Source organism: Lytechinus variegatus, chromosome 7, assembly GCF_018143015.1.
Source record: "Lytechinus variegatus isolate NC3 chromosome 7, Lvar_3.0, whole genome shotgun sequence".
Classification (NCBI taxonomy): Eukaryota; Metazoa; Echinodermata; class Echinoidea; order Temnopleuroida; family Toxopneustidae; genus Lytechinus; species Lytechinus variegatus.
The window spans coordinates 10,567,969-10,712,147 of NC_054746.1; the positions used below are offsets into that span (position 1 = coordinate 10,567,969).

At 35.7% G+C, this 144,179-nt stretch overlaps 3 protein-coding genes across 5 annotated transcripts in view; 1 reads left to right on the forward strand and 2 right to left on the reverse strand.

The window, feature by feature from the left end:
* Positions 1 to 16,115: 16,115 nt before the first annotated feature.
* LOC121418423 lies at positions 16,116 to 74,714 on the reverse strand. 3 transcript variants are annotated; one of them, XM_041612276.1, is made up of 10 exons: positions 74,656 to 74,714; positions 45,624 to 45,796; positions 34,339 to 34,454; positions 32,245 to 32,334; positions 29,281 to 29,452; positions 28,605 to 28,726; positions 23,454 to 23,638; positions 22,202 to 22,308; positions 19,795 to 19,939; positions 16,116 to 18,980 (listed from the first exon to the last, which is right to left on the reverse strand). In XM_041612276.1, the coding sequence occupies exons 2-10, from the start codon at positions 45,766 to 45,768 to the stop codon at positions 16,454 to 16,456; spliced, it is 3,609 nt and encodes a 1,202-aa protein (XP_041468210.1). In that variant the 5' UTR covers positions 45,769 to 45,796; positions 74,656 to 74,714; the 3' UTR covers positions 16,116 to 16,453. The 3 variants fall into 3 exon arrangements, with proteins under 3 accessions (XP_041468210.1, XP_041468207.1, XP_041468209.1); XM_041612273.1 differs by lacking the exon at positions 74,656 to 74,714 and adding an exon at positions 58,729 to 59,218; XM_041612275.1 differs by lacking the exon at positions 74,656 to 74,714 and adding an exon at positions 50,355 to 50,786.
* Positions 74,715 to 115,426: 40,712 nt separating this feature from the next.
* LOC121418424 (homeobox protein ESX1-like) lies at positions 115,427 to 122,855 on the forward strand (the record flags this gene model as incomplete). The annotated part of the gene is made up of 3 exons (XM_041612277.1): positions 115,427 to 115,763; positions 119,371 to 119,696; positions 120,268 to 122,855. Coding segments are annotated over 3 exons (1,536 nt in total), but the record flags the coding sequence as incomplete, so codon positions are not given.
* Positions 122,856 to 125,092: 2,237 nt separating this feature from the next.
* LOC121418425 (autophagy-related protein 2 homolog B-like) overlaps positions 125,093 to 144,179 on the reverse strand; it is a 69,031-nt gene continuing 49,944 nt past the window's right edge. The window contains exons 29-44 of the mRNA XM_041612278.1: positions 142,868 to 143,050; positions 141,499 to 141,640; positions 140,144 to 140,412; positions 138,484 to 138,709; positions 137,846 to 137,885; positions 137,126 to 137,267; positions 136,502 to 136,669; positions 135,329 to 135,430; positions 134,286 to 134,355; positions 133,464 to 133,638; positions 132,145 to 132,214; positions 131,447 to 131,529; positions 129,709 to 129,830; positions 128,859 to 129,013; positions 126,856 to 127,008; positions 125,093 to 126,220 (exon numbers count right to left, since the gene is read on the reverse strand). Coding sequence (XP_041468212.1) covers positions 125,990 to 126,220; positions 126,856 to 127,008; positions 128,859 to 129,013; positions 129,709 to 129,830; positions 131,447 to 131,529; positions 132,145 to 132,214; positions 133,464 to 133,638; positions 134,286 to 134,355; positions 135,329 to 135,430; positions 136,502 to 136,669; positions 137,126 to 137,267; positions 137,846 to 137,885; positions 138,484 to 138,709; positions 140,144 to 140,412; positions 141,499 to 141,640; positions 142,868 to 143,050 — 2,331 coding nt within the window. The 3' untranslated portion in view covers positions 125,093 to 125,989. The remainder of the gene's footprint in view (positions 126,221 to 126,855; positions 127,009 to 128,858; positions 129,014 to 129,708; positions 129,831 to 131,446; positions 131,530 to 132,144; positions 132,215 to 133,463; positions 133,639 to 134,285; positions 134,356 to 135,328; positions 135,431 to 136,501; positions 136,670 to 137,125; positions 137,268 to 137,845; positions 137,886 to 138,483; positions 138,710 to 140,143; positions 140,413 to 141,498; positions 141,641 to 142,867; positions 143,051 to 144,179) is intronic.

The window sequence follows — 144,179 nt, forward strand, 5'->3', positions numbered from 1 at the left end:
AAAAATGGTCTAAATAGCCCTTTATTCCCTTTAATTTTGTTAATTTGAGCCCCCTTAATGTGCATGCGCCGGGTCAAGCAGGTGTTTATCTTGTTGCCCGAGTCGAGTTCTACAAGTTAGGATAGGTGGTTACCCTGGCTAGGCTGTCGGGATATCCCTGGGGGCCCCTTGAAAATATACTTTTTTTGATTAAAAAAATGGTCTAAATAGCCCTTTATTCCCTTTAATTTTGTTAATTTGAGCCCCCTTAATGTGCATGCGCCGGGTCAAGCAGGTGTTTATCTTGTTGCCCGAGTCGAGTTCTACAAGTTAGGATAGGTGGTTACCCTGGCTAGGCCGTCGGGATATCCCTGGGGGCCCCTTGAAAAAATACTTTTTTTAATTAAAAAATGGTCTAAATAGCCCTTTATTCCCTTTAATTTTGTTAATTTGAGCCCCCTTAATGTGCATGCGCCGGGTCAAGCAGGTGTTTATCTTGTTGCCCGAGTCGAGTTCTACAAGTTAGGATAGGTGGTTACCCTGGCTAGGCCGTCGGGATATCCCTGGGGGCCCCTTGAAAAAATACTTTTTTAAATAAAAAAAATGGTCTAAATAGCCCTTTATTCCCTTTAATTTTGTTAATTTGAGCCCCCTTAATGTGCATGCGCAGGGTCAAGTAGGTGTTTATCTTGTTGCCCGAGTCGAATTCTACAAGTTAGGATAGGTGGTTACCCTGGCTAGGCCGTCGGGATATCCCTGGGGGCCCCTTTGAAAAAATACTTTTTTAAATAAAAAAAATGGTCTAAATAGCCCTTTATTCCCTTTAATTTTGTTAATTTGAGCCCCCTAAATGTGCATGCGCCGGGTCAAGCAGGTGTTTATCTTGTTGCCCGAGTCGAGTTCTACAAGTTAGGATAGGTGGTTACCCTGGCTAGGCCGTCGGGATATCCCTGGGGGCCCCTTGAAAAAATACTTTTTTTAATTAAAAAAATGGTCTAAATAGCCCTTTATTCCCTTTAATTTTGTTAATTTGAGCCCCCTTAATGTGCATGCGCCGGGTCAAACAGGTGTTTATCTTGTTGCCCGAGTCGAGTTCTACAAGTTAGGATAGGTGGTTACCCTGGCTAGGCCGTCGGGATATCCCTGGGGGCCCCTTGAAAAAATACTTTTTTTAATTAAAAAAATGGTCTAAATAGCCCTTTATTCCCTTTAATTTTGTTAATTTGAGCCCCCTTAATGTGCATGCGCCGGGTCAAGCAGGTGTTTATCTTGTTGCCCGAGTCGAGTTCTACAAGTTAGGATAGGTGGTTACCCTGGCTAGGCCGTCGGGATATCCCTGGGGGCCCCTTGAAAATATACTTTTTTTGATTAAAAAAATGGTCTAAATAGCCCTTTATTCCCTTTAATTTTGTTAATTTGAGCCCCCTTAATGTGCATGCGCCGGGTCAAGCAGGTGTTCATCTTGTTGCCCGAGTCGAGTTCTACAAGTTAGGATTGGTGGTTACCCTTGCTAGGCCGTCGGGATATCCCTGGGGGCCCCTTGAAAAAATACTTTTTTTAATTAAAAAAATGGTCTAAATAGCCCTTTTCTCCCTTTAATTTTGTTAATTTGAGCCCCCTTAATGTGCATGCGCCGGGTCAAGCAGGTGTTCATCTTGTTGCCCGAGTCGAGTTCTACAAGTTAGGATAGGTGGTTACCCTGGCTAGGCCGTCGGGATATCCCTGGGGGACCCTTGAAAAAATACTTTTTTTGATTAAAAAAATGGTCTAAATAGCCCTTTATTCTCTTTAATTTTGTTAATTTGAGCCCCCTTAATGTGCATGCGCCGGGTCAAGCAGGTGTTTATCTTGTTGCCCGAGTCGAGTTCTACAAGTTAGGATTGGTGGTTACCCTGGCTAGGCCGTCGGGATATCCCTGGGGGCCCCTTGAAAAAATACTTTTTTTGATTAAAAAAATGGTCTAAATAGCCCTTTATTCCCTTTAATTTTGTTAATTTGAGCCCCCTTAATGTGCATGCGCCGGGTCAAGCAGGTGTTTATCTTGTTGCCCGAGTCGAGTTCTACAAGTTAGGATAGGTGGTTACCCTGGCTAGGCCGTCGGGATATCCCTGGGGGCCCCTTGAAAAAATACTTTTTTTAATTAAAAAAATGGTCTAAATAGCCCTTTATTCCCTTTAATTTTGTTAATTTGAGCCCCCTTAATGTGCATGCGCCGGGTCAAGCAGGTGTTTATCTTGTTGCCCGAGTCGAGTTCTACAAGTTAGGATAGGCGGTTACCCTGGCTAGGCCGTCGGGATATCCCTGGGGGCCCCTTGAAAAAATACTTTTTTTAATTAAAAAAATGGTCTAAATAGCCCTTTATTCCCTTTAATTTTGTTAATTTGAGCCCCCTTAATGTGCATGCGCCGGGTCAAGCAGGTGTTTATCTTGTTGCCCGAGTCGAGTTCTACAAGTTAGGATAGGTGGTTACCCTGGCTAGGCCGTCGGGATATCCCTGGGGGCCCCTTGGAAAAAATACTTTTTTAAATAAAAAAAATGGTCTAAATAGCCCTTTATTCCCTTTAATTTTGTTAATTTGAGCCCCCTTAATGTGCATGCGCCGGGTCAAGCAGGTGTTTATCTTGTTGCCCGAGTCGAGTTCTACAAGTTAGGATGGGTGGTTACCCTGGCTAGGCCGTCGGGATATCCCTGGGGGCCCCTTGAAAAAATACTTTTTTTGATTAAAAAAATGGTCTAAATAGCCCTTTATTCCCTTTAATTTTGTTAATTTGAGCCCCCTTAATGTGCATGCGCCGGGTCAAACAGGTGTTTATCTTGTTGCCCGAGTCGAGTTCTACAAGTTAGGATAGGTGGTTACCCTGGCTAGGCCGTCGGGATATCCCTGGGGGCCCCTTGAAAAAAATACTTTTTTTTAATTAAAAAAATGGTCTAAATAGCCCTTTATTCCCTTTAATTTTGTTAATTTGAGCCCCCTTATTGTGCATGCGCCGGGTCAAGCAGGTGTTTATCTTGTTGCCCGAGTCGAGTTCTACAAGTTAGGATAGGTGGTTACCCTGGCTAGGCCGTCGGGGTATCCCTGGGGGCCCCTTGAAAAAGTACTTTTTTTAATAAAAAAATGGTCTAAATAGCCCTTTATTCCCTTTAATTTTGTTAATTTGAGCCCCCTTAATGTGCATGCGCCGGGTCAAGCAGGTGTTTATCTTGTTGCCCGAGTCGAGTTCTACAAGTTAGGATAGGTGGTTACCCTGGCTAGGCCGTCGGGATATCCCTGGGGGACCCTTGAAAAAATACTTTTTTTAATTAAAAAAATGGTCTAAATAGCCCTTTATTCTCTTTAATTTTGTTAATTTGAGCCCCCTTAATGTGCATGCGCCGGGTCAAGCAGGTGTTTATCTTGTTGCCCGAGTCGAGTTCTACAAGTTAGGATAGGTGGTTACCCTGGCTAGGCCGTCGGGATATCCCTGGGGGCCCCTTGAAAAAATACTTTTTTTGATTAAAAAAATGGTCTAAATAGCCCTTTATTCCCTTTAATTTTGTTAATTTGAGCCCCCTTAATGTGCATGCGCCGGGTCAAGCAGGTGTTTATCTTGTTGCCCGAGTCGAGTTCTACAAGTTAGGATAGGTGGTTACCCTGGCTAGGCCGTCGGGATATCCCTGGGGGCCCCTTGAAAAAATACTTTTTTTAATTAAAAAAATGGTCTAAATAGCCCTTTATTCCCTTTAATTTTGTTAATTTGAGCCCCCTTAATGTGCATGCGCCGGGTCAAGCAGGTGTTTATCTTGTTGCCCGAGTCGAGTTCTACAAGTTAGGATAGGTGGTTACCCTGGCTAGGCCGTCGGGATAGCCCTGGGGGCCCCTTGAAAAAATACTTTTTTTAATTAAAAAAATGGTCTAAATAGCCCTTTATTCCCTTTAATTTTGTTAATTTGAGCCCCCTAAATGTGCATGCGCCGGGTCAAGCAGGTGTTTATCTTGTTGCCCGAGTCGAGTTCTACAAGTTAGGATAGGTGGTTACCCTGGCTAGGCCGTCGGGATATCCCTGGGGGCCCCTTGGAAAAAATACTTTTTTAAATAAAAAAAATGGTCTAAATAGCCCTTTATTCCCTTTAATTTTGTTAATTTGAGCCCCCTTAATGTGCATGCGCCGGGTCAAGCAGGTGTTTATCTTGTTGCCCGAGTTGAGTTCTACAAGTTAGGATAGGTGGTTACCCTGGCTAGGCCGTCGGGATATCCCTGGGGGCCCCTTGAAAAAATACTTTTTTTAATTAAAAAAATGGTCTAAATAGCCCTTTATTCCCTTTAATTTTGTTAATTTGAGCCCCCTTAATGTGCATGCGCCGGGTCAAACAGGTGTTTATCTTGTTGCCCGAGTCGAGTTCTACAAGTTAGGATAGGTGGTTACCCTGGCTAGGCCGTCGGGATATCCCTGGGGGCCCCTTGAAAAAAATACTTTTTTTTAATTAAAAAAATGGTCTAAATAGCCCTTTATTCCCTTTAATTTTGTTAATTTGAGCCCCCTTATTGTGCATGCGCCGGGTCAAGCAGGTGTTTATCTTGTTGCCCGAGTCGAGTTCTACAAGTTAGGATAGGTGGTTACCCTGGCTAGGCCGTCGGGGTATCCCTGGGGGCCCTTGAAAAAGTACTTTTTTTAATTAAAAAAATGGTCTAAATAGCCCTTTATTCCCTTTAATTTTGTTAATTTGAGCCCCCTTAATGTGCATGCGCCGGGTCAAGCAGGTGTTTATCTTGTTGCCCGAGTCGAGTTCTACAAGTTAGGATAGGTGGTTACCCTGGCTAGGCCGTCGGGATATCCCTGGGGGCCCCTTGAAAATATACTTTTTTTGATTAAAAAAATGGTCTAAATAGCCCTTTATTCCCTTTAATTTTGTTAATTTGAGCCCCCTTAATGTGCATGCGCCGGGTCAAACAGGTGTTTATCTTGTTGCCCGAGTCGAGTTCTACAAGTTAGGATAGGTGGTTACCCTGGCTAGGCCGTCGGGATATCCCTGGGGGCCCCTTGAAAAAATACTTTTTTTAATTAAAAAAATGGTCTAAATAGCCCTTTATTCCCTTTAATTTTGTTAATTTGAGCCCCCTTAATGTGCATGCGCCGGGTCAAGCAGGTGTTTATCTTGTTGCCCGAGTCGAGTTCTACAAGTTAGGATAGGTGGTTACCCTGGCTAGGCTGTCGGGATATCCCTGGGGGCCCCTTGAAAAAATACTTTTTTTGATTAAAAAAATGGTCTAAATAGCCCTTTATTCCCTTTAATTTTGTTAATTTGAGCCCCCTTAATGTGCATGCGCCGGGTCAAGCAGGTGTTTATCTTGTTGCCCGAGTCGAGTTCTACAAGTTAGGATAGGTGGTTACCCTGGCTAGGCCGTCGGGATATCCCTGGGGGCCCCTTGAAAAAATACTTTTTTTAATTAAAAAATGGTCTAAATAGCCCTTTATTCCCTTTAATTTTGTTAATTTGAGCCCCCTTATTGTGCATGCGCCGGGTCAAGCAGGTGTTTATCTTGTTGCCCGAGTCGAGTTCTACAAGTTAGGATAGGTGGTTACCCTGGCTAGGCCGTCGGGATATCCCTGGGGGCCCCTTGAAAAAATACTTTTTTTAATTAAAAAATGGTCTAAATAGCCCTTTATTCCCTTTAATTTTGTTAATTTGAGCCCCCTTAATGTGCATGCGCCGGGTCAAGCAGGTGTTTATCTTGTTGCCCGAGTCGAGTTCTACAAGTTAGGATAGGTGGTTACCCTGGCTAGGCCGTCGGGATATCCCTGGGGGCCCCTTGAAAAAAAAAATTAAATTAGAAATTTCCAACCCTTTTATTCACTGACTTTTGTCCCCTAAAAAAATCCTCGTATTAGGGCAAGCCAGCTATTTTATGGTTGCCCGAGACGTGCTCCACCTTTTAAACCCCTAGCTAGCTTTCAAAACCCCTAATTTTTGAATATCGAATATTGAATATCTGTCCAACTTCACACGCGTTTGAATATCGAACCTGAATATCCAACCAACTTCACAGTTTGAATATCGAATATCGAATATCCAACCAACTTCACGCCGGTCATCCGTTCACTCTATTTTCATTTCAAGCTACGGTAGCTTTGATTACAAACAGTGAAAAGAATAAATTATACCGGTACTTTTGACAAAATTTACACTGCCCTGATATAGTTCCATCTTCCAAAAGGCTCATTTATACTCTTTTAAGCTTTATTATTGTTGTAAAATTCTGGCTAATTACCTATTATTGTTTATCATTTTATTTTCTATGTTTAATAGTCTGGCTTTGAATACGCTGAACCAAATTTGTTTGTATTTATTTGTAAACAAAAGTTCTATATATCATTACGACCCAGTGTTTTTTTTTGTGTGTAATGAAACTAAGTTTATTCAGGGGCCTGCCTTTTGTTCAAGCTTTGCTTTTTTTCGGCAAGACCCTCCGTTTTACTTTAAAATACAAATGTCATATTAGGTTATTTTATTTATTGAATTGTGTTCCTTACGTCTATTATGTTATATATATTTTATAATGTTTTGCAGTATTTTTTCGACCTTGTCATGTTATATTTATGTTGTGAAACGGAAATCAATAAAATCAAATCAAATCAAAATCATGGAGCAGCACTGGTCCTGCTCATCACTGCCATGGTCCAGTGGCGGTCGACGCAGGGGGGGGGGGTTAAAGGGGTTCAAACCCCTTATCTTTTTGAAAAACCCATTTTAATGCAGGGAGGTGGTCACAAGGGTTCAATCCCCCCCGCCAATAATTTTTTTTGGTACGAAACGACCTTATTTTTTGTTGAAGACTTTAATTGTCAACTTTTCATTCAGCTTGAACCCCCCCCCCTTCAAAATCCTGCATAAGCTTCTGCTGCCACCCCTGTTTGTCTCCCTCTCTCATTTATTTTGCTTGTATATATATTTTTTTAATTAATTCACTTTAAAAATCAATTAAGTCCTTCTTTGGCGTGAATAGTTTTGGCCTTGGGCTATATGGGTAGTTTTTTATCTACAAAAAATAATTAATGGAACTTGGCACATTCTAAACCAAGTCTGTTACTTTGCCCCCCCCCCGCGTCTCTCTATCATTATTTGTTTCTCTTGTGCACCAATCCGTGTGCTCTTTATCTTCGTTAATTATTTGCTATATCTGATACTTTCTTCGGATTTCCACTAATAGTCTTATAGTCAGTCCACCCAACTATGTCATTGCAGGTTCATAGTTCTTCCATTTTCCATCTTTCTTTCTCTCATTCGATTATTTTTTTTTCTGTCTCTCCCGCTCTCACTTTTGTTTTTGATTCTTGTATTTCTCTTTCTTTCTCTTGAATATATTCTTTCTTTCTCTTTGTTTTCTTGTTTCTTCTGAAGACGGACAGTCAACCTGCCCGAAATGTCAAGTAACCTCTCTTCACTTCATCCTGCTACTACTCAAACCATCGTTACTCAAGCCATATTCATCTCATCTCATCTGGTTTACAGTCCACTTCAGGACTTCACTCACTTTAAAAAAAAAGAATACTTTTTTTTATTTCCTCTATCCATCCTTTCTCGTCTATCCATTTCAATCTTTCTGCCTGTGTTTCCTTCCCTTCTTCATATTGCACATGGTGAACCGTAAACCTTCTCCACGTTATAGTCCACCATGCAAACCTACAAAGATTTTTTTTCTTGTTTCTCCCATCTTCTGTATTTTGTCTTCACTCCCATTCCCCCTCTTTCCTTTATCTTCATGTATCTCTCCCTCTCTATTGTTTCTCCTTCTATCTCTCATTCTCATCAATCTTCCTTACTTTCCTTCTCTCTATCAGTTTCTCATTTGTTTTTATCTCTCCAGCCCCTTCTTTCTATCACCCTCTGCTCTATTCTGTTTTCTTAATTTTCTTGTTTTTCAGCACTCTTCTTTTTCTTTATTCTTGTGTTTCTTCCGTCTCTTTTTCCCATTTTTTCCTCTCCAGTATCTTGCTTCTTTTTCACTTTCTTTTCCCTCCCTTTTCTTTCTCTTTAATTGCTTCTTTCCCTCTACTTCTGTCATTTTCTTCTCTCTCCTTCTTCTTTCTCTCTCTCTATAATTCTGCATACCTTCACTTTGTTTTCTTCATAATTTTTATTGTCTCCTATTCTCTTCCTTTCATTTGCTTCATTTCGCCGTTTCTCTTTCTTCTTCTTTCTTTTCATTCTTGTTTCTTCCCTTTGTCTTGATCCCTCCTCTCTACCTCTCCTCACTCTCTTTTATCTTTCCTTCTTTCTCTTCATTCTTTTCTTTCTCTGATTCTCTCTTTGCAATTCATTCATGTTTCTACAGCTTCTATATCTCTTTCATTGTCTCTCTATATTCTTCTTTTTGCTCTCTCCCTCTCTTTCCTTTTCTAATTCTCTACCTCCTTCTTTCTCTCAAAATCTTCACTCTTTCTTATTAATATACATTTTGAAATGAATGAGTAACACAGAGTATAGCCTTCATTTCATACTCACATGTTTATTTCAACCATTTCATGTGCATGTATACAAACTCATTATTTACAAGGATATATACTTTAAGCAAGAACAAGAAGGATAGACAACAACAAAAATGAAAAGTAACAACACCTTTTTTTTATCAATCATGCAACAGAAAAAAGCTGAAGTAAAAATACCTGAACTATAGAACCAATTCCAAGCACTGTACAATAATTACACATTATAAGGGAGGAGGGGAGAATATTCATGCAGCACGCTCTGTACATAATCAAAATATATTGAACAAAGAGATTATAGAATCTAAAAGCATTTTGAATTTAAATGTATACAATGTAAAGCATCCAGAAATCTGCTTTCATTTTGCAATACATGAGGTGGGACTGCTCACATATTTAACCAATAATTATCAATATTTCTAGTATGTAATTTCTAACTCAGTACCTGTGTGGAATCCAAATGTAAAATCTATTCACATCTACCTCAGACTATACGATCAAGTTTATTCCTCAAGTATTTTATTACCGATGTATTTTATCGAGCTCAATCGCGTTGGACAGAAATAGAATGAAAAATTGATAGCATTCTCTGAAATAATGGTACTTTTTACATGGCTATGAATAAGTAATAATGACCATGATATATATATATTGTTTGAATTGACACAATAGCTAGTCCATTCTGAAAGAATGAATTGACATTAGAACAAATGAAAATATAACATTCATACAAACAGCAATCAAATTCTGTTTTGTGCAATCCTTATATTTTTTTTCATTTTCATTCTTATTCTAGTTAAAATTGAGGTAACATTCACTATACATTTTATACTAAAGTTAAAAATGTAACATAAACATGAATTCTACAAAAGAAAAAAATAGTACTTTTGCCCGCAAAGCACAGAGATAAAACAATGTCAATCTTATGAATTCACACGACATGACAGAAAGCAAGATAATTTACTTTAAAAATTCAACATTTTTTTTCATGTGATTTTTTTAAAAATATGTAATCCATATTTTTTCACATACACGTATATAGCATCACCTTTTGCCCTTGTTTACATGTATATTAACATATGGTATATGCTTTTATCTTACAAGTATGAACACAAAATGGACCACATTGAAATACATAACAGACCATCTTAATATCTGAATTGAACACATCTACACTCGACAAAAGATTCAGTGCGATGGATCATGGCTTGAGAGTTCAAGTTCACAAAATTGTACACAACAGTCGGAAGGTTGGTTCGTTTTCTTTAACAGTACATAATGTAATACCATGATATTTTTTTCCGTCATTGAAAATTACTCGGTACACAAACATGTAATGTCTTATGGAATCACACATGAGGCAAAGAGGAAAAAAAAATATATTAAAACAGACAAAGGAGTACATGTGGTACATCAATTGAAAGTATGTAATCTACTACATCTTTCAGGGAAAGAAATCACACAAAATAATGTAGTACAAGTGAACTAGGAGGAGAAGCCAACACAAACATATCATTAAAAAAAACAAAAAACCTATGAGATCTTATTTTCCTTCAAATATAACTAAATAATAAAAAGATTAAAAGTGAAGGTAGAATTCAAAAGTCAAGACTCGACTTTGGATACTTTAACTTAAGTGTCTCAACATCAGTCAATTTTGAGTATTGAATAATGTGGTAAGGAATTAATTGTTAAAAAAATGATGGTTCCAATTTAACTTACAATTGTATATACTGAATCTTGATCAATTTGAAAAATATTGTATATTTAACTTATCATCATATTAGAAGAGCATTTCAACAAGATATTATTGTGAGCCCCATTAAGATATATATTTTTTTTGTTGTTGTCGTCGGGGCATGGATATGTAATAGGAATTGAAACAATTTACGAAATGAATTACCGTACAAAAAAAACATCTTTATTTTATGTAAACATTACATGATGACCAAATAATAGTTATCAATTTGTGATGCATCATTACCATTTGTTTTACTTTGCATAACTCTTCTGACACAATCGAAAAGTGATTCTTATATATTGTATTATGCTAATCGAATATTATTGGTATTCAGTCTTAGAATAAATTCAGATATTTTAGTGGTCAAGTGTGTCTAAATATATGTTTATTAAAAATAACCACATGGACAGAAAAACACAATTAAAGGACAATGATTGAATTCATTAATACCAAATACCTATTTCAGTTAAATCTTTAGCAAACAAAACAAAAAATATGTCCATTTCATGTGAATGAACAAATATTGGTTAAGTTACAGTCAAAATATTTAACTGTACTTTATGATCCATTATCAAAATATAAACTATATATTTCTTTCAATTTTTATCTGACGAGTTTCCATAGAAACACTGAATACAATCATTAACAGTACATGTATAACAATACGACATTCACTCATTATTCTACAGTTGATAATAATGAATGTTCTTAATGTCCTCCCTTAGTTACTTTGTTACTGAATATATTATTCTAACTACATTCATGATTTGTGAAACTGGACCAGGTTACGCAAATATTAGCAACTGATTGTACAGGTGATTTTGTATGTTCGATTTCAATGTGATAGCTTGGCACCACAATCAATGACTCAGATTTGTGAAACAGGGCCTTAGTTTTTTGTTTTATTTTAATACATCATGTTGAGAACTTGAGATGGTATCTAATCTCTGCACAAGATTAAGAAAGCATAAAAATATGTGCACTATACTGTCTATAGTACAGACAATCTGTACAAACCATTCACATAATATTGTAATATGTACATGATTTTAGAACATTTCCATATTATTTCACATGATTTTCAAACAATACATAAAAGATATATATGTTGTACAGTAGAATTGTTTCGAGAGTGCAGTCAGATGGCCAAAAATATCTCAATATTATTTCTCATCATCAATGAGAGTTCACACACCTTTATAAAAAGAAAAAACAACAATGAAAATGGTTGATAGCAGATTTGTAAATAGATCACACAAATACATGATTCTAGAATTTACATAAAAATAGGGAACTATTTGATACTAAATTCAGCTGTACAGAAACAGTGAGAGAGAACGACTTGGTTTGTATCGTGTTCTGTAGCATGCATGAGCACACTATATATATAACAGTCCAATCCTATGAAAAGAAGACTATAGTACATTATCCATAATTGTGTATGTTTCTACTTCACTACACAAAAATACATATAGGCCTACTTCCAGAAACTCAATCTACAAACATCAACTCACTTTCTATTGTCAAGTTGCAACAAACTTACACTCAATTCCAAATCGAGAGTAAGGCCAAAAGTCAAGCGCAAGCAGCTAGGCCTGCTTTGAATACAAGCAATTTCTTGCAATGCCTAATTATGCTTAGTAATGGGACTTACCTTTTACTGAACGTATATTTGTAGCATCTTATGACACAAATATAATTTTTGTTCTGTATGAATGTTGAATTAAATGGCTGAATCTATACAGAAATGTGCATTTTGTGGAATTTCACTCATTCCTGTTGTTGCCCCCACTGCATATCTAACCTGTCTAAGGGGGGGGGGGGTGTTGCAAGAAAATATTTGCAATCAGTTGCAAATTTCAGATGAAAATTTACAATAGATAGATCAACTTTGATTAAAGCAAATAAATTTCTACTTGTTGCTGCAAGAAGCAGATTATCAATCAATTGTAATTTTGCAATTAAATGCATGACTTAAAACTGACTTTGGGACCAAAAATTGACTTGCGATCGATTGCTAGTTTCTTGCAACACTCCATAGGGTGTCAGGCACATACAAAACTGACTGAATAACATAATAGCTTTGGTCAGTGTGGAGTCGCTTTCGCTGCAATTCCATAAAATATGTACGTCCGACCCCCTATACGTGGGATCTTCACACAAAATTTTCTATCTCTGATTTCTTGTTCTTGTGACAGTCTGTAATGTTCTCAAAGGACCATGACTTTGTCAGTTTATAAAGTGAATTAAGACTTGAGAAAATTGGGGGCCGGACGTAAAGGTTGATCATTTTATGGAGTTGCCCAGGTGTGAATGCAAACAAAAATTGCATTCACGAGCTTCTGTTCCATGTTTCACAAAGCAAGTTCTCCAGGTAGGTTACAATCATCTGTCTTGTAATAAGCTACTAAAATCTTGATACTTGATTGGCCAAGAGCATATTTATCACACTTTATCTGGCATCTGTGATTGACAGAAAGTTTTGTGTAACAGGACTCCATGCCCCATTTTAAAAACCTGTTATAAAATCAATAACAAATGTTAGGACTCTATAATTTTTTTTTTTTTATATCAACCAATCAAATTGCACCAATTTAAGTGGTCAATGGTAGAAGCTCATAAACTAGCTGTCATTGATAACAAGTCTTGTGAAGCATGGTTCGGTTTCACAGTAGACCAATGAAATCCTGAAATCAATACGGTTGTTGTGTTGCAATTGATTTCAAATTTTCATATAATTGGGATTTGAACATAAGTTTCTTGCAATAACCCCTAAGACCCAAAACTCAGCATGGCCTTCATTATACATACCACATGACATTTCACAGCAACATACATAAAGCAAAAATAAAAGTTTGTTTTGTGTATAAGCTGCCTTACTGTCACCTTCAAGCGAAAACCTCACATCTTAACCCATCTCAGCTGCAAAATATCAAATTTGCATCTTTTCTTTCAAAAGAGATGTCTTCCGATAGCTACAATATATTCTGAGTGCATATTTTGAAGAAGACATTAAAATAAACAAGAAGTGACGCTAATTATATTCAATGATTTTTGTTGAAATCATTACTTTCTATTCTTAACGAACTTAACAGTGAAAATAACACATAAACAATAGTATGTAGCATGATAACATTGCAACAATAAAATCCATCACATACTGGTAGTTTACACATGTTTTTCAATGCCTTTATAACATATATGTTTTTACATTGTGTTACTTGATACAACTGATATCATGTAATTTGTAAACTGTTTATTCTTATCTGACAACAAAACAACAGAACCAAAAACATTTTATACAGTTTAACATTGGAAAGTTTGTTCAATTGGTTTCCTCTCAAATAGGATCCACTTATCATTCAACTTTTTGTAAACAAATTCCAAGCTTTGGACAGTCTGATGCATTGACATCAGTTTGCATTCATAGATCGTACTAAATATGGATCCTCTTCTTAACTGAAGCATTGATTGAATCTGATTAAATTAAAATATAACTTTTTTTTGTGGTCATGCATAGCAGAATTATAAATTGGTCTTTATTTTGAACTCATAATTCAACTAAAACCATGGTCTATATGTTTGGTTAAACTATGTAAAGCCAAATGTGGGCATACAGATCTTGAGCAAATGTTTTAAAAATATCAAGGATTGATAACTTCTATTGTCTTTTCCACCACCAAGGCATGATAAAAGATCCAAGGCGTAGACCATAGTTTAAGTTAAACAAGAGCTCAGAATACTATGGTCTTTATGTCCAAACTCTGCATTATGTTTATCACTCTAACTGATGTTTAGTTAAGTATTGACAAAGAAGGTAATGTATTATGGCAAGCCATCCAAACCCAATTTCAATACACAATTCTGGGCGCAGGTAGGGTAAATGGTGGACAAACCATTATCATTAAAAAAAAATCAAAATGCCCTCTGCTCTGTCTCGGGCATGTTAGAATTATTCCAAAGGTATCTTGCGCTTGTCATTCTTACAAATGCCTTTGATGTTTATCACTTAAGTATATACTCTTATCCCTGACAATGACACATGGCAAAATAATAGTTTGACTTTACCATCAGGGGGCGATGTATTGTCCGATCATCTTGCTAGAAAAGGAGATATACCCAAGAATGGAATATTTTGTGGGCCCTACTTATTACTGAATTTACATTTTTGATAGTTCATTGAAGAAAATCACTCAGAAAATATGGAGTGAATGACTTGCCATAATTACATTCTATTTCATTTACCCTTAATATTTGTGAAACATACCTCCAGGGGCCCGTTTCCTGAAGACTTGCGATAACGGTAACCCTGCCATTATTATAATTACCGTGGAACCAGCTTGGCTCAGAATCCAACCCAATTCAAGGTTTCCATGGTATATGTACATGTACCTACAATAATGGCAAAGCTTCCACAATTGTAAGTCTTTATGGAACAGGGACCAGGGGCGGATTTCACAAAGATGAAAGTTTGACTAAAAGTCACATTTAAATTCCTGTTTGCGAGTGGTATACAATGCATCACTGTATTAGACCAATCATGCCCAGAGGACGCGCACTGCTGTGTGGTCATCAGTTTAGTTATGCATTAGATACCATGTGCAACTTGGTGCTTTGTGAAACAACCCCTCATCTTTTCAAAATTGTAATTCCATTCCAGCTGAATGAGTTACTCACACTTAATCTTCATTATAAACCATTTTTATAGGTTCCCTATTTTGTACATATGCACAAGGCACTTAAACAAATAAATTGCAGCATCAAACTCAATATCAAGAAGCACTAAGTTGCCCAAGGGCCAGCTATATAAGGTTCTTTTTAGAGATACTTCATATATATTCATCTACCGAGTCAAAGAATATCTGCAAAGATTCATTTTTTTTCTGTCCAGGTTACTCCCATAGGAACTTGGCACTGCAGGTTTACTCCAAGCTAGTATAACAGATTACATAAAAAACATCTTACATCTAAGATAATCAGTCTTAGTGGCAGATACATGTATTATAGAAGACAGATATTACACTCTGGCTTGTTTGGTTAAAGTGGAGATGATGGCCAAGCAGGGATTTGAACTCACAACCTGACAATCATGAGTCCAAAGCTCTACCCACTAGACCACACAGCTTACCTAGACTACTATTATATGTATTGAAACAATAGTGGAAATTCATTGTAAAAATAACTAATTAGTTAAAACAAAAGAAAAGCCTTTAGATTTGTACCAATTGGTAAGAATGCATTGTCATACAGCCTTTGTAATATAGCATGAACATTTGCATATGAAACATAGACATCCTTGACTCTGTTTGCCTACAAATGCTGCATTTTATACCTCGGTCACATTTGCTCTATGGCCGGCATACCGCGAGTCGAAAACAGCCGCTTTATTCATTTTTATTCAAACCCCACTATCATGGCGCTAGTACAAGACACTTTAAAATGGCTGTTTTTTACTTGCCATACGGCCACTGTAGAGTGAATGTGACCGAGGGACTAAAGGTAAGGTCTCGTTAAATGAAGAGTCAAGTCTGGAAAGATTGAAATAATTTGGTATGAGAGTCTTGCAGATATCACACTTTGGTTGCAATCAAAGTAATTTGACAATTATAAAAAGCTCAAATGTAAATACTATTTACTATAGAATCCAAGACCAAACCTTCATTCATTCGAATAAAATCTATATGAACTGGATATATGTGGAAAAGAAACTAAAACTTGAAATGTTTGAAAGGAATATTAATGACTTCTTCTTTCACTGTATTCTATAGAACACAATATTTTGTTTTTTCAAATGTAAAATTAGTTCATTAATGACAGATGTACTTGTTTACATTCACATCGCCATGAGCATGAACTTACTTTACTTCCATAGCATATTACTCTTGTGTGAATTTCCAAAACCCTTTCATACTCTCAGTTTATATACTCTCAGTTTATATTTGATCTATATATATTGCAACCTTGCATGAATCACTGAAAGAGAGAATTGTCTGTTTAATAACTGGTACTGGAAATAAATTACGATAAAGCCTACTAGACAAATCACCTATTTTATGTTGTTGAAAAAAAACCCCACACATTTCATTTTCAAATCTACAGATCAAAGGATTGGATAAAACATTTCCCAAGGAGTTGTAAAGAAAGTTAATAAATGGGTAATGCAACAGTCACATTGACGAAACCAATTCCAAACCGACCAATGGCATGTCACTGGTCGGTGTGGAGTCAGTTTCTTTGGTGTGTCTGTAGCATCACAAAAGGATGGACATTCTTAGAACTGTATTTGCTGACCAAGCACACATGGTTCTTGAAAGCTGTTCATGTCGGGAGAAGGGCCGGTCGATCTACCCAGGTAAACCCTACCCTGCCAATCTGACGGGGCTAACGTTGACGTGGTATGCGAGACGGGAGAGGACTGCTGGTTGAAGCCTGATGAGGAGTTGTTGGGGTGCTGGAAGGGAAGTGGTGGAAGCGACTGTTGGATGGGTTGTTGCTGCTGCTGCTGTTGCGGTTGTTGATGCTGTGAGGTAGACATGAGACAGGCAGCTAATAAACTAGAGTTCTGGCTGGACTGAAGAGGGAAATTGTTGGGCTGCGACGACGAGAGGCCGATGGGCGGGCTTCCTTGCTGGTATGGCGCTGGTTGCCTGGAGAATCCATTCTGCTGTTGTGGAGGGAGGTGGTAGTTTGGCAAGGAATTGTACATACCATTGGATTGGAACATTGCTTGTTGCTGCTGCTGCTGAGGAGGGGTATTTATGACAGCATTCAATTGCTGCTGAAAGTCAAAATCACTGATTCCTGTGATATCAAGTCCGTTTTCATTTGGCCCATGGCTACATCCGTTCTGCTCAGCGAGACCGTTCTGCTGCGGTAGTCCATTCTGTTGCTGCAAGTTATTTTGCAGCAGATTGCTTTGCGACGTTCCATTCTGGGTGATACCATTATGCGGTATAATGTTTTGCGGCAATCCGTTCTGAACGCTCCCATTTACAAGTTTGAGCTGCACCTGTTTGGCCATTTGCTGTTGCAAAGCTTGGCGCTGGATGATCTGCCGCCTGTGCTCTTCCTCCAACATCTGCTGCTGGCGCCGATGATTCTCCCGCAACATTTGCTGCTGTCGCATGAAATCCCTTTCTAAGATCTCCTTCTGTTGCTGCTGTTGTTGCAACAGTGTCAGATCATCGTGATTAATCCTGTTGTTGTTGATAGAGAAATCTCGGTCAGGACCGGTGTGATCCTGGATAAGCGAGTCTAACGTATCAACCGCAGCTTTAGTGGACGGCGTGATAGGTCCTAACACATCGTTGATGTCCATACCATCACTGACAGGAAGCTGGAGTTGTTGAGGAATTGAGCGAACTTGCGTGGACAGAGGGTTCTTTTCAGCTCCTGTGAGCAGCGCTTTCAACATTGAATGCATTGTCTTTTGATTCTGAAGGTCCTGTATTTCCAGCTTAGACATGCCTTCAGTAACAACATGTGAGTCGCAGGAGGTCACAGGTACCTGATTACCATTGCTGGTGGGTGGGATGGACTGTCCACTGCATGCAGGGGCCACAAAGCTGTTGACCACAGAAGTTGCATCTGAATACTGAGAAGAGCTGGTGGGTTGTGCCACTGAGATAGAAGGTTGTAAAGAAGCAGAGTTCATAGCATTAGTAACTTGTGGTTCTACAATGTCTGGCAATGTGGTTCCTTCAGAAACCTTGTTGACACCACTAAGGAACGTATCTCCTTGTGAAATCGTAACAGGTGCCTGGTCGCATGATCCATTCGGAGCATACTCCAAAGAAAAGTCAGCTAGATCAGCTGGCAACCCACTCCCATTTCTGCAAGTGTCTGTGTTTTTTCCCGAAGACAGTAATAATTGTTTAATTGTCTGATGTGCATTTTCATGCTTCATCATTTTTTCTGTGATAGGAGGTTCATTCAGTAAGTTCAGAAGAATGTTATTGGCCGGACACTTTAACTTATCAGAGAAAACCTCATCGTCCTCCACCAGCCATGACATGTTGGGACTTTGAACCTCTCCGTCTGCACAAAGACTTGTCGTGCCCGGACTACTAAGAATCTGGCTGAGATTATCCGGACTCGGTACGGTAAATGACAATGTCGATATCCTTGAGAGATCACCCATAGGAGACAAGGGCTTATCTGTAGTAATGTCTAACAAGTTCAGCAATTCCCTCTCTTCAGCTTCACCGAAGCTACTGAGTCTCTTATGCTCTTGAGATGGCGGTGAACAAACCGACCCTGAGCCACCACTGGACAATGAGTCCACATCACTCGCGGGTGAATCAGATTTACTTAACGGCACAATCTCCTCTGCGAAGGAATGCTGGTCTTCCGTGGTCTCAAACGAGGCATTGCTCTCCATTTGACAATTTTCTTTGTCAACACCAACCGCGTCATCACATTGCATCTTGCTCTCCTCATCATTATCACTTTTCACACAAACATCCATTGCGACTTCCTCCTTGGATTGCTTGGATTCCTTGATCAAATCCTTGAAGGACACTGAGCTTGATTCATCCACCGGTTTCAAGATCACTTGGTTTTCCCTTACTGGCTGAGGCACCAGCTCTGCCAACTCCTCCTCCTTGAGCTCGACAATCTTGGGAGAGGCCTCTCCAAAGTCCGAGCACGATCCGATCCCAGGGGTGGTGGGGGTACCTGGGGTTCCAGGTGTGCTTGGGGTACAGGGAGACCCACAGCTATCTGAATCGCTCATCAAGACTCCCTGCAACGAATGCTGCATCTGCTCCATTAGCAGGTGACGTTCACCTTCGTCTTTCCTACATCACCAAAATGATACCAAGATGAGAAATCAATTAATCTTCTGACTAATTCATCGTAACATTTCAAACAATATAGCGTTATGTTTTGAAGTAATAAGAAAGTAGGTAAGTCATGATCCACACCAATAACAGAATATTTATCACCAATGGCAGAATATTTATATATCATTTGATGGCTTAAATGGGTTACCATAAATATTCCATGAGTTAGGGAATATTGCACAATTCAGGGATGAGTGCAATATTGGCCGAAAGTTAAATATTTCTGGTATCCTATGAAGAAAAGACATCCATTATACTTCTTCTTGTCTTTATGATCATGATTTATTAGACTGTGATAGACTTTGCAAAAGACATGACATTGCACAGCAATTTTTTTTACATAAGCCTAGATGGGGAATATGTCAGCTTTTGCTCTATTATGCAATACACTTTAATAGGTAAATGCGCTTTTTTAATGACCTAAATATAATAAAATACTCAATTTTCTAGATATATATATATTAACTCAGATAAGTGAGATATCAATATTGGGTCAAAATCAAATCAGAAAATGACAAATGCGGCAAATGCTTATTATTTTATATTAGTCATCTTCATAAGATATGAATGTATAATTCTTTAATTTGATCAATTAACACAGCTGCCAACCTTCTGCAAAAAAAGGAATCATAATGGCAAAAAAAAAAGAATTTCAAATGAAAAAAAGGGAACTTCCCAACCACAACCCCCAAGACCAGACCTACCAAACTCTGATGGTGGTTATACTATTATTACTATTCAGTGGAAATACAAAGTGCATCGAACTCACCCGATGACATAATTCATGCAGACCACATACTGCGCCACATTGTTTGTGTTGTAGATGATAGTGGCCTTCGTCTGCATCCACACCCATTCTCCTAGCTTCCCCAAGAAGCGATAGTACTTGCTCATGCTACTTCCCTTCACAATCACTGCACCATTGGATCAACAGATGAATATAAATGAAAAGATAGATTAATAAAGAGATGAATACAAAAGAGAAGATAGATAGATGAATGAACAGATGAATATAAAAGAGAAGATAGATAGATAGATGAATCAACAGATGGATATAAACGAGAAGATAGATTGATTAATTAACAGGTGAATATGAAGAGAAGATTGATAGATGAATCAACAGATGAATACAAAAGAGAAGACAGATAGATGAATCAACATATCAATATAAAAGAGAAGATTGATATATGAATGAACAGATGAATATGAAAGAGAAGATAACTAGATAGATAGATTGATAGATAGATAGATAGATAGATAGATAGATGAATCAACAGATGAATATTAAAGAAAAGATAGATTAATTAATAAAGAGGTGAATATGAAGAGAAGATAGATGAATAAACAGATGAATATATAAGAGAATATTAACAGATGAATGAACAGATGAATATGAAGAGAAGATAGATAAATGAACAGATGAATAGATAAGAGAAGACAGATAGATTAATAAACAGGTGAATATGAAGAGAAGATTGATAGATGAATCAACAAATGAATATAAAAGAGAAATAGATAGATGAATGAACAGATGAATATAAAAGAGAAGATAGAAAGATGAAAAAACAAATGAAGATAAAGAGAAGATAGATAGATAGATCAAAGATGAATATAGAATAGAAGATGGATCAATAAACAGATGAACATAAAAGAGAATATAGGTAGATGAATGAACAGATGAATATAATAGAGATGATAGTACAGACAGATAAATACATAAATATGGGAGAAAAGAGGGGATGGAAAGAGAATAACTTGGAAGAAAAAGGATTCAAACATTCACTTCTCATGAGACTGAGAGAACAGACTATTACTCCTGGGACCAGATGCAGAAAGAGATACAATCAAATGCAACTCTAAATATCAAACGCAACTTGATTTTCAACCAATCAATAGCATGCATTTGGGACTTGTGCTTGATATTTTGACTTGTGTTATAGCGCAACTCTTTCTGCATCTGGCCCCCAAAGTTCTTTTCATTCCGGTCCTTCTATCCTCCTGAGGACTTGGAAAATAACAATCATTATTAAACATATCTCAAACATCTTATTAAAAAAAATCATTACATTGATTATTAAAGCAACAAGAGTCAAGAAGTTACTTCAATCATGTTTTCCTAATTTTCATTAATCTAGAATATGTCACCATGTTTTATATTTGTGTTTGTTTGCAAAGGGCCCCAATGATACCAGATTGTTGCTGATTGGGCTCCCATTCTTTTAAATATTTGAAATAAATAAATAAAATTTAGAATTTTTGATATTACTCAATTCAAATGTATATACATGTAGTTCATACTATTTTAAAAACTAACATTAATGTGTAAACATACACAAATGCTCAAAATATTCCAGTCAAACAGGATGACCTTGGTTCAATATACATGACCCAAGTCCCTGACCTACATCAAACACAGTGACATTTATGTTATGATTTGTCTTTTGAATACAGCTGCAATCCTGCTGTATATCTGTTAACATAGCTGTGATGTGACTACAATTACGAACAAAGGAGAATGAAACCTCAGGAATGAGTTAGTTTGTATGAAAACAGAATAATCAGAGTTTAAGATCAATGAAACTTAACAACACTTGGACAAACAATACAAAAGATTATGAGCATTTGACTGTCCAAAAAACTAATGCTATGGAGATCTTACAAATGGCAATTAATATGACCAAGCTTTTGTTCATTCCAATTAATTCCATGTCCAAAATTTCTGTCAAGGATATATATTCTTAAAAACATTTATTACTTTGTCCTCCATCACTTTTGCCATAAAAAACTTTGGCAAATTTTTGCCAGAGTTTTTTAATGTGTAATTTTCAATGGCATAATTTTGTTTGCCAGAGTTTTTTTTCATGGCAAAAGTTTTATGCAACAGGTTCCTGATATACAGATATAGACTTCTTTTAAGTAGCGAATTAAGTACAATATGTATATTAGGGGAAGATATGCATGGGTGGCATCTACATGCTATCTTCTTTTCACATTACCAATGGGAGGAAATCAAAGGCATTAATTATCTCAACATTTAAGTGCTCATAACTTCCTTATTATTTATCCAATTATTCTCAAACTTTCATTTATCTGTTTATTTTTTCTTCTGTTTCATAATCTGGCCTGAGGGTTTTAATATCCTTTTGCTGATAAATGAGAGATGAAGCTAGACTTACGTTTGGAGTGACAATCACTGACTTTGCGAGCATCCAGCGGATTATGGAACTGGTAAGCAGTCTTCCCAATCACTTCATGAGGTTCATAGCCTACTAGTGTTATGATTCTGCAGAGCAACGATTGAAAGTTTAAATCACCAACACAATCACAATGGGAAATTGAACAAACTGCCGTAAGATAATATTTACAAGAATGAGTTAATTCAATGCAGTTTGTAATTAATGGCTTGACAAACAAATTTGCTCTATCATTTACTTCTTAATAAAAAAGATTAGCAAAGCATTTCATAAACGTCAGTGATCACTAACAAATAATAACTAGTGGATTCATTGACTGTTTTTTTTTCTGAACCAATCTGATGCGAATTTTACTCAAACTTTTAAAGATAGTAATAGTATAAATATAATATGCAACATCTACATGTTCCTAAGTGCTGCATAGTATAATCCTGGCTTTAGCAAAAAAAAGAGCACTAATCAGGCACTCAAGCATTAAAGCACAAGTCTACCCTAACGAAAACTTGATTTGAATAAAAAGAGAAAAATTCAACAAGCATAACACTGGAAATTTCATTAAAATAGGATGTAAAATAAGAAAGTTATGGCATTTTAAAGTTTCGCTTCATTTCACAAAACAGTTATATGCACATCTCGGTCGGTATGCAAATTAGGAACTGATGACATCACTCACTCATTATTTCTTTTGTATTTTATCATATGAAATATGAAATATTCATATTTTCTTGTCATGTGAAATGAAGTTTCATTCCTCCCTGAACGCGTGGAATTCCATTATTTTAACATTTTGTGCTTCAGGCAAGTAGGTCCTAATCGTCAAATTCGTAAAAATTGAAATATTGTATAATTCAAACAATAAAAAACAAAAGAAATAGTGAATGAGTGACATCATCGACTCTCTCATTTGGATGTAACTGGCTCGTTCATATAACTATTTTCTTACAAATAAGTGAAACTTTGAAATGTCATAACTTTTCTTATTTACATCCGATTTTGATGAAACTTTTAGCATTGTGCTTGTCTGATTTTTCTCTATTGATTCAAATCAACATTTTACTGAGGTGGACTTGACCTTTAATATATTCCTTCCTTTTACCCATTTACTACACCTGGGTAGAGAGTGGCAAATGTAGATAAATGTCTTGCTAAAGGATGCAAGTGCTGCTGTGGAATCTGAACCCAAGGCTTCGTGGCTCAAAGTCTGGAGACTAATAACCCGTCATTACGTACATACCTTGGGTCACAGAATGTAAAGCTCATATCCAGACCATGTCTGCTCATGAACATGTTGCCATCCATGCGAATCTCTAGGATGGGCTGCGGTTGGATGGGACGGCACAGGCAGATCAAGCCCTCCACGCAGTACCCCTTACTGTTGCTTGATCCTTTCAGCTTCAGACGACCAGAGAAGTTCACAACCTAAGAGAGAGAACAAAATAGATTGCAATATTGATGATAACCACACTGATCACAATATTGCTGATAGCGACAACAAAATTGATCAGTCATGTTGATGATATGATTACTGTTGCTTGTCCTCTGAGCTTGAGACGTCCAGAGAAGTTCTCAACCTAAGAAAGAGAACAAAGTTGATTGCAATAATGATGAAAACAAAAAAGTTGATCACTTAAATGATGATAATGACAACAATTCATCACAATAATAATTTAATTTTTAAAAAATTATTGTTTCTGCATGCCTTCAGTTTGAGATGCCTAGTGAGGGTCATCACCTAAGAAAGAGAACAAAATTTATCGCAATTATGATGATAGAAAAAAAATAATAACATAATTACTGTTATTTGGGGTCTTTTAGCTTGAGAAACCCTGAGAAGTTTACAACATAAGAACAAGAGAAATAAAATCATTTGATGATAATGATTATACAATTCTAGAATACAATTAATCTTTCTCTACGTCAGAGCTCTACTACTCTTCCTCCTTCCAGCTCTTGATTAACTACTCCAGTCAAGATAATTACACTGCATAACAACCTTCATACAACTAGATCGCACAGAGGAATCATTGCCGGAAAGTACCAAATATAGGCTGTCAGATGCACATATTCCACGGAATGGCCCAATTTTTACAAAATGATGTGAATTTTGATTTGTAATTGAATAAACCTTGCTATGAAACAAACTTAAGTGTAAATCCCCAAAGCATGCATTCATTAATGAATCATTATATGTGTTATTATTGCTAATAATATGACAAGTTTGTGTACTAATTGCTACAGACATCCCCCAGGGGAGCACTTTCATTGAAGAGTGGATAACAGGCGCGACCATGGGGTTTCGAAAAGGAGCCTAAACAAGTATTTTCCATATTCTGAAAATGCAAGTATTGGCGTGCGAAACCCCACCTTTAATAAGTATTAGAAACAAAATGGTACCTTTGACAAATATTCCCTGAAAGGAAACCCTAAACAAGTACAGCAATATTTTAATTGTTATGTCATGTTGTCTTTGTTATGCCGTCAACTTTACCCATTTGGCTTTACCTGTCCCACCTCCTACACCTTGCTCAAATCAGACACTAAACACCGAAATATAAACCCTTTTTTCATTATTTTAGTGTTTTTGACATCCTTATTACATTACGTACATAACGTGGTCGATCTTGAAAAAGAGATGCTTTTTACCGTGACGTGTTTCTTTGGTCACGCCTGGTATCCGCTCGTCAATGAAAGTCCCCCCCCCCCCGGCACAGAGATCATATCTAAATGTAGATGTTTATGACTTTAATCTTTAAAACTAAAAAAAAAACTATTCCACTTATAAATGGTTCTTGAAAATATCACTTGACCAAAGCTCAAATATGTAAATTAACAGTAAAAGAATAATCCAGTAACTGCTTGAAAAGATTGCCTTACATGTATGTATTGTACTCACTAAATATGATGCACTTATACTACATGAAATTTGTATGAACTGTGTGTGGTCTTTATAAAACCCATCTTTTAATACCCCAAACATGTTTTTTCTTCAATTTTACTTTAATAAGACCAAGGACCAGCTCCACAACTGTTTTTGAATATGATTACCATAAAAAAGTGCAATCTTTCTTGAAGTAATATCTGCTTATATCCAATGTCCATCCAAACACAAACCAGATGTGCTTTCACTTATTATTTCCACTTTGATACACAAGTCTATGTCTTCTTTTTCTCAATTTTCCTTTCATTTCGTGTCTGTTTTTTCAAGCAAGAGACTGATTCTATTTCCTCCGATGCAGGAGAGGAGGAAACTATCAGTTTCCTGACTGAAGTATAGAAAGACAATATACACACTCATTTCACATCGCATTTTACCGTCATATCCCCCTCTACATTATACTAAAAAGTGCAAAGAAATGTTTACATGACTTCTCAAAAGAGGGGAAACATATAGTAACTTAGAAAACAGAAGTGAAGAACCAAACTAATTTGGCTTGGAGAGTTAAATAAGACATAGTTTAGAGTTTTCTCTATATAATATGTAGGCCACTTTTTGTCAGTAAAATAAAAATTACATCATTTACAAAGATACATATCAGTAAAATATCAATAAAAAAACATTGATATTTACGTAGATTAAAATGTATCGGCAGTCAAAACAAACAATGTTAAGTGAATATATACAGTATATAAATTAAAATAGTAAGTAAATAATCAAATCAATAAAAATCTTAAAAAACATTCATAAAATCAGTAAGGACAATAAACGAAAGGGTAATATCTTAAAAGCCCAAAACCCCTCACTTCCTTCCCCAATCTGTCTCTGATTCCTATATAGGAGTTATTAGTGGGAATATATTCATAAAATGATATAAGCATAACTCACATTGATAGATTCAAGTTCTGTAAGTATATTGGTGTTATATGAGTAAAGTGCATGACCCCTTCGTATTCACTGACAGCGTAATAAGGCTAAGTCCAATGGGAACGAGGGGAGGAGGGAAACTCTTAATTGAGCTATGCATAAAACCATAACCAATAATGATTGATGTTGACATGTAGCAATTGGATTGTCTCATCCGTTTCAACTTCTATCCACAAACTGCCACAAGTATTTTTTCCCCTTTTCAAGTTTTGCACAGAAATAAAACTCTCCTGTGTTGCTCAGCTACTCCATCAATGGCTTGTATGACTAGACATTCATGATAGGGGTCTGTTACATAGAGCCTAGTGATCATTCTTGAGGCCGATTCCTGTGATTGATACCATTGATTATTATGTACGATTAATCGTAAAACTCAGCCCCACTATCAGTCACTAAGCTTTATGTAGGGCCCTGAGATATGCGATAATTTTGTCGAAGATGGTATTCACAGCAAATATACTTACAATCAAGTTATTCATTTAAAGTGAAGGAAATTTACAATGTAAAAAAAAATGGAACTTAAAAGAACAAACAAATATCTTGACATTTGTTTGAAATATCAAAGTCCATGGATATAAATGCCAGTCTAATCAACAACTTTATAAAACATACCGAGTGCAATAACAATTAAAGACATGTAACTTCTGAAGGTTTCCATGGCGAAGAAGAATTAGATGTAGTATAGTAGGTTTCAAGGTACACAATGCATCTTTCTTATGCAAGTGATTGTCCTGAAAAGGACCACCAAATCTCGACAAGTATGTTCTTGAAGACGACAAGAACACACTTGTCGAAACTTCGAGATTGGGTGGTCCTTTTCAGAACCAACACTTGCAAATGAAAGATACATGGTGTACCGTGAAACCTACTACGCTAATCAAAGACATTTCAATGACAATACTACTGTCAATCCTCTTAAACCTTCTATTGCAACATCATAATGTTAGAATTAACATTACATGTTTTCTAGTTCATACAGACTATCATGTTATAATGCACAATTAGGGAGATCCATAATTAGAATCACAGCTAAAACAAATAGAATGATTGTTAAACAAATTACAGAGACAAGGGAATATCAGGAAATCCTGAACCCTGTAACATAAAGCTTTGCGACCGATCGTAGGGCTGATTCTAAATTGATCGCATTGAGGATTGAACATGATCAATCGCAAAATCAACCTACAATTGATTGCAAAGCTGTATGTCACAGGGCCCTGAGGAAGTTGATGAAAGACTTGAATTGACTTGCAGCTCTCGTGAATCAATCACTTATCAATCAATGATGTTGCTCTATGGGTAATCAACACCACTTTTTCAATTACTTTTATTTCCATTAGTAATTAATGAGAAATGTAATGGACGAACACTGCTTGTACGCATTTGTAGTACAATAAAACCACCAGCTAATTGATATTTGTAATATACAATATCTCATACAAAACAATGTAATGTGAATTGTGTCCTCCATCTGTTTCTACATCCATATTCTATTAGTAAAGTAATTAATTCATGAACCACATCATATCATATGTTTATTGGCCCATTTGATGGTATTTCTTTATTCATGATCTGGTGAGAAAAAGTTGTAAATTTTAATATTAGTTTTGATACATTTTTTTGTGCAAAGTATTTCTATTTCCTTTTTATACTTCATATTTCCTTTCTCTTAACAGCTTAGAGGCAATTTGAGAATTTGTGGTGTATAAACTTGTTATTATTATTATTATAATTATTTTAGGACAAAACAGATCTTCATAATTGGAAATTTATGCCAACTATCTTGAGACAAGTAGTAATGCTGTAATAGATGCAATGAAATACTTGTATATACAGATATAATGCATCAACATCCAATAAACCATGGCCGTGATTCATGAAAACTAATATGACTATGATAACTACCATGGAAACCTCTATTGCGATTGGCTGCAGAGCGCCGTTACCATGGTTTTTGCTACCATAGCAGAGTTACCATAGTTGTAACTATTTATGCAACAGGTCCCTACATAGTATTCAGTTGCCTCAGATAAGTTGTTTGGATATCAGGGAAAGAGTTTCATGGGTGAAACTACATTTGCTCCTTTGACATCTGCTCAGGTCTTAATATCTCAGAGGGCATAGAGTTGGAGCTAGGATTAATTCCAATAGAGTTTTGGGGTTCAGAATAATGTCAAGATAAGGATTGATGTATCTAGTTTTGGAGGTTAGATCGATGTTGGGTTTCACGGGCAGACTCTCCATCGGAGGAACCGTCGGCAGAGCAAATGTCATGGAAACATCTCATGAAGGATCCTGCCAGAGACATTCACAGACAAATTTTGCTTGCTCAGTCAATCCAATGCAAGGATTTCAGTAGCTTATAACAAATAGCCAGTGACTATTAGTTTCATGAAATTCTCCCCTGACCATCACAGCCATCATTGTGTGAAAATTATTCAAACCCAGTCACACAATGATGCATCCTCTTTCTATCCAAAGCTGATCAACAATTTACTCTACTGCTACTGTCCATCTACTCACCCGATATCCCACAACTTTTCCTTTCCCGCCGATGGAACGTCTGGACACAACCGACTTCATACGCAGGAAGAAATGCCTGTCTTGGATGAAATCTGTTATAGCTGGATTCTCTTCTTTCCTCTCTGTAAAATAAAGATCAGATCAAAAACCGCATGAAAACATTCATTATTACAAGAAAACATTCATTATTATTACAAGCAAAATGAGATATGTCATCTGGCGCAAGAACTGGGCTATGATAGCAAATCTTGCTGGAACGTCAACATGACAACAAGGACAATTCTGCTTTTTGGTTGGCTCTTCCAATGAAAGTTGACATTCCAGCAAGAGGTGCAATGAAAAGGGGCCCTGGTGGGTCTTTCACAAAGCATTTTGTAAATTACAAATGACTTAGGACACTAATTGTGATCGTTTCATGGGTTAAATGGTCCCTATGTAGTTGACTTTGTACCTGAGAAAATGGTCCAGTCGCGTATCAAAGTCTAGAGAAACTTAACGAATGGCTTTATAAGACACACGCTATCAGTTGAGCATTGAGTCAGGCAGAACTTCCAAAACAGCTTCATGAAACAGCCCCCATGTCCAATAATCTATTTTAATCAAGCACATTTATCAAACACTTGTATCAGTATGCCTATAGAGGTGAATGACCAACTGGACTGAAGAAATCACTCACTTGCTTCGTCAAAGAAGTTAATATTCATTGCAGTAGGGGAGTCGTCAGGTTTCTCCATGCCATAGCCCTTGTAGGTCTGGTGCCCGGGAAACTGAACGACAAACTGTTTGGCCAGTTCCTTCTGGTCATCAGGATGGATGAAGTCCATGATGGAATTACCTATCATGTCATACTTTGGAGATTAAATAAAAGAACATTGGATTAAAGGTGATACATGTCTCTACTGATTGAAAATCCTGATGATATTGATAGAAAGTCATGACGATATTGATTGACTGAAAGCAATGCAGATATTGATTTTAAAGCTTGTGTATAGTTTTGGTAAATCCACCAAAATGCACCTATCACTATTCCAATTCATTGCCAGCTAATATGAATGGATATGCCCTACAACAGTTATGATGTGGAGGATATGAAATGAAAATGTGTTTTACAGGACAAATTTTGCGATTTTACATGGAAATTTAACTTGATCGGGTCACCCGATCAAATTAAAATATCTGTGTGTTTTTGTCTTTCAATTAAATCCTATTCCAAATCATGGAATGGGCTGAAACTTTCAAGATATGTTCTTTGTCTGTAACTTTTGGATATCTAATCACTAAATTTATAAGATAAGTGCTTGAATGCCCATTTTTAAAATTTAAAACAAGCATCGCCGAGAGAGGGCGCTATATATCCAAGATTTGAATATTTGAAATTTTCTCAGAGAAGTGCAGTTGGAAAAATATCTAACGGTCTCTATGCTTCAGTAAGACTGTCATATTAGATGATATTCGATTATCAATCACATTATTGACCCTTTACCAAAGCTATACACAGGCTTTAAAAAAATCATAACATTGATTGATTGAATATCATGACATTGATTGAAAATCATAATAATAATTGATGAAAATCATGACATTAATTTCACGAGTGGAATGCCTCTGGCAGTCTTGCCTGCATTACGCGATTCGATGTACATGTAGCAGCAGTGCAAACTTTGAAAACAGCTACTGAATATTTATTGACAAAAGAAAACATCCATATGATAATAAAATATTATGTCAATTGACCTAAAATGGCCCTTGACCATGATCATGTGACCTAAGATGTGTGCCAAACAATCATTGATACTTGATTACCCTTATATCTATGTTTCATGAACTAGATCCATAAATTTTCTAAGGTATGACACCAATTAAACAAATACCCCTAACATGACCAAAGTTCATTGACCCTAAGTGACCTTTGACCTTGGTCATGTGGCCTGAAACTCTTCAGGATGTTCAGTAATACTTGATTACCCTTATGTCTAAGTTTCATGAACTAGGTCCATATACTTTCTAAGTTATTATGACATTTCAAAAACTTAACCTTGGTTAAGATTTCAATGTTGATGATGCCGCCGTCACCGTCTCCGCTATCGGAAAAACGGCTCCTATAGTCTCGCTCTGCTATGCAGGCGAGACAAAAATCATGATTTTGATTGAAAATCAATCATGCTGATGTTGATTGAAAATCCTGTTGATATCAACTGATTCAAAATCGAGATGATATTGATTGACTGAAAAACTTGTGAAGAATATGAAACCACCTAGGATTAGAAGCATTTAGTCAAACAGAGTAAATTTTTGAATTCTTCTGAAATCAATAAAGATTGCTAAACGCATTGTTGCCTAGTTTGCAGGAGGTCATTAAATACGTAAATCAATTGCTATTCTTGTTGGTCAAACAGACGGATGCTGTACATTCACATAGCACATGCTTAGCTCATGCATTTATGTTTTTAAAAATCCATATTACATTTTATTGTATGAAATAGACATGGAATACTAAAAAAAAAAAAACGCCTCTCTAAATGACGAGTGGAATGCCTCTGGCCGTCTCACCTGCATCTCACGGTTCAATATAGCAGCAGTGCTGACTTTGAATACTACTCTAACTTGCACAAGATGTTCAGTGATACATGGTTACTCTTATGTCCACTTTTTATGAACTTACAGAGATATGATGGTTATTCAACAAAAAACCCCAACATGGCCAAAGTTCATTGACCTTAAATGACCTTTGACCTTGATCATGTGACCTGAAACTCAAACAGGATGTTCAGTGATACTTGATTACTCTTATGTACAAGTTTCATGAATCAGATCCATAAACTTTCAAAGTTATGATGGTAATTCAACAGATACACCCAATTCGGCCAAAGTTCATTGACCTTTGACCTTGGTCATGTGACCTGAAACGTGCACAGGAAGTTCAGTGATACTTGATTACTCTAATGTCCAAGTTTAATGAACTAGACCAATAAACTTTCAAAGTTATGATGGTAATTCAACAGATACCCCCGATTCGGCCAAAGTTCATTGACCCTAAATGACCTTTGACCTTAATCATGAGACCTGAAACTTGCACAAAGTTTTCAGTGATGCTTGATTACTATTATGTCCAAGTTTCATGAATCAGATCCATAAACTTTCAAAGTTATTATGGAAATTCAACAGATATCCCCAATTCGGCCAAAGTTCATTGACCCTAAATGACCTTTGACCTTGGTCATGTGACGTGAAACTCATGCAGGATGTTCAGTGATACTTGATTAACCTTATGTTCAAGTTTCATGAACTAGGTCCATATATTTTCTAAGTAATGATGACATTTCAAAAACTTAACCTCAGGTTAAGATTTCGATGTTGATTCCTCCAACATGGTCTAAGTTCATTGACCCTAAATGACCTTTGACCTTGGTCATGTGACATGAAACTCTAATAGGATGTTCAGTAATACTTGATTAACCTTATGGCCAAGTTTTATTAACTAGGTCCATATAATTTCTAAGTTATGACGTTATTTCAAAAACTTAACCTCAGGTTAAGATTCGATGTTGACGCCGCCGTCGGAAAAGCGGCGCCTACATGTATAGTCTCACTTTGCTTCGCAGGTGAGACAAAAAGTGAGATAAAATTAATGTCATATTACCTGGTGAATTCCAATCTGTTTTCCTACGTTTTCTGAGACGTAAAGAATCCCTCCTTTTCGCGACACAAAGAGTATAAATCCATTCAGAGCCTGGAATGCCAAAAAAAAAACATTTAAAAAAATACCATATTAATAAGTGTCACATGAAAAAAAACATGATCACAGACATTCGTGTGGACTATAAAAGTATACCTAGGCCATTGAGAATAAAGATTAAAGCTGCACTCAAGTAACGGTATATTTTAAGACCGGATGATTAAACTCATTTCTGATTTCGAGAGCACTACCTTAATTGGCATTTACATTCAAGCTTCACACTGTTTTACTTTCAAAATTCGATCATGATGATGTTTGTTACAGTTTCAATATTTCTGTCAGATAATTAATGCATCTATGGCTTCATTATGTACTTGAAAATAATTTGAAATGCATAATTACTTTGCAGAGCTACCAAGTCTCACGCATTATGCGTGAGACTCAAGCATTTTGGACTCTTGTTCATCCCCTCAAATCTCTGTCTCACGCAATTATCACAGCCTATCTCCATATACTTTGTACACAATGTCTGTGATCTCACTCAGATTCACAGAAAATCTCACGCATAGCTGGTCTTTGAACTTGGCATCTCTGACTTTGTATGTTACATAGGCTGTGTTCAACTTCAAACACCAACATGAATCAGGATTCGATATGCAATTACAAAACACAGAACACAAACACAATCAGCGGTGCACCGTTCAGTGTTGAAAATTTAAAATTTAAAGCTGATTATATTAAGTTGATCCCCCTCTCAAAAACTAATGTCAGCACAGATTCCACCACGGGAGCACATTTAAAGACGTTACTCAATCGTGTTAAGTATTATATTTTGTCGCATTTGCGATACTGAAGGTCATAAAAATCTCTGCAAAACATACATTGTTTTCAAGCATTCAAATTTTTTGTCCAAATTGAGATCAGAAAGACGTTTACTTTTACAACCAGGAATACTGGACCCACAATTTGTTTGTTATATCTGTGTTTTGTAATTGCGCTTTGAATCATGATCCATACCATTTAAAATTGAAAATAAATATTGAACACACCCATACTCCCAACATCCTCTAGTTCCTGTCATTAAAGGTCAAGTCACATGTTTCATGACAATGAAGAGAAAATTCAAATACTTCATATTTTTTTCTAATACATAAAAAAGAGAATTTGGTTAAATAAAAAAAAATCCTGCTTCATTCTAGTGCCATCTGGGAAGCACAAATTAATCCATAGGCATGTCTTTCTTAAACATCATTTTATAGATCAAATTGTATTTAACAGGTTATAGCGTTCTTGTGAGGCAATACAAATCATAAACAGGGGGGGGGGTGTTCCACAAAGATTTAAGTCCAATTAATAGCCATCATACATACAGTATGATGCTTAACGCGCCATCTCTTTGTTTCATAGACCTTATACACTGAGGTCATCACGCCGCCATCTTAGAGGCTGAAGCCATTGCCATGCATGCATTGGTGATCTTCAGATGGCACATCTCTGACAACTCCATCAACATGTATTCCTATATCCTCTGAGGGAGGGCGCTATGACATTATGTCACATGCATAAGGTCTATAAGCAGAAGTCGGTGTCCCGTGAGCCTGTAAAAAGTACCTCATGCAGAAATGTTGATAAATCTTGATATTCAACCAATCAAAAGTATCCACATTATGGACTTGCACCTGGGGGTGTTTCACAAAGATTTAAGTATGACTTATATAGGTCGCACTTAAATGCGGACGTGTACATGATATGCAAGACGCGGTCTTATTGATTAATACACAGTAGTGGGGGTCCTCTTGGTATGATATGAGCAATGCGGTCATGCCTTTAATAACAAACGCAACTAGGTATTTAAGTGTGACTCTTAAGTCATACTTAAATCTTTGTGAAACACCCCCTGATTTCCTGAGTTTTTATTTAAACACAACCCTTTTTTTACAGACCCCTAATCTGTGGTGATGCAGTTATATACCGGATGCAACCATGAATTTAAGACCGATTTTTAATTGGATTTTAACTTGGTGAAACACTCCCCTGGTTTTAACGTGTGATTATTACCTGAAGCATAAGAGCACCTTCATTGACTTGTGACTTTTCGTTTTCTTTACAGGATTCATTTGTAGGTCCAGCTGTAATCGCTTTCTTCTTTAGCTCATCCAATAATGCTGTTCCTTCTGCAAAAACACAAGAGATTCAACATCAACAACAAAACACATCATTTTTTTACGGAGAACAAAGTACCTGTATTCAAAATTTTTATTCCCAAAATAAATAAAAGAAAACATTGTTTCAAAGAATGACATGAAAAATACATTGTCCCGAAATGGAACACAACATTTTTTTTCCATACAAAGTATTCATATAATAAAATTTTAAAATCAGAACATGAGAAAAAAAATCATCTAGACACATTATTTTTTAATATCAAAATCATTCATCATTCTATAATAAAAATAAAAGAAATAATAAAGGAAAACATAAAATAAGGTCATCTTGATACACTTCTCACATTGAAAATATATTTAAAAAAATCACATGTCACATATTGATTGAAATCAAATTCAACTTATTATAATCACTCCCCACCTTTTTATTAAATTAAACTAGCACATCAATGATGTGGAGCTCATCCGGCATCTTGCAAAGAAATGTAACACAATTTTTAATTTCAGCCTAGTTGACAACTGTAGTGAATTATATTAGTGACATAAATTGAGGAAACAAAATTTAGATTGATGAAGAAATGACAGAGAATAAGAATTTTCTGTGATTTATGAATGAATTTGTATGAATAATTTTCAAGTCAAAATTTCTGAATTCTGTGTAGAACCTTGGTGAACCTCATGTAGCTCTCAGATGGAACAAAAAAAAATGGTCAACAAATAAAGAAGATGCATTTTCTGTGATTTATGGATAAATTTTGCATAAATTAACATGAATAATTTCTACTCAAAACTCTGCGAAGATTTTAGGTGAACCTCATGAAGCTCTACCAGATGGAAGAAAAAAAATCAAAATCGGTCAACAAATAGAGAAGACCAAGCATTTTATGTAAATTTTGAAAAATACACATAAATTAGCATAAAACATTTTCTAGTCAGCATTTTAAAATTCTGTGTAGATGTTTGGTGAACCTCATGAAGTTCTACCAGATGGATGCAAAAAAAAAAAATCGGTCAACAGATAAAGAATAAGCATTTTAGTGAATTTTGAAAAATGTGCATAAATTAACATATCACTAAGGAGCTTCAAAATTCTGTGTAGAAGTTTTGAATCCCCCACCTAGTGCTATCATATAAAGCAAACAGAATTGAAATTGGGCTTGAAATGACGAAGAAAAAGCATTTTGAAATTGTGGACGGACAAAGGACGCCACGCCATGGCATAAGCTCATCTGACCCGAAAAGTAAATACATAATCACTATACAGTAGCCATTATTAATTAAATGGCCTCTTGGAGAAAGGATTTAATGAACTTCTTAGAAAATCAAAGTAAGTATTCATGAAAACAACTTATTAACTACAATCAGGAAGGAGAATACCTACATCACTCTGACCCTGTACTCATCTAGTTCTTTAAAGGACGTTCAACAGATATGTTTGTGCGCATCATGATCTGTGCATATTCTGTGCTACCCGCAGTGACGTCACAATTGATAAACCGGTATTTAATTAGTTATAGGTATCAGCTGATTTTTCCTTCAATCTGCATTTCAACTGCAGATCCAGTCTTTTACATTATCCGGGGGGGCCACTTACATTGACGAGTGGATACCATGTGCGACCAAAAAAACGCGTAAAAAGTATGTCCTTTTCACAATAGGGCACGTTACGTACGTAACGTGATAAGGGTGTCAAAAACACAAAAATAATGAAAAAAGGGTATCTATTTCACTAGGAAATTACGTGTTTAGGGTCGAATTTGTGGGGATGATAAAACAAAATTAAAATGTTTTATAAAGGATGTCCTTTTGCCCCGACACTTCGTGTTTAAAGTCCGATTTGCGCGAGGTGTAGAAGGTGGGGCGTAATAAACCAAATAAGGTAAAGCCGACGATTAGGACCCGTAACAATTAAACATTCCTGTACTTGTTTAGGGGTTCATTTCGGGGAATATTTGCCACAAGTATCGTTTTGTTTCCAATACTTGTAAAGGGTAGGGTTTCACACGCCAATACTTGTTAAGGGGTGCATTTTCAAAATATGGAAATTACGTGTTTAGGGTGCTTTTCGAGACCCCATGGTCGTGCATGGTATCCACTCATGAATGGAAGTGCCCCCCCCGGGAAAATTATATGGTTAACTAACTGAAAATAGTCCATGGGCTCATTTACCCCTAATTTTTCTGCTTTTTTTTAAACCAACTAATGGCCAGGGTAAACTTCCCCTTCAAGTCTATTCATAACTTTAAACGTTTAAAAAAGAACAAAAATAATGAATACTGAATTAATTAATATAGAGTTATTTGAACAATTAATTCCTGCAATTGAACAACCATGACCGTTTTCATAAATCATGCCTGAATCAATATGAAAAATTATTACTAAGGATGATTTTTCTTTTAACTGATAATCGTCATCATGATTGGGAATATATACAGGTATCATCAAAATATAAACATCATAATGAGATGAACAGAGTATGAAGAAATGACCTTGTTCATAAACGCATACATTAATAATGCATAGGAATACAATAGACCGAGTGATGAATCCTCTTGCTGAACCCACATGCAATCACTTAAATTCTTAATTAAAAAAAAACATTTAAATGAATTGAAATCATGATTGCAATTATAAAAGCCAGTAATAGCAGAGATAAGCAAGGTATTCTGATGATATACCAGCAGATAACACCCAAGGATAAAATCTGCCGACATATTCAGCATGAAACACGCCGACATATTCAGCATGAAACACAACGCCATTCCTTCTTGCTCGGGACTATGCAATGACTGTACCAGGAACTTAAAAAAGTCTCATTTTAACTGATAATAAAAAGTTTGTTTTTCTTTAAAAAGTCATTCTAGACATGATACTATGATAGGATAGTGTGATACTATGATAGGATACTGTGATGACCTCATCAACACTGCACTTTTTTAATGTAATTCTTGGAAAAAATCACACATGTTGTTAAGGAACTCTGAAAGCGAGAATCCCATTTCAGAAAGTTGCATGTATGTTCTCCATCATGTAACCGGGTACCTTACACTTTTACGAAGCTCCTTGCTTTTACTCAGATCTGCATGGATCCTATCTCATAAAGACATTTTATGATGAAAAACAAAAACAACATAATTTCGAAAACAAGTATCCTATCAGCCATCCAAATTAAAGAATTTCAGTAGCTTTTAACTCTTATTGCAAATTTGCATCTTTTGTGAAACATGGGCTAGATTCACTCCTGCTGAGATATGTACATGCATAATAAGAGTCAAATAGGACAATAAAATATCATGTATCAGCTAATATTCAAGGCAAGAAAAAGAAACATTTAAGGTGCATAAAAACGGTTGACAGAAATTGTGTAAGATTTCACGGACAAGTGAGGGTACTCAACTGGCCTTGTTGTGAACTGATAATTCGGCATTGATTTGCAATTAATATAAACTGATACGAATGCCATCTTTATCATGACAGAAGTATCAGGGTTATACGTTATATGTCAGCAGGCCCTTATAGACTTGATAATTGGTACACCGTGTGGTGTCATGGATATCCATGCAGTAGCGAAGACAATCATAATGCAGTATCTCTTTTTCATTTTAAAACAACTCTGTGAAAAGCCAGAGCCTGCTTTACAGAGTCAATGACTAAAAACCTGTCTTATTGGTCATCACATATCGTTTGTGAAACCTGTCCCTATTTGGAAGGAACGCGTTATATAACGTGCCTATAAAGGCCACCTGCCTCCAGTGTGCACTTTTTCTATTTACCTTTGGTGGTCTTAAAGACAGGTTGGATTGCATTTTCAATTTCAGCCATTTTTTTTTACAGGATACCATTGCTTAAAATGCTCATGAACTGAAACAATGAATGCATTTTTTTTCACATTTCCAAGGAAAAATAATTAAATAGCATGAGTCAGCCTGTCTATGACGTGAGTAATGCAAACACGCAGTGTTTGATATATAGTAATGGCTAAATTTTGTGTACTAATTAAATGCCACAACATTGTGTATTAACAATTATGATGCTACATGATAATAAAGCAAAATAGAAAAAAAATCAATAACAAGAAAATTTAGCATGTAATTCTCTATTTAGTCTCTAAGTTTATTTATTACAACACTATTAATATCTTTGAAATTGGATTATAACTGGTAGAAGTAATAAAGACATAGGATTCAAGATTAAAAAAGCAAATCACACCACTATGAATTATATCATTTCTCAACGAAAAGTATTAAAGGACACTTATGAATAATATCAAGTAATTCTCTAATTCTCTTCTTTGAAGTTCTTTCCAAATCAACAAGTATAAACTTGTCTTTACATCAGCCTCCGGGAAAAAAAAAATCATATACCATAAAGGAAGGTTTTTCAATTAGATAGATAATAGAAGTTTTGCTTCATTGCTGCATGAATTAAATAGTTAATCACCCCCCCCCCCCCCCCTTTACAGAGTCAATTGATAATTCATAGCTAATTATTGTATGCCTAACTTCATCAATGCACATTGAGGACAAAAGAGCTATTGGGTCGGATTGGTGATGGTGCTAAACCTTTGCTGCTTCGTGACCACTGGATGAACTTTGCATTGCGAATGACCCAGCATGCATCTGGATACCCCCACGCAAGTACAAACTTCATTGGTAATTGACAGAACTGAACTGGTACTGGCAAATAAAAAAAAAACCCAGATCAAGTGGAAATTGGTGAAAATAAAAACAATACAAAAGTGATGCCAAGTTTGTGCTGGTAGAGAATATACAGGTACCAATGGATGGCATAGAAGAGAAGTATCATTTTTGATCATCCATGCTCATATCAGAACAGGGTATAGGAAATAATTTTATTTTTAGGGGCTATCCCCCCCTCCCTGCCCCCCAAATACATTTGGGTGATTGTTGAATTTGGGGGCTATTTCTTTCATTTAAAGGGTTGCTTATTTTTTTATTTTAATTTTTTCTTTAATACCATGCTACTCCATAAATCATCAAACTATTCATCAGTAAGACCAATCCAGAGATAATGTAAAAATTATCAAATGTGCATAGGCCTACAATTGAAGTCATAGAGATTTCCATTTGATTTTTTTTATAATTGAATTAAATTGAACATGATTGTTTTAGTACAACACATTGTAGCTCAAAGCTAAGAAATTCAATAAATCTCAAGATAAAGCATATGATAACCTCTAGTTTTCAAGCAAGGAGACGTACCATCGCCTCCTCAGTGATATCATGATCCCATGATCTTCACTTTGGAAGATTAGGCCTATATTGCCTACTCTGAACAATTCAAATGGGATATCATTACAATTAAACCTCTCATCAAACACATAAGCTGGATGATCGTACCCACGAAATATCATATTTTTTTCATGATAGACAAGATTCTTCACTATGGGATAATCCTAATGTGAAAGCTGATGGCAAGCTCTATTAAAAACCCATTTTTCAAGAGCTACTGGATAATTGATTAAGGCAATGATATAGCAAATCTCTAATTATCTGAACGACGGATTCTTTGTCACAGTACGCCTCTCCACTGCCATGCACCTACAATCACATGACTCACAGAGTTGCACACAATTATCACACAGAAATGTACATGTATGTATGAATGTAGAATTTTCAATTTGGAGCATATACACACAAATTTGATATTTATTTATTTTAATTGGAATGGTTATGGAATAGGAAAGAAAAACTCTTCTTTGACTGACAAACAATGATGAATAATAAAAAAAATAGAGTCAAATAATAAAAAATAAAGTCAATCTCATATTGACATTATTGTAATTTCATAACCCCTGCAAAGAACAAAGGTATAACAACGAAAGTCCGATACTTGGCTATTGCCCATAGATTTACTACAGATTGAAACTAAAAAATACTGATCTTAAGTTGTCTATCTATATTAAGTTCACTGATTTTATTACTTTTTATTTCTAATTCAGCAAATCAATACAATGGAGAGAGCACATTCACAAGTAAAGCCATTCACTCATTCATTTTAAATAATAATTTGGCACTATGGGCTTCTCAAAGGTATATAAGGTACACACTAAATCAAGAAAACCCATTTATTTCAATTTCATTAGATTATGGTAAAAAAGTAAAATCATTTTCTCCTGGTCAGTGACATAGTAACATTTCATATTTGTAATAAATACCACATTCTTTCTTCTTTGTCCTCGATGAAATCTACCAGTTACACCATACAGAGTTACTACCACGATGGGAATGCTATGTGTTCTGTGTTTTTACCTCCGTCACTTCGAGTCGAGGGTTGCCGACGACGACGGAGTCGGGACATAGAGCAGGAGTAATAGAAGGTGATCAGATGTGATTGTGTCTTCATGACTCAAACTCTCCTCTGTGTGATGTTCTTAATGATGAGATGTGACATACAGATATAGGGCTAGAACACTACTCTGTAGATTACAAGAGCAGACAGCCAAATGAGATTAACCCGCTTTCCTACTCTATCCTAACCCTCTCTATTCCTCCATTTCGGAGCCTGAAATTGCACTTAGGCGAGCTTTTGAGTGCCTCAGCGTCTTCATTATACCGTGCCATAGAACATGGGGATGCATTTTTATATGCGACTTCCAAGGGTTTTGTGTTGCATGTACAGTATGCGACTGAAGAATGCAATGTAAATTTTTCATAAATTAACATACAGCACAAATTGTATATATGAGAATTAAAGTGGAGTGTCTGACTTCTCACACGATGATAAAATGTCATGACTGAAAAGTGCAAATCATGCAGAAAATGTTCTGAAAACATTATCAGCTAAAAAAATATTAATTTAAAACTGTTCAATGCCTATTGTCTGACCTTAATTCAAGGAACTGAAATTGAAAGTTCAATCAATCTCATTCACAAATCAATTTCAATACATATATTCATACATCCTAAATAAGGGCAAGTCTATGAATGGGTTTATTCCGTCATAATACACAAATAGACGTTAAGTCGAAGGTAGAGGGCGTTAAGGCGCATTGCGAACATTGAAAGAAGACACAAAAAAATCGCCTTAAATGCAGATGTAGAAAGACATATATATATGTGTGTATATATACAATTTCATATTCACAAGTAGTTCTGCAAGAAAATGAAGTACAAAAATAAAAATGGTTTGTATATTCATAATTAGCAATGATTCATTGTGATTTACAAATTTCAACAGGGATTTTTCTTTCTGTTTTGAAAGTAGTAGTACACTGGGTTATAACATTGAAAAAGAAAATCAGCTGGGTGTAATGACTCATATTATACTTTAAAACAAGTATTCATACCTCATTTTCTGCCCCATAGTGAAGACAACTGAAAATGTCACAAATCTCCTCAGAATTTCTGATCCCCCTTACTTCAGTGCACCTCATCAACGAAATAAGATATCCTTTCGTATAAAAAATTTCTCTAATGAAATCTAAAAAGTCTGGGCTTATGTGAATTTTAAGTTCAGTCCTAATGGTCATTAATGGATACATGAATAAAACGAGCCTATTCCGATAGGTTGATATTTCCTTTAAAAGAAGTTCTTCTATCAACAGGTGTTTCCTGAAAGACGTAAAAATAGACAGACACTGGAACAATCTTTCCTTAGAAAGACGTCTTAAGATGCAGTTTCTTCAGACAACCATTCACTTCTCTTTTGACCTACTTTTCGAGACAAACGCTGATCTACCAACTCAATGGGGATTATGAATGCATGAACACAAGCACATCTGCACCCGATAATAATCAAAATATGTCTTTTCAGATGAATAATCAAATGCAGATCAGCCTTTCCCTCATAACATTGTATTTAATTTTAATGGACAATAAATCAATTGAAATTGAATTGAAACTGAAATTGAATGTGCTTTATACATTGTAACTACTAAACTGAAAAAGAATTACAGAAATACAGATTGAATTATAGGATGGAATGAAAAAATTTCTAGGTAATTACAACAACAGAATCAAAAGAATGATGCAAACATCCAAACATACATAGACAAAAAGGAAAGAAGTTGGTGAAGAAGAGCCTCTCTACTAAAGATCTAGAAATGAAATTATAAAACACCTTGGAGCCAACATTGCCCCAATCGCCTGTGTGATTTTTTTTTCTCTGCTTGGATCATAATTAACCCCTTAAATATACCATTCAAACATCTAGGCTTATAAGTAATTTGCAAATTTTTACCTAACTACACCAGACTTTAGCTACTAGACTTCTCGTTAAGGTCCTATCAATGATTACACAACGGAAACAGTTCTTCAAGGTAGGCCTACATAGATGTCCCTAATTATAGTGTTTACAGTGTATGATTGCTCCACTTTCACTCAACTGAACAATAAACTAAAAACTGTGTTTTCCCTATAAATGAAGCTTTGTAAGTAATTTTTAACTCTATGGCTTTCCAATCACACTTAATTCATAATCAGAAACAGAAATTACGTTATTTAGTGCGACCCCCCCCAAAAAAAAAAATGTTGTTTTCACTACCCCTTTTCCACTCCCCCCCTCTCCTTGACTGTATTTTTTCTTCACTCTCTTGATTTTATTCCAAGCTATGATGTCACACAAGAAATGATATCCCACTATATAAAAAAGATGATGAAATAACATCAAGAATATCCTAATCTTCTCTATCATCAAATTCTGTTATTTATATCCATCCATTCAAGCCTATATCAGTTCAATGACATTTTGATGTCCCGTTTGTTCCAGCATTTTTCCCCCATTTTTTTTCCCATCGTATTTACACCATGCCATCAACAGCAATAATACTGCGTAGAGACCGGCGGTGGCAAGATTGGCGCTATATACGGATGGAGAATGACCTTAATACAAATTTTACTCAATTGTGCACACTTTGAAAGGATGAAATACAACTCAATTATGCCTATGACCTTCTCTACTGTATGAGTGCATGGAGCTTTGAAATGCTCTCTTGTTGGTGTGGAGTTACGCGGAGAATGGAGTAATGATAGCTTTATACAGCCAAATTCCGTCCATGCAATCTCATATCACACACATGACCCACTGAATTGCACTGTCATTTGTCATGGAGTCCCGACAACAATGTCACACAAAGGCATTCACAGAATTAAAGTGTTTCTGAGCAGATACTATAAAACGGTTGCCGATTTCAAAACTAAATTGCATAGATACATCAGGGGGTGAAAATACAAAACCTGCTTTGGGGCTATTGATCAAGTCTTTGAAAAATAGATTACCCCATCAATTAGATGTTATCAACAAAGCATGCATAATCATGTTTTTGGATACAGGGCTTGTAGATCAAGGCTAAACTGGCACTAATTAATCAATTTTGGCTATTCAAGATTGCCTAATTCCATTTAGCTTGGAGATTTGAGGGTCAGACGACTGTTCAAGTTGCAAGAGAGCATGAAAGTGGTGATATACAAATAGACAAGGTATCTAACTAAGCATTCTGAAGCAATTCATAATTATATAGCCATGAAGAGGTAATATTCTGTCAAAACGTGGCAAATTAAAATGATTTGATTGGGGTTATGCGGGCCGATCACAACCTCAGACTGCAGACTTCACCAAATACAAATCAACTAAAAGGAGAAAACAGGAAAAGCAAAATGGTCTTCCCAATACCCACCCCCTTCCATCTTATATTTTCATAAACATAATAAATCCTCACGTTATATTTTGAAAAGCTAGTGCCCTTTGGTAAGGCATTAATCCTCAGTACCAGGTCCTTTGGAGAGGAACTTAAGACATCGGTCCTCTAGTTGTTTGTTTACAAGCATTCATGCTTTCTTAGCAATCAGATGAAAAAAATCACCATCAAGACAAAAAAAAAATGAGACAGAATTTACGTATCCTTTGAAAACCTCTATATGTTGATGCCTTTGTGATATCAAGTAGATATCTATGATCAATTACTGCAAGATAATTAAATTCCCATCTATTCAGAGATGGCTTGCTGGTGGTGCCTCTATTTTTACTTCTTGTGAGTACATACAGGCAAAGCGCAATCGCCAATCTCTATAACTTTCATTGTAGGAAGTAGCTTGTAACTTCATTCAGAATTCTTTGATATGACAATAACTTAATAAAGATAGGCTAGGGTGAAGCTACCATTATGTGATAGCTTCTACATTCTCAGATGGACAGAAACATATTTGATAATAGTGATATCTAGCAATCAAATTTCTTACTTTTATGGGACACATTGTAGTTTTAAATTTTTTTCTTTTTTTCAATACAAAACACGCCATCCTCTAAGATAGATGATGAAGCCTTTTATCTCGTCTCCTGGTAACTTCCTCCAGTAAGGAAATAGCTTTAGAGAGAACCACAATACCTAAAAATCACTATTCCTTTTTCTGGAACACACTCTAGTCTAGTGTCATACCCATCAACATTTATTTTCATAGTCACCCTACCTTTCTGTGAAAACTTCTTCATCTTCACATGGACACTACTCTCACTACCTTCCTGAAACTAGTTTAGTGGAAACTACTTTAACGCGTAATGAGAACGGTTGAAGCGATCCTGGAAGCAATCTTCCAAACCGGTTCATAAAACTACCTCGCGATGTAGCTTTCAAGATCGCTTTGCCTCATTAAACTGGTTTTAGCGTAAGTGAGGACACAACCGTTCTACGAAAGCGATCTTCGCTGATTTGAACGCGCTACTCCACGCACAATGTGTAGAATGCCCATGCGGCGGTTTCCAAATTCACATGAAACGTGTCTCCTCACTGAGAGCATTCCCGTAACAACAAGATCACTCTATGCGAGGTGATTTTGGAAACAAATTTCAAATGATCAAATGGGAACGCTAGCAAAGTGATCCTCCAAACTGGTTTCCTGAACCGGTTTCCAGTAAACTAGTTTTAGAAAGTGTAGTGAGAACGGGGCCATGGCTAGTAGTGAGTCTGATGATGGAGCCTTTACCTTGAGACTTTACCTAGAGACCTGGAGACTTCATCCAGTATACATAGCTTGGAGAGGGCCAAGATATCTAATAATCACTATTCCTTTTTTATTGAACACACTGTAGTTCTTACGTGTCTCCTCACTGAGAGCATTCCCGTAACAACAAGATCACTCTACGTGAGGAGATTTTGGAAACAAATTTCAAATGATCAAATGGGAACGCTAGCATCAATATTTATCTTGGTCAATAACCTACCTCTCTGTGAAAACTTCTTCATCCTCAGATAGCTGGTAGTGAGTCTGATGATGGAGCCTTTATCGAGTCTCCTGGTGACTTCCTCCGGGTAAGGAAGTAGCTTGGATAGCGCAGAGATCTCCTCCGTCTCCTTGTCTCTACGCATCTTAGCAGCATGGCGAGACCGTTCCGCCCTATCAACCGAGAAAGAAGTACAAAACAAGAAAACATTATAAGAGATAATCTATGTAACTTATATCAAATGGAGGCTTTATGTACATTATTTGTTTGTAGCCATTATCTGAACTTGTGTTCCCATTCACTGTATATGTTTTTATGTAATAATAGCTTAAAATGTTTGATATGGTATTTTGATGTTTATTGACTCAAAGTTGTGAACGAAAGAAATTTCCGATATGGATGAATAAAGACGAAGCTTGAGAGCCTGTATGTTTATTTTCATTACAAATTGTCAACATAATTTGCGATAATAATATGAAGCTTCAAAAGCATTCGGTGATTTGATATCAAATCTAAATGCAAAAAATAGATTACTTATTGATTTAATCGGAATTATTGATTTGTTCAATTTCTCGGGTGTAATTTTAACAACTCGGGTGTGGTCCTCTAGAAGCACCAACTGGTGCATGTTTGTAACACCTTAGATTATATTGTGTGAAGGGTACATCATCAACCCCTACAGAAATTTCCAAGCTTGCGGGAAGCGTGCGACTAGCTTGCGCAAGCTTGCGGCATGCTAGTAACTAGCATGCGGCTAGCTTAATAAGCGTGTGATATACGTGCAGAGTAATAGTTAAGCGATCTTTTAGCGAGCAGGGACTGTTCGCTAGCAGGCACTCGCTTATTAAGCGAGCGCCCTGCTAGTCGCATGCTAGTTACTAGCAAGCGGCACGCTTAAATTTCTGCAGGGCAAGATTCATACATCATCAAAGATGTATATAATCTTTTCATTGGTATGCAGAACTGAAACTCGCAAACAATCACCACATGAATCATGAATGAGAGACACTGCGACATCATTAAAATACTGAATAGGCTTTGATTGACAATACACATATTCACCATTGTGACCATGGTGAAGTCATATGGATATCATCCAAGTTTCTCTCATTCCATTATCCATTGAGAACCAGGCAAAAAACTACTGAAAGATGAAAAGATCGAGTCTCAATCATTGAGAAACCATCTGCTTACAAAATCAAAACTGGATTCAAAGCTATATTTTGGATATTCATGAACAATGTATGTGGGTTTTGCATTCAGAGTAAAGAAATATCTTAGATATATGAAAAAGGTCAACTTGTGGGTTATGAAAATGTTTCATCAGTTTATCTGTGTACTAAATTTAAAAAAAATGACTTTTTTAGCTTCAAATGTTGGATATATATGAATGTGTGGTTTTACTTTCAGGGAAAAAAACAAAAATATATCAGATGTGTTAAAAAGGTCAAATTGTGGCTATGAACATGTTCAAATTCGTCATGCACAGTCTACAACAGGAAATACCTCAGCAAATACCTCAACTGACATTGTTCTAAGGAATTTATATCTTCATCTGTACGACAAAGGGATAATTATATGACACAATATATCATATCTGACCTGAAATACATCTCTGACACCATTATACCTGTGTTAACTGACACAGTGAACGCTGAACCGAATTTACTTGGAGACTACCATATACTCGGTATATTTCAAAAATGCTGTAATGAAGATATGAAAGTGCTTTAGCCCTCACCTCTGTTACCATGGCAACGTTGAGAGATTTGATTGGCAAAGAGACCAAAAGTGATGTGGTAAATTGTTTTCAGGCAGAGCAGTGCTATTGGTAGTAAATTGGATAAAAGGGTCATACGTTTTCACAGGGACTTTTTTTCCGCGTAGGAGGATGAGGGGAATTACTCCGCTCTTCTCCATTTTACATGGAGTTTAACATTTTAAGGAATAGGGACGTCCCAGCTAGGCAACAATGTCTCAGTGCAGGCCTAATCATGTTTCAAAGTTTACCAAGATAGATCAAGGAATTGTTTTTATATCCATGCTGAGACAAAACAGTGTTTAAAATGGTTGAGGGTAAATGTATAACTGCATAGGCCTATACAGTCTTCAACACTCCATCAGTATACCCTACCTATGCTCAGAAAAGCATTTAAAAATAAAAACCAGTCTCTTTTTGTTTGTAGTTTTAATTGTACACAATTCAATTCATATTATGGGAAACAATAGAACATATATACACTACATATGTTTTCCCATAAAATTAATTGAATTGAGTACAATCAAAAGTACAAACTACTACTAAATAAAGAGACTGAAAAGATGTAATATGTGACATGTATCAATCACATTAGAAAATATCAAAGTAATCTTTACAACACTCTCAGAATTGTTTATCCAACCAAACGTTGGATAAAATATGAACAAACCAACTGCTGGTAGAATACAATCCCAATTCATTTTGCTTGCTTTTTTTTACCCAACAGCTGGTGGGTACGTATTTTAACAAACTTATCTTTGGGGGTAAAAACATTTCAGAGAGTGTTTACAATTGGTCTTAATAAACAGGTTTACATAGAACATGCTCCAATAAGATATCATATTCAAGATAAATAGGAAGTAAAGACTTTTCCCCATTAGGTGTCTATTATATAGGCCTACTGTATAAGAAAGATTGTCACAGATATGATATGATAACACAATTTATCACAAAATTTTCACTTTAAAAATGTCAAGTCCACTCAAACAACAAGTTGATTACATAGAGATATTGTCACACACTCTATTTTGTTAATAAAATGAATTATAGAACAAACAATCCCTTATCTAATATTAATAATTTTGTCTTAAAGGGGTGGTCCAGGCTGAAAATATTTATATCTTAATACACAGAGTAGAATTCTCTGAGCAAAACGCCGAAAATTTCATCAAAATCGGATAACAAATAATAAAGTTATTGAAGTTTAAAGTTTAGCAATATTTTGTGAAAACAGTCGTCATGAATATTCATTAGGCGAGCTGATGATGTCACATCTCCACTTTCCGTTTTCTTATGTTATTACATAAAATCATATTTTTTTCATTATTTCATACCTGTGTGAATAATATGTCTCCCTTATAATGAAATAAGTTGCAGCAATAAATATCTAATGCACTAAATCAGTTGTCAATCCAATTTTTCTAGTTCTTGGAGGAAAAAAAGTGAATAAACTTAATTTCATATAATACAAAAGAAGAAGTGGAGACGTGACATCATCAGCCCACCTAATGAATATTCATGACGACTGTTTTTACGAAATATTACTAAACTTTAAAATTCAATAACTTTGCTATTTGTTGTCCGATTTTGATGAAATTTTCTGCATTTTGCTCAGTGAATTCTACTCTATTTATTAAGCTATAAATACTTTCAGCCTGGACCACCCCTTTAACTGATATCAAACATACATGTAGCCCAAGTTCTTGGGCCAAACTTGATATCAGATGAATTGATTTTAAGATCAAGATGAAATTAGACCAAATGGCAAGTATGTAGACAAACTGGTTGAAAGTTAGACCATGGACCTATATAGTGATAGGTCCATGGTTAGACCATTTGAAGCTTGATAACCTTTTAATTAGACTAAGTGGTAGGCGACCAAGTGAGAGTGGCCAAAAATCACTTTAAATAAAGATTTACAAACTTTTGATAAGATAACATGAGTGGAGACCAAGTAATAGTAATAAAAAAACCTATAAAATGAAGTTAGACAGTTTGAAAAATATAAGGGATATATCCAATGCTTATACTGTAACTATATCATCAATTTGCTAAATACATTTGTAAACAATGCCTGGTAAACTTTTATCTGATATACTGAGTGCAATAAAAACAATCAAATCAAATAAAAAAGTTCAACAAACTTTTAATTACACCAAGTGGTTGTGGAGACCAAGTGACAGTGAACTAAAATAACTTTAGATGAAGCTAATATGCCATGTGAAGTTCAATAAACTTTGAATTAGACCACGTGGTAGGAGACCAAATGACAGTGAACCGATATAACTTCAAACGAAGTGGGACCATATAAAGGTCAACAAACTTTTAATTAAACCAAGTGTTGGAAATCGAGTAATAATAAATAAAAATAACTTTTAATTTAGACCATGTGAAGATTTAACAAAAACCTTTTAATTAGACCAAATGATTTAAGACCAATAGGGAAAGGATTGATGTTTCTGTGGGCTGTGATATTGTGCATCTGTGTGTGTGTGTGTACCAGAGCCAATTAGATGTTACAGAATGGTGACAGAATTCCTTTTTTAAACTTAACTTATAATTCTAATTAAACAATCATTATAATGAAGTCAAAATCAGATAGAGAGCAAGGGGGGGGGGCATTATCTCCAGAAACTGCCATGGCATAACATCTTTGAACTTGAAGCCTCTCGATCCAAACAGGTTTACATATTACACCCCATAAATGTTACCCATTTTCAACCAATAAAGCGAACCTAATGTTTTTCTTCATAAGATGAACATTTCGAAAATGCTCAAGAAATGGGTGACAAAAAATATACAGGAAAAAGATGCACCACATTGTAGATATTACCATAAACAAAACTGAAGTTATTAAGAATGGACATACAGACACAAGTGACATCACAGACTTATTCCTGATAAAGATACTTTCTGTAAACAAAAATGTAGGGCTTTATATTGTCTCAGTATAAGAATTATTGAAGATTTACCTGATCATTTTGGACTATAAACTCTTACATCAGCAGCATGAACAAGTGGAAGTAGTAAAGTCAATAAATTCCGAACAGCATGGAAAGTGTGAAAAAGTTCTCTCCGGCCCACTTCTCCTATTCACATGACCATCGCGGCAGAAACATGGCGGACACAGGAAGAAACATTCAGGTTATTACTAGTTCCACTCAAGCCAGTATAATATATCAACAACTGACCACACAGAATGACATAATGCTCCAAAGCTACACACGCTTACGCGGTAACTCTCCTCCCAGCATACATAATCAATGCACCATTCTTCTGCCTGCTGAGGAAGGGCCAGTTATTTTAATCAAAAAGAAAATAAAAAAAAGTAATGCGCACATGCATGAATAGGTTGCACATCAATGTATGTGTGTATATTTGTGTGTGCGATTGGGCGAGACTGGTCTGGAGCAATGAAAAGCCACTCAAGGACAATGCCCAGGCAACATTCATTTAATACACGAATGAGCTGACCGCTCAACTCCTGGCCAATCAGAGCGCCTGGCTGAGTGGCCAGGCACCCTCATGTTTACAACGAACATGAGTTAATATGATCCGGAGTAATGAAGGGGTGTGGCCTAGACTATAGCCAGCCTATTCCTGCCTGTACAAAGTAGATCAAGGTGAGTCTAACTCACTGCATGTACACTGGTCATTGGCTTTCGTTAAAAGTAGAGCACCGCTCGTCTGTGTCATCACCGAGAACATTTTAACTGGTCCTTTTTCACAGAAATAAAGGAGCATATTGACCTAGATTTAACTATCTGCCTAATGAAGAATGATTATCATAACAACAGAATTGGTTAAGCTACTTTTTTAAATAGTACATGTCTACATGACCTATTTCTGAAGTAGTTTCTGGTTTCTTGTCAGCGATACATGAAATGTTGCAGTGAAATGCAAAATTTATCATGTATATTTTACAAGCCTGTGTTTTCATATCCATAGCTTTCTTATTTATTTATTTATTTATTTATTCATTTATTCATTTATTTATTTATTTATTTAATTATTTATGTATTTATTTATCTATTTATTTATTTATTCATTTATTTATTATTCATTCATTCATTCATTCATTTATTCATTCATTCATTCATTTGTCTAATTCCTTCATAACATTAATTGTTTGGATTTTGTGCCAAATGTAAACACTAAGAGAATTCACAAATAAGATGCTAAATGTAAATTGTGGTCTAGTTGCTCAAGCTCAATACTTCTCCTTTACACAATCTAAAATTCTTCTTTGATATCCTTGTTTGTTTGTTTGCTTATTTAATTTCATCGTAACATAAAGTGTTTGGGGTTTCTTTGTTCCTGATGTAAATACCAATACAATTCACCATGCACAAGATGAGGAATATACATTTCGGTCTACTCGTTCATACTCACTATACATCAATGCTTAATTCTCTTTTACACAATCTAATATTCTTCATTGATATTCTTTCTGTTTTGTTTACTTAATTTCGTCATGACTAAAAGTGTTTGGGGTTTCTTTATGCCTGATGTCAATACCAATACAATTCAACATGAATATATATCATTCTACTCGTTCATGCTCAATATACATCAATACTTTTCTTTTATACAATCTAATATTCTTCTTAAAAATCTTTGCTTTTGGGGTTATTCAATTTTTTCATTAATTACATCAAGTGTTTTGGTATTCTTTATGCCTGATAAATACCCACATAATTCACCAGTTCATGCTAAATATACACCAACGCATATACACAATCTAATATCCTTCTTTAATATCTTGTACAATAGTGATGTATTTACCATGCTCATGTTAAAGTAATGTCATCTAAAAAAAAATGGGTGTGAAATCCTGTTTCCTGGTGATGAGGATAACAGAACACGATCATTCTGCTTTCTTTCCTCCACATCACGATCTTGATCTCAATGCCAAACGAGAACACCATAAGACACTGATGGCACATGACATACCAGGAGAAAGTCTAAAAGGAGTTTTGCAAGAAAATATTGGCAATCAATCATAAATTTCTATTGCAAATTTACTATTGATTGATCATTTTCGGCTTTAAGAAATCAGTTTTCAATCCGTGTTGCCAGAAGCGGATCAGCAATAAATTGCAAGGTATACATGTACATTGCTGTTGCAAATTTACTCTTGATAGATCAATTTTAGCTGTAGCAAATCAGACGACATTCTGTGTTGCCAGAAGTAAATCAGTAATCACTTGCAAGATGTATGAGTACGATTGCAAGTGGATTTGCGATTGATTGTAAGTTTGTTGCAATGCCCCATGAAAACTTGCTCACAGTCTCATTTCTTAACCAATCCATACTGCCTTGATCCAGTGTAGGACCATGAAGCATGGTCCTGGAGTCTGGTGGGTGTTTTGTTCATAACATATGAACAGCTGAAAGAAACACCAACCTGTATTGTACTAGCTCCATGATTGTACAATGCCTAATAGTTTGTTGTACGCGAGCAAATGGGAGGCTAAATGTCAAACATTCGTACCATTGCACACACGACGTACCATCCAAAATGTACCATTGCACAGCTTTAGGTGACGTCACAATACGATTTAATTCATTGCGCTCAGTAAAAAATGAAGGTGAAATACGCGTACAGCCTGCTGGCTAAATGCGCAATGCTGCCCGAGGTCATGTGAGCTTGTGGGATTTTGCTTTTCGCTTTCAATATTTTTGATCCCTTTTAATAAAGTACTGCAGGGAATAACTTTTTTTTCATATTTTCACTAAACTCTGAGGCATTGTACAACAAAAATAGCAAATATTCTTATTCGTGCAATGGTGCGAGATTTCGCATTTGGTGAAAGAAAGAGACACTCTATTCAACTCGGCTAACGCCTCATTGAATAGAGCATCTTTCTTTCACCTCATGCGAAATCTCGCACCATCGCAGCCTATTTGCCATTTGTATAACAGGTGGCAATTTTCATAAAGCTGTTCGTAATTAATGCACGACTTTATGTATCGACTGAGTTATATGAAAAATAGAGATCATAATGATGAAGGCCCAAAAATATTTTTCTTGGGGAGCTACAAAACCTATTGCATAAATCTACATCATTGGATAATCATTAACATCATAGTGAATAGGATTTTTCCAGGACTCTTTTTGGCATATTGGGGATGAAATAATCCCGAACCCTGGTGATTTTTTTCCCCCTGCGATGATGTCAAAGACTCACTATCCTTTTGTATTTTATTATAAAATATTTTATTACACAAATCACAGAATATCTAAATTTTGGCAGATCTGCCGATAAGGAGACTGAATTACAATAGCTTTTAACATTGCCACTGCCACTTGTTCTGGGAAGAACCAAACCATATTTAAGGAAATAATTTCAATATTCTATATTCCATAAAAAAATATAGTGAATGGATGTCATCAGTTCTTACTTGTAATACTAAAATGTGCATATAAGCTTTTTATGAAATTAAGCGAACTTTTGAAATATTGCAACTTTCTCGTTTTACATCCAATTTTGATGACATTTTTACTACTATACTACTATTTGAGTTTTCATCTTTTTATTTTAAATCAACTTTTTGCTGGGTTGGACTAGACACTGCTGGTCGGACGTGACATTTAGCAACCTAGAAAAGGACTTTCCATAGCTTCACAGATCATGAGGTTCTGAAAATACATATTTAATTAGCAAGTAATTACAATCAGACAGGAAATCATTTCAAACACTCCTACACATACATAAAAATAATCATAAATTGAATAAAATAGGTTAGGACACATTTGACCCCAATATGTGACAATCTATTTCATTGATTTCTCTTCTTCCCTTTTTCTAAAACAATGATTACATCAATTTTTATGAAGATGAATGCAACTATTGATTTGATATGTTTTGTGTGCGATGGTGTAGTAGTTCTAATATTGATATTGATTTTACTGTGTATCTAGGTCAAAGGAGTGTAGCCTACATGTATGTCCCGGAATGTCGAAGATCATTAACATCATATTACATTAAACTGAATGATATTTCACACAATTCAATTGTTTTAATTAAACCACATAAAAAGATTTAATGTGGAAATATTTGTTACATCATCTCAAATTTTATATCAGTATACAGAAGAAAAAGAATATTCTTTTTTTTCTGAGGCTAATATTTTCACGCTCATTAGCCAAGGGTTCCTACATTAATTGTATTATAATTTGCATTAGTTGGACTCTATGGGAATTTCTGTGTCTCTATTTCAAATGTTCTTGGACTCTTGGGAGCATTTTGGGGATAATTGCTCCAAGCATTCCCCCCCAAATATAATATAATTTCTACCCAAATTTTTACACAATTAACTTTCCCAGTCCTTTTTCTGAATCCATTCCTATGCTCTAAGATTTTCATCTCCATGATATTGCACATCTAATATTTTTACAAGTTGTGATTATTTATATAGATTTAAGATAAATACCAGTTGCGGTAATGATCTCAAAATGAGTTCGAAGAGAATCCAATAAAATTAACACCCAAGTGTTTGTATCTTTGAATTAAAAAAATATGTGCCAAGTGACTGTGGAAGAAAATGCGTAATTGCTGAGAAATGAGCAAAATAAGCACGGAATTCCATCAGATGTCGGGTATTTTCCAAAGCAATATTAATAAACTGTCCCACATATGCCTTTCTGTTATTATCAGAATTATTGTTTTTGAGCAAGATTTAATAATAACTTAAAGAGGTGGAGGAAGTGATTCTTTTATACAACAAGCAATCGTTTAGTTATTGGGAGCATTGTGGCCAAGTGAATTAGTCTTCTGACTTTAAAACAGAGGGTTCGAATCCCAGCCATGGCATAATTTCCTTCAGCAAGCATTTATCCACATTGTGCTGCACTCAACCCAGGTGAGGTGAATGGGTACCCGGTAGGATTAATTCCTTGAATGCATGAGCTGAAAGGCAGCTCGAGCTAAAGCCGGGGTAATAATAACAACATCGCGCCTCGGAATAGAATATTTCTAGATAGATGGCGCTACATAAATGCCTATTATGATAATTTAGTTAAGATCATGTACTCTGATATGCATATTGGATCTTATGTCGAGTATCAAGTAAAGTACAAGATGGGATGCATTAGTTCAGCCACGATAGTCCCATAAATGCCTAATCTTGTCATAATGACATTTGCACACCTCCGTCCCCCCTATTAGATAAAGCAGTTAGGCATGGGTACTTCCACACATCATTGCATACGATAATATAAAATTTCCCCTTTTTTTTCTTCACCGAGTGTCAATTGGCTATGGTGTTAATACACATCCCTGGCTCCCCTTGCCACTGGGAAATCTGTCTTCTACTGCACTAAAAGAAAGTATTAATTAATCCCGAAAGATCGTGCTAATTGCTATTCCAGACGTATATGCTAGCTGTGTAATATATATATCTCCTATCTCCTTATGATACCATATTATAGTGGAGCTACCTCTGCCTCTCTTAGTTTTCACTGTACAAAGGTGTTATCCTAAGGCTTCATTATACAAAATAATAGGCCTAAAATTTAGCGCTACATGCACATGCATGTTGGTGTTTTTTGTATATTGGGATGGAACATAAGGCAACCAAACAGTTTAAGACAAAGATATAATGCTACTTGCAATCAATGATAAAGATTGCAAAAAGAGAAATAATGTTGATGATAGCAGTGACGTTTCAATTAGTAAACAATATCAGGTTTTATAATTACACGATAACCTCTCACAATACTATTTTAGGAAGCGAATCAAATTTCAGACGACAAAACTGCTTCAAAATCATAATAAGAGTAAGAAACCCTCCCCATTACACCAGAGTAGAAGAAAAGTGGTATTAATTGTCAACCAAAATTTAGCAATCCAATGTTTCTCTTCTTTATCCCAGTCCAAGTTGAAGACAAAATAATTAGCAACTATATTTTAACATTTGATTGACAATATTCATGAGAGATATATGTCGCTTTTATAACTGATAATATCAAATACCAAAAAATGTATAATCATGCTGCAATACAATATGTATATACAGTATGTAATGTAATACAAATTCCAAAAAAATCCAGCGGTTTTGAGTATCTTATTACAGGTGCCTTTAAACATAGAGACATGTGGAGAAGTATTTGTAATTTTATTACACTTTCATCTTATACAAGTTTTTTTTTTAATCTAGAGCTGGTAGTATCAACTGTGGCACACATCACACACACACACACACGCACAAATAAAGTAATAACCATAAAAACAAGCCAGAATCAAACTTTGGTGATGCAAAAAATAATCTAACTGAAAAATTTTATTAGTTGAGACTTTTAATTGGAATTTGGAATTCAATTGGAACTTGGAATTGGGCCTTCAAGGATGTATCACACATTGAATGGAGAAAGGGACAAATTGTCATCCAACCAACTTTGAGTCAGTCTACCTCTACATACAGGACAGGGAGAAAGTTTCATTGAAATTCGGCTTTCCATGGACCAATGAAAAGTACCAAATTATGATGGCATGACCTTACGTTGCCATGGTAACAAGAATAGAGAGGTTCACTACCTCCAAAGCTGTAGGCCTGCTCAGTGGTTAGAATATAGGGGCCTATCTCAATATAAGCTGCTGTGTAGCATTAACCATTTTGGCCTGCTCTAATACTAGAGTCCCTTCTTCCACCGAGTTACCATTGAGCAGATCACCAACAACTATGGAAAGCCAGCAATGTAAAAAAAATCTAAAAATGCATGTTTGTTTAAAATATTTTCAAGATATGATGAACAATCATACATTCATTGTTTTCTTGAAATTTCCTGGAGGAAAGAATACAACATTGTTGGATTTTCTTTTCATAGAGTTTAGGTTGATTGGATCAATCGGAACTCTCTGTAAGAGGGGAGGGGGGGGGGCGGGCCTGGAGTATACTCCCCAATCCCTGATGCTGTTTGAAGCTCCTTGATTATACTATCCGACTATAATAGCTACTATAGTAGCTCCCTGATTATACTCGACTCTTTCTCTGTACCCAGCATCAGCTGAATATTATTGTTTCCAGGAATATGATGTTGTGTCTACTGATTCACCGTCTAGACAGATATGTCTACAAGTAAAACAATAATGAGCATATGCTCCTATGCACAGTAGGGGGTAGTCTCCCTTTTCATGGATGTTGCATAACCTCTGCAAGTGTAGTCTCCTTACACCAGACTTCGTTTCAAACATGGGCAAAAGAACAAAATGACTGAATAAAAGTAATATTATACATGTTGATGCAAATTTATTACCAAAATGCATACTTAAGGTAACATATAAGGCAATAAAAACAAAAGTGAAGAAACTCTCTCTTTCATGTGAGCATTATCGCTCCATCAAAATGGTATTTTTGGTTTTGGTTTAAACTAACCCGCACATAAGATTTTAAAACATGTATTCAATAAGAACAAAAGTCAACAACCTAAATTTATGAACATATGATCAGCGCAAATGGAGGCCTAACACATTAATAGACAGCAGAACAATGATAACCTCAAAATAATAAATGCATTGATGCCCACATTACATCTCCCCATGCATACATGCAAGGCACAGAGCGGCAATAATACGATTTAAACTAAAGGAAGGGAAAGCGAAGAAGGTGGTGATAAAAAGAGGGCCCCGAGGGGGCGGAACGTCACGGCCATCCTTGACCCTTCTCCTTCAACTTGCAACTACCATTACTCAGACAGATAATTTCTACAACCCCTTCTTTCCTTCTTACTGCTCCTTAAATTACACTTTTCAATTTCTTGCCAAAAAAAAAAGTTCGGTAAAGCTGCCCTCTTGGCTATTAGGCACTAGGAGAACTCATCACTTTACGGTTTGTTATTTAACTCACTCCCAGTCTGCCGGAGGCTGCGCAGACCATGCTTCAACCAAGAAGAATTATGCGCATATATTAATTCATCATGAGAATGTCAATGACCAGTGCAGGGGGAGATAGTCAAGCATCACATAGGCCTTAAAATAAAACTTGAAATATTCATAATTCTCGACATTTTACTCCTCATTCGTTTTCCATCAAATTTTAACTCTCAGCCTGTGTTTCTTATAAACTTCTCTGATTTTTATACCTCTTATTACAATGCACAGCACAGCTCTAAGTTACATCATTATATCTAAAATCTTTCAATTACTCTGATATTGAATTGTTAAAAGGAAGTAGGATCGTATTATTCATGATTCTGAGATGTGAAACTGTATTCATTTTTCTGATATGGTGGAAATACATAACATGATCGAAATATGGAATGCTTAAAACTCTCCAACTACATGATAAAAAAAAAGTTGAATATGATTTTGCTTTGTGTAGGATGGATGAAGAATTCATACATACATCTGACTGAAGGAAGGAATGTCCTGGTCCGACTGCAAGGCACCATGGGTCCTGCTCGTCCCATGGTTCCCTTTGTATACCTTGTACGAAGGCATGTAGAATGCATCAACATCAGTTCTCACTTGCTCAACAAAATTCCTTGCGTACTGAGCTCCAAATGGTGATACCACAGCAGCAGCCCAGTCGTATAGAAATCATGTTATGTAGATCACCTCGATTCAGCCATTCCCAAATTGGAACAAAAATCGTGAGTGCACTGTGCCAACTCACACAAATAATACCACTATCAGATATATCTCATCAATGTATCATTCCAGGCAACTGTCGGGTTCGTACTCAAAGTTCGTGGCAGGCGACGATGGCTAAGTGGATCCCATGAATGTGTGATATGAACTTATAACTGTCCATTGAAACATGGACCAGCATGATTGAAAGGAAGCAAACAAGTGCAACTCATCGATAAACCAACCTATCACCTGCTCTGTAGGGCTTGACCATGAGTGACCAATTCATACAACAAACAAAAAAGTGACCTACTTTAGGGCAAAAAGGGTAAACAATGACAATCAGCCATAAGATGAAATCAGTGTCCAAAGACTCCAAACAGGATACAAGCAGTCAAACGAAGAAGAGAGAGAGGGGAAAGGGGGAGGGGGGTGTCGGGTCTAATTCAATTGGTATGTTTCGGATGGAGCATAAATCTCCTTTCCTAATAAGCCATATTGATTTAGTTTCTTTGTAGGTTAAGGAGTTAGTTGTGCATTAGTGGGTACATTTGAATAGCACCCAGTAACAACAGAGTTTGGTAGCCCTTGGAGTGTCCACCTTACTCTGGAACTTAGCTACTTGCACTGGAACCGCGTGTACTGTCTCAAAATGTCCTTTATTTGTTTTTCTTAGGAACGGTTAAATTCTTTTGCCTAACTTATGGTGATATGAACGCAGTTAACATTACTGCCATTATCCATGTCTGGTTTCCATTAAACTTTTACATACATGTGAATTTTTCAAACTATGGCCTTTTACTGTTTTTCTTTCATCTTTGTATGCCAGTGAAGCTTAGAAATAGCTATAGTTCTTCAAAAACATCTTACAAATTAATTCTAATTATCTGGTGCAATAAGGAAATAAGCAATCACAAAGTATGAAAAGAATAGTCTATATCTTCCCTTAAAAAATGTAATTCTGCATGAAGGAGATAAAAGTATTAACCTTCCTACATCCATGCTGTCACCACTTTTGTCCTAATTTAAAATTCTGAATAAACATATTTTAATAAAATAAACAAGGATGTAACAAAGTTACTGTCCAATCTTGTAGGCCCTACAGTATACGCCATTTTCAGGTCACAGAAGCGCAAAAGATCATGCGGATAAAGTTTCCAAAATCTATGTCCGTCTATATTCATGGAAGTACGGCTGGATATTCTTGGTACACATTCCGCACAGATAATCGATGTGTTTAGAGGAGCGAAGAGGTGTCACGACATATGTAACTAATCTAAATACTCTCTTTATCCCCTCTCACCTCCTTCTCGCCCCCTAGCTGTTCAGCACCGAGAAGACACCCAAGCCTTTGAGCCATCTGCCCCCTGTTTGGATAAAAGCTGTGCAACCCTATGAAGAAGAGACCGGTAAGACAGTCCAGGAAGACTACGTTACAACTGCACATGCTCAGTTATCAAACCTTTTGTAAGGTATCGTATTTACAACATAGTTCGTAGGAGAGAGATATTTTTTCTGCTTGTTTTGTTCATAAATGTCTTTATGGTTCAGTAGAAATGATTTACACAGAGAACTACACAAGATAACTAAGCACACACACAAACAAAAAAGAGAAAGAAGATGTTGTCAATGAAGACCAAATCAGTGAGAAATAAGACAAATTCATTGAGTATCTTGGAAAATGGAAACCAGAAAGGTTTCAAGTTAAGGAGTGCTGGAATAAATATTTCAAGTGGTATTACAAGAAATTCCTTGATCACAAAAATTATCATACGGCCTCTACAGGATATGACAATCACAAACGCTGAACCGCAGCAGCAATAAAAGTAGTAGCAAGAAAATTATTTGTATCTTTATTATAAGTCTTTATCTCCATCTATTAAATACAATTACTAAAAATATCAAAATTATAAACTAATATTATCATCTCAATGAAACGATAGTGATACAACCTTTCGCTGTGATTTGGAAAACTGAAAAATCACGTAAAAATTCAAGAATGAAACGAAGTGTAACATACATGATCGCACATGTGCATGAAGATGAGTTGCAATCTTTTTTACACAATTTTTAATGCAATTATTTTTGTTATTCACAGTGGAAAAAGGGGAAAATTACAGGATATGCAATCTTCCAAGCTTTCAACTTCTTAAAATGGCTCTGCATATAGAGTTCCATGTACCCATCCACACTTCATTTATGTATTCATATTATATCATATCAGCATTTCCAGTTGTATTTTTAAACATTTGAACTATGTTCTTACTTTCATTACATAGAGCAAATATAAAAACAAAACCAAAAGCCTTGACTGTCCAATAGGGGAAATCAGAAGGCAAAAATTCATGTATGTCTGGCCCAAGTTTAGATGATAAATTATGTAATTTCAAAAAAAAAATGAAATATAAGAGATGTAATAAAACCAGGGAGTGGGTATAAAAGACAATAAGATGATGACTGATTAGGGTGAGTGGGGGAGGGGGAGAAGGGACCATGGGAGGGGGTGGAGAAGAGAAAACCAACTTGTAGGTGAACACATGAGTCTTTACAGAAGTCTTTGTCATTGTCTGTTTCAAAGACATGGTTGCAATATCATGGAGTTAAACTGAATTTACATGTAAAGTTTGTCTTACTCTTTTATTCCTCTTCATCATCGACACAATAATCATGACGTTATCCTGCAGGTAAAAACTAATGTACTTGATGTGAAACGGATCAAAGAACATGATCAAAAACCTAAAATAGTCCCACAGGCCCACACGCATGTATCAATTTCAACTACAATTAGTGTGCAGACTATTATTGACCTGACCACTCATGTAGGAGACAACAAAGGGAAAGTTACCGAAAGAAGCTTTTGACAATAGTCGGATCTGAATGGGTGAGTATAGGGGGTGTTATCCCCAGAATCAATAGCCAGACCAATCAGATATACCTCAAAACAAACACCTATCTGTCTGAGCCTCTCTTCACCCCCCAAAACTAGGTGATCTACTTTGATAACGACAAACTAGATCAGACTAAGTTACATCATGCATATTGATATGAAAGAAGCCCTGTTTTAGGTGCATTTGTTGACATGTATTCTAGTATCATTGAGAAGTAGATTACTTTGAAATTGTCTATATTAGGACATTTCACAGGAAGTAAAAAAAAATCAATTTTTTTTGTTACAGAGGTAGGCCTACATTCTCAGAAGGAGGAGTCCTGTTTTTGCTATATGACAATCCATTCCATTGTTTTTGGTTATATCTCTGTTGGTTTTTATTTTTCATTTAATTGTCTTGTTACAAGTACTTTAACTGTATTGACTAGTGCATCATTCTAAAGAAAAAAATAGAAATCTATATTCATTACCGTGGGATGAAGGGGGTAATAATTTTTATAAATAAAAAGAGGGAGAAAAACAAGATCAAATGATAAAAGAAATTGCAAGATCCAATTCTATAGGCCTACATACAGTATATTTGTATTAAAATTCTAAGGGCAATGATTTTCTGTGACCTGTCTCACAGGATTGTTGTCTCATCATAAAAACCTGTAAATTAAGCATTATATTCGCTCAACAATGTAAAGAACTTTCTGCCATTCTGAGGTGACAAATAACTATGTCTGTGGTGCTTGTACAGCTCACTTTACACACTGTTTCCGCAACTTCAGTAGAGTTGGGACAGGGTCGGGAATCATGTCTTTATGACTGTGACAGCATGTCTTTCAAGCACTGTAAAAATTGCAGAAAGTGAGTTTGCTGGTTCCAATGAACAGGACTGCATCCTTAAGAGCTGCTTACCTGGCTTAATTGTGAAAAAATCCTATTTTCAATCCTGAAATCCTATTTTCCTTTAAAGATAAAAAAAAACTTACCAAAACAATCATTCTTTAAAGTTAAAAAATATATTTCTCCATAGGATAAAATCTATTCATAAATCTTCACAGAGATCTAAAAATGGGAACGGGAGCAATCAGGGATACTGAAAAGCACCCCTGTCCAGCCTGACTGGACAGCTACCCTGGGGATCTGACCTTAGTCCAGGACACTGGTCATTCTGAATTTACCTTAAAGGGTCTTAGCAATCACTCCAAATTTCACTTTAACTATTAAATGTCTGAAAGTATTTTTTGTTCTTAATGCAATTCAACATTGCTTTGAAGAGATTTAGCAATCTAATAACATGTCCTTTCTTTGTCACATATTACCACATATTGAGAATAAACATGACGTTCTTATCAGTTTACTTTGATTTCTCATACTATTTTTCAACTGAGATCTGTTAGTTCCATCAATGGAACAGTCGGAATATGCTGATAACTTGTCCTTTCTTCAAAATTACTTCAGTAAAAAAAGGAAAGAGTCAGTGTTTCACCCAAAATTTTATCTTATCTTTTATAAATTTATCTTAAAGAGTGTGAGGTATCCCTTTAAGAAGCGGCTTCCAAGGGGGAGTGGCCCATGGAATAATGAAAGGTTTGAATAGAGGGAAAAATCTATTGATTGCTGTGTCTATCTGTGAGATAACTGACTGCTAATCCATTATCACCGTGTTGCTTTTTATTCTTTGTTATGAAACGGCATATAAATACTTCAGCGAGAACATTATGGGGTGTAATCCGTCTTTCGCAACACCTGAATCAATGGAAGCAGTATTCATCTCCCAATGAGATCCCTATTACACATTTATCCAATCCAAATCGTCATTCAATTCCCTTTTTTATGATGTGCCCCAATACCTTCCTTTGCAATATCAGTCATTTTCACATCTTTTCTTCAGCCTCAAGAGATGGAAAATAATTCATTTCAAAGTAATTTAAAATTTATTGCAGATTGGAGATAATGGTCTGAGCAAGGAAGCTCATGTTTTTTTTTTTTCAAATAATATATAATGATACAGAGTAGTTTAATAAAGCCAGCTGAGAATGAAATGTAGAAGATAATGAATGCTTATTAATAGTCCTACATATTACCATCCCAAATTTGTATTATTTTAATCAACTTCACACATGATCAATTTATATGTATCTTTCTTATAACATGTCTTTTTCAAGTTGATTTAATGACATTGGTTTATTTTTTTATGATGTTAACTTGTTATGATTGTATTTATTTGATTTATATTTGTTGAAAATGAAATAAATGAAATGAAATTTCCATTTTACATATGGATTTTTTTTATAACTGTAAAAAATAAAGTTTGTTGTGAACTGGTGTTTAGCTTGACTCTAGGAAAACAGAAAAAATGGTAAGTAATGTGAAGTTTTTCTTTTAATATCACAAACAATGAAAGATAAGTAAATGAGAGACAAAAAAAATGTCAATGTTCCTCTACATGTATTCAATATCATTTTGGAAGCCCTGGGTTATGACTTTGACTTGAACAGGTTATACCGACATCCCAATAACCCATACAGAGAGGGTGGTCTGCTGTGCAAACCCAATAACTCAAGTCTAAGTGGTCTGAATATGCAGCCTACAATGATGTGTACTGAAGGCCTCACAGCAAGTTTAACGTGTTAGTCTTGTGTGAAGACCCACTTGTTGATCAAAGTTTCAATCAGGGTCTGAGCCTGCAGACTATAGAGAGGGTAACAAGTGCAGTGAAACCGCATTTGGTGAAAGGTCAGGTCATTTTCCTTTGTGCAATTCAGAAATGAAAGTTACATATATTCACTTATTTCAGAAATTCACAAAAATTGACAAGGAATCACAAATAGAACATCAAATGATCTCATTTATGAATATTTTATTTTAAAGACAAAATATTAAATATATTGCATAAGTTCCAGATTATTTTTCTTGCCTAAACCAGATAAGATCCTAAATGACACAGAATGAATCACACTATCTACTTAACCCTCAAAATGATATTCACCAGTAACGAATAATGGTTTAAAAAGGTCCCTCAATCGAAATTCGCATCCTACTGCTTGACAAACTGATTACATAATTTTATATAACCAATGATATGTGTGGGGAAAAAGGCAAGATCATGAAACATAATTATGGAACACGTCCAAATTTGTTTGCAGGAGCTTTCAGATGGACTTGATCATCAAAATGCCTACAAATTTATGTCAACATGTTAAGTCCTCAGAATATCCTCATCAAAAGATTCATATTCAGCCAAATCAGACCCTTACAGGGTAAGTTCTCAAAGTTATGAATGTGCACATTATGGTCGGAGTACTCCGCAAACGAGGCATAGTCTGCACGCACAGACCTTTGGGTATCACGATTCGCACAGTGAGACTAGATTCATCACGTACTGTGGCTGCCAATACCAAGGAGAGTTTGGCATCTAGTCTTTACTCTAGACAAGGTATAATTGGTTAAAGTGTGGAGGAGCCGTGGTGTAGTGGTTCTGACTCTCGCCTTGTAAACAAAGGGTCGTGTGTTCGAATCCCACCATGGTCTGGCGTCCTTTGGCAAGGCGTTAATTCACACTTGGCCACTCTCTACCCAGGTGCTAAATGGGTACCCGGTAGGATGTGAAAGTCATTGTAGCTTATCCAGTACTGTGTGCGCCACACAGGCGACTGACTGGAATACTCCCCAGGGAGTGGAGGATGTGCACACATTGTGTGCGGAAATGACTGATTGAATCCGATGACCGGGGTAATAATATATCTGTAAAGCGCTTAGACACGTCGTTCCGATGAATTAAGCGCTATATAAAAGCGGATTATTAAAGTGTCAAATATGAGTCTGTACTAGTCTGTACCTGCAGACCAAACAAGGTGCGTGATTAAAAATCGCTAGCCAGACAAGCTAGTTACCACTGCACCCGGTGCGTCTTCCGTGCCCAGCCAGCGTACACGCTGGGGTGGGAGAGTTCTTGTAATATTTGCTCCACACTACAAGGATATCCACAACCTTAACAAAAATCCTGCGTAAAGTTGACAGGTACATTCTAATACTAGGTATTTTCTTTTGGGAGTATTACATGTATTTTGCTTTCACAGTGGCAAAAGTACCTGGGGAAGTATTCTGAAAATTCTCTTATCTTTTCTTGTAACTTTTATACTATCTCAACAAGATAATTTAATAGCATCTCAAATTGGTATTCAGAATTTTTTCTCTCTTAACGGCTTCCCATATTTTGTTTCTGAAAGAGTCAATTTTTCTTTTTTCACCCAAAATAACTATTATATATGATTAGATGAACTAAATAGAATTAATAAATTAATTTCGACTGAGAACATATTGCATGCAACATTAGGTTAGAATAGCCATCTAACTCTTGTAAATTTTGTTGTAATTTCTGAGGAAGTTAACATAAAATAAGATAAGAGAATTTTCAGAATACTTTTTATCAAAATATGTTATCTTATGCACAGAGAAATTTATGCATTGTTTTTTATTTAGCTTTATGCATATTTTAGCAATGACATAATGCGTGCTTTAAAAAAAATTACATAAAAAGTTAGAAGAAAATATAAAGGAATTTTTCGAAGAAAAATTTTATTGTAACTCTGAAGATACAAGAAAATCTGTGTGAAGACAATTTGCAGAATAAGGCCTCTGGTATTTCAAGCTCATGGTAGAATTAGGGTTCATTTCCCAATCAGAGAATGCCAGGTATTCTCATTTTTTTAGTTGGTCTTAAAGCATAAAGTCATAAGTATGTTTAAGTAAATTTCTTTCTAATCATACACAATAGAATCTACTAAAAACGTAACAATTTAATAACGTAGATAACACCACCCCCCCCCTCATTCTCTCTCTCTCTGACAGAAATAAAAACCGAAAAGCAATAAAAGATATGGATCCACCTGTAGGCCATTAAAAATAAAAAAGAACAATAGAAAACAGCTGTGATAATGTTCACAAATGTAAAATAACCATACAAAAAAAATAAAAATTTAACGATTTTGTAACCACTCATAAACACGCGATCCATAAAACATTTCATACATTTATGCCCAATCACAAACACCCATGTGTAAATAAATGTTTCTCATAAAATTAATTTTGTGAGACAACTGTCAACAGCTTCATTATCTCAATAAAACGATCCAGAATGTCAATAAAACTTTATGTATGATGCAGACATACTGTGTGATGCATGTTGTTTGCTGTTGTTTTTTACACTGAAAGTTCAAATTAAAACATTCAGAAAATAATTTGTTTTTACATAATTTATAATACATATGATATGGACCTATTTTTCAGCTATATCACCGTTCTCACTACCATCCTACAACTAGTTTAGTGGAAACTAGTTCAACATGCAATGAGAACAGACGAAGCCAAAGCGGTTCAGAAAACCCCCTCACAATGTAGTTTTGAAGATCACTTTGTCTCTTTAAACTGGTTTAAGTGGGGACACAACCGTTTTCGGGAAGTGATCTTTGCACATTTTGAGCGTGCTGCTCTACACACTACTTGTGGAATGCCTATGCTGCAGTTTCAAATTTTGCGCAAAACATGTCACCCCGCTGAGAGTGTTCCCATAGCAACAAGACCACTTTACGTGAAGTGGTTTCGAAGACCTCTTTCGGGCGATCAAATGGGAACACTAGCAAAGCGATCTTCCAAACTGGTTTCCAGTAATACTTGATTTAGAAAATATTATTAGAACAGTGTCTAAACTGTCTATGAGAATGGCATACCTTGAAACATTTTAAGGAGAGACAAAAAAAATTGACAAGCAGAAAACAGGTCAAAGGTCCCTACCATTGCCAGTACCAGAATAAAAACCAATAACCAAAAATGCTTGAAATAAAATTGAATCTGAAAATTTTAAAATTTTCCACTCGTAGAATGAATGTTTAAATCAAAACAGAATGTAAGAAATTCTGACATAAATAAAAGAAAGAGATCAAAGGTCACCATCAGTATGGAAGCACCCCCCCCCCCGGCCCCCATCGTAAAATATATAGAAGGGGTCGTGTCATACAAATATCTGTCTAGGGTCCACTGATTTCACTCGGTGGCCCCCCCCCCCCCCCTTCATGCTATAAATGGCATCTAACATTGTGGAAAAGGCAACAAAAATTGATAAGGGGTCTAATTATTTCCAAGATAGTCAACACTACTTTTCTACGAGTGCTGCAAGGAATTACTTTAGATTATCGGCAAGGTGACTGCTGGTGATACAGCGCACAAAATTTGGTGTTCATTCAGATCGATTGTACAAAGTGTTAATGCTGCAGCCCGCGGGAAACAAGTGATCTTTGAATACTGGGTCTGCATTACTACAAAATTCAATTAATTTATTCTGAGATGAGGTCATGTGCATCTTTAGTGTGGACCTAGTATTCCAAATAGCAGAACTCCAATAGTCTGGACTATTCTGGTCCTAGACCTATCATTAAAAGAATTAGTTCATACCCAGTTTGTACACACAAAGCAGTGAATGGGGTACATAGATTCATGTTAATGGGCAGAGTTAGGTACTTCATTGGGCGCAACAAGATTAAAATGGTTTCATTGAGTAAACACCAATCAAAAGATAAATGCACATGCACATGTACTATGTTATCACCAAATAAAAAGAGATTTAAACCAAACAATGTGTAATGATGACTCTGTATCTATTTCTTAGTCTGCATGCACAGACCCTAATACAACTTTATGGGAGTAACTTTAAATAGACCTGTCTGTCTTGGGTGCCAAATGCTGCCCATTGACTAAAACCTTGCTAGAGCTTAAAGTGCACAGTCCTAATTGATTTGTTTTAGTCTGAAATTCAGACTTCTTCAGCGACTTTCAACAAACCATGTTTGGCACTTCACAAATGGCAATGTAACATACTCTTAGCGATTGACTGTGGGGCTGATTTACACGATTGATTGCCTCAATTATTGCGAATAATCAATCGTAAACATAAGCCCCATGATCATCTGCTCAGCTTTATGTTACACAGCAAAAACTGTGGTGTTAACCGGTGTAAATAGAGGACCACACCAGTTATTTTACACTGGTGTTGAATTGGTGGTGTTAGTTTTACACATAAAGGTGTTATTACAACACCTTTTGTTGTTACATTTCGCTCTTTGGTGTTATGTTTAATCTCTAGGGTGTAATTTTAACACCTCAGGGTGTGGTCCTCTATTAACACCAACTGGTGTCAGTTTTAACACCACAGTTTTTACAGTGTACTTAACCCAGGTCTGTTATTAAACTACCAACCACAGTGTGGGTGTACATGGGGGCAAGTGGGCGTGTCTCTTGATAAAGGGTCATTCTTAGGTCACTCAATTCTTGACAAATGAAGAAATTGATTTGGAGAAACTCAATCAGACTACGCGGCATATGGTGACCAAGTTTTTTTAATCACTTATTGACCTGGATAACTGAGCCATTCAATACGTTAATTACATGCTGATAAAGCAAAGACACATCCTATTTTGGAGAAGTAAACTCGCAACTGAGAAATTTATTTCATCCTTTTATTCAGGAGAAGATATGCTTCCTTTCCACGTTTACTATGTAAAAAGGATAGGATTAAGTCTTATCCGGAAAAATTTCAGAGAAATCTTCAGATCCTTAATTCTTAAAGTGAAAGTTCACCATGACAATAAGAATGAAAGCAGAAGTACAAAATAGAGAAAAATATTGAAGGTTTGATGAATGTAAAAAAAAGTTTTGATTTCTTATATCAAAGACGAGTAGCTCCTCCATTGGGTCTATGTTGTGTATTATAAATTCACTAAAATGCCATTTTCTCAATAGGCCGAATCTGAAAGTGATTTTATTTGTATTAGGGAGTAGGGGTACATCATCAAAGACATTTCATACAGCCTTCATAATGTTCTATTTTTAAAAATGTAATGGCATGCATTTACATATTATATAAAAGATAAAGAAGCTGTTCACATATGACATCACAAATTTAAAACTTTAAGAAATTATAACTTTAATAATTTATCACTCTTTTTCTTCGATAATATTTCATAATGCCTTTGCCAATACTTTCTCCTAATTTTTTCTGCTTTTATTAAAACTAACTTATTGTAAGGATAAACTTCCCTTTAATTTGGGTTTAATTCATCAAACTGTACCAATTTTCTTAAATCTCAAGTGATATTACAATCTACATTTAAAGGTATTTGCTAACATTGATTTGACTTTTTAAAAAATCTGAGCTGCGAGGTCCCACTTGTCACCTGCAGCTGTGATATGTTACAAAAATGAAGCCCAGAAAAAAATGTGTCTGAAAATCATTAAGTGCTTCAAAAAAGTGAAATATAAAGTGACCGGAAATACCATCTTAATTTCATCCATACACTTATGTGTTCTATTATTATCAGCACGATAGAAATTACACAAAACCATCAATTATAATGTATATCAAAAAGATTTCTTTCGATTTTGTTGTTGTTTTAGAGTTTTTAGATTGACAGAAAGGCATTCGTGTACATATATCATCTCTCCTTTGATATTTTTTAAATTACATGTCTACAAAGTTAGCATATGCCTTTAAGTGTAGAATGACATTGGATGTGTTGTCAGACTCTTTCATCAATCCACAAGGCACAATAATGTACATTCCACAGAAAATCAATGTGAGAAAATACTTAAATTTAAGAATTCCTAAATTCCATAGATTATGGGTAATATCCACTCTATAAGTCTAAGGACAACTTGAAAGTTCAATTAATATGTAAGTTGTTAGTTTCAAAGTTTGAAGTAAAAAAATATATTCAATAATAAATAATCTAAACAAAATGTTTTTCATTTATTTACATAGTGTAATCATGACTAACACTTCCCAAACAAACAAACAAAAAAAGCCTTGGCCAAAAACCCAAGCCTAAAATGAGTTCAAAATAGCCCCAATCTCTCCTTTCAATTCCTACATTCTATGAAGTATGACTATGAAAGGGGTAAAAGGTCAGAATCAAAAGTCGAAAGCGCGAGTGACGACGAGAGGCGAGGGAAATAAAAGACAATTCCATGGTAACACGGTGGTGTTTGGCTTCTAGCCCAGCGTTAATAAAAGGATTACACTCCAAATCCATTGTACAGGTAGGAGTGGCCTTGCAATAAGCCCAAACCACCTGACGAACAACGCTATGATATCATCATTTCAACACAATGCTGTCTACCTTAATTACTCATTTATGACTTACTTCAATCAATGCATTACACACATATCCATCTATTTCATTTGCTGCCTCGATGGGAAATTTCCCCCCCCCCCCCCTCCAATGCTAGATGACAACAAGGCTTTAACATTTACAGGTGTTTTGTTTCATGTGGATTTGTATTGGCTTTAGGCTATGGGTGATTCAGTCGTAAACAATTCGGAAGGTAATTTGTTAAATACGTCTGAAAATGAAACATTTTTAATGTAGACACATTTCAAAACATTTCAAAAATATTTCTTCAGAGTATGAGAATATATCTTAAAAACAACCCCTAATAATATGGCTTACATGAATTAATTATACATAAATTTTAAGTAATAAACAAACCAATTTGTGTCATTCAGATAGTCCCAAGTAAATAAATCAATTTCTCATCTAGGTTCAGAAGTTTTACTCATTACAATTTACCTACAGGTACATACTGAACTGCAAATTTATTTTCATAGTCTCAAAGTTCGCCAGTTCCAGTTCGCCAGTGCCAGTTCCAGGTACACTCTGATTGGTAATGTGAAAGCAAACTACGCGTAATTTCCCCGAAAGAAAATACCCGCTAAATAGTAGGTACTTGGCGAAATTACGAGAACTTTCGTGGGGATTTTTCCAAGGTCGCAGGTATTTTGGCGATGTGAAAGCAAATTACGGAAACTTTTAGCCCAGCGTGTCGTTGGGCGCGGCGGCGTGGGTGGCTGCTGGGCTAGTGATTTTGAATCTCGCGCCTTGCCTGCTTATCAGACCATACTGCGCATGCTCGTAACTTCGGGAACTTACCCCGAAGGATGTGTTTTGGGGCGGTGTGAATGCAGGAATAATTAACGGGTATTTTTTAGCCTTAAAAAGTTCTCGTAATTTAACGGGGATTCTTGTGATCGAGGCGGTTTGAAACCACCTCTTTTCATTTGCTGCTTCGATGGGAAATTCCCCCCCCCTACTAGATGACAACAAGGCTTTAACATTTACAGGTGTTTTGTTTCATGTGAATTTGTATTGGCTTTAGGCTATGGGTGATTCAGTCGTAAACAATTCGGAAGGTAATTTGTTAAATACGTCTGAAAATGAAACATTTTTAATGTAGACACATTTCAAAACGTTTCAAAAATATTTCTTTAGAGTATGAGAATATATCTTAAAAACAACCCCTAATAATATGGCTTACATGAATTAATTATACATAAATTTTAAGTATTAAACAAACCAATTTGTGTCATTCAGATAGTCCCAAGTAAATAAATCAATTTCTCATCTAGGTTCAGAGGTTTAACCCATTCCAATTTACACATACATACTGAACTGCAAATTTATTTTCAATGAGTTATGAAATTACATTTTACATGTAGGCCTACGTCCTTCAACAAAAGGGGTAAACCAATACACTGCTCATTTTACATTGATAAGCTTGGTTTGTTTATGCTATTTGAACATATGTTTGAGTAAAAAGGCATGGAGCAAATGCCGAGGTACAGAGAAGGGTAGGAGAATTATTTTGGATGACACTTGCTGTCATCTGTCCGATTTAGAAGGTTGACGGAAATAAGCCGGGGCTTGGATTTAAATGTGTGCGGCTATAAATGCACTGGCGAGGGGTGGCATGGAGAGAGGAGGACTAATTCAATAACTAGGGGGATAAGGATGATTTAATTACGGCAAAATGGGATGATAAATGTTTGGTCTGTAATACTGCATAAATGACTCCATCAGCCGGCTCCAATCCCGATATTTTTCCTGTGATAATTCACCGAATCAACGCTCTGACAAGTGCTCTGACGATTCAGACAAATCAAAGCTGTTTAGAAGAGTTATACCCTCCATTCCTTTCAGTCATTTATTTTATTGTCACACAATAGCAATTTTATCATTAAATCAAACATTGTACTATGCGGAGCTGTTACAAGAAGTTTTGAATTAAAATGCTTTCATATAACCATCTAATTCCTCAAACTCCATTCCCTTACTGTATATCTTTATTTCATACTTTTGTGGGATTGTCCCTCTGCGATCACACTGACCATCACTTGAGTACAGAAAGTAAAAACAAAATTTGAATAAATGCATAAATATATACAACTTGGATTATGATATGAAGATGTGATCAATTCTTTATACAGAAGTTAACTCAATGTTTTTAAAAATTCAAACATCAGTGTTCAACAATAAATTTAGAAACTGAACATGGCTGTTATATCTTAACCATTTTGTTTTAAATTTAAATATGGTAAACCAGGTTGTATTATTAAGCATTTTTACTGTGTAGGTCGTACCTTTCGATCTAAATCATTACAACCACATCTCTATCTCAGTGTGCGACACTGGAGACCAGTAAAAAATGCTGTCGGCCCAGTAACTTTTCAGAAAATACATTAAATGGTCTGACATGACCAGTAAAAATATATCAAACTGATACAAATAATTATATTTTCTTGTTTCTTGTAAACTATAAAAAGGCTCTGGCATCTTAAAAAATGGCTCTCAAGAATTTTTTTTTGTTGTGTGTGTAGTGTTTGTATATTGGTGGGTTTTTTTTTTTGGGGGGGGGCAATAAAAGCAATAAAAGACAGCAAAATAAACTCAAGTCTTTTATATGTTTTTCTTAAGATTGTGGGACCAGTAAATTTTAGGTTTGGACCAGTAAAAAATGGAAAATCTGGTTATCTACTGGTCCAACATGTTGGACAAGTAGAAAAAGGTTAGTGTAGAGCAATGAAAATAGTGAAATGACATTCTACTTCTATACAGCTCTACATCGAAACGTCAATAAGCACTTTACAGATATTATCATCCCACCTGGTCAATGGATCCTGGCTTGTTAGCACACAATTTATGTGCTTTCTCCACTCCCTGGCGAGCATTCTAACAAAAGTTTTCAAACTCATACTTGCTAGGGATACAAATATAGGCATTCGTATCCTACCAGGTACCATTCAGCACCTGGGTGGAGAGTGGCAAAGTGTGGATTGATGCCTTGCCAAAGGATGCTAGGCCATGGTGGGATTCGAACACCGACATACCCTCTGATTACAAGGCAAGAGTCAGAACTGCTACCTAATGATACTTCCATGTGTAATAATTCATCTTTAAAGGGATGGTCCAGGCTGAAATTATTTATAGCTTAATAAATCGAGTAGAATTCACTGAGCAAAATGCTGAAAATTTCATCAAAATCGGATAACAAATAAAGTTATTGAGTTTTAAAGTTAAGCAATATTTTGTGAAAACAGTCATATTTTGTATTTTATTATATAAAATTAGGTTTATTCAATTTTTTTCCTCCAAGAACTAAAAAATTGGATTGACAACTGATTTAGTGCATTAGATATTCATTGCTGCAATACATTTCATTATAAGGGAGACCAAATTATTCACACAAGTATGTAATAATGAAAAAATATGATTTTATGTAATAACATAAGAAAACGGAAAGTGGTGATGTGACATCATCAGCCAACCTAATGAATATTCATGACGACTGTTTTCACAAAATATGGCTATTTGTTATCCGATTTTGATGAAATTTTCGGCATTTTGCTCAGTGAATTCTACTGTATGTATAAATATTTTAAGCCCGGACATCCCTTTAAGCCTTTGGCTGCAAATAAAAAGAAAACAAATGAAAATATACCTTGTATTAATGGAATTAGGCCATCCATCTGCTGTTGAATTTGATGTTGTTGGTGTATTTGTTGCCAGTCTTGGCCTGCAGTTGAAAAAAAAAACAATTGTTTAATTTACTATCATATAAAATAATTATTTAAAGAAATTTATTACAAAGATGATGCTACTGATAACAAATAGGTTGTTGTTGATGATGATAATAACAGTAACAATGATGAATGATGATGATAATGATGATGATGATAATGATGATGATGATGATAACAGTATTAATGATGATGATAATGATGATGGTGATGGTGGTGGTGGTGGTGGTGATGCTGCTGCTGATGATGATGATAATGATGATGATGATGATCAATCAGATCAAGTACACACCTCAGACTTTCAAAAAACATAAAATAAAAATTCTGCATTCGTAAGAAATTTGTTTACATTCTCAAGCTGCAAAACTAATCACAACTCAGTGCAGAACACCACTTTTCAGTCAACCCAGAAAAAGAGCTTAGTTGCGCTGACATCTCCCATCCAATATACCATGGAAAACTCTGATCTACATAAACATATTCTGCAATATGGTTTCCATGGGAATGTATCATAATTCAGTGTTTATCCTCTCTGTCAGATAATATCCACTGAACTTTGCACATGAACGTATAGGAGGCGCAGAAACCTACAGGGCTATAGCACATATTATGTGTGATTTACCGATACAGTTAGCGCTGGAAATAAATCCCTAGAAGGCACAAATATGCTGCGTTGATGGGGGAGGATAAAAAATGGGTGTTTTGTAGTTTCTTGAATGTTGCACCCCACTTGTACTTTTTGTTCTCCTCCTCTCTCTCTTCCCGCAAAATTCACATTCCAGTAAACATCTCTTGAAACCTTAAATGCTGGACCTGATGCTGCAAGTATCAAGTCAACATCCCATGTGAATTGAGACTTTTGTTAAAGACTCAGTCAAAATAAGGTGAAATACAATATCAAAAGTTTGCCCCCTCCTTTAAAAAAAAAGCTCTTTCATTTTCTTTTTCTTTCTTTTTTACTCAGTTCAATACATCATTCTTGAATCTTGATCTGAAATCAATTTCTAGTGTTATTTTTTTCTCTCTTTATAAAACAGTGAATCATCCTTTGATATCATGCATTTTGGCTTGTGGGGGGTGCCCCTGGGCCGAGGGCACTGTACTTCATGTATACTGCTGTACAAAGGGGTAACCCCCCCAAAAAAAAAATATATATATATATATAAAATAAACAAATAAACAAAATAAATACATAAACAATTGAATAGATACGTAGATAGAAAGATAGATAGATAAATAAACAAATAAAATAGTAAATAAATAAAAAATTAAATACAGGATGCGAGGTGTGTGGTGTATTTTATAGCTTGTCGAAACTGATAAAAATCAGAAAATCTTATATGTTCATGGTACCAGTATTTTTTTCATATCTGAGTAGATAGTATGCGTGTTTCAGTATTTTATTCATGGTAGGCCTATTCTTGATATAGTTTAAAGGACAAGTCCACCCCAACAAAAACTTGATTTGAATAAAAAGAGAAAAATTCAACAAGCACAACACTGAAAATTTCATCAAAATCGGATGTAAAATAAGAAAGTTATGGCATTTAAAGTTTCGCTTATTTTCAACAAAATAGTTATATGAACGAGTCAGTTACATCCAAATGAGAGAGTTGATGACATCACTCACTCACTATTTCTTTTGTATTTTATTATATGAAATATTTTGATTTTCTCGTCATTGCCATGTAAAATGAAGTTTCATTCCTCCCTAAACACGTGGAATTCCATTATTTTAACATTTTGTGCTTCAGGCAAGGATGTCCTAATTGTCAAATTCGTAAAAATTGAAATATTGTATAATTCAAACAATTAAAACAAAAGAAATAGTGAGTGAGTGACATCATCGACTCCCTCATTTGGATGTAACTGGCTCGTTCATATAACTATTTTGTTGAAAATAAGCGAAACTTTGAAATGTCATAACTTTCTTATTTTACATCCGATTTTGATGAAATTTTCAGCATTGTGCTTGTCTGATTTTTCTCTATTGATTCAAATCAACATTTTTCTGAGGTGGACTTGACCTTTAAGGAGTTTATATCTGTGGTTCTGTATGTATTGACTGGAATATACCCCCCCACACACACACACACACACACACATTGACTTTCAATATGTCAGTTTACGGTTGGATCGCTAAGAAATTACATTCAATGTGTTTATTATTCATGTTTATACTTTGTGTGATATTCACTTCTGATTTCAGACTATAAGATTAAAATTGTTTATAACTCAAAATTTCAAATTAAAGGTGTCATTTTCACAAACAGTTCTGAGCCAATCAGATGCAAGGATTTTAGTAGCTTATAACAGTTTCAAGAAATGTTCCGGAGAGGAGAGCTGCAGTGAACTTTTCCTTTTTAAACAGGGCATGAAACACATCATTATGCATTCTCATATATACTGTGTACCCAAAATGGCATGACGATTATTAGAAGTGCTGAATTACTGTAATCAGAGACAACAAAAATACTACCGTTCATTCTTACAAGCAGGTTCTATATAGCATCTATCGCTCATCAAAAGAAGGAAAATGTAACATAATCAAATTGTTTACTTTTATTTTTGCAATACTTCCATTCCCATTTTAAATTATTTCAATAATCATAACAAATTATGTGTAAGTTACTTACTTAAGTTACTCTTAATCTTGTTTCTATATCTCGGAGTAAGTACTCTCTAATTTTCAAGGATTTATTTTTAATCATAAGGATATTGACTTCTAAAATCTCTATAGACTGCAATCCAATTCTAATTAGCTTGGAAGTCATATCAGCAAGGTGTAAATCTAAATTTAATTTAATTTACATGTAAATCTTATATTTGCTGGTCACTATTAACAGCCTATCTGAATTATATTAAATCCTTGAAATTGAGATACCCTCCCATAACCAGTGAAAAAAATGGGGGGAGATGCTACAATCCTACACTATCCTAACTCCACATATCTGTAAATAATGGGCTTATATGATTTTTTTTTAACTTGTATGTCACCATCAATACATTTGAATTAAATGAAATATACAATTTTATGTGTTTTGCTTGCAGCATATAGGATGCCACTGCATGCCACCATCAGGAAGTCTCCTAATGCCATACCATCATATTTTAAGAAACAACACAAAACTCATAATGATAAAAAAAAAAATCTAAATGGGAATGTACCTTAATGAAATAAGAAGACGTAAATAAAAATATATTTCCTGCATTTCGCAAAAATGACAATTCTCAAGACACCTGTCACTGCATTGTATTTTTAAGGTCATATTGGGGTCAAAATCATCTCCTAGAGAAGTTTCTTAATATGCACCCTACCTCTGGGAAGTACACGACACCCCTGCCTAGAAAAGTCAACAAGATTACCTCTCTTTTTTTTAGGAAAGGCACAAAGGCTTTCCATGGAAATTAGTGTTTTGAATCGAACATCATCATAACAATGATATTCAATTTCAATTTCACATTCACAGTTCTTACCTAGCCATAATTATGAAACATCTCAACATGGAATTGTTTTCCAGCTTAGATAAATAAAGCTACATGTAAACATATTGTACCTATATATACTCTTACAGGTTTCTTCAGAGTGCTACTCCAGGCTAAAAATAATGATTTGAACAGATAAAAAAAAATTAGACAAACAAAACAGTGAGTATATGATAAAAAACAGACAAGGAATAAGTTATGCTATTTTAACAATAAACTTAACAGTGGGACAATTCTAGACATGTTTTATGAATATTCATTGAGCAAACTATGATGTCATATTCCCACTTGTTCTTTTGTATTTCATTACACAAAATTATGTTTTAATTTTTTTCCTTCAAGAAATGCATTAGACATTCAATGCCGCAACTTATAAGGAAGACATATCCTTCAAAAATGTATTAAAAATGAAATAATTACGACTTCATGTAATAACATAAGGAAAAAGAAAGTGGGGATGTGACGTCATAAGCCCACCTTAAGAATATTCATGACAACGTGCTACTGTCATCACAAAATGTTGTTGAATATTAAAATTGATAATAATAATAATGGCATAATTACCCAGGGTAGCCACTTCAGTTCCGAAAACTGTTCTCCCAGCAGGCCCTGCTATTATTGTTACCCTGGCTTTAAATTACTTTCAATAACTTTCTTTATATCTGTTATCAGGTTTTGATATTTTCAGCATTTTGCTCATTGAATGTTATTCTATTTACATGTATATAACTATTTTCACTTCAGCCCAGAGAACCCCTTCAAGATCTATTCATTGAGAAAGATTAATATCTTCAATGTTCCTTGGGGGTTGGGGAATCGAAGTCCGTATCAGCTTTGGTAAACGTAATTTCAAAGCTTGAATTCATTGTGGGATAAAACGAAAGAGAATATCTTGCGGAATTTTTTAAACATCTTTTGACTGAAAAGTTGTCAGATCTGACAATTTCTCTCTGTTTTGATTGGCTGAGAAGCACAGGAGTTTTACTATTACTATGGCAACTGGACAAAACATGCTTTGGTGGATACATCTTTCGACAAGTCTTTCAATGAAACACCACCCTAGAAACATGCCATTGAAAAATAATCCAAACTATATAATCTAATGATTTTTATTTTTAATTCACATAAACTTCTGAATCTCACTTAAGAAATTGCTTGAACATGCCCCTTAATGCAACAATTAAATTCAACCATGTAGTTTTAAAAAAACTTCAGCCTTCATTGGATAGCTTTTAGGATTCTCTTGGCAATGCATATCTTGTCAAATTCTGAATGTTTGGAGTTTGGAAGATGCAGAGCATTTGTCATTATACCGAATATTATCGCCGGTTCAAGGGATTTTGTGAAGTTCACGGTCACGTAACATGTAAATAAGAGAAAGAGAACCTTAGATTTTATGGGTAGATGGTGGCTAAAGAGATAATACGAAGTTGTTGTCATCAGCCACACATCTAGGGAGAAAAAAAAGCCCCTTTCGGAAACAAACTCATGTATGTGGTATTTGGACAGAGACTGCGTGACAAGAGCCATCCAAATCAGATTATACCATTCTCTAATTCTTTATTTTGAATGCGCGACTCATTCCCTTTCAAGCTGCGCCATATCTGCAGGGCGCATTCACAGGGAAGTGAACACAGAGTTAAAGGGGAAGTTCACCCTGACAAAAAGTTTATTTCAAACGTAGCAGAAAAAATGATAAAAAGATATTGATGAAGGTTTGTAGAAAATCCATAAAAGATTTCATAAATCATTAGAATTTTTTTTAATTGATGTCATATGTGAGAGTAGCTTCTTCATAAATCTAAAAGAATTCAATTCAATATCGTTTTCTAAAAAAATTGACTTTTTTTTATGGTATCTTCGGGAAATATCGACATATCATTTCAAATCCGCTCCTAAAAGAAACAACAATTTTTCAGTTACCATGAACCATTAAAAATTTATGCATTTTATACTATGCAACATAGAGGCAGCGCTGCTCGTATGTCAGTGACGTCACAAATCAAAAATTTAAAATTCTAATAATTTTCTCAATCTTTGACAGAATTTCCTCAAAACTTCACCATTATCTCTTATTATTTTTGCTGGTATTTTTACAATAAATTTTCATGTCAGGGTGAACTTTCCCTTTAAGGGCAAAAAGATGGATGGCAGAGCTAGGAGGAGGGAAAAATGCAGCGCTGGGTTCTCTGGTTGCTGACGCGGAAATCTAATTCAGGGAATGGCAGCGCCCACAGAGAAGGGCTTTGTCTCTTTTCTTCTTCTTCATTGTCGGTGGATTTCCACAAAGAAAAGGAAAAGAATTCTGTGGAGCTCAAATAATTCACCACATATGCATCTTACGACATGATTCATCCGTGAATGGTATCAAAAAGATGGGGTGGGTTTTAGGCATTCTGGTGAGCACTCCATGCATTCAAATGAGATACAAAGACAGGATTCTTCTATAACTAGATTTTTCCACTTCAACCACCACATATTAGTTTATTACACACAAAACTTGTGGGGGAAAATATATAAATGCCACCATTTATGTATTTCGCTGGGTTCAGATGATTGGTTCAATTACAATTTTTGTTTGAATATTCTATATTCCATTCAAATGCATCTGGAATAGCATTTTAATATCATATTTGTAAGGGCTCTTATAGCACTTAATGTTAAACTCTGCTAACCTGATCGGGTGTTTGGGCATTCAGGGATTCCTTTCTCACTTCACTATAATCCTGACAATCCAAACATCGTGACTGCACTCGACTCCATTCGATCGAAAATCGAAAACATTCACAAGCGCAAGCTCAATTCTAGCGAAGTACCAACATAGAAGGCAGCACACGGACGTGTGTTGCTGCCCTCTACATTCGAAGATGTACAGCACGATATCAAAATGGTGAATAGACAAAAGACGTTGACTGCTCAGAACGATGTCCAAGAAGCCCCAAAATTATCGATAAAACTTTATCCAACCCTAAATAATGCTTTTAACGTGAAAGGTGAGGATGCATTTATGCTAAATATGTATATTAAAAGATGTTATGTAATCAATCATTCACATCTGATGAATACAGATTTTAAAGCATTCTTGGTAGTGGCAGATACAAATTTTGAATAATGCATTAAAAATGCGTAGTTCTTTGGTCGATAGTTTCAATATTAGTAAGATATTTCTAGCGATATATCGACAGAGAATTTTCATAATGATAACATCCCTACTTACTACACTTGGGTGGAGATTGACAGATGTAGATAAATGCTTGCCAAAGGACGCGAATGCTATGGTCAGATTGGAACCCTGGACCTTATTCTTCCAATGTATACCAATGCAGAATAAACTGTTTATATCACTTGGTGGCTACGACTAGAAGATAAACATATAAAACCTGATTTCAAGTTCCGTTTGGCTGGCAAGAACAGAAAACAACCAACTTGATAACAGATATTTTTTGCTGTGCACTATAATTATGTGATTGGAGTGCTTTTCTAGACAACTAGCCAGTATCTAGCTCAGTGTATATAAACTTAATCCACAATAAATATGATGGTCCTGCATCGGTTGCAGAAAAGACAACATATAAAAAGCAACCATTTGTGGGACTAAATCCACGCTCTCCTAACACTAAAACTACACTTTACAATCACACAAACTATACAATCAAGAAGCGACTGACATCTGAAAATTAATGGAATCTTGAAAATTATGTAAATACATAGCCTGGGTTGCCTTGGGAGTGACAGTCTCTCCATCTTCTACAGGAAACATATCCCAAGTAAATCATCTGTTTTACTGATTCTGTGAGGTACAGAGGATTATCTCCATTACATGCGAGAATAATCCTGTGTTATACTTTCCCTGTCCTTCGATTGGGGATGCATCGCTGTAAGTCATACTTTGAAGAAAAAACGTGTAATCAACTCACATATTTGCATATATATTTTTTTGCAAATATATGAAAATGAAAAATGAAAATCCATATTTTGTTGTTCAAAATGAAATTCTGAAACAGAAATACACCAAAAATTCATTTTGCCCAATAGTTCATGGGCCCGAGAGCCACTGTGCAGTGCCAGATCAACTTTGCTCTATCCCTTCAATCGTTGAAAGCCGATCAGGGGAGCAGCAACTCCCATCTTTTAACATCATTTGGTCTAACTTGGCCATAGTTTGAACTCCTGGTTATGAGACGGAGGCTCTACCAACTGAGCCAACACACTGGTAATTAGGGGGATTCGTTGAAATATCAGACAATCAATTTCAATCACTGACAATTTAAGTACAAGATTTGTGTTGATAATTAAATTATAATCGCTAGAGGGTATTCATTTGTCTCGCAATCTACTATGGTCAACAAGGAAATTCGTGATCACTCTCGCAAAAAGTGTTCACTGGCTTTCTAGGAAATTCGTGATCACTCTCGCAAAAAGTGTTCACTAGCTTACAAGTTCACAAGCTTTCGAGTGCCGCTGCAACTCTTTATCAAGTGACACGGATTGTCCGATATCGTACTGTATTTATACTAACCTCCAAGACCGTACGCACAAACGCGAGAACAATAGGTGGGCACTGATCCGTTGTGTGATTGGTCAGGAGTTATGCAAATAAGCCGGGGGTATATGCAAATACGCCGTGGGTCGGCAATATGCAAATGAGACCAAAATTGGCGGGCTCGCTAGTTTCCCGTGGGCGGGGGTTGACTGGCTGAGCGGTCCCTCGATCGGGGCCGGGAACGATCGGGTCGGCGTGCACTGCCAGGTAAGGGGGTATTGTGCTGTCGGATGGTTCGCATCCAGAAATCGGGGATGTCGATCCCGTATTTGCATATACCCCCGGCTTATTTGCATAACTCCTGACCAATCACACAACGGATCAGTGCCCACCTATTGTTCTCGCGTTTGTGCGTACGGTCTTGGAGGTTAGTATAAATACAGTACGATATCGGACAATCCGTGTCACTTGATAAAGAGTTGCAGCGGCACTCGAAAGCTCGTGAACTTGTAAGCTAGTGAACACTTTTTGCGAGAGTGATCACGAATTTCCTAAAAAGCCAGTGAACACTTTTTGCGAGAGTGATCACGAATTTCCTTGTTGACCATAGTAGATTGCGAGACAAATGAATACCCTCTAGCGATTATTTCAATCCGCAATAATGAACCTATTTAGAATTAAATTATATTTTATTCAAGTACACACATGACATGCTTCTAAGGTATTTTAACACTGTTGCTATGTCAGGCAGGCCATTCAAAAATCCTTGTTCCGCAGATCTTTTCAGAAGTCCACCCTCAGGGTGTTTAGCAGGTCTATGTGGTTAGATAAAATCCCATGTAGTTCATACTTCTAAAAAAATGACTGTCAACTTCTTTTGCTACTTATGTAACATATGAAATATATTAATATTGCTTGAATTGGTATGCTCTGGTGTATCTTGTTTATGTCTGCTCTTCATGATGGTCGAAAAACATAGGAAAGTGTTTACAAGGGTCCAGCCCCGGGAGGCCAGTAAAATATATTGCTGTACACACGCGTGACCAAAAAACGTGTTTAAAGGGGTGTTTTTTTTTTAGTTTTGGACGCGGTCCGCGCATGGTTAAGGGTATCAAAAACACAGATTTTCAAGAAAAAGGGTGGTTTTGAAAGACTGGTCAATGGCCAATCGCAGGGTCAAACGTATTTAGGGTATGTTTTTTACCCCAAAGCTTTTTTTTTTAAAAGACTAGCCAAACTTGTTTAGGGGCAAAAATGTGTAAATAAAGCCCGTGAACAACTTGTTTAGGGGGGTATTTTGCACACAGAGAAAATCTCGTTTTGGGGGTGTTTGGGGGAAATTTCTTGGTCACACGTGTGTACAGCAATATATTTGACTCCCCCCCTCCCCCGGGGGGTCCAGCAGACTCCAGCTCACAAAGTCCTAAAATGATTAACATTATTGAAGCTACAAAACAAGAACAACAAGAAAAATATTTACATCCAAGACATTCAATAAAGAATACAACACAGTCAACATACCAACACGCACATCCCTCCCATTCCTAATCAAATTTATCACAGTATGGAGCAAAGAGTGCCTCCAAATCTCCCCCTTCAACTCCAATGTATCCGCTCTGCGATTGTAACATGGAAATTTATACCAGGTCTTGCTTAGTGGGGGCACCCAGGGGTTTTTTTTTACTTATAAAGAGGTGCAAAGGAAAATGTTGGGGGTAAGGGTGGACAAGAAATGTGTACAATGTGTTAAAAATATATTAAAATGTGTACAATTTTTTTGTTTCATTATTCAAATTTTCTGGGGTGGTGACGGGGGGGGGGGGGGGGGAGCCACCATGCTCCCCCACCACCACTGGTCTTGTTGGACCGGACTGAGGGAGGCAAAACAATGAGGCTGAACCAATTGAACTTCTCAGTTGGTAATTGTGTCAGAGCAGGAAAGGGAAACAGCAGTATAGTGCTACAGTCACACTGGCCGCAGAGCCGACTCCCGACCCACCAAAGCTATTACATTATTACCTGTCATTTAAAGGGGAGGTTCACCCTGAAGAGAAGTTTGTTCTAACAAAAGTAGCAGAAAAAATAATTATAGAATATTGTTGAACGTTTGAGAAAAATCCATTGAAGATTAAGAATGTTCTTTGAATTCAAAATTTGGGATTTGTGACGTCATAAACAAGCAGCTGCCCCACATCTTATGTAATATAGGATGCATAAATTTCCAGTTTTTGTTTTGTGATTGCTCATTTGTGATTTCTTTTTAGAAACAGGGTGGAAATTATTTGTGTAATGATACACTGAAGGTAGGCCTACAGTGAAAACCATTTTCAATTATCAGACAAAATGATATTTCATTGATTTTTTTACAATACGATATTTTTATAGTAAACCTGCTCGCATATGACATCACAAATCAAATAATAAAAATTCTAATAACTTTTTTTTTTATTCTTTGATGGATTTTCCTCAAACCTTCAGCAATATCTTTTGTTTTCTTCTGCTATTTGTACAATTAACTTTTTGTAAGGGAGAACTTCCCCTTTAACATATGGATTGAGGGTTGAATTTGCAGGTGTGACTGTGGCATAAGGTTGAATTATAAATCTATGTCAGGGCCCTGTCTTACAAAGAGTTATGATTGATCCAATCAATCACAACTATGGAAAGCCAGCAACATCAGCATCTAAAATGAATGTGTGTTCAAAATATGATGTATATTCATAAAGTCATTGTTTTCTTGATAATTTGGAGTTTTCCACTTTGTTTAATAGAAAGGACATTTTGCAAAGTTTCGGTAGAAAAAAATTACGACACTGATGAATTTCCATAGAATTATGATTGATTGCATCAATCATAACTCTTTGTGAGATGGGGCCCTATCTTTCTCAGGAATATTATTCCAATGCAGTAGAGTTTAATACCAGGCCAAACTGTTGATCTTCATAGCACTATTAAAAACACAGAATCTACATGTACATACAATCTATCAAATGATGATTTTGAAGAATAGCAGATGTAAAATATATTAATCCAGCTTTTGATATCATTATTATTACTACTACTACATTGTGAAAAAAATTGTATCAAATCAAATATCACCATGCCTAAAGATATATAAGAACAATAAGTTTGCCCTCCCCTTGAAATAATTACAATCAAAAGAACCATATTACTTTATTCATATTGTGTTATCTACAGAAAGAAGAGATTTTACATACATTCAGAGTCAATATCAATAACAAAGATGAAACAGCTAGCAAAATGAGGTTAGCTACAATGCTTCATCACAGAATTGTGTCAGGACTCGAAACCTAATCTGCATGGCGTCACACCTAAAACTCACTAGAAACACTGCCTTAATGTCATTGCATTACTCGTTTTCTTTGTCATAAAACCCCAGTGAATTGGGAAATGATTTCAACCTAGAAACACAAAACAAATTCATGGTTTTATGTATTTTTTCTTGGTTTAACATAATCATGAGATCTGTCAGTTTTGATCTGGAGAAAGGGGTCGTACAAGAACATGGCTATGGTGTACAGGGCTGTGCTAAACTCCTGCTGAGAGGTAAATTGTCCTATAGGCTCTGTCACACAACGGTTAGCGATTAATCGTACGCTTGATTTTCACGATTGATTGTACAGTTTAGTCGCTGAAATCAATCGTAGAAAAATGTTCCAAGATGATTGCTAAGATTTGTGTTACGGACCCCTGGATTGGCTGGGATAGCATCCTATTGTGGATGGCTTCTGCTGGAACCATGATCATATCATATCGTATCTTCCATGCAAATATATAATATATCAAACCATGGATCCTACTAGAACATGTTTCCTAAGAAGTCTGTGTGGGAGAGAAAGAGGCCTTACACAGTAAAAATGATATTCTTTGTATACAATGGTGTTTAATATATTACTATATAATCCTTACAGTAGATTTTTAAACAGTTTAAACAAGTGTTTCAAACTTTTAATAATTTATTTTTTTTCAATATTCAATTCTCAATCAATTAAGCATGGCTGTTTAAACTGTTTAACAACTACATGTACTGCAAGGTTCATATATTGAACAGCATCTAATTTTAAACTTGAAGGTCAAGTCCACCTCAGAAAAATGTTGATTTGAATCAATAGAGAAAAATCAGACAAGCACAATGCTGAAAATTTCATCAAAATCGGATGTAAAATAAGAAAGTTATGACATTTCGAAGTTTCGCTTATTTTTAACAAAATAGTTATATGAACGAGCCAGTTACATCCAAATGAGAGAGTCGATGATGTCACTCACTATTTTTTTTTGTTTTTTATTGTTTGAATTATACAATATTTCAATTTTTACGAATTTGATGATTAGGACCTGCTTGCCTGAAGCACAAAATGTTAAAATAATGGAATTCCACGTGTTCAGGGAGGAATGAAACTTCATTTCACATGACAATGACGAGAAAATCAAAATATTTCATATTTCATATAATAAAATACAAAAGAAATAGTGAGTGAGTGATGTCATCAGTTCCTCATTTGCATACCGACCGAGATGTGCATAACTGTTTTGTGAAATGAAGCGAAACTTTAAAATGCCATAACTTTCTTATTTTACATCCGATTTTGATGAAATTTTCAGTGTTATGCTTGTTGAATTTTTCTCTTTTTATTCAAATCAAGTTTTTGTCGGGGTGGACTTGTCCTTTAATTTTTACTATGTTGTACATTGACTTAAGTCATACATGTACTGTTTGCGTGTACTGTATGCTCATGCCCTTTTTTGCATTGCCGGCTATCTGTAAAAGAAGGGACAGTTCACCCCCCCCCCCCCCCCCCCCCGCCTTTATAAAGATGCTCGTCCCAGAAGATTATTTGATTTGATTGTTTTCTGAACTGCAGTCAGAATACTTCATAAGTAACAAAACAAGCACAATATTGTGATTACTATTTTTGCCATAAATCAAGGATCAAGAGTAAAATATTAGACATATACAATTCAAATAAAATTATCCACTACCAAATCAAAATATTTCAATTCAATTTAATTCTTTAGTCCATTTCCATTCAAAACATACAAAGTAATATAAATCAGATACAGTTTTACAGACGAGCATTCTTACTTCTTAAAAAAAAAACAGTGTAAAAAAAAAACTAAAATTGAGCATTTTGGAAATGAGGGGGTCCACTAAAAGCAAAGCTTGTAAAGTGTGGATTCCCCTTGAAAATGAAAAAAAAAACAACTATTGTTGACTTATTCGTTTCTGCATATATTATACAGGAAAGAAAAAAAGTCAAAAAAGAAAAATGCCAGATTCAGTAAAATACTATAGAATGCCCAATATGCATATCATGTTGTTGTTTTTTAAAGATTTTTTATTGACCCCTGAACGGTCATTAAATTGACAACAAAATAAATTCCATATACATGTTTGTACAAAGAGCTGCATACAATGTACTTACAACATATCAATACAAATAGCATGAATAATAGTCAATGAACATCAACGAAAAGGCATACAAAGAAAACTTAGAGCGGTAGAAAATCTTGTAGTGTATGAATATTAAAAACTTAGATTATAAACAGGATAAACAATAAATGTAGCATACTAAAGGAGAAGGATTTGGGAAAAGATATAAGTATATTTTTGTTACAACACTACGTTTATGATAGAGAATAAGACAAAGAAATGGGTTAGTTTCGGATAGGTTTTGCAGAATCAAATATGGTGTCCGATCACCTTCTCTGGAACCCCGTATGGTTATAATTGAAATGCAATTTACACTCAGAGTCAGAAAACCAAACATTTATCATAGATGAAGGTCATGTCTTTCAGAATTTATTTGTCCAACTTTGTGACCAATAAAGATTCCCTCCAAATTGCTTTTGTACATCGTATTATGCAGTATCTTGTCTTAAAAAGATATACCCATTAAATGTGCAAGATTCATCACCAACTTGAAACTTGTTTTCAAGGATATTGTCAATATAAATGGTACTTAAAGACCCTGACCGGTGTAAAAACAATCATATATTAAAAGAAAGGCAATGATTCATACAATACAAATATACCAAAGATATTCTATACATCTCCTTCCATTTTTAAGAAATATTAGATAAAAATCAAAGAAACTGCTCCTCCAAATTACGCTTCGATTGAGCACCCCACGTCGCCTGGAAAGGATGACGTCATGTTGTGTCTGGAGGGTTGCGATTCCATAGGTTTGTGTACAAAAGCATTGGGTATTTTCTTCCATTTCTATTATTATGAATCCATTTTTTTTCCGTTTTCAGATGAAAATGGCACTCACAATTATTCACTCTTGAAATTGATGGAAACCTACAACTATTCACTGCCTTTTTTTGACTTCTTTGTTTGGCTGTTATTGGGCCTAAATTGCTATGTCAGGAAAAGTTGTGATACATAATCTGAATGCAGACAGATTTGAAATCTACGCCAAATAAGCAGGAAATAAAATATGGCAAAACCTAGTTCAAAACTGTAGATTTCATAATTTAAGCATGTAGGAAAAAATATATGTGATATCACTCTGTGATGGAAGTGAAGAAAGTGAAATGCGTAATCTGGAAAGCAAAAAAATAACCCAGTTTTTCTGTGTACAAACCTATGGAATCGCGACGCTTCTTACACAACGTGACGTCACGGTCTCGAGGCATTTGAAAAGCACAATAAAGCCTATTTACTAAGCCGGGTTCGAAGCCCGATAATTGGAATATTTTTAAGCAAAATACTCAGCTGGGAAGGGTGAAAATGAATAAAGCTCACAATGCTGTATTTAGTAGCTTATAAGCTTTCGATTGGTATATAATTTGTCAATTTCATTTTTGGGTCCGGTCTGGGTCTTTAAGGATTGGGTTAAGACTACAATGTTTAAAAAAACAGTTCAAGTAATATGTTTCCTCATAAATATATATGATAAATAAAGTGAACATATGATAAGCTCTCTCCATTCTTCATAATTTCATGTACATACATGTAGACACCGAATGGTACATGATTTTTCATAATTTCATCATGCACTTCACAATTTGGCACACAAAACAAACATTTTTCTCTTTTAATTTGATTACTGCTGTTCATCCATCCTAAAGGTAAACATACAACAGTCGCAAAATATCAAAGAAGCATCTATCACTGCGAGCCCTACAAAGTATAACGATCCCATGCAATTTATCATAATTGCGCTACTTTTATTACTGTAAATGACCCGACTCTTTGGTGCATAATAAGCATAAAGGGTCACTGTACTTTGGTGAGGTGAGGGAAGAATACATTCATTGAAGAGAGAGGTGTAGAGTCAGTAATGGTCCATAGCATAGGCAATGAAGTGACTCCCATCATACATTGCTCTTGGCGAGCATGCATCCTCCTAGGTTCGGTGTGCAAAACAGAAATGCACCTGACAAATATTTGTGCTATTGTGCGAGCATTCTCTGCAGGTAAACCGTCTAATTATTCAGGATTACGCTTGTGTATATCAAAACATCCTTTCACATTATGTAGTTTCAGATGAAATATACTAGATTATGGAATATGTGATTGAAATGTAAGCTTTGATCATTATCTGCATGCATCCACCATCCCATTTCTTTCTCTCTCAGCCTCCCCCCCCCACCCCTCTACATCTCTCTCTTTTCATCTGCCTACTGCCTTCTCCACTTCGTTTTTTTGTGTGTCTGTTTTTTCTTCTCTCTCCTCCCCCCACCCCCACCCCTCCCTTTCTCCAATATCACCTCACAAACCATTTTTATTCTCTGGGTATTCCCCTTTTCGTAAGCGTCAAGGCTCGATCATTATACCATTATACTGCACATGGAATTATCATGGAAATTTCCAATGCAATGTATGATCTTGGTAAATATGTACTCATGATATGACCTGCAATAAATCACCTGTGCTACGTGTATGCAACCATGATGATCAGATCCATGATGGTACAAACTAGATTAACTTTCTACTAGAACTATGATGAAAAGGATTCATCCAGGGGCCAGTAACACAAAACTTAGCTATGATCATAGAAGATTTTTCTACTATTGGTTTCATTGACTACACTGTTACAATCAATCATGAAAATCAAGCGTACGATCAATCGCTAACCTTTGTGTTACGAGACCCAGGTCTACACGTAAGGTCATAAATTTTGGATTACTTTGTCAATGAAAATTGAAAATTTCTTTCCCAAGGGGAAAGAATAGTCTTTTTAGAGATTTAATGCACAATAGGGCCGTCTGCACCATCCCGAGTTTTCAAATTAGCGCGCTATTTCTGATCCGGCAAATTATCCCGATCTGAAAAATCTCGAGATTGTTTGTAATGCAGACGCAATTATCGCGCTAGTTCGTAGGATTAATCTCGAGATTGCAATCCCAAGTCAACTCGGGTTTATTTGCAAAATAGCGCGCTATTTACGAATTATCGCGCTAATTCGTAGGTGCAGACGCACTCGGGTTTGGACTCGGGTTAATTTATTCATGACCTTCAGTCCATAATGCAATTCGCGTTCCATTTCCGCCTTGGTAAAAACATAAACAGCGATTATACCGAACGCATGCGAAAGTCAACTTTATCATAGCGTTCATCAATTCCCCAATCAGCAACGATGGTGTCAAGCCCCCCGTGAATGGATTTTGGGAGAGACCAGACCGATGGGGGAGGCGCTCATTATCGACGATGGTCATATACTGACAGCATTGTCGTCTTATTCCTTCGCAAAATGTGAGCAAATAGCATTTCTTTCCTCCCCTCTCTCCCCCTCTGTCGTTGCCTCGGAGTCCGCCATCATATTAAACGAAGAATACTTCACTCGCTTATAATTATAGCGCGGCTGAGCTGAGAGGATTGTTGCATAACAACGGTCGAATTCGGCGAAAGGGTACATGTACTTGATTGCATATCGCGGGAAGTTATTCAAAAGCGCGGGCCGTTGAAACTCCAAGATCGAAAGTGCGCATGCTCGGAATATCGGGCTTGTTGCCTCGCTCGAGCAAGAAACGCTCTTCGTGCGATGGTGGAGACGGGGTTTCTTGAATCTCGAGATTAATCGCGAAGAGGGCTGATCGGGCTAAAATCTCGAGATTGAGCAAACTCGGGATGGTGCAGCACCGCCTAATGTCCCATGGGTAGAAATTATACTTGATTGTAGATATATATTTCAAAACATTTTTTTAAGAGCTACACACTTTAAAAAAAAGGAAAGGTCATCAAAGATTTTTACAGTATTGACTTCAATGTTTTCTAAAAAAAAAAAATCAGGCATTGTCTATTTATACAATATGAAGATAACATGTACAGTATCTAGTCAGACACTGTCAGAAGCATTTTTTTTCTATTTTCAACTATTAAAAAGTTGATTCATCCCTTTAATACATGTAATTAGACTGAAGGTATGGAAGCCTTTTCCCATTTACATTACAAGTACATGTAGAAGTATTGTATCCATTTCCATTATAATGTACGGTATGACTTGACTAAAAAGCTCAAGTTTTACTTTCTCCAGATGCTCGACTCTAATACAAACATCAAGTTCGGTCTATCTCTGGGTGACCCCATCACAAAGTGACCTGACCTATATCAAAAGAAAAAAAAAGTAGGATACATATGTACACAATTTCACAGACACGCTGCTGCTGCTGCGACAGCCGTATATACTAGCCAGGCAGACATGCATACAAAAAAACTGTGGGTGAGGTACTGGCTCCGATCGTACATCAGTTGTTCCTATACAGTTGGATGATTGCATGCATGAGAGGTTTGAGAGCATTGTGGCTATGCGAGGTGGTACATGTAAATGTATGTTACAGACCTACAAAACTAAATAAAATATACATGGGACCAGGCGCGTAGCCAGGGGGGGCGGTGGGGGCAGTCGCCCCCCCAAAAACGTCCCCAAAAAGAAAAAAAAGAAGGGAAAAAAGAGAGGAGAAAAGGAAAAGGGAAGGGAGGAAAGGGAAGAAAGGTAGCTTTGTTTTTTTTCTTTTTATTCTTTTTTTCTCAAAAGAGAAACTCCTTCACTTTTCTTGCCTTAAATTCATATATGAATTTTGCTTCCGCGCTGCGCGCGGTTAAATGACAATATTGAAGTTCTCCATTGTTCCCCCACCTTTTCTCTAACCCTGTTTTTCCACCTCAGCTATGTGCTTCTTGCCAGTTAAAGTTAAAATTGTATACATTAGGGCATGAATTTGAGTAAGGTTAGGCCGAAGTAAATATATGAAGTTATCTTTTTTTTTCAATTGATCGCGCAACTTCTGGTCTGGTCGGCTCCGAGCGGGTAAAATCTTTATATCAGTTTCTGCCGTCACCTCCATAAAGTCAGCTTCTCCCGCTTTTCAGCTCATTATCCTAATTTAAAAAGAGGAAGGTATGGAATTCGTGTCGTATTAAATAAAAAAGTACAATATTTTTTTTTATCAAATTGTATTAAACTTCATGTCATTTCCCTGTATACATTCATCTCCTGTCCTGTTTTGCGCCCTCAGTTTGAAATTTTGAATGACACTTAAGTTTCTTTATATTCAAAATGAAGCGCTTCAGGATAAGTAAAAAAAAATAATCATCCTTTATTATATAGATAGATAATTTCAATAAATCACAAAAGTTTCAACTTTATGCGCACTATTTTCCCTGTAATGAAGTTCAATAATCTTAGAAAATCAATTGAATTAGAGACGATTGGGTATTAGAGATATCTACATTTGATGAAACGTCCGCCCTTTGAAATTTCAGAGTTTCATTGCTCTGCGCGGGGAGGAATATCTTCCTCTACCAATCTTCTCCTCTGTTTTGCGAGTTAAAAATATGCACTGATGCTAAATTGTTTGTAATCAAATCTAATCTTTCCAAAGAAAGTTTCAATATATCTTTGAGAATACCCTTTTCTCGGGACCCTTTTTATGGCAAGAAAAATTGATAAAACACTTTAGCTTCCGCGCTTCGCGCGGAGTTATTATCATTTTAATTTCCTCCATTGTATACCTCTTTTGTGCGTTCACAATCACTTTTGAAAACAAGGTTCAAAATCGCAATATAGTCAACCGAATTGGAGGTACTAGAGACAAGAGAAACGGCTCCTTTTCATTTTAATTTATGAAACACTAAAAGCTTCGCGCTTCGCGCGGGAGCCCTCCCTGCACCCACCCCCTCGGGAGCGCGCTTCGCGCGCTCTGTAAGTGTTGGCACACTTCGCGTGCATTTACCGCCCCCTCCAAAATGAAATCCTGGCTACGCGGTTGCATGGGACACAATGACTTTAATGCTACATATTATGAAAAATATCCACTCACTGCATGAAAAATAGATTATGCAGTAACATGTAGGCCTAATTATAATTATCAGGAGTGCTTTTAGCTTATAGGGTAATTGAATATTGAAAAATTACTAAAAATAATTGAAACTTGCCCATTATTCATGAAAATATCCATGAAAGAGAAGATATAAATTTATTAATTCCATTGCTACAATGTGAGAGGCGAAACTTTGGTGAGCTGCATCGAACAGGACGATACTGTATCTTCAAAAGCCAATATATTCAAGCATGAATATTCAGATTACTTTCATCCTTTTGGTATTAAGTGAGTGAAAGGTTGATTTTAATTTGGTATACATATTTTAAAGAATGAGAAACTACTTTCTAAATTTATGTCTGGTGTATAATTAAGAAATAACATTCAATAATTAATATCAGGGTCTGTCAATAGTATCTACATATCATTCAATCACAATTTGTAATCATTGTATTTGAAAAATTGTAAGATTTCTATAGATCTATAAACAAACTACCGGTATGTATGAACCATTCACACTACCATTTGAATGACTTTCACACATAGCTACAATGCCGTCTGTGAGGATTCATAGTTTTGTAAAATACATGTGAGAATTCAAGGATACTAAAAAAAAAAACACAAAACATATGCTGTGAATACTTCAGAGGATGATAATAAGCAAAAATGTTTGTTGCAGCAACCTAATCGAGTAAACCGACCCAACTAAAAGCTGCCTACTCTAATATTTATATACATGTACCGACCAAGCACAATTTTCATATTCCTTTTTATTTTTCTCAATTTCTTAATAAAAAATAATAAAAACTACATGTACTAATGGCAAGGTCTAGATGATCCTCCACCTTCAATTTCCACATAAATACATGTACAAACAGCTCTATATGTGAGGATTCCCGTCAATAGTTTTCACTTTGTATAAAAAAAATAGAACCCACCCTCTGTTACAGCAAACAATATACATATATTTTTGCCTAAATGTACATATTGCAAGAGTTTCTGCATTTTATTCATAAATCAATGATAAATCAACATGTTCACATAATTGAATGAATACAATTTAAATGTGACAATTACAGAGATACATTGTAAATAATACAGAAAAGACTGATAATTAAATCATACCTAAGCATGTGATATAGTTCGGTAAAATACAGGGGCCAGCTATTATAAGCACAGAGGTGCTTGAAGCAATAGCAGCCAGGAGTATACATGTAAGCTCTTCCGATTGGTTTCAAATATATGAACTTTGTTTTTTCATCAATACCCCCTATTTCTTTACTAAATTAATACCAAATTTCTACTACTGTATATGATAAGCCCATATATCATCCACCAGATTCTACTAATCAATTATTTATTGCCACTCATACATGACATGTGTATGTTTATATGAGGCAGCAGGTTTTTTTTTTAATATATATTTTGATGAAAGCTAAATGGATTTGTTTTCATATGACTGGTTTGTAACAAAGAAACAAACTTACAATTTTTTTAGGCCAGTCTATCTTAACAAAAATATCATTTAAATTTAATGTATAAATAAACTAATCAAAGAAAAGTCAATTATGAGGCTCACAGATTTTACTTTGATTAGTTTGTTACTTTGTTATCATTTTCTTTCCTTGATGGGGAACAATTATTTTGTATTCATCCCACATATTTTATAGACAATCATCAATTCATATAATTTACTTTCTATTTTAATAATTATTCATAAGGATCTACAGCATTTACATTCAGAAAAAAAGAAATTTCTATATTTTTTTATGTTTTCCTCTGCATTAACAAATGTCACAAACATGTCCGTGGGTACAATATTTTTTTTCTCTTTGTATTAATTTTTGCTTTTATTGATCATGTTAATACTTACAAAAAAAAACTGTTGTATCCTCCAGTGTGTATGTGGAAGGACCACTCCAATCATTGAACTGTGTTCTTTTTTATTGATTTTTTTTGCTTTACACTTTTGGATATGAATTTTACACTCTTTGGTGTAATGTTCAATCTCTAGGATGTGATTGCAACACCTCAAGGTGTGGTCCTTTTAGGACACCAACTGGTGTAAGTTTTAGCACCCCAGTTATTAACAGTGCGGATCCTAGGCACAAACCAAGGAAGTATCATTTTGGGCTCAGCTACCTTTCTTCAACATCATCATAAATTTCATAACCCTCCATATTTTTATATAATAATACATAAAGGACAGTTCTACCTAGGTGCTTTGATGATGCATTTCTCCATAATGCTCCCTCCATCTTCTTATTGACATGCGTGACAGGCTGAGGTACATAATCCACTTTGGAGTAAATCTCGGCTTCATCTCAGAGCATGCATTACAATCAACCCATCTCGAATGAAAATGGCTTTTCACGGAAGCTAGGCCCTCTGAAAAATTCTGAAATTCCTATGCATACACAATGTTATTGATTATGGCCTCCCTTCTCCAGAGCCTCTCTTCATGTACTTTTATGTGTTGTTGTCTTTCGCCACAATCATGCAGGTCTATATGATACTGCTATACACATGTAGGCCCATGATTTTACATTGTACATGTTCATCACCTGTTGTGATGAGTGCGTCTGAATTTTCATACTTTGTAAAAAGCCATGACAATAAAGCATTATTAATCATAATTATCTTAATTATATCATCATTATTATCATCATCTTCATACTGCACTTTTCCTAAAATGGTCCAAAGTGCTTACAACAAGAAGGAATTGCTAAACTGTAGGAACGAGGTGTCATATTGTAATACTTCGTTCCAACTGTTGAGCGATCCTTTACGGACGCCATGATTGGCCCTTCATAACTGATCGCAAATATTTTGAACCATTCCATTTTTTTCTACAATCAATATGATTGCCGTGACTGACCTAGTAAGATCTAATACGATCTGATATGATCTCTACGATTAAATCACCAGTAACACCGGCGTTTTAATCATGGCAAGAATTGTGACAGTCAGAACTAGGTTTTAACAAATATTTGAAAGGATCCATTTGGAAACATAGGTCTGTTTTCATGATTTATCATTTTTTTAATATTTTTCCTAATTCTTTCTTTCTTACATTTTTTGTTCAATTTTTTTTAAAATATCTAATCATGTACTATAGTTTTACACTGGAAAATCATTAAAAGTGACTATTGCCTCTTATAGCCAAGAATGAATACTTTTTATGAATGTTCCAATAACATGACTGGGTAATGATATATCTGTAAAGCGCGGAGAGACATCGTTCCGATATCTAATTAAGCGATATATAAAAGCAGATTATCATAATTGTGGAGCCCGGTCGTGTCAAACACTTCTGCAAACACAATCCTGGGGGCAACAAAGGAACTGTAAAATGGAATTTTGAAAACAAAATAAATCCAACCTCTAGTCTCTTTGTTTTCATAGTATCTATTGAGGTGTTACTGTGTGAAAGTTGGGTTCCACAAGAAGGGTAAACAACCAACCACAATTATTGGAATTATGCGATTTGCTTTGATTTGTATTGATTTCTCACAACTGCAATATAAATTCCACCAGATGACACTGAAGTCCAGGCAGCTGATGACACAAGATAATGGTATGCACCTTAATAAGTGTTGATTACTTTATACTTGGGTACTTTCCCTCTAATCAGGCAAAAAATAATAATTTTCAGGCTACTTTTCACAAATTACATCCTGAATCTGCAACATTGGATAAGGTTAAACGTAGCAATAAAGAGGGATTTTTAAGGGAACCTATCAAGTTTCCAGGGAACTTTTTAACATTTTTGGGGAGAAATCACCGAGGCCTTAGCCTCTGTGTAATTTTTCCTGCCTCTAATATCACTATGATCAATTAAACGTAATAAGAATTTTCTCTTGAGTCATCGAGGAAAACAACTCTCAATATTGTAGAAAAAATTGTTATGCTTTCTTGTACAGGTATCACTTTCATCATTTCACATTCTATGTTGATAACAAATAAAAGAGCAGTTTCGAGAGGAAGGAAGTGAGGTAGTACAACACCTTTTTTTCAAATTGATGTACTTGATGCATGAGTTTCATAAACGACCATAAAATAGAATTGCATATTTCCCCTTCCCTTTCTTTTTCAAAAAATCTATGATAAAAAAAATATGGCAGTTTTGAGATGTGTTGCTGTATGACACTTTGAACTTGATGTAAATGTACAGTAGTATTCACTTTCCCTTTAAAGTCTATAACAAATAAAATATAAAGCAATATTTTAGAAGTGCTGTCATATGAGTGTGTGACACATCTTGAAATTGATGTACACACACAAGCTTAATTACAATAAAAGAGAACTAAATCATTTCTTTCTCTTTTTTAAAGTCTATAACAGATAAAATGATTAAAGCCATATTAAAAGAAAGTATATGAGTGAGACAATTTATTTTTCAACTTGATGTACAAGTCTAATGACAATAAAAGAGAACCATAAACTTCCCTTTCTTTCCTGTATAAGGTCCATACATGTAACACCTATATGTAAAAAACAAAGAAGTGAGCGGAATTGTATTAGTACTGGTGAGTGTGACACATCTTGAACTTGATGTACACACACAAGTTTAGTGACAATAAGAGAACCATATATCCTTTTTTTTTCTTTTTAAGTCTATAACAAATAAAAAGATAAAGCGGTATTGAGAGGAAGTGTTGCAGTGTGACGACTGCAAAGGTCAGGAAAGTACTACTCCAGACCATCTGGATAAGAAATCACACGGAGGAAACAAGACCGTGGAAGTCTAAATAATCCATAATTTTTACTAGCTGATTAAAAGGGGTCATTTTACTTTCACTACAAACAAGAACAAAGTTGTGGAATATCCGTAACTGGGGCATGTAAATGGATGGTATATATTTGGAAAATACTAAAAAGAATCAGTGTCATATTATCAACTAGGCTTTTAGTTGGAAAGGGGAGCCACTTTCATGGGCTTTCAACAAGGCAAATGTTTTTTTTTATGATGAATTAACATTCTCAGTGAGTGAGTATAATTTTTTTCTTCTCCTCCTTCTTCTTCTTCTTCTGCTACTGCCCAGAACAAAATGTTAAACCAAACTTTACATGCAAATAAAATAATTTTAAAAAATCAGAATATCTAAATGCCTTTATTTAGTGCAATAAAAATGAACTTCCAAATAAAAACCTTTTTTCATGAAAATCCTTGTATTCTAGTTCATTTACAGCAGTTAGACAAATATCCTACAACAATAAAATCTTCGTGGCAGCATGCATATTTGCTCAAAAGTTTTTAAATTATTCGTCTTCAGAAACATGCCTTTATAACTACAGGGTGCAAAGGTACATGTACATGCATTTTAGTACTGTCCCATACGGTACCAGGATATTTTCATTGCCATTTGTTGTGAAAATAAAATCAATGTGAAAATAAAATCATATAAGTTCACATTAGGTGGTTTCAAACCGCCTCGATCACAAGAATCCCCGTTAAATTACGAGAACTTTTTAAGGCTAAAAAATACCCGTTAATTATTCCTGCATTCACACCGCCCCGAAACACATCCTTCGGGATAAGTTCCCAAAGTTACGAGCATGCGCAAGTGTGGTCTGATAAGCAGGCAAGGCGCGAGATTCAAAATCACTAGCCCAGCAGCCACCCACGCCGCCGCGCCCAACGACACGCTGGGCTAAAAGTTCCCGTAATTTGCTTTCACATTGCCAAAATACCTGCGACCTTGGAAAAATCCCCACGAAAGTTCTCGTAATTTCGCCAAGTACCTACTATTTAGCAGGTATTTTCTTTCGGGGAAATTACGCGTAGTTTGCTTTCACATTACCAAAATACCTGGTATTTTCTGATCGGGGTAAATTTCCCGATCAGAGAATACCTGGAACTGGCAAACTTCGAGGCGGTCTGAAACCACCTACTACATATCTTACTTCAGGTAACGGTTGCAAAATTTAATGTGCAAATGTTATAAGGGTACTTAGTAGAAAACAAGTGGAATGCCTCTGGCCGTTTCACCTTGGTTACTCTTATTTCCACCTTTTATGAACTAGACCAATACACTAAATGACCTCTGACCTTGGTCATGTGATGTGAAACTCATGCAGGATGTTTGGTGATACTTGATTAACCTTATGTCCAAGTTTAATGAACTAGGTCCATATATTTTCTAAGTTATGATGACATTTCAAAAACCTCAGGTTAAGATTTTGATGTTGATTCCCCCAACATGGTCTAAGTTCATTGACCCTAAATGACCTTTGACCTTGGTCATGTGACATGAAACTCTAATAGGATGTTCAGTAATACTTGATTAACCTTATGGCCAAGTTTCATGAACTAGGTCCATATACTTTCTAAGTTATGATGTCATTTCAAAAACTTAACCTCAGGTTAAGATTTGATGTTGACGCCGCCGCCGTCGGAAAAGCGGCGCCTGTAGTCTCACTCTGCTATGCAGGTGAGACAAAAATCATGTAGGGCCTACATGTTGTAGGAGACATTCATGATAAACATGTAGAGATGAATTCACCCTCTTGGCTTCTTCATGCTCTGATGTTTGATGGAATATGTTGAATTATATTCTCGTAAATCTTCCAAATGTCCCTGCATAAAGTTCTAATGATATGGCCTGATACTGATTATGCAGATGCTTATTAAAGATATTGAGAGTTATTTTCTTCCAAAATGGCAAAAAATGGGCTTATAATTACTTTCCTGTAAAATACCTGATTTGTATATATAGCAGAGCTGCCAACCTGAACAAAAATATTCCAATATTTCAATTTTAAGCTGAAAATCAGTATTTCTAAAAAAATGTTTTCAAATGTAGGCCTATGTACCGTAGAAAAAAAAATAATTCTGAACTTCAGAGATCAGTATTAAGCATGACGAAACCATCAGTATTCTTATTTTCAGTACATGGAATAGATCACTACTTCTTATATACGCCTATACATGATCGGGTATTTTCCCACATCAGGGAAGTGTGAAAGAACCTGATGACTTGGGTCTTAAAACCTAAAACCCATTTCTGTAAATCGCTGGTTCCAAACCGGTCCATGCCATGTTGTAAAATTTCGACTTTCTAAGGGCATGGGTCACAAATTTTCTAGGGTACTGTATATATGCAGGCCTTTAAGGCCTGGTCACACCGCCTGAGCGTCGTTGGAGCGGTCGTGGAGCGGTAAGGAAAGAGGGTCGAATTTCGCTTTCAAATTTGGGGGAAAAAATCGAAAACATCAAAAAAGCAATCAAAATTGAAAATGGTGAACGGTAGCGAGCGGTGATGATTTTTTTCTCTCTCCGCTCCAACAACGCTCGGGCGGTGTGACCATGCCTTTACACCAACCGTGGACAGTTTCTGGTCAACGTGGTCAAAGGTTATAGGTGGTGATGTGCAGTTGCCATGACATTTCTCCCTTTCAGTCTGGGGCCCGTTGCAGAAAGAGTTGCAATCGATCGCAACTCTAAAAATCATGCGCAACTTGATTTTCAACCAATCAACGGCGCGCATTTTGGACTTGCGATTGATCTTTTGACTTGCGTTTAAACGCATCTCTTTCTGCAACGGGCCCCTGAAAATTGAAAGGATATGCAACATAGGGGGTGTTGCAAGAAAATAATTGGAATCATATTGAGAATTTACAAGTTATACACTGTAGATCAATTTTCACTAAAAACAAATCAATTTATGCAGGATCAGTGATCAATTTCAAATTTGCATTTAATCGCAAGATTTATGATTGATTTTGTACTGACTCGCAATCATTGCAATTTCTTGCAACATCCCATTAGCAGCATAATCATCTGTGAATTACAAACTCAACTTTCACTGCTGACCAAAAGTGGAAACCATTCCTGAAAGGGGCATTTGACACTCGAAGAGGAAATTCCAGGAAGAAAAATACAGTTTGAGGTAATACAGTAATAGATCTCCCTGGAATGTGGAATGTCAATGTCTAGACTTTGGTTCTCTCTTGAAAAAAGTTCTCCGCTTGAAATTCACAATCATATTAATTACACTTCGAAGTCGAGTTGTGCTGCCATGGAGCTGTTGGTCTTTTGTGTGACTTTTACCCCAGGTCTACATGTTATACCCAAGAATAAAAGTTCTGAAAGTTGTACTTGTAGTACTTGCCCTGGGCAGCCGAATTTCCCAAAATAGCCTGTCAAGGTGAAGGTGCAAACCAACTACCCACAATTTTAGAAAGCAATTTCAGAAAGAAATACCAAAATAAACATCAATGGATGCCAAAATATGTACAAATGCTCAAGGAAATCTTACCAAAACAGGGATAAATGAAAGGTATACTTAAAGTTAAATGTATTTTTTGTTATGATAATTACAACCCAGACAGAAATACAAGCAACAATTTTATACACAATTGCTTGACTGCACAATATCAACTTTTGTTTTCCAATCCATATAATAGGTTTGTTTACTCCTTTTTAATGTAGGGGTTATTTATTTTCATTTCACAAAGCCTTAGTTTAATCAAACACATTACGGTACATGAAGTAGATTTACATACATGTACATGTGCAAGATGTTGTGACATGTGGAACTTTCATATCAAATTTACAAACAAGGATTCATCAGTAGCTTTGGTGGTAGTATTTCTTATGTGAATGCTGCCCTACATGTAACTCCCCATGCCCCAAACCTCTTGAAAACACATACAATTACTAGTACTTCAGGGCACCGTAACACAAAGGTTAGCGATTAATCGCTAAATGAAATGGCCAATCAAGATCATCGTTGCATGTGCATTTTGCTACATGTAGGTAGCCTGACTATGAACCAATCAGAATTGTCCTTTGAAATTAGCGATCAATCGCTAACCTTTGTGTTACGGGACCCAGGTGACAGATTAAAATGACTATTTAGCATATTGAGTAATGCACAGTGTAGGCCTCTGGTTTCTACCAACATATTTTTTCCTAGACCATTCAAAGCCTATGAATGTGAAAACAAGATCTACAATCTTTATCAATGATCTATAAATCTAGGCCTACACAGTAAATTCATATACACCGTACATGTAGGCGTGTTGTTGTTGATTTAATTCAAAAGCTGCATCTTGAACACCAACTGTTACAGAGATATCTCTAGATCTGCTTCATGTTTGATGTATGGATTCAATTCATAAAAAGAAAACCATCATATATTACTGGTTCTTGGAAATATATTTATAGTAAAATTACATTATATGGCTTCCACATAAAAAAATGTATCAGGCCTACATGTTTCACATTTCTTTTATACTTTTCGATGGATTATATACTCTGCTATAGTATTGTAATACTTAAAATATAGTAGTGTAGCGTGGTGATTGTTCAGTAAACATGAGACAAATCAATAGTCTTTACACAAATATGGAATGTAGGGTGTCATACATGTAGTATTTATCTCTTGATTTCACAAGTATCCATCTGTGTATACAACTCTCAAACATGTCGGCCCCTACTGCATGTCTTTCTGGAAACAATAACATTCCAGTGAAATTTCATAGTAGGAGATGGGTGGTAGGGGGAGGGGTACAGGGTGAATTTGCCCCTAAAATGCCAAAAAGGGCCCTGAAATTCTCAAAGGGTCCAATGTAAACTGTAATGTGTAAATAGCGAATTTGAGCTATTGATATTGAGTTCAGAATGTAGCCCCAGAAAAATTTTAATTCCTTTTCTCCCAAAATGTTACTATCATAAATTTCCCTGCCACAACTGCATATATGGTAATGACAAATTCTGTGAACAAATCTACCATTTATAAGGCCAACCAAACTTCTTCATATTTCTTCTCAAAGCCATATTTGCTCTTAGAACATTCCTTTTGAGTTGAATACTACACGATGCCCTGCGATACCCCATTTTAGTGTTGTGCTTTCTATTCTAACATGAAAAACAAGCATCAACCCCTCAATCTGTGCGCACGTAACCAACAAAGTAAATGCTTTGCTATTATTACCTGCCACTGCTTTGATATGGGCTAATGTGCAATATGTGCACATTTATTGTGTACCTTTTCTAATGGAATTTCTATGAAAACAATACAATATCAACTTTGCAAAGAAGTCATGGTCGTACTACAATCACAGGTTAATCTGCTGTTTGCACTAGTAGAGGATAGAAAACTGAAGGTTTGTTGGCATTCCCCCTCAGCCCACAAAGAAATAGAAATCAGTGGGCTGTGATCAGCCTGCGTCACCTTTGACCTGCCATGTAGCGTTAAGGTTTCAATGCACCTGTAATAGCAAGGGTGTATTTTCTTGTGCAGTGTTATTTTCCTCCAGAGTATTCTCCGGCTCTAGCCCCCTTGTGAAGATTGCGATAAAAGGCACTTTTCATGAGATGATAGGAAGTACATCAAGAGCGAGTATTCTTAGTCAGGTTTAACTTAAACCATGGTCTAACTCTGTGCTAAAATTATGGAGGGGCCAAAAATTCAAAAATTCTGTTTATACTGCATATTTCTTAAATTTACTATTTTGTTTCCTTTTCACTTTCATAATGAAGAAAATGCTTCAAAATACTTAAGTTATAATTCCCAGACAATTTGAGTGTCATACATTATGATTTAGTAAATTGGATGTGCACTCTTAGTGATTTGTGCCCCAATTGGCTCTCCATAATCAAACCATAACTTTAAACCAGGGTTTAATGTAAACCCGAGTTCAGAATACGGGCCATTATTTTCCACAGTATATGATTTTAAATCTTCAAGCAGTCTGGGATTATGTGATTGAACTTGAAAAGCTATCTCAACTGGTCCCTACTCATCAAGGAATGAGAAGATTTTTCCACTATACACCTGTAGTTTGTTTACATGTAGACCTAGCATGAAATCATAATATCGTATATCCATCTTAAAATTGAAAAGCTTTCAGGAAATTCCAGCTACAAGATATTTCTAAGAAGGTCTACATGTTTTTTTTTAGACCTACAATGTACACTTTTTGAAAGTACAATGTCAACAAAAGCACAGCAAACATCCCTTATGTAGTGTAATAACTAGATTATCAAAAACAAAAATCATTAAAATATTAAAACAAACACCAAATCAGTTTGAAAATATTAAAAGTAATGACTTAATGTACATGTAGGCTTCATGGAGAAAGTTCCTTATTTCAACACTTCCCCCACCCTATTCTCTCTTTTTCCTTTCTCTTCTCTCCTCTCACCCTCTCACTCTCTCTAAGTTATATTTCCAAATTTTAACATCTTCCTAATCTTAAATATATAAATTTACATGTAGGCCAAAAATTTCTTGGCAATTGTTTTTTTTTTCAATTTTCAGGGGCTCCTTTTCACAACTTAGGCCTACTGCCTGAATCTGCAACATCAGATAAGCCGTACTCTTTATGAGCATTTCATTTCGGGGCGAAATTGCCCCGAGCCCCCATTTTATTTTTCCTGCTGCAATGTACATGCAGAACCTACTTTACTTTTTCATTTTCTTTAATGTGTCAGAATTAAAAAGTACCTTGCATGCAACAGTGATGAATTTCGTTTTTGTGTCCCCTGACCCAATGCCGTTCCCGCATTTCTTTGCATGTTCATGTACTGTAATATTTATTTTCTAATGTAATGTGTTGTACTTTTTTTAGATTGGTCGAATAAATAATAATAATAATTGCATATATGTAACATTCCAATAAAAATGATAATCATGATTTATAAAGATCCCATTCTTTTCATGAGCACCAATTTCAGTATGTGTTCCCCCCCCCCCACACACACATATTTCCATGGCCGAAGTTTACAAGATCAATCAATAGGCTTAACGTTGACCCCTGTCAATCATTCATATACTGAGAAACTTTTACTTTTTGTGTTCTGAAATCTTTTGCTTCATAGTTAACATTCTACATTTAACATTTTATAAGGATATGCCATAAAATGGATATTCTTCTTTCTTTTTTTTTAAGAGGTATGTAAATGTACATGAACAATGATGCACACTTCCTATTCTACTTTTGATTATATTAACGAAACAGAACAGTCTATGGTGTACATTATAATAGGCGTACATGTATGTTCCCTCCTGCTCAAACCATCCTGTCCACATTCAGAATATGCATTTTTAGCAATTTGTGTTTTTTTTACAAATAATTTGAACATCTGTAGTTGAATGAATACATACAGAAACAGTTATATATATATAGGTCTATCTGAAAAGAGAGACAAATTCTGTTCAAATTACCCTGTAAAAACCAGGAAAGCTATTCACATTGTCATGACTTTGTTTGTACACATATGTATGTGTTATCTCAATGTTGTATGAATGAAAGTTTATAATAAATATATATCCCAAACACTTTTCATAAGTCATCTTCATGTGTCTAACTCATGCCTTTATTAAAATGTGTAAAAAAATAAAAATTCTCTGAAAATGACCAAGTAATGGTATTATTGGCAAAAAACAAATTATTTCATACATTGAAAATACAAGCTGCTACATACATACTGTACGTGTACGTGTACATGAACATACATCAACATTATAGGCCTTTTACATAATTTACAATAATAAACATGGGAAAATCCTCTAGAGGCCTTGTACTTTTTTTCTAAAACAAGATATTGGGCTGTATTTTAGCAGGGGATATGGTACTACCAGTATGTTTCCTACAAAAGGACTTACACATGGTTATTTTGTAGTTTTCCTATTTTTTTTATTTCCTCTTATTGTGTTTTCTTCCCCAGCTGTCATACGTTTCTGTACTGTCTAAACTTACATGTATTCCTTTGCATTTCTTTTCAGAACTGTAATTGCAATCTAAATTCTGGTAATGAATTATGAGTTAAATGATATTCAGTACTTCAGTTGCTAGTCATTCTTCTTCACTCTGATAACCTTTCCTCTGGTTATCTTTTGGTGTTTGCATCCCTTCTGTGTTCACTCATTCCATCCCTCACCCAACTCCTTAATTTCTTCTCTTACGTAATCACCAAGCCTTGTTGATTATCTTCTTATCTTCTTATGCTTCTCTCATTTGATTTGGTTTCTCTTATTGACTAGGTTCCTACATTTTAGATTCAGCTTTCCAATCTCTTAAAGTTTGATGTTGTTGATGATTCCAATATGTAGGCCTATATGCATTTTGTTATGCTTCAGATTTGAGCTGGGCAAAGTACCCATGAGATTCAAAATCAGTGCACTACCAGATTGAACAGCTTCTTGATTTTGTAACACAAAGGTTAGCGATCAATAATACACTTCACTTTCATCATAATCATGCACTGTAGTCAAAAATGTTCTGCAATGATTGCTAGGCTATGTGTTATGGTCCCCAAATCAGTTAATTTGTGTTTCTTATAGTATCATTTCTTTTCCATTTTGGTTGATGCTTGATTGAGAATTTGAGTTGCTGTTGAGGACTATTTTTTCTCTCCTAAATATACTTATATTTCTAACACCCTTACATCTGGTGGCAGCGGTGGGATTAAAAATAACTATCCTACACACGCATACATTGTACTTCTTTGTAGGGGAATGGTTTCACCCACAATCCCACCCACACACAATAGTAACTACATTTGAAAACATCATTAATACAATATCAATCATTCCAAATCAATACATAGGCATACAGTCTATTTGATACAAGTTTAAGTGCAGTGCAGCAGGCCTACATATATTAAAAAAAAAAAATTAAAATGTCATTTAAAATTTGACTTGTAGACATGTATGAATAATTAATAAGTTATTGTGGAATGTATACAAGTTAAACAGTTGTATAGTTTTACAAGAAAGGAAGTTTCAGGATGTGTTGCAATTTCAACTGTTCAGTATCAGATTTCTCTTTAAGAAAACATGGAATGAATGGTCAAAATAATACGGAAACACATATCTGGTGACATGTATTTGCTTGGATCTAGGCCCAATATGACTTAAATCAAATTAATTTTAAGTTATCATAGGATTATATAAGCCTACAGTTTCTAAATGAGAATATAACATATTTCCACCTAAATTGTAAATGCAACTATAATCGATAAGAAACCGTCTTTATTTCACTGACAATTGAACTTGATTTTCAAGTCATCATGATGGTAATAAAAATAAAGTAGTAGTAGTAGTAGTAGTCGTAGTAGTAGTAGTAGTGTAGTAGAAGAAGAAGTAGTAGTAGTAGTAGTAGTAGTAGTAGTAGTAGTAGTGTAGTAGAAGAAGAAGAAGAAGAAGAAGAAGAAGAAGAAGAAGAAGAAGAAGAAGAAGAAGAAGAAGAAGAAGAAGAAGAAGAAGAAGAAGAAGAAGAAGAAGAAGAAGAAGAAGAAGAAGAAGAAGAAGAAGAAGAAGAAGAAGAAGAAGAAGAAGAAGAAGAAGAAGAAGAAGAAGAAGAAGAAGAAGAAGAAGAAGAAGAAGAAGTAGTAGTAGTAGTAGTAGTAGTAGTAGTAGTAGTAGTAGTAGTAGTAGTAGTAGTAGTAGTAGTAGTAGTAGTAGTAGTAGTTGTAGTAGTAGTAGTAGTAGTAGTAGTAGTAGTAGTAGTAGTAGTAGTAGTAGTAGTAGTAGTAGTAGTAGTAGTAGTAGTAGTAGTAGTAGTAGTAGTAGTAGTAGTAGTAGTAGTAGTAGTAGTAGAAATTAATCACAATGACAATAATAATAATTGGAGCAATCATTAATTCATTACCCCCATCGAATGGAGAGTCACTTATGAACATAACCGAGATTAAACCAATACCTCAATATCTAAATTGTGTTTTTTATCAAATCTAAAAAAAAATAAGGAAGGTATTATTTCATAAATATCTTGTGTATTTTCAATGAAAATTGGGAAAATAGCCTGTTTTATCAAACTCTACACAAACAAAAGTTGGTGGGGTCTGCTAGAAATAGACTTAGAAAAGAGAGAGAGTGGCTATTTTCTGCCTGCAGGGACAATATCCTTGTCTGTGTTATGTCTGCTTTCGAGATCAATTATACATAACGGGACTCTTACGTAATAGCCAGACGGTACCTCTTTCAAGCGACAGTGCATAAACTTACGAGGACACGAAACGTCTACCCTCCTATTACAAGGACAATGCACAGCATGAAGGCTTTTGCATGTAGGGGGAGCCGCTTACATAGCAATTGTAGCATAGCCTCGCATAGGAATAATACCAGAGAAGCGAAGGTGACTCGCGAATAATACGAAAATTGACTTACCGTTTCTCCTTCTGAATCGGCATTTTGTTATCCTTTTTCCGATTCCCGATGCATTTGCGATAAGATGGTCCTTCTATATCTTCCTTATATCTCTAACCGTAGCACTGGGGAGAATTGTGTATGAAAATGATAAGGGTTGTCTCACAGGCGACCGTGTTATTCCGATGTTTACTTCACGATAGCAGCTAGAAGGTCGGCCATTTTGCATGGTTACTTCAGCGAAAGAAACGTCATGTCGAGAGCAAGAGAGTGTAGGACAGAGATCCGCATTCAAGCGGGCGCGACCGACCGACCGACCTACCTATACCACCACCAGCGATGCGCCCGAGCTTTATTCCATTTCTGATACCCATGCAGTTCCAAGCGGCATTATACCAGCATCCCATGAATGATGAATTGGGCTCGAAGTTGTGAAATGGGGTTAAAGGGCTTTGTTTTTCTTATTGAATGATTTGGGATGAAATAAATGATTCTTATATAATTACTCTATTGATATTTATCATGATCAAAATATCAATTGCAAAGTTATTATTATTTTGTCCGTATACCATTTTACAGGCCCCACAGCACGGGGGGGGGGGAGTTGTCGCCCCTTAAGTTTTTTATTATTATTTATTTAAGAAGGAAATAAGGAAAAGCTAAAGAGGGGAGAAAATAGGAAGGAAGCAGAATGAAGCTATATATGCAGAGATCGAAGCCTTGATCGTGATGCCTTTGTTCCCATTACTTCATCTTTATTACCCCCATCCACATTATCAAAATACCCAGACACGTACGAGTCCCTAACCCCCCCCCCCCCCCCCCCCCATGGTAAGCAGCAACACTGGATTTTGGTTGGAGCCGGGGGCCGGGGCATATAAACCGCCATGTAAGACTCAAAGACAAGGGCACAGGTGCATGAAAGAAAAGTTTGGGCCAGCTCCGAAGAAATGCAATTAATCGGCAAAATGAAGGGGTACTCCGAGGTGAGAATAATATAATTTCAACAGATCAAGAAAAATCAGACAAACATTACATTGAAAATTTGATCAAAACCGGTAAAGGAATAACGAAGTTACGGCATTTTAAAGATTTACATTATTTCGGTGAAATAGTTCTGTAGGCCCTATGTCTTCATGAATTATTCAATGAGCAAACTGATGATGTCATATCCAAATTTTTCTTTATATTATGAAATTAGGTTTATTCATATTTTTTCCATCGAGAACCAAACTTTGGATAACAACGGATTAAGTGCATTATATATTCATTGGTACAACTTATCTCATTTTAAGGAGGACTTATCATTCACACATGTATGAAAAAATGAAACAATTGTGATTTCATGTAATGACATAGGAAAGAGGGAAGTGGAGATGTGACATCATCAGTCCATCTAATGAATATTAATGACGACGTACATGTAACTGCTTATACAACATGTTTAAAATTCAATAACTTCGCTCATATGTTATTATATTTTGATGAAATTTTCAGCATTTTGCTTTGTCAATTTTATTCTTATTTATTTAGATAATTTTCCGCCTGGAGCATCCCTTTAATATGTCATTAAATTCACGGATTGTCTGGAATGAGTTGTGAGAATTCAATGTGCTCTTTTAAAACCACAAAACGTGCACTTCCCATTAAAACTATAACTGTTCACCGTCTTAATTTTACTTTTTACACCGAAAGGTATTCTTTATTTTTGCCAAGTGCCGCCTTTCTCCCCTTTTTTTTAAATCAAGTATATTATATTTCCCTAGTCCCACATCCCATATTTACACTCTTAAAATATATATATAAAAAATTCCCAACTTTTAACCAACCCTGGGCAACATACTGTCCATACAACTATTGGTTGAAATCTGCCCAAATTGGGTAATAAATTTGTTCACATTAGATAATAATTGTTCAGAATATATATATATTTACCAACATTCATTACCCACCACAGTAGACAGTATGTTGCCCAATATTTTAAGTGTGTATTATTATATTTTTTCTAACGTTTGCCAATATAAAAGTCTGCTACATTTTCCATGTATCCGAGTCAACATCCTCTCTGGTCTAAGCAGGGTCTAAGAGAGAGAGAGAGAGAGTAGACTCGAACCAATGAGATTTGCATTATTCCAGTGAAACAGTTCTAGGCATGTCTTCATGAATATTAGAGTAGCAAATTGATTATGTCATTTGTTCTATATGAAATTGGGTTTATTCAATATTTTTCATCCAAGAACGAAAAAAAATGGATTGACAACTGATTGATTGCATTGGATATTCATTATAAGAGAATATCAGGCAGGGGCCGCGGAACGGTTTTCAAAGGGGGGGGGGGGGCTGACCATACAAAAAATCACAATCATATGGACATTTTTACGTTTTTGTACACGGTTTTTGAAAAAAGGGGCTGGAGCCCCCCCCCCCCATCCCCCTGACAGGACATATATCTGTTTTCACAATACATTGCAAAACTTTAAAATTAAATAGCTTCGCTATTTGTTATCACATTTTTTTCATGAAATTTCAAACATCGTACTGTGTGAATTTTACTATATTTAAATAAATATTTTCAACCCGGAGTACCCCTTTAAGTAGGCCTACATATTGAAATTTCGTCTAATCTTTTTGAAAATCAAGTTTGTTTGATTTTTCGAATTCTGTTTGGTCCCATATCGTGCTGCAACGCTGCATGCACAGTTCGACCCTAGCAGCAAGTTTATTCGAACAAAATAATATAGAAAAATCGATTAGACATAACAATAGAAATTACATGAAAATTGGATATGAAATTAGATTTTCGCTTTTGATCACAGAAAACTAACGCAAACCCTTTTCAAAGGACAAGTCCATCCCAACAAATAATTGATTTGAATAAAAAGAGAAAAATCCAACAAGCACAACACTGAAATATTAATCAAAATCGGAAGTAAAATAAGAAGGTTATAACATCTTTAAGTTTCACTTAATTTCACAAAATAGTTATATGCACATCCTGGTCGGTATGCAAATGTGGGAAGTGTTGACATCGCTCACTCACTATTTCTTTTGTATCTTATAATATAAAATATGAAATATTCTAATGTTCTCCTCATTGTCCTGTAAAACAAAGTTTTATTTTGCCCTGAACATGTGGAACTACTATTGTTTAACATGTTATGGTTCATTCATTCCAAGTTGGTCCTTATTGTCAAATCTGTAAAAATTGAAATATTGTACAATTCAATCAATAAAAATCAAAAGAAATAGTGAGTGAGGGACATCATCAATTCTCTCATTTGCATGTGACTAAATTGTGCATATAACTATTTTTTGAAAAATAAGCAAAACTTTAAAATGTCAAATAACTCTCTTATTTTTCATCCGATTTTGATGAAATGTTCAGCATTATGCTCCTCTGATTTTTCTCTATTGATTCAAATCAACATATTTCTGAGGTGGACTTGATCTTAACAAAAATAATCAAAAGTCAGTATTCACAGACTTTGCCAACGATTTCGAATACTGTTCGATAGAATGCTAGCGTTGGTAAACAAAAAAAAAACACATGTTTTCTTCTGTAAGTTTACGGGGATCATCTTGGAGGAAATGATTAGATACACAATAAGAACAAATGGAAGGTTGGTGTTGTTACAGAAAATCATGAATTAGTGCAATTTTATTTCACCAAAAACGAGAGAGGGGGCTATTGCGTTCTATTTTTGAGTGACCATTGCGGTTCAGTGGAATTTATACCACGCTGAGCTACAACCCTTTGCTGTTACGGTTGTCAATTTTTTTAGCCTCTAAATGTCTTCTTTTTTATATCATTTTTATCTGTTCTCTATCTCAACACACCATATCCAGCATAATAGTTAGTTAGTACTTTATCTTGTTTGAATGGGATCCTATAAATGATAATTAACCAAATTATATACAACAAACTTACGGATATTTTATATTAGAAAGAGAGAAATAGTATGAATTTATGGACAGAATATGTTGAGAATGTGAAAACAAGAGTTGGGGCAGAAAGGAGAGGGAGAAAGAGAGAGGCAGGGTCACTAGGATGGGTGTCGATCGTCAGTCCTTAAAGGGAAAGTTCACCCGAAAGAAAGTTTACTGTAAAAATAGCAGAAAAATGATTAAAAAATATTGGTGAAGGTTTGAGGAAAATCCGTTAAAGATTAAGAAAGTTATTAGAATTTTAGGTTTTGGATTTGTGACGTCATACGAGCAGCTACCCCATATGTCATGCAGTATAGAATATATAAATTTCATTTTTAATGGTTCCTATAATGACTTAGTTTTTTTTTCATGATCGGATGTGAAATGGTTTGTCTATTGATATACAAAAAATGTAGAGTAAAACTATTTTCAATTTTCTATGAAAATTACATTTAACTGATTAGTTACCATTTACTATTCGCTATATTTATTAACTTTTTGTCAGGGTGAACTTCCCCTTTAATTGAAGTTCATCATAGTAGTTTTGCTTCTTGACAAAGATAATTCGAATGCAAGTGGCAGATAGTACAGGAATTTGTTTGTCATACAGTGAGTCCAACAAAAAAGGGAAACCCGTTTTCAGAGATAGCTTTTACTATAAATTTGTTACTCATGGTAATATTGGAATCTCAACTCTAATTTGAAACCAACAGCTTAGCAAATCGTTCACGCATGGCAGATAATAAAAAAGAAAATATTGAGGCATATCAGAAATGATTTGCGTGTGAAAATGAATCCATTCTCATTTCAGGGATCAGTGAGAGAATTTTAAAGGACATGTCTACCCTAAAAAAAGATCATTTGAATAAAAAGAGAAAAATGCAACTAGCCTAACACTGAAAATTTCATCAAAATCGGATGTAATACAAGAAAGTTATGACATTTTAAAGTTTCACTTAATTTTACAAAATAGTTATATGCACTGCATAGTCGGTATGCAACTGATGACGTCATCCACTCACTATTTCTTTTGTATCTTATTATATGAAATATGAAATATTCTAATTTTCTCCTCATTGTCAAGTGAATCAATAATGATTAATTCTTTTTGAACATGTGGAATTAGCATTGTTTTTTATAATTCAGTTTAATTGTTTTAATATGGTTCAGGCTTAATTTGTCAAATCTGTAATAATGAAATATTGTGTAATTCAAACAATAAAAAACAAAACAAGAAATAGTGAGTGAGGGTCATCATCGACTGTCTCATTTGCATGTCACTGAGCTGTGCATATCACTGTTTTGTGAAAAATAAGCGAAACTTCACAATGTCGTATATCTTTCTTATTTTACAACCGATTTTGATAAAAATGTTTGCGTTATGCTAGTTTGATTTTTTTTTCTCTATTATTCAAATCAATATTTTTCTGGGGTGTACCTAACCTGTAACAAAGAATACAAAAGAAATGCCATTGAGCCAAACTCGTCTCCCTCATTAATGCGTTAAGTGTTCGTCTCATATTAGGTATCAAAATAAAGAGGAATAATTGGATGATGTTAACAAAATACCACAATTAATTTGCCTTTGAATAATAAGAACATGGGAATCCCGGTTTCTTTTTTTTTTCAGGGACGCCTTGTATATCTTTGATATTTTAAAAGATGTCAATAGCGATAAAAATAATACAAGGGTTTTTTCAAATCAACCTTTCCATCTATCTGCAGCTTAATTATGGTGAGAAGTAGGGGTACAATTTCTAGTTGATATCTTCATACAAAGAATTAAAAACCTTGATACTTCCCCTCAATAATATTGATGGGCCACCTGTTCTCAGGACACAGGTAGTTCTTTAAGAAGTATTATATGCTTACAATGTTAAGCCGAAGAGGACGAGCCATTTAACTCCCAGGTATTGTGACACTTGATCTATTCTTCTTATCTTTCAAACACCCTTTAAGTAGTCTTTATTATATAGGGCGCGCACGCCGGATTATTATTTTTTGTTGGTGGCACGCTTTTACTTCAAGAGCAGCGGTGCTGCCCCTTACTGAATAGAACTAGGGGGTTTAATCTTAACACAATAGGTGACTCGAGCCCCCCGTACCGACAACAGACGGGGTTTATTCTGGAAGCAAAGAAAACCCATAAATAGAGGTGCGATCGTTTAAATGGTTAATTTATTTGGGATTGCGAAGCACACAATAGAGCCATTAATCAGTGCTTTATGTGTGTTCCGTTTTGCATGTATTTAAATATTCAAGAGAGGGTACTCAGTTGGCAGAGCTCCGTGGGAAGAGATCGAGAGAAGAGCTGCAGCACTCGTCATTCGGATGTTGGCTGGCTCCACCATCATACAAGCTTTTCTGGAAACATTCATTTCTCAATAAACAAACATATCATTTTGATTCATCTCAAACGACGTTCGTTCCCGTATCTGGACGATGCCGCCGGTTGTAATAAGGAATCGAATGCGTACACGATCCGCAAGTCGTATGGATGCTGCAGCAGAAAGTGCGATGACGAAATCATCGCCGACAACGAAACATCAGAAGAGCCCACCGCCTCGCCATCAGGACGTTGACGATGACAACGTCATGTCGCCGAGAGAGCTAGCAAGGGCGATTGCTGAATTCAGGGTTGGAGTGCCATTCTCGACCTCAACCATCGATTCCAAGGAAGAGAACTTCAAGAACAGAAGTTCTGACGAGTCTAACAAGATGGATACCCCACTTGATCAAAATGGTAAGAAAAACATTGTACTATGTACGAAATATATTTTTTTCGGCATGATTATATTGTTTGCATTTTAAAATGATTGTATAGACTTTCTTCTTTCCCTTTTTTTCAAATAGATGTGGAAGTATACCTCGTTATATATAGGCACAATCATCATTTCTTAATTATTATCATTATGAATACTGACTTTTGGGGATTCAATTACTCCCACATGGTTCGATAATGAGCAGAGGGATTTGACCCCTTCCCAGTAAAAAATGCAAATTCTATCACAATAGCATTATTGCCATCATGGATAAATCATTTTTCACAAGTCATGCATGATATGTGTCCTCTTTCTCCCACTCTCTCTCTTGGAGTTCATAGTTAAGTTTATTTAATGCAAACGAACAGATTTCAGTAAATTCACAAGAAACCGATTTCATACTATATATATTCATTGTTCAGCGTAAAGAGTCTTTAGAAAAATCATATATAAGTATACAAAATCATACCCGATATTCAGAGGTGTGAACATGATTATCCTATTTTTTTAACATGTTCGCAAATAAGGAGAAAAGGGCTATTTTCATGAGCATGCATGCACTCGTAATAGAAAAGGATGTTTTTTTTTTTGGGGGGGGGGTGAAGTTGTTCTCCAAACTGATTTTTTTTCTGGATCATACCCCCCCCTTTTTTTTTTTTTTTTTAAAGATTTCGTCAAGCTGTTTTTAATCCTGTGAGGGTGTACTTGGAAGTTTGAAAATAGTTTTTAGAACCACTATGTGCCAGATTTGGGTAAAATATGGGAGAATATGGTTAAAAAATTTGTTGAAGAAATGCATTCGAAACATATAGTCACAAAGGGTTCAGGTTTCGTTTGCTATCGTTTTCCGAAAAAGGCCGACGACACCGCCCTTTGTTTGGAACTAATTGGAAGACCAGCCTTTGTACATCGGCGCCTTTCTTCAAACATCATCATTGAATTGAAACTTTTTTTTTTTCAAATTAAACTTGAAAAGTGCAGAGTCAAACATGAATTATATATAAATTCAAAACGAAAGATATAGGGTGACAATGCGACCTAGGAATAGTCCTGCATTGGTGAAATGTAGCAATATACCTTTATTCTTCATACCTTCTGTTTTAGCTGCCAAAAAATACCTTTGTCCACGTTTTATTTCTCTCCGCAATAATGTTATATTGACCAATATTTGCCGTCCGCATGAATAACGACGCTTTTTGTTTCGCTGTTGCCTTTGGGAATTACGATTACTGTTTCTTGAAAGAGCACAATTTCGCTCATTGAATGTATTAGAGTAATTGCGACTCAAATCTAAGATTTTGAGGAAATCGAGAAAAACGTAATGATTTTTGTGTACATGAAAGTCCAACAATGATTTTGGTCGATTAATCATTTATCATGGGCGTTTTGTGAAAATCTAGGATATAAACTGCACTCATGGCCACGAGACAGAATTCGGTCGGTCTGAAATTCATATAACACGTACTAATTTAGAAAATTAACATGCGGGTAGCACCAGTATTGACACGCGAGAGTTATATCGATTTATGCAAATAAACCATCTGCACCATAACACAAAGACACTGGCTGTACAAGGTGTTTTAAGAGTTAAGCCCACAGGAAACGGTGTCCCGAGGACAAAGAAGGCAAAAAGAAAGGGACCTGTTCAGTTATTTTGTTTGTTATCCACAAAAGGTTTATTTGAGTCATTCCAAGGAGGTTAATCAATTAATCACACATTTTGGTTCCTTCCGCTGAAAATTTGTAGTTTATCAAATCATCGGTTCTATAAGTAAACATAAAATAAATATGTGTAAAGCAACTTTGAAGTTTTCTCGTTAAAGACGGCGCCAGTGTATTTGGATATGTGTGCGGGGGGGGGGGGGAGGGTAATCTAAAGTTGAATGACATTTTTCTTAAATGAAGAACAGCGGTAAAATCGAGTCACATGGGCAAGACCTATCTTGAAACTTTACACCTCTTGTCTCCTTTAAAAAAAAACAAATCTCTCCATTACTGGAAACAAAAGGTCAGCCCTTCCCCCTGTATTGAATATACATGCACTCTCTCTTAATAATGAGAAAACATACAATTTTAAAGAAAAAAAAATCATTTCTCTCGGGGCAGTCACCATTTTTACGAATTATACCCAAAATTGACTTATGTTAAAGCTGCATGTATCTACATTAACCAATAATAGAATAATGATATTCAATCTTTGAAATTATCATATTCAGAAACTTTTTCCCAAAGGGTTGTGTTCAGATTAGGTTAGGTTATGTTATTCTACCAGAATAAGGAAGACCTATTTTACCAAATATTTTAATTAAATAAAAAACACCATGCATCTGTTATAACTTATTATAAAGTGTGTCCCACAAAAAAAGAAACCTGTTTTCAGAGATAGATTTTACAATTATTAAATATGTTTTTTACTACAAATTTGATACTCACGGCAAGAGCAGAATCTCATCTCACATTTGATACAACAGCTTAGCAAATCATTCACGCATGACAGATTACAAACAAATAGTGAGGCCTATCAGAAACGTTTTGCGCAGAAACTGATGTGTGAATCTGAATCCACTCTCATTTCAGGGATATCAATGAGAGAATCTTGACATAGAATACAAAAGAAATGCTAATGAGCCAATCGTCGAATCGTCGTATCTCAAACTAATCTCCTCCAATTCTCTGAGCAACCTGGTGTTTAAATTAAAATTTCAAATTCGTCTTGCTCATTAATGCTTGAAATGTTCGTCTTATGTTAGGTATTAAAAAAGAGGAAAACCTCAATTATATGATTATGAAAATGAAAACTCATCATTCATTTGCTTTTGAAGAAAAAAAGACATGGGAATCCCGGTTTCCTTTTTTTTCAGGGACACACTGTATATTTAACAGATTTCAAAATGTTACATGTACTGTGTTTATGAGGGTCCCTTTGTGCTCAGAATAGTATTTTGATCACCTTGCAAATTATTCTGATTTTTTTTTATTGATCAGTGGCATAATAAAGAATATTAAATAAAAAGATTTATTTAATCAAGTGACTCAAATAATTGATACGGTAGCCGATTAGCAGACTGGTATAATTCTCTGTCAGTACAGGATTGGATTGGAATATCCCTGGCCTGCATATGCCCCCACTTTTTCGAAAAATGCCCCCCCCCCCCCTGTGAATACAATTTATGTTGTCATGTGCTATTGGGAAGAAAACTTTGTGTAGAAAAGACAGAGCACATGCGTTAGTAACAAATCATGGATCCGCGCTTGCTATAAACTTATGCACATGTAGATGAAGTTTGCAAATGTCTTCATTTGACATGATTTAGTGTAGGCATCCTCTACATAATGGGCCCCTAATATTGAGGGGGCTGAAAAGGCATTTAGGGCAAATTTCTAAAGGCAAAAATGTTGACCTTTTGAAATGATATGATTATGTGATACATGTAGATATTTTAAATAACATTCAGAAAGTTCTACCATTTCACCTCCCCCCACTTTTTCTAATTTTTCTTCATCTTTGTCATGGAACATCAAGAGCCCTCAACCTATATACCAGTGATCATACTAATGTGAAGCAAATATTTACATCATCCTAAACAGCATCATCCGAAGAACTGTCACCTAAAACCCTTTCACCTGAAGACAAAAGTGCCAGCTCCGATCCATCAGATGCGAGCCTTCCTGCTAACCCTACCCAAGCCTCACATACCATGCCTTACAACCTTGAGACAAACGGATCCCCCATCGCAGGGAATGCAGCTTCTGAAGAACCATCATCAGGGTGTCCAACGAGACCGCACCGAAGGGGTTTCACAGCAAGTGAAAGGGACCTCCTGGAAGCGGCCTTCCACATCTCGGATCACCCCGGGACAGCCACCATGAAACTACTGGTGCATCTTACTGGGCTTGACAGCAAGAAGATCCGGGTAAGAATGGTTCCATCATCTGATAAACAGTTCTTAGTGACTGGCTTCATAAAGGGTTACAACTGCGACAACTTTGCTATCATGGCAACTACCATGGTAATACGATTCAGCATCCGATCAAAATAAAAGTCTCCAAGACAGATCAAATGGAAAAGTTACAAAGAAGAAAATTTACTGTAGTCATAAGTCTTCATGAAACAGGTCCCATTTGTTTGTAAATTCTTGATCGTTTAGTTGTGATGAAGATTTAAAAAAATATTTGAAAGAGCACTGCTTGCCAATAAATAATTGAGGTAATTCCCATTTGTTGTGAGCAATTTTACAAAGGGAGAAGAGAGTGAAATGTATTTATAGAAATATGTATTTCATTATTCGCAAAGACTTTTTATGTAGGATAAATTCTCATTTGTAAATTCAGAAATTTAGAAATTCACAAAACATAGGATACTGTAGTTTAAATTAGCATCTTGATATTTTGCATGTAGAATTTGACTAGACACTTCTTATAATTACAGGTCTGTCTCTGATTTCTATTATTCATTAATGTTCTGCTCTTGTCATTCACATGCAGGGTTGGTTTCGGTCAAGAAGACTCCGTCAAGAAAGAGAGGAAGCAAAGGCTGGCAGAACATCGCCATCAGAGACCGAACCAAAACACCAGGTACCTCCTCAGTACTGGCCAGAACCTTTGAGAACCTTCTCTCACATGCAAAATCCACACCAAGTGCCAGGTCAAAGCTACATAGCTCCACTAGGTTTACCAACAGTACCAGGTGTACCAACAGTAGCACCAGGGATACCTTCAGTGGCACCACCCATGCCATCTAAGATACCACCAGGCTTCTTGTACCCACCACTACCACCATCAAGTATACCAACCATGGGATTCTTGCCACCACCAATGCCACCACCAGGTCACTGGTACCATCCACTGGGCCTCAATACTAATCAACCACCACATCCTTTGGCCAAAAGAGACAATCCTATGTCTTCAGGATCAGCATCAAAGACACCATCAACCACGGAAGCATCAAAGGCACCTACCGCACCTTGGTGCAAGTCTTCCGGTACAGAGCATCCTCTGCAAGGTGTCATCCCACCGCCTACAGGTAATCCACCACCATCTGGACTCCCGATTGCCGGCCTCCTTCACCCTTGGTCCTCTCTAGGATACTATCCTGCACCAGGCATTCATTCTCAACATCCCGGTGCAGGACCTTACCCCTTGCATCCAGCCATTCCATACTGCAACCCTTGGTATCCTATGCCTCCACCACCTAACCCTCAGAAGCCATTGCATCTCCAGATTGGATCACTAGCTCCATCTTCAGTAACGGCTACTTCATCATCAGTCTCCCAGACAGTGAAACCGCCCCCATCTGACATGGAACACACCAGACGAGAGGTCACAGAGACAGAGTCTGAAGCAACTACCAATGAATAACATGCAACTGAAACAATCCAGTCTTTGGAATTTCCTGTAAACTTGAGCATGTGCTAGCGATGAGAGCTACATTTTCTCTACCTGAAGAATAAAAAAAAAAAATCTGTTACTCTTGAAACTTTCTATAGATCAAGACTATGAACTAAACATCATGAAACTCATTACCTAATATATTTTGGTGCTATAATTCCCCTGTAAACAGTACTTTTAAGTTCCAACTCAATGATACATATTCATGTAACATAACTATATTCTCAGTATAGTAAATTTTATGATGTGATGTTTTACATATATATTGCTTAAGATTGATTTTAACAGCAAGTGTATGAAATCGATTTTAGTTCATAGGCAAAACTTTGTGCTTCCTCATATTACCTCAATTTATTGACGGCCATATTACCAGGTACTTTAATTACAACAAAATCTCAATACCATGTTACTAGCAATGTTATGCTACACATTTCATCCATTTTATCAATTTTTGGATCAAAATGAAATGATAAAATTCCTTTCACAAAACAAGCTGTGGGCAAATGCAAAACACTAATTTGATCAACATCACAAATCAATAAAGTAATATAAGTAATAAGTAATGTATCTGATATTTTTTGTCAATATATGAATGATGTTTTTTTCTTGGTAAACCATGAAAAATAATTACCAGACTCAAATTGAAAAAAAAAAAAAACACGGGCAACTCGATATTTTCACGATATTACATGTTTATTTTTAGATAACTTGCCACATGTATTTTCAATAAGACAAAGAGTTACTTACTACCCATGCACTTTACATTACATACATGTATATGTAATAACTATATATATGTGTTTAAATAAAATAATTAGCTATATTAAAACAAAAAGAATTGTACAAGAATTCACTGTGTCCAATGTCTAAGTCTAGCAGTAATATATTCAGGATAACTTCCATGTACTTTCAACTGGGCTTGCATGAAGCATGTTATCAGTAATTTTCAATAACAAATTTGTCCTCAGCCAATCAGATACAACTATTTCAGTAACTTAAAACAATTGTCAGTGAACAAAATCAGACAAATTGATTTGTGAAACACTTCCAATATATAATTCAATCATCCAGTACCTATAACAATAAAAATTGTTTATATCTCTATTTTCTTGCACTTTGTCAACTGACAAAGCCTTCCTCAAAATCTCTCATTATAATATCAACTTATGATATATTCCTTTCATATCATTTATATCACACATTATGTATACATGGCAAGCAGGATAAACATGTACAATTTACAAATTAAAATGACATACAAAATGCTATTATAGCAGTACTCTGAAAACATAGATACTGTATAAATACTTTTGTAGTCATCACACAAGTCAATTGGCAGCTGAATATATATAATTTTTTTTATCTTCAAATGTTAACTTTGCATACTTTTAAAAGCAATGAAAGAACATATGAAAGGAATTAAAAGGAGATTCCAATTAAACAGTCTTAACAGTTTTATACATGATTACATGCTGAAAAACTAATTGTTTAACAGGTTTAAATACAGTATGCTATGGTTTTGCATTAATATCCCCCCAAGATTTCCATCATTTGTGAAGCACCAACAACATGTATGCGATCAATTAATTCTTCAATAAGCATTATATAAGTACATTCCAGGGTCATAATTGTATGGATTAGCTAGTCATATTATTGTGGACAATTTGAGGGTGGGCAGTTGAACTTTGCATCTCAAAAAAGTTGTATTTTAGGCTCATGACATAAGTTGCAACATTCTTTTGCTAAAAAGGAGATCTCTACAGGAATGAGACTGTTTCCAGACAATAATAGGTTGCCATTATTGCCATAATTTTAAAATACACCTTTTTCTGAGCTGTATTCAAACCTGTCTAAATAGCCCACTGGAGATATAGGTCTAGGGAAAGATTGCGAGTTACTAAATTATCTCTCTCTCTTTTCTTTCTCTGATTTCAAGATTTCAGCGATGCATTAATGCAAAACTATAGCTTATCTTATTCTCGAAATACAAAAAATATACATAAATGAATACACATATAATTTTCAAAGAAAAGGGAAAATATCAAGACCAAATTAAATGATATCTTGAAAAGATGATAAAAGATTGCTTTTCAATAAACATCTCGGAGAGTACTAAAGTGTGATGTCATTTTTTTTTCTACATCTTAGCATTTTCATGTACATATTTAATCAAATGTAAATTGTGTAAATTGGCTTGGTTCTTCAGATTGACACAAATCAAAGTCATGTATCGTATGCACACTGAACGTCAGTAACAATAAAGGATTTTATTTCTTTTAAAACCTCAACATAATTGACTGCGTGTAGGAACAACAGTTGGCTGAAGCCTGGGTTATAATGACAATATGCAACTTGAACACTGTGCAATGTTGATTCCAGCACCTAATATTACATGTACATTATTTTCCATAAAATATCATAATTAAAAAAAAAGTATTTCTTGGATGAATAGTCAAATAATAATGCCACTGATATAGTATATTGTTTAATTGTGTAGATTAGAGAAAAAATGGAAAAAAATGCAATATGGTAAACACTTAAAAAAAAACTTAAAACCACAGAATGAAAATATGAAGGAAACATATTTCAATTCATTCAAATGATATTGAACAGAAGATTTGAAGCAATGCAAAATCAGTAACAGTTTCTCAGATATATTTGTATGAACTGTAACATAATCATTGAGTGATAATAGTCCACTTTCAAGATCAGCGAAACAATGCAAGAGTAGCTAATTAATAGAAGAATTGAACAAGGTTCCATCACACCTCCACATTACGAAAAAAACCCTGAAATTTTTAGATCGGGTATACATTAAGATTTATTTTTTTTGGGGTGTGAATTTTCAAAATAATTAATGGGTATTTTGGGGCTTGAAACAAGTATCGGAATTTACAGGTGTCTTTCTGATCATGCAAGTATGCTTGGTTCAATTTAAACTGTTTTCCAACAAAGCAATTTTAGACAGACTATGCAGAAATTGCATAAAATACCTCTTCCAAGTCCAAATTTCCCAAGATGAACAAATTTCTGTCATTCCAAAAGATTCGACTTTAACAAAGTTAGATGCACATTACAAGTTGTAAGAACACCTTCAAATAATTAATGGTCATTGCATTATTATGACGACATACAAGATTACATTGTTTGGTTTACATGTATGTGGAAACCTCGAACAAACTCCATACCACATTTTTTTTTTTTAGTGTTCTGACCTAGAAACACATAGAAACATAGAAGTTGACCTGATACACCTAAGCGACAAGACAGTGGCATGGATAGAGTCACTCTCTAATTTAGCTTAAGAAAAAAAATGCTACCTTATATGAAAGAAGAAAAAAAATTACATAAAGAATGGACAGGTACAAAGAATGAATTACTGTATGGCAATACAATGATTATCTCCTTCACATCTTGCAAAGACAAAGTTTCCTAGCTAAAACAGAAGAGTCTCAACAGTCATACAGCGGGGGAAAAAAATCTTTGGCTAAAGGCACAGCAAACTGGATGGGCTGGAAGCGCTTATCAAATGGCACATCAAAATCAGACTCAAGATATCACAGATTGCTCAAGAAATTCAGCTCCAATCAAAATACATGGTACGCAACAGTCACACCAACGAAACTGACTCCAACCCGACCGATCGTACGTCATTGGAAATAATGTAATAGATTCAGTCTGTCTGGAGTCAGCTTTGCAGGTGTGACTAAGACATCCGCTACATTTCACACAAAAAAATACAATGCATCAATACAACACTTCAGTGCCTGTTTTTATCTCTGACTTTGAGTTGTTACATCCTTAATTGAATTGAATTCATTTCTGTAAAAAACAAATAACAATACATATATGATACATGTGAAATTCATAAAATGATAACGAGAGGATGGCCCTACTCAGCAGCATCAAACATGGTGGTCCTCATTGCCTGATAATATACATTTCCTTTAAACATCAATTGCATTAATCAGAGAGGCATGCACCCTGAAATGATATAGTCACTTGTTTCTAATATCTTTAAATAAATTATACATCAAAATATGAAATAAGGTATATAAGTGGCCCTAATGTGAGCAACGATACATGAACACTATTTTCAATTATCATCATCTTCCTTGATTTCCCATGAATGCCCTGTCCTGACCCGTATGAACCATGACACAAAGGCCAGACTAGAATATCTCACAAACCCTGAATTTCGATTGAAACCATTGATCTTGATTGGCTGTTAAGCTCTGTTACACTATGACTTGTCAAGATTGAAGTTCATTTTCCACCTCTCATTAATGAAAAATAACATTAATTGTAATTTGTGAAAACAGGCCCTGGATTTTGATTTTGATTGGCGGCTGAGCCCTGTTATCATAAGACTTGCTGAAATGTTACAATAATTGTAAGTTCATTCATGAAACAGGTCCAAAATAAATCACTTTGCCTTTGACCTCCATTTCTCAGCACCCTCTGATTTCGATTGGCTGCTGAGACCTGTGACTATAGGACTTACCATGAAAAATTGTAATTTATTTTTGAAGCAGGCCAAAGACTAATCACTTTGCCTTTAACCTCCACTTCTATGCATCTGTTGGTTTCAATTGGCTGCTGAGTCCACATCACCATAGGGATTTACCATTAATGAAAAGGAACAACAATTGTAAGTTCTTGATAACAGGCCCTAGAGGATTCATTTTCCCTTTGGCTTTCATTTCCATGCATCCTTAGCTACTGATTGGCGGCCGAGACCCATTAACGCCGCACTTACTACAAATAAAAAGTTTTAATAATTGTAATTCTTCATGAAATAGGCCCAAGATACTGAATATCACTTTGCCTTTGATCTCCACTTCTCGGCATCCTCCTTCCGAGCATCAGGTAACATCTGATTCCTGACCCCGCCCAGGACGCTGGACGTTGCTTCCGTTGCCAGGATGAGGGGGCGTATGACGGAGGGAGGTATCTGTCGCAGGATGCCCCCGACTGCTCCGGACACGCCCTTGTGTTCGTGCTCTTCCAGGGCCGTTTGCATGATGGCTGTGGCGGTATCGCCCAACCCCTGAAATGAGGAAATGGTTTATTTTCACTTGATCTACAAACAGTTGGTCTATTCCTCAGTTAGTCTAATATCACATCAGTTTATATTCACTAGGTCTATTCTGAGAGTCTAACACTATACTGGTTTGAAATAACTTGGTCTACAGAAAGTTGGTCTCCTTTTCATATAGTCTAATACCACATGGGCTAAACATTATGGTCCAAATTGAAAAAAAGTGGTTTCAATTGTACTTCTCGCAAGACACGCTTCATCCGCCCATGAATTAAGTACCTTTCACCAATAGCTTTTATTCCTGGACAATTCTAATTGCATTCTATTAAATTAACATAATTACGTACACAAAACCGCATAGTCCAGGGTTTGTAACATGGTATAATGGAAACCATCTTTGTGACTTTGGGTCATAGGGTCTTACGTCCAGTTGGTCTTATCTCCACGTGGTAGGAAAAATTTCCTTGAAATGCATGTACGCTGTATTAGGGCTAGCCAGGCTAAAGCCCTTTGGAAGCACAAGGTGATGTTAAATAACATGATATGACCTGAATAAAATTTTTATGATTTGCAGCATTTCTATGTAAATGATCCAGATTTTGAAGCAAAGAAAGATGAAAAACAATAAAATGCAATTACCCTACCTCTCTGACCACGTTGATGGCATTAGCCATTCCTTCTCTGAAATCTGTTGGTTGTCTAGCTAATCTCTGCTGACCGAATGGACCATACGTGATAGCTCGGCTAGACACACTGGGTCCGGGGGACACGACATCATAGGCTGTCTCAGCAGCAACCTGCAAAACAAGAGGCAACAAATTTCCTTTTTTTCTAAAATCTAAATCAACGTATTTCTTCTTGAAGCATACCACAATTAGATAGACTGGGTTTCACTATTAACAAAATTACAAACAAAATGAAACATTAATGATAATAACAATTCTTATTCACCCAGGATAACCACTTCAGATCTTATGAAATGGTCTCCCCGTAGAGTCTACATAACATAAAAAATGTTTTTATCAGCATTTCTTAATTCTAATACATAGAATGCCTAACAAAGAGGCAGAAGGTCCTTTTTAAAAGGATCAGCATGTGGCCTCTACCACTCAGCCACCATTTGACAGAAATAACATAATATCATCATGTGATGCATGTCCAGTAGGCAAATCTATATATTTGATATATTACATATTCAATATCCTTTTTTAATGTTATTATTGATCCTTTCTTTTTCAAAGTATATATAACAAAACATTCACAATGTAATGAGTCATTTAATAAAAAAATTAAAAGACATTCATGAATAAAATGGGGGCAATATTGATAACCAGTAATGAAAAAAAATTCCCCTGAATTACAAGTTAAACTAATATTCAATTTCACTTGTGAACCGTACAGTTTAATTTCTTATTTAAGTCAATATTGATGACTAGTAATGATCAACATTTCTCTCCCAAATTACAAGCACAAATAACATTAATTTGACCCCATGGTACAGAGGTATTTGAGGACTAAAACTGCTGATTTATTTTAAACACGACAAATATGCATGACTGAAACAAATAGAAAATCAAGAAAAAAACAGAATGAACTAAAAAACAAGTGGAATGCCTCTGGCCGTCTCACCTGCATCACGCGGTTCAATATAGCAGCAGTGCTGACTTTGAAAACTACTCTAACTCGCACAAGATGTTCAGTGATACATGGTTACTCTCATGTCCACTTTTTATGAACTAGACCAATAAACTTACAGAGATATGATAGTTATTCAACAAAAAAACCCAACATGGCCAAAGTTCATTGGCTTTACATGACCTTTGACCTTGATCATGTGACTTGTAACTCGCACAGGATGTTCAGTGATACTTGATTACTCTTATGTCCAAGATTCATGAATCAGATCCATAAACTTTCAAAGTTATGATGGTAATTCAACAGATACACCCAATTCGGCCAAAGTTCATTGACCTTTGACATTGGTCATGTGACCTGAAAAGCGCACAGGATGTTCAGTGATACTTGATTACTCTAATGTCCAAGTTTAACGAACTAGACCAATAAACTTTCAAAGTTATGATGGTAATTCAACAGATACCCCCAAATCGGCCAAAGTTCATTGACCCTAAATGACCTTTGACCTTAATCATGAGACCTGAAACTTGCACAAAATTTTCAGTGATGCTTGATTACTATTATGTCCATGTTTCATGAATCAGATCCATAAACTTTCAAAGTTATGATGGGAATTCAACAGATACCCCCATTCGGCCAAAGTTCATTGACCCTAAATGACCTTTGACCTTGGTCATGTGACATAAAACTCACGCAGGATGTTCAGTGATAATTGATAAATCTTATGTCCAAGTTTCATGAACTAGGTCCATATACTTGTAAGTTATGATGTCATTTCAAAAACTTAACCTCAGGTTAAGATTTGATGTTGACGCCGCCGCCGCCGTCGGAAAAGCGGCGCCTATAGTCTCACTCTGCTTCGCAGGTGAGACAAAAAAATAGTGACAAAATTGTAAATACAGGGGAGCTTTTCATGAAGTATCTTGTCAGTGATATTGACTAGTTTGCTCTCAGCCATTCAGATGCAAGGATTTCAGTAGCTTGTAACAGTGGTTGGTGATTAATCACATACCTGAAGGAGCTTGACGAACCGGTTGGTCAGTTCTACGACAGCCATGGCGGTGGATGTACCAAATGAGTTGGCGCCTCGTTGGATGCCTCGAACAAGGCGACCATCCCTCTTGTACTGCTCGACGGGTAACCTTACCAGGTCAAACATGCCTTGGACTGAAATAAATAAATGAAAGTCTAGTTGGTTTTACAACGGCCATGGCAGTGGATGTACCGAATGAGTTGGCGCCTCTCTGGGTACCTCGCACAAGGCAACCATCCATCTTGTACTGCTCAATGGGACTTTTATGGAATATGATCAAGGTCCCAACCCTAATTCTTTTTCTTCTTCAAATATAGTAGCAGTAGTAATAATGATGATAATGATGATGGTGATGATGATGGTGGTGGTGATGATGATGATGATGATGATGATAATGATAATAATAATGCTATATGGTACAGGAGTATATTTATACTTTGCAAGTATTCAACTACCCTGGTGAAGCTAAGATTTCAGTGATCAAAACTTTTTGAGGAACTCATTCCTGCTGGACCCAATTTACGTCACCTGGGTAGAGTGCAGCAAATTGTGGATTAATATCTTGCTAAGCAAGAGCAATGCCATAGCTCAGATTCCAACCCACGACCCTCTGATTTCAAGTTAAGAGTCGAAACCACTTGACCATGTGGCTTCCATAGATATAACAGAAGAAACTAGCAAGATAAAGTAGTGTTTCACCAAATAATGCAGATATACTCTGATTTCAAGGAAAGAGTCAAAACCACTTGACCATGTGGCTTCCATAGATATAACAGAAGAAACGAGCAAGATAAAGTAGTGTTTCACCAAATAACGCAGATATACTTACAGAGTTGAACGAATGAATGCATTGGTCCTACACCTCCTAATACTCTGGGTAACTGGGATTTCTTGATGTCTTGTACCCATTCATTCAATGCAAACAGAATTAATCTGTCAACACCAAGCAACCTGTTAAAAGTAAAAACAAACAAAAAAGAGAAAGTCCACATAAATTGAGTGAGAGGATGAATGTTGTTACTCTGATTTACCAGCTCTTACTATGGCAGACAATTTAAAGTTCTAATTTGGTTTGGTGTTTATTCATACACATAAATTTGGAGTGAAACCTGGTTTTCACATGAAATCATGACTGATGTAATTGTGTCATTGTCATATTTGTCATTTACCACTTTGGCGACCATATGAAAAGGAGCATTAACATATAACATCAAAGATAACACATTCATAGTAAAACTCTAAAAAAAAAACATTCCAATTCATTTATCCAGTATAAAAGGGGAATTCAATAGGGAGATCATTACTGTTTTTTACCTCAACTAGCATCTCATAGACTCATCCTTGAACAGTTAAATGTCCACATTACAAACTGGTTGGATAATGAACATCCATGGTATATAGAAATTGAAAATAACATTAAAAAATTATTTTAAACTATTTACAGAGCAGTTGAATGTAAATTGTAGAATATATATTTTGTTTACTCGTGACTGGAGGAGCTCTAAAAAATGACAAACAATGGTATTGATTGTTGTCTCTTTAAACACTAATGATACAAACTTTATGGCCTGAATTCGCAAAGGTGGTTTGGAAAACCCACGGTTGAGTCCATGGTTTATGCAGATTTCCTGTATAAATTATGCTTGATTTAGCGCGTATCGGGCGCGTGTATAAAAAATGTCCAATTCTGATGCGCGCTTTTGTCACAGTGCGCCAAATTGACGCCTGTTACCATGGTTAGATACGCTATTTTATTTATGAGTCCACTGTTTGAAGAGTGGACTCATTATTCAAAACAGTAGACTCATGAATTAAATAGCGTGGATAACCACGGCAACAGGCGTCAATTTGGCGCACTCTGACAAAAAGGCGCATCAGCATTGGACATTTCTCAATATACGCGGTAAAATAAGCGTAATTTATACAGGAAATCTGCATAACCATGGACTCAACCGTGGGTTTTTAAAACCACCTTTGTGAATTCGGGCCTATACCTCTTACACAAAGCGATGAGGTAAAAAGTGGTACTGGCAAATAAAGATATGATTATCATATCGTTCCGTGCAAGCCTTGTGTGTGACTTATGGGTACCTTTTTGTGCTGCAAGTCACCTGCATTGACAGTATCTCACACGCAGTTACCCGCAGAAGCGCATGCTAATCTGATTTGCACGCAAAAAAAGTTCTGAACATGCTCATAACTTTGCTTTGGATAAGTTGCCAGCAATTACCTCACCCACAAGGCTTCCATGAAACGATGTGACAGTGCCGTAAGATATGAATAAATATCAAGGAGGATAGACAGTTGAAAGGATTCAATGGCCACTAAACTGTTGTGAGATTGATATGTAAGATGATACTCATGTATAATTCAATTCAGTCCATTTAACAAAGCTTTAGATGGGTCTTAAGCAGTCCATTTAACAAAGTTTTAGATGGGTCTTAAGAATGCATGATTGAGCATGCAACAATACATGCTTCTGGTAGTTTGAGGATTAATAACATACAGGTACAAAAGTATCCATATATAAATCATGACACCATATTTGAATGGCATGACGTTCTTACCCATGTCTATGATGTAGTCTCTTCAGAGTCAGTTCAGAATGGTTAAGTTGACCTAAACCAACCAGGAGACCGAGGAATGTACCCTAAAGAGATCAACAAATTAAAACATTATCATGAAAATATTGAAAAGAGAATGAACATATTATTCATTATTCCATAATAAACAGCTAGAAAAACAATTCCAAATTGCACTCAACCAATCACATGGCAAAATTTTAAGTACTTTAGGGTTCCCAGCTTTTAAAGAAAACAGAATTCCCTGGTTTTTCTCTGATGAAGTTTAAAAATTCCCTGATAATTATTTAAACCCATTCCTAGTTTCACATGTTTTCTAAGTTGTTGCAGTGAATGACATGTTTTTCAGTCTAAAAACGATAGTGTAAAACTAATTAGTACCACCATAACCAGTCATTTAATGGATGTTGTTTGACTGACTACCTTGCTTTTGACTTTTAGGCTGATTGAAATTCCCCGATTCTTCCCTCATTAGAGGCATTTTCCCCTGATTTTAGGTATTTTCAAAATCAAATTCCCTGATTATTCCCTGACTGGAAAAAAGTAAAATAATTTTCCCTGATTTCTCTGATTGGCTGGGGAACCCTGGTACTTACACCAGTAGTTTGTTACTTTTCATTGATGATAATGTTTTATGAAACAGGGTCACCAATATGAATATAATGATGAGGTGAGGGACTTACTTGATCCATATCAACACGTTTTCCTTCGTAATCCAACTTGATGAGAACATCAGGAGAGAATACAAAAGACCTTGAAAGTACACAGGAGAAATGTAAACAAATAATAAAATTAACAAATGATTTCTTCCCCCTTTTATACTGAACCAAAGTGTGATGCTCCACAATGTAAAATGATAAGCTCCTTAACCCTAAATAGACTGGGCTATTTCGACACCTAAGAAGACTGGGGGGGGGCTGATTCAGCCCCCCCCTATGATCTCTGCCGTTAATCGCGCGATCGCGACGAAAATTGGCACACACGTTACCCATGGCATTATCTACAAAACTATAACATCAAACTCTGCAAAAAAATCTCAGTCTCATTAATTATGCTAATTTATGCGTAAAATCATAAGTTTGCTCTAATTAAATAAATAATGCCCCTGAAATGCTAATTTTTGTTTCATATACTCTAGATAGGCATCTGATCAAATTGATTAAAAAAAATTTCAAAATCACATTTATTTTCTTATGTATTCTATTGTTTTCTAAATTTCTTATGTATTTCTTTGTTTTTCGACTTTTTGTTTTTTATTGTTTTTTCGATGGAAATTGTCAGGGACTTTATTTTGACCATAAACAAGATAAAATTAATTGATTTTAAGCAGTAAAAGGAAAAATAATGATACATTTATGAATTTTGGCTAAGAACACTATTTGCATTGGATTTGTACACAAATTCACGTTTTTGAGTAATTTTTGGTCTGCATGCACTTACGAAATGTTGCGTAATTTTGGAACCGCGTACCCGGGGGTCACAATTTTGGTCTCAAAAGTTGCGCGAGACTTGAAATTAAAAAGTCAGCGAGCGACGCGGTCAAAAAATTTCGCGCGGCAGATTTATCGCGAAAAATGTCGAGGGGGGGGCTGAATCAGCCCCCCCCCAGTCTTTTTAGGGTTAAGCTTACATATGTTTTTTTTTTCTGAAACCATTATTTCATACTTCAGATAAATGTTCAAAAACTGATAAGCAACATGGGTCCACATTTGAATCTTAAAATCTTTCTTGAGGACAAGTTTAGCAGAGTTCGGTGTTCACATTCTTTCTTACATTACAGAATTTCATCATTTAATCTGGGAAAGGTAACAGGTGTGATACTATAGAATATCAGGCAATAAATGTATTGGGAGCAATGACTACCAACATTGACATCCACACATAAACACTGCGTGCAAATGGTCTATATCTAACTTAATTCATAAAATGGAGTGATACACAGAAGTAAAAAAATGAAATAAAATAATTTATTCTTTAAAAAAGAAGAGATATGATGACTTACTTGAAGAAGACAGGCTGAGCAGGCGAACTAGATGCTTTAAGCTTATCATTGGTTGCTTGGTTACTAATGGGATGATCTGATTGGACGGGTTGATTTGGAATGATTTGGGGCGGGGCATCGGTTATCCTCACCTTGTGGGACTTCTTGTCTGTTGGGGATTTACTAGGCTTGTGATCTGAACACAATAAATTTCATAAAATAACAGTAAAATGTTGAAAATATCAAATCCCCAAACTATAGGTACAGGAGCTATGAAAGAATCTGCAGTGCATACGCCAGTGACCCGGAGGAGACAATGATTGGAGGGGCACTGTATTGTTTGTGAACAATGCAGTGCCCCTCCAATGCTTTGTCTCCGCCTGGTCACAGTCCGCCACTGGCAAAAACAAAGAATTATCAATGATTTACCACAACATTATCAAAAATATAATTGAGAAATGAGATGTCATTGTAAAGCTTACAGTCTCCTCTTCCATCTGACATTACTTAAATGATTTGTCATTTATGTATGAGTGAGTAAAACATAATATGAAGAAAGAAATGTTATTTGAAGGAAGGTATCTGCATTACAAAAAGAAAAGACATTTCATATATGTTTTTTTTTCCTTACTCATGATGGCATTAATTTTCGGGAGATGGCAAACAAATATTTTCCTCAGTTGAGTGATAAAGATTCCTTTTGGAAATATATATGATACCTCCCTCAAAGCCAGTCAATATTATGTTCATCTATAGAATAATAAAAAAAAATATTCATATTGTTCGATACATTGCACTACGATATTGAACTGCGCTTTTGTAAAAAGATATGCTCAAACTTACCAGGACTAGGAACATAAGTAGCTTCAGATGATACCTCTGTGAAGAAATCTCTCAAGAAAAATAATGCATCCTGTTAAGAAAAATACAAATATATTTTAATCTTGGGCCCATTTGATAAAACTTGACATAATTACAAATTTGCGATAACAGTTAAAAGCTACTGATACCTTTCAATCTGATTGGCTGAAATTTAACTCATTATAGAAAATCAAGCATTTGTTACTATAACAAGTCTTTACGAAACGGGACCCTGGGCCACGTAGCACAAAGTTAGCGATTGATCGCTAAATGAAATGTCCGATCAAGATCATCAATGCATGCAAATTTTGCTAAGTAGACTGACAAGACTTTCATATTAGTAATTAATCGCCAATCTTTGTGTTACCGGGCCCTAGCGTGTTCGTGTATGTCATTTGAAGGCAGACAAAATAAGCACTGCCAAGTCTGAATATTAAAGATGTTGGTCCATGTTATGTAGAAAACTGCAGCTCATAGTACCAAATAAGATTGAGATTTCTTTGCAATTCTTTACATATCAAGACAATTGTACAGGTTTAAACCTACACCCTGGATTGGGAAACTTGGGGGTCAATTTGACCCTTCCTGCTAGAGTATTTGATTGCCATGCATCAGGCCAGCACGTTAGTATCCATAGAGATCTTTTACAATGGTCTTAACATCTGAGCAAAATTCCATTATCATCAGACCTGGTGCCCAATTCAAACAGAGTTACAACGATCATAACTTTTTCATTATGACAACTACCATGGTAACAGGGCTCAGCAGCCAATCACAATCAACTTAATGATGGTAGTTACAATAATTGTATATTTTCCATAACTTTATTAATCAGGCCCCTAATGTGGCCAAAATCTACATTTGCCACTCTGCATCCAGGAGCCAATGCACTGGGACAGGAAGGAATTCTGGATTAAGCTAAGAACAGAATCAGCATAACATCCGAGCACATCGGGCCACTCGGGTAGGCGGATTCACAGTTTTCGTTATAAATATTCAAAATAATGCTCATTACATCAACTGACCTGATCGATATTAAACCTGAGAGGCTGAAGAGATATCCGCAGACAACATTCTTCTGTGTCAACATCAGGATCAGGTCGGATGTGAAGAGCCTTCACTAGCACCTGATAACAGAAGTATACGTGATCAAAGTAGATGATATCAAAATCATTTTAAAAATGCAAATAACAGTTTTTGTCACAATTTAATCTAGTTACAAGAAATAAATCAAGTCAGTCGGCCATACAGTGGTCCAAGTTTGAAGTCTGGGTTTGTCTACTTGAAAAGGGTGGATAGATTCACCTCACAGGCTCTCACACTCGGGGCAATCACCCCTTCCCACTGGTGACACGACATTTGCTCCTGCGACAATTGCTCTGGGCTTAATTTCATCTCAGATATAGGATTAGGGTTGCAATAGGGTTGAATGTTAGGTTAAGTTATATATATAGTGCTAAACCCAGGGTTGAAGTTGGTCATTCGATTAGTGTGTGGAATTTAGAACTGAGCAACTGTCGCCGGAGCAAATGTCATGGAACCTTCTCACTCCCTCCACTTTGAATGAAACCACTTCTCAAACATGGAATGGGCTGAAAAATTCAGGATATAATCCTTGTAGCGTTCTGTTAAACCAATAGCTTTCTGAAACCCAATCACTAAATCAAACTTTGACATATTTTTAGGATCACATGGATATTGGTAGACACCATTCTCATTATACTTTCTAAACTAGTGTACTGAAAACTAGTTTGGAAGATCGCTTTGCAGGCGTTCCGATTTGATCAGCTGAACGTGGTTTTGAAAACCACTTCAAGTAAAGGGGTCTTGTTGCTATGGGAACGATCTTAATGGGTAACATGTTTCACCCCAAATTTGAAACTGCAGCAGAGACAAACAGTGTGTGGAGTAGTGCGCTCAAAATGTGCAAAGATCGCTTCCCGAAGAAAGATTGTGTCCCACTTATGCTAAGACCAGTTTAATGAGGAAAAGCAATCTTGAAAACTACAAGGTGGTTTTCCGAACTGGTTTTGGAAGATCACGTCCAAGACTGCTTCGACCGTTCTCATTACACGTTAAACTAGTTTTCCACTTAACTGGTTTCCAGTAAACTAGTTTCAGGACGATAGTGTGAACGGGGTCCTAGGCGGCTATAGCAGCCACCGGTACCGTAAGAGTTAAAAGAGATGAGGGCATACCATATTTGCATGGGTTCTCTTCGGCCTGGCTTCTGAAGAATAGAGATATAAGAACTTGTTGATTTGAGACTGAGCGAGACGATCCCGCACCTCAATGTCGTTGATCAAAAGAATCTGTCTTGAAGATTGCTTTGCATCGGACGGATAGGTTTCATGGCGGAAGCGGACCTGATGGGAGAGACAGTAAATGTGATTAAAAATTGGTTATTACGTACAGAGTAATAATAATATTTATGAATAAACAACAACAACAACCCATATATTTGACAGCCAGAAAGCTGGAGTTTAGCATACTCACATCACATTCATTCATTATTTTAATTTCATTCTGTCATTTGAATACCAAGAGAAAAGAGAAAGACATTAGCAATAAGATGATACCATTATGCACATACAAATTTTAATTTTAAGGACAATCTTTGAAATATTTATCAGAGTGAATTCTCAAAAATTAATTCAATTCCTTACCAAAAGTGAATAGAACCTTGGTTTTAAAAACTCTCAATCCTAGAATTCAATAAGATATCAATCTCAAAGTCCATACTTCACTTAAATACATGAACTTATGTCTCAATAATAAAATTAAGTGAACGAAAATGAAATATATGAATGAGTTCGTCATACTTTGTTCATTTGGAGTTCCATAAGAACAGAATGATCCCTCTCTGGCCCTCCTCTCTCCTGCCATCTCATGTTAGCTAAGTTGCAAGTTGGCTTGTCTCCTGGTCTCTTAAAAGGTGAATTACTAGCACTCCCTCCCTGTGGCCTGATAAAGTTGAATGAACAATAAAGGAACAAATACATTTTTGTATGAAAAAAATTACAAAACAGAGATGTACGAGATTTCGTTTATGAAAATGATGGACAATAAATCCTTTTGGTTTGAACGTGAAAATAGATAGTAGTTTTTCAAACCATTACAACACAAGGGGGAATCTGATGCCCCTCTCAATATTCTATGCAATACACCAAACTAGTAAATACCAAAGTAGTCAATTTCATCTATTTTTTTTTCTGTGATGATTAATAGCCTTGCATGTTTTTAGAAGCAGGTATTGTTTGCTAGTCAATTTCTTTTCGGCCCCTCCTGGTATATCCTGGATCCACCCGTGTATGGTTGAGCAGTTATGTAGACTGTCATCTAAATTAATGAACAGTGTGTCACTTAGTTCATTTACTTTTCTGTGTCACAGGTATCAAATACAGCAGGTCATGAGAAAATAATTATAGAATAAACTTGATAATTCCATTCTGCACTAAATGATAACCAGGTATTTTTATATACTTAATTAACTATTTATATCTAATTCATAATTTTGATTATATTTTATAACTTTATCTAACCTTTTCTCTCCACTATGTGCAGGGCTGGTACTTTTAACATCTGTAAGAGATAATGAAAAATTATAATTGAAATACATTTCTGAAATATGTATTTTGAGAAATGAATTTAAAACTTTATAAAAAAATCTACAATCAGGATTGAAATTATTTTCTAAAATATATGTGAATCACAGATAAAAGATTCATTCAGCTTGGCACATGATCTCGAAGAACTGATTTCTTCAAAATGCATTAACTTGGGAAAATTTCAATGTGAATGAAATGGTAGAGATTATTGTCTGAAGTACTATACATAGATACAGGGTAATTTAAAAGAATTGAAATGAATTCAGGACCAAATGGCAACCCTTATCTATAATTTAATGAATCCCATGTCACATTCCAGAAAGAATGAATAAATGAATGAATTCATTAATGAATAAATCAATACATGAAAGAATTAAAGAAAAATAAACGGATCTATTATTATATGACAAATAAAACATGAATATACAAACAAATTAATCATTCAATTACCAAATAAATGAATATATGAATAAATCAAAAATTAATCAATACATTGTTATATGAATGAATGAATGAGGAAATAAATTCATGCATGTATATTGATGAATAAAGCAAATTAATGCAAACCCTACCTGGTTTGAAGATGTTCTTGGTTGACCCTGATGACCTAAGGTCATGACCTCCATATATATGCCAGACCACGGTCATCTCTTGCAGAGTATACCTCATGGTAGGAGCCGGGAAGTCTAGCGGAGCATTGAGTTGGTCCCCTCTTGTCCTCGGAGGAGCAAAGTGGTCCTGCTTGATGGTAATTGGTCCGTCGTCTAATACCTTCACCTCAGGTTCACCGCTGTGTCTCTGTGTTAGGGAGGAGAGACATGAAGACTATGGCCCGTATTCTGAAGTCGGGTTTAACTTAAACTCAGGTTTAAAGTTGTGGTTTAAGTATGGATGGCCATTTGTTACATAAATCGCCAACAGTAGAGATATCATATTTCAGCTCACGTGGCTCTCAAAATAATTTAAAATTGTCTTGGAAGTATAAATAGGTGATCGTCTTCACCATCAATGAATCAGGAGCACAGTAAACATAAAAAACATACAACTTGGTAAAAAAATTGGACACTTTTGGCTTCCCATAATTTAATGCCAAAGTTAGACCATGGTCTAAGTTAAATCTGACTTCAGAACATGTGCCAAATAGTTTGCACTGGAGTTCTTTGTTCATTGCATGAAAGTTACCTTTATGGTATTAACTTTGCTATGCCATGGTAACTTGCATGAAATCCTTGATTTTGATTGGCCTGTTGATCATCGTTACCATGGTAGTAACTATTGAATAGCAAGTATATCATAGAAGTAACTTTTATGAAATGGGATCCTGATGTTATGCATTGAAACCTATACACAGGTGGCAGCAAAAGCAGACTTGACCATGCCATATTATCCACATCTATTTCATTCCCATAAGATTGCAATCATATTGGCCTGAATTCACAAATGTAGTTTAAAAAAACACCGGTTGAAAATGTGGTTATGCAGATTTCATGTATAAATTGCGCCTAATTTGCCGCATATACCGAAAAGTGTCCAATACTGATGTGCGCTTCTATCACAGTGCCCCAAATTGACACCTGTTACCATGATTAAATACGCTATTCCTTTAATGAGTCCACTGTTTTGATCAATGTACTCATTAAATACAGTGGACTTATGAATTAGATAGTACTTAACCATGGCAACAGGCATCAATTTGGCGCACTGTGACAGAAGCGCACATCAGTATTGGACACTTTTCAATATGCGCGGTAAATTAAACATAATTTATAATGGTGGTGATTTTTTACCTGACTGCTAACAAAGCATGAATACTTACATGTATAAGCAAGCAACCAGAGGACCGACGGCTTAAGGTCCTCTCTGAGGGACCTGGTAATGAGGATTAATGCCTTACCAAAGGGCGATAGTGCACCAAGTGGGAACCGAACCTGGGTCGCCGGAATCTGTAATCCCCGCTGTACCGACTGAGCTATCACACCTCCAGGAAATCTGCATAAACCGTGGGTTCAACCAATGGTTTTCAAACCTACCTTTGTGAGTTCTGGCCACAGTGTCCTTTGGGGTGAAAACATGATGTCTATATTGAACGCTGGGTGCTACTACAACAAGCGTAGTAACTGATCATAGAACATTCTTGCATGAGAGATTGCATTGTCTTCAAAGTACTATCGATTGTGAAAATCGATCACACCATCAATCACTAGGCTTTTTGATACAGGATTCTGTACATACCAAGACACCCATACCAGGGTCATCCAGAACACAGAACTCCTCGTCGTTGTAGAACCCATCAGGCTCGGTCCAGCTACCACCGCTCCCCGAGGACATGCCCACGGACACCGGACTACTCCCCGGAGGACTAATGTCGATCAGGACTTCAACGTCGTCATCGTCCTCCTCTCTGACCTCCTCGTCCACCAAGCCGTTGTCTTCATCGGGGAACAGAAACATTTCCGCCCCACTGTCTTGCTTCAGGGTGCAGGGAATGTGTACAACATGATCTGGTGATGAAGAAAGATTGAAGTGTTTCTTAATCTACTCTGATATCAATAGTATTAAGCAATTATCCAGGATTTTATGTACAATGCATCCCAGAAAATAGAAAGGAAACTTACTTTCTCAGAATTTTTTGTTGTGTGAAGGCAAATAAATTTTGATATTTAATTTAAATTATCATTAAATAAAGTTTTTCTTGATTTTATATTTTATAAGTGTAGGCATCAATCCCAGAAAATAAAAAAGGAAACTGACTTTCTCAGAATTTTTTGTTGAGTGAAGGCACACGAATTATGATATTTCATTGATATCGTCATGAAGTTAATTTTTTTTTCTTTATTTTGATGTCTAATACTAGTAAATGTAGGCATCAATGAACAAAGGACTCAATCTCTAAATCAAGTTGTGCAGAACAATTGATCATGATTTGTCAAGGATGTAACTAACTTGCTTCAAAACAGATGGATCATTTCCTTGTGTTCTTTGTTACGTTTCTTTAATTTAAACTGCAAATTAGTCTGAATGCGGAGTTAGACGATAGCTTCATTTCTGTCAAGCAACTTATTTTGACAGGTTTCAGAAAATCATTACAAGGTTATCAAAATGAAGAAATCTTCAGTGACTTCCAAATCATAATAAAACATATTTTTTATTATATTATCGTTAATTCAACTTAACTGAATTTGCAAGTGAATTGCCAAGTGTCAATGCTACATTTTTTCCCCTCATATTGCAGTATTCATATGCCAAACTAAATTTTCATGACACCCTACCATGTGAACATATATTGGGTATAAAAAATCTACCTGTCTTCATATTTTTTTCAATATTCTTTTCCAAAAAAATTCTTTGTGGACCTAACCCCTTTTGAAAAAAAAAAATTTCTTTGCCACTTTCGTTCACTTTTTAATGGAATTTCAACTTTTGTTTGGTATCATCTTATAGAGCTACTAAATATCTATACATCGAGACAAAAAATATCAAATTTGATGATAAATGGACCTAACCCCTTTTGCAACTGAGTTCTTCATATACAGTATACATGTATCTTCAACAGCCTGTAGCTCCTGTAATGGATCATAAAGATTTACCTTTGTTTTGAGGTGAGTTATGAGGAGACGGTGAATCGCCATTGAGTTCTCTCATAGCTTCTTCCATCAATTGTTTCATCTGATCAGAGTGGGTATGAGAGACGGGACTGTCTCCTTTATTTGGTTTAGGTGATGACGACTCCTACAATGAAATAAAATGCATACTCGATCTCTTAATAACCAGTGTATTTATTTAAACATCGTCAGTCAGTCAGAAGTCTACAGTTTGAAATCTGGGCCCCGTCTTACATCGATCCAATTAATTGTAACTCTATGGAAATCCATCAGTGTCATAATTTTTTCTGTAGGAAACTTGAACAATGTCCTTTGTAAACAAAGAGAAGCACAGTGAATTTTCAAGAAAAAAAATGAATATATGAATATACATCATAGTTAAAAAATGTTTGAACAAACATGAATAGTATATGTTGCTGGCTGTCCATAGTATCGATTGACCAGATCAATCGTAACTATTTGTAAGACGGGCCCAGGTTTCGTCCGTTAAAATTGATAACTGGACTCACCTCGTAATCATGGCAATGGTTAGGTTTAATGTCTATCGACAGATAGCCTAATGCAAATGTAGTCTCTTAAAGTATATATTCGATTTATCAGCAAATGTAGTCAAATATACTATCAAGACTGTATTCCAATGAGATGAACAATATTTTCTATGGTGGTAAGAAGCAAAAACTTGTACTGTATTTGATATGCTTTCCTTCTGATAGCTTTGTTTCATCAAACAATTCAATAAGAAATATAATTCAAGAAATTAGGGTTTTGGGCAAATCAAATTACCCCATTTCAGTAGCTTATATCAACAGTATCTTACAACTGCGGACTGATATAAAATTTTGTGAAACATTGCTCTGGGGCCCAATGCAGGAAAAGTTGCAAAAACAAACTCCTAAGACTAAATTCAACTTCATTCATGCCAACCCCCCAAAAGCATGCAATTATATATGTAACATATGTTTGCCTTTTCCGAGTTGTGATCAATTTCACCTCTTTCTGCTACAGGCCAATGGGGAGAATTGCATGAAAAATTGGTCAGTGATTTTCACAAACTAATTTGCTCTCGGCCAAAGAGATGTAAGGAATCGCACAAGCTTATAAAAATCATTGAAAACTTTGCGCTCGGCCAAAAAGATGCACAGAATCGCAGTAGCTTATAACAATAAAGTAAAATCATTGAAAACTTTGCTCTTGGCCAAACAGATGCAAGGAATCGCAGTAGCTTATAACAATAGTAAAATTACTGACATATATACATGTGGCCAATCAGATGCAACAACTTGCAGGAGCTTAAATTAATAGTCTGTGAAAATCAATGACTGATTGTTTTATGAAATGAACCCCTTGATCTCACCTCAGGAGGGCGCTCTACTTCTTGCGTTGTATCGCTTCCTTTCGTCACCTGATGATCAGGGCTACATCCGTCGTCACCGTCAGACGACAGGTAGAGTAGCAGTCTTGTGAGGGCACTGCAGGAGTCGGCACAGGTTCGGATGTGAACCACATTGTTACTGACCTTCAACTCAGTCTTGGGATTCTGAGCATCAGGCAAAAAAAAAAAAGAATGCAAAGATTAATTACTGTATTGATTTGGATAATGACGGAAATCATGTTTGCACCAAAATACTAAGAAGATCAAGAAAAATCATAAAGAAACACCAAATAACAATGATAGTAACTAATTCACATTAAAAAATGTTGAGGAAAAATTTCCCCTTAATGTAGATTTGGTTTCCCTTTAACCCTTTGCGTGCGGACCCGCGAATCCCGATACCTCTCTCTGCGGCGAAGCCGTTTTGGTACATTGCTGGTATTTGGATCTGAGTCAGTGTTTTCCCAATCAATTGCTAATTGCGCCAAACTGATGTATTTTCAGGATTTTTAGTAAATGTAAAGATGAAAGATTAGACATTTTTCTTTCTAGAAATAAAGGTTTTGCTTTTCAAATCAACAGAATAGTTAAGAAATTTACGAGGAAAAAGTTGTGTTATTTTGTAAAATCTTCGCTTTTCCCCAAGTCAATAGGCACTGTGTATAAAAATGCGTAAGGGCAATCAGCACCCGCGGACAGGGTGGATTCGATCGATACCGCTTTGTTGTCTGCTCTGGTGCTTTTCATTGCCTATTGTCCTGCTACTCATGAATGGTATCTTTACCTTATTGTAGAGAGATTACTTGCAAAGTGTATAATTACAACGATAATCCGTTTTGGGTGAAATCACAGCATACCAAATACCTTTACTTTCCAGAATGAATAAAAAAGCGTGAAGTTTCCCTTGCAAGTGCGATGATGATAACACCACGCAACGAAAGTTCGAAACTATTTTGTGACTTTGGGGGGCTTCAAGAAGGTGGCCTCAACGTACGTTTCACTAAAAATCGTCTTGGTATCTTCTTTTCATAAATTATAGTTTGTAATAAAAAAAAATTGTTCTTGAAGATGGCATACCAGTATTCGATATGTTTTCCGTTGCAATTTCAAAGAGTGAAGGGTGTAAATGTGAATCAAATTATATAGTGGATCTGAAATCATACCTCCAAACGCTCTCCTCGTCTCGATCATTCTACATTTCATTTTTCTTTATCTCCCTTTTCCCTCCAAAATAACCATGCTACCGACTACTGTTCATCACAATAAGAGAAAGTAAATTATTTTCATATAATGA

What these genes read in the sequence shown, in the direction of transcription:
- LOC121418423 (XM_041612273.1), bottom strand. Translation starts at nt 58,823, where the DNA reads ATGCCTTCGTACAAGGTATACAAAGGGAACCATGGGACGAGCAGGACC. An exon ending in ATTCCTTCCTTCAGTCAGAT is followed by an intron (nt 45,797 to 58,728) that starts GTATGTATGAAT and finishes CTCGGTTGATAG; the next exon opens with GGCGGAACGGTCTCGCCATG. An exon ending in GAAAAGTTGTGGGATATCGG is followed by an intron (nt 23,639 to 28,604) that starts GTGAGTAGATGG and finishes TCTCTCTCTTAG; the next exon opens with GTTGTGAACTTCTCTGGTCG.